We start from the raw sequence: 112,529 nt of genomic DNA on the forward strand, positions 1-112,529 counted from the left end.
AACGAAGGGATGTTCAGACTAACTTTGGATCACAAAGCAGGAAATAATAGCTAAAATCGCACAACCATCAGACACAAAGAAACAATCTATGCAGGTGACCTAAGAGAATTAACATGTACTTATTCATTTGAGGGGAATATAAATTGCTAAGATACAACATACACCAACATACCTTGAATATTGGTTCAGCAATGCCATGGAAAACTTTAATAGAACGACCATGGCCTGACCTTGGATTCAATATAACAAGCATTTTTGGTGGATTCTTGCACCTAACCAAGAGTTCAGGAGGAGTATCGACGGGAAAAGTTTCAGAACCTTGTTCCTTTGAAGAAATGAAAGTCTGAGACAAACAATTGATAAAACACTGCTGATCTGCAAACCCAACAACCCATCGAACTGCCTCTTCTACACTAGAAGCCACGAAACAATTATCCTTTCGCCTTCTCTTTGGTTTAATAAAACACGAAAGGCCATAAGAACCCTTTTTTAGAGGATAAGAATGCACAATGAAATGTCTAACACCAACATTGTAAGATACCTGCCGAGATAAAGAACCTAAATAGACTGATTGCAAACTCACAAAATCCAAAATAAATACTTATTCATTCGAATAATTTATTCAGAGATGAAATGGTTACCGAGACGACATCATCTAGAGACAAGACACGAGAACCCCAAACCAATGCCTTGCTAGTGAGTTTAGCAGCAACAGCTTCTTGGTTGACAATATCAGTGGCAGAATTCTGCTCTAGATCAGCAGAATTAGTATTAGCGGGAACATTCTTTTTGTTGTCAAATATGAGCCTCCCTGAGTGAACCACATAACCAAGCAAATCAGATTTTTCATCCCCTTCTTCGATATCGATCCGGTGGTCATCATTCTTCGATTTATTCGGCTGATCATCCACGACAGAGGCTTTGTCACATCGAGAGGAAGCCTGCAGCTTCTTAGTACGCTTCTCTGGGAACACAATTGGAGAATAGTGAGTTGCTAACTGCGAGCAAAAGCTCAGCCGGCTCAACGGCTGCGGCGATAGAGATGACGATGACACTCTATTACCACTCCTTGATACACTTCCACTTTTTGACATATCCGTTCATGCCCGTAATTGTCGTTGCCAAAATCCACAACTAAGGAGAAATAAACAGAGACATACAAAAAAAGACAGTTCCTTCGCTCTTTTCTTATAATCTCACACCAGCTGTAGAGAAAAACCGGAGATTATGACAATGCGAGCTCAATAATGATCAGATGTCTCTCCACAATGCGAATCGAATCGTAAGATTATTCTTTTAGATCAACCTACAAATTATTAATCCAAATGTGAATAATTTGGAGACTTGAAACGGTTTTAAAACAAATGGAAACTGAATTCAAACGGAAATCGAGACTCACCGGAGGAGAAAGGAAACGGCGAAGGCCGTCGGAATGGAATTAGTTGATTGAGTTTACGGGATTTGTTAATCGGAGCTATGGTGAATCGGTCTGGGGCCACCTTTTTTTAATCCAAACACCGTTATCATAAAATTAAATTATTTCTCAAAGAAATAATTCTTTTTCTGTAAAAGAAATTCTACTTTTTTCTTATTATTAAATGAAACAATTATAATAATAATATTAATGAAGATAAATATGAATTTGCAGGTGTAATTTTCTTTTAAATAAGACGAAATTTTTTATTTAAAAAACTATTTATACTCATTGGATATGGAAATATCAATAATATATCATATCCAATATGTATTTATTGTATTATCTAATTATATTAAATTTACCTTTTTTATATTATAATTTAGGTAATTATAATAAACATGATAATTTTTATTTTTTAAACTTTCGTAGCATTTTCTCTTTTCTTATCACACTTTCTTTTATTATTAATCTATGAGTAATTACAAGTAATAGGAATATTTCTAAATACTCTCAATCATTTGATAATGGTGCTCGAACCCGAGACCTTTAAGAATAATAAGCATCCCTTTAACTAATGAGACTATTTAATTCATATCGATATATATTGCTTTTTAATATTTTTATTTAACTAATATAATAATAATACGTGAAACCACCTAAATATTAAAATAACACATGAACCACTGATAAAGAAAGAAAGACGATGTATAATTCAAAACAAAATTCATACCAACGTGGTTAAAATTTTAGTAATCGGTTATCAAAATAAAAAAAATAATGTTAGTGATGTTTTTGATAGAACAAATTAATTCAATGACCAAAACAGAAAAGAGATAATATGTTGATGACTAATGATGCCATTTTTTCCAAAAAGAAATATATTGAATTATTATATAAAAACGATGAATTTAATATATAGGTAGTATGATAAATACATATTAAATATGATATTTTATTGATATTTCCTTATTCAATGAGTATAAATTGTTTTCTGATGATTTATAAAAAAAATTGTTTTCTGATGACCAATTTATCTTTCGCTGTCGCGAATAATAACCCCTGAACAATATTCCCTGTTTTCCTTATTCAATAATATTTTCTTATTCACATGCTGAAGAATTTGATCCTCATTTTATAATAATTCGATAAATTTAATGATAATTTTATAACTTTTGAAAGTTTAATAACTGAAATAATTATTTAAACATGATTTAGTGACCACTAATGTACTTTAAACAAAAACTTTTAACCATCAACTACCTATGTATCAAATGTACATGATAACTATGATATCAACAACAACAAAAACTAACGGAGGGAATTTCAAAACAAGTTAGGATAGCGGCCATCAAAGCAAATACTCTTACAAAATATTATCTCCTGAAGTGAATATTCACCGCCGATGGCGGCGTGAACATAGAGGGCTGGATGAAGGAGAGAGCCAAGGTCAGAAAAGGATGGAACATGAAATGCGAATATCTTTTGCTCCGACCATCCGCGCTACTGAATTCTGAGCCTAAACCGGAAAGGGTTAATCTGTTAATATTTTTCATACTACACTGCGTAGTATATGACAAAAAAAGGTTGAAGAAAAACCCGAGTTTAAGTAATCGGATACACGAGGAAAGAGTATTACCTGTCTTGATCTTGAAGTTGTGAATGTTTGGTTGCCTCCTAGAAATGAACCTGACGGGGTGATCCATTGCTTGTCTGGGCCGGTCAGTTGCAGAGATTAGCTGCAAGAACGTGCCAGAAAACGGTTAGGAATTAATAAACTGGATTCGAAGGGGCAAATAAACAATAAGGAGAGGGAAGGCATACATAGAGCAAAGAGAAACTATGGCCTTAAACGTCTGATATAAAAAGAACGTCGACGTAAAAAATGAGGTAGAAAGCATGGGAATATACTAGCAGCCTGTTAATCACACCTTCTCATTGAAGGGAAGAGAGACTGATCGAAGTAGGGAGAAGGACTCGTTGCTTGACAAGTTAAAGGCAACGAGGATAGCATCCTCTTTACAAACTGCAGAAGAGTCATGAGGCAATTATACATACAAAACCGAAGATTGAAGACTTAAGATACCATGCCGAAATGATCTCCAGCAACAATATTATTGTGCTAGCATGACCCTAATGAGGAAAATATCAGAAGAGAATTCCAGAAAAAGATGCAAGAAAACCGTAAAATAGTAGACAAGCAACAACTTCTGATTACGAAATTCACACCTGCGAGGCACTAGGGGCATTATTCTTCATCCACTTTAGGTTTTCAAGAGCATGAATATTATTTGAGTGACAAGATATGAAATTCATATGCATCGAATGTATTAATATTGCATGGAAATTGTCACAGAAACGTTCAAAGAGAAGGTAAAGCTCGTCTGCTGCATTCTGAATGAAGTAATAGATTATGTGATTGTTCAAGAATTCAACAAGACAACAAACAAAATAATGATGAAAAAAATACCTGATAGAATGCAACAATTTCAGTCGTCTCCATATTATATACAGCAAAGAATGCAGCAAGTTGGTCAGCGTTTCGTGATCCCTGGAATTTTGAGGGTTTTGTGATAAAGAAATATGAATTTTGAAAATCTTTCATCAAGCCACTATGATATATTTCTCAAATATTTCAAGCCTACTTTTGTTATCGTACAGGACTATGTTGCTCTAACTTGTCATTTCTATTGAGGTATTTGTGTTTGAAAACCACATCCAACACATATCCAAACTTGCGAATGGAGATATGATCCTCCAAAGACTCTAAATACATGAAGGTCTTGGGAAAAAATCGAATGTATCAACATACCCTGTGTCAAACACATACCCATTTCCGACACTCACAACAAGTCCGAGTAACATAGGTTCAAGCAAAAGCAAGAAAACCCTACCCCTACATCGACTTTGCCAAACTTGATAAGGAGATGATGTCGATCCAAGAATTGCACCTGTGCAAGAGTTGTACATAAATCTACATCCACTAGTGTAATAAGACCTAGATCATCTTATATCGAAGAACTAAACAGAACAGACAAGTAAATTTCATTTGACTTGTACAAAACAGCAGCACAAATGTGTAGAAGATGAGAAATTAAAATTTTACCTCCAAGATCACCAAATCAACATAGTCCTGGAAATGGAAATAGAACTTCTTCTTCAGGCTCTGGACCCTCTGATATAGCAAACAGACATTGCAATTAAATATCTGAAATTAGAAGAGATAAAACTGTCTGAAACTTTTCATGAAGTTGATTAGAGCTACTGATAATATAAAGCGATGTGAAAACAAAAGCAACTTCAAAAGAATGTAATCAAACATGAACGAAACAAAATGAAAATTACTCTGGGAGCACAGAAAGCCGACTAACTAACCTGGGTTTGATCTGTTTCTTCACTCCATATGTCTCAGAATATGAACGAAAGTAAGCGTAGTTTGATACCACTCAAAAAAGAATTGTTTGAATTAGGCTGGTCATGATTTATACCATTATCTACAAGGTCTCCACGATTGCCCAACAACTGATGCAGTTAACTTTTCGTCAGATGTTTTGAAGTTTTATCATCAATAGTCAGATTGTTAGTCCAGACACCCCACCTTGAAACTTGGTAAAAAATAGTTAGGCTCTCAGGTTTAAGAACTAAAATGATAAACACTATGGGCAGAGTCCAGAGTATGGTAATGAGAAAGCCATTTGTGTCAAAAACATTTACGAGAGCGAAAGTAACTCTACATTGAAGAGTTTTACAGACAAACAGGAAGTATATGAATTGAAAAAACCAGTAACTTCAGTTTACTAGTAAGAAAGTAATAACATTTGCAGTAGAATCACTGATGCCTAAGCACATGATAGAGAACATAAAAGCAAAAGCATCTTGCCTGAGAACTGGAATTTATAAAAAGCTCATCATCTTCACGACAATATGCACCAATGGCTCGTACATCAACAACAACAACAACAACAAAACCCAATTTCCATATGCAATGGGGTAAGGGGGAGGTAGGGTAGTAGACTGCCCCCAACGTCAGGTTGAGAGTAACTTCCGTAAAAGACCTCCGGCAGTCAGAAAATTAAAAATATAGATAAAATACAATGCATGTATAAATAAATACATAAATACATAGTTGTACAGTATTCATATGCAGTCATTAATATCATTAATATCATATGCGCGTCTGTAATGGGCAGTAATCTTTGTATATAGACAGAAACATAAGAACCGACTAAATTTAAAAGTGGAGAAAAAGATACACAGAAGTCAAACGATAGCAAGGCCAGTTCTAAGCCTTCATAAATACCAATAACAGAAACAGATAAAAAGTAGAAGTTATGTAAATTACTACAAAGGCATTAAAAGAAGACAGAGATGATACACCCTAGAGATGTGACCCACACTACTCGACTATCCTAGTCTTAAGTCTCCATACTTTCCTATCAGAGGTCATGTCCTCGGTAAAGGCTAAATCCATCATATCAGATCTCAAGCAGTCTTCCCACTTCCGCCTTGGTCGTCCTCTCCTTCTGGCACCGTCGACTGTAATCGACTCTACCCTCCTGACCACATCAGAAGGTAGTCGCCTAAGGATATGCCCAAACCACCGTAGTCTTCCTTCCCTCAATTTCTCGGAAACAGGCACCACCCCAAGGACATCCTAATAGCAGAGTTTGTTGTCATATCCCACAGAATCCTACCGCATGTCCACCGAAGCATTCTCATTTCTGAGGCCTCTATCCTCCTTACATGATCCTTCTTGGTTGTCCAACATTCAAATCCATACAATAGTGCTGGTCTTATAAAAACCGTGAGCAAATCATCGTACAAGAAGGCACCCATATTGTGGATAAAATTGACACAATCATTGTGAAATACCTTCTCACCTAGTTTAACCCCATCTTGCAACCTGAATGTATTGCAAAACTAAATAGCATTAACAAATGCAGTGCTCATCAGATTGCTTAAATTGCCATTTACAGAAAGAATTCTATAATTAATGCAGTGTTTAATCTTGATTTATATAAACCTCACGAGGTGAATAGTGATTTTTTCAAACGATGGGACCCCAAGAATTGCTCCGTCAGCGGCACGAGCCTCTTGAACTGGAGCAGTGGAAGTAGCGAAAATCCCAAATTGATTACTCTCCATGTAGAGAAAGAAGTCTTTACATATAAGCTCGTTGCTGGAAGCACGTGATCGAACGTACAACTGCGTGAAGAAACTCTCAATCCTCTTGGCTTGGGGAGGGAGTTCATGGGTATCATCACAATCCTCTACATTGCAAGAGTAGGAAAGCCACTTCGGTCTATAAACAATCAAATCCCGACGGTTCTTACTGAAACTCACCAAGTACTGACCGTCATCGGTGAACTTAAAAAACGAATGATCCGGGCATTCCACATCGTATATCGTTAAACGGGGAACTAAATTCTCGTAAAATCTCCACGCGCAATGAACCTGTTCTAATTGAAACAAAACATCAAACATATGGAGGGCAATAAAACTAAGAACATAGAATCAAAAAACCAAAAAAAAAAAAATTGGGTATTGTTTATACACTGGTACCGGGAGCTGGGGTGCGAATTTGGCGCTCGAAAATCCGGGAAGCAACCTTGTTGGTTTTAAACGTCACCTTCGAATCAAAATTCTTCTTTTTTTGAACCATGGAATCAAAATTCTTCAACAAAAACGAAAGATTTTTTTTTTGTTGAAAACTTGGATATTTTCGACTTTGATTTGTTTTGGTTCTTATCTAGAAGATATATTGCAGTAAAATAAACATGGGTAAACTATGTTTTTCATCACTCCATTTTAACTTTATTCTTTTTTTACCACTAAAACATTACACTTTTCAATTTAATTACTCAACTTTGAATTTTTTTTAATTTGATTGCTAAAATTTGAAGATTGATTTTCTTTTTCGTCTATTGTTAATTACAAATGTTGTGCCTGTGATGACATGAAAATTTTCACCAAAATATCGTTTCGGATCCCTATAAAAGTCAAATATACAAACAGTCATTTTATATTTCGATACAAGTCTATTTATGTTTTTTTTTTTGACATTTTCCTCTATCTTCATTCTTATTTTTCTTCCTTTCATGTTCTCTTCATTTCTTCGAACTAGTTTAGATTTTGGTTACTATGTTGTTTGTTGTTTTGGCCCTTGTCGACCATCATCACTAACGATCTGCCAAACTTATTTTGTACTCCTGAATATGAATTTTGTGTTAATTTAATAATTTCCTAAACACTACAAACTAAGCATTGAACACTTCAATTTCTTGTTCTTTGTTCTCTTTTTTTCCATCGTTCGAATAAGCTCAAACGAAGATATTTTATTCCTCGTCTCAATAAAAAGCCTCTGAATTGTTAGATTCTTCAAATGAATGTTCCAATTGTTGGAGATCCACCAAAACTGAAAGTGAACTTAATTCAATAAAATATACAAAAATTAATATTTGATAAAATATTAATTGATACTTTCGTGACTCAAATAATAATAACATAAGTTATATCCTCATAAATTCACATAATAATGATGGAGGGATAAAAAATTCAATTTTTAATACTAAATGATTAGATTAAAACTGTGTGATTAAAATAGAAATAAAATTAAAGATGAGTGATGAAAAGAAAAGTTTACCCAAAATATATAATGGAATAAATTTGGCAAAGGATAGGCGTGCAGGCGTCGAGGTTGGCTGGAAGTGTTGACTGTATGATAGTCTGCGTTTATTTGGTCATGGACTGAAATTTTAACTGAATTGATTTAAAATTATATATTAATTAATTTTTTAATAGTTAATTAATTTGAATTTTTTTGATTAATCTAAGATGATTATAAGTATTATATATTTTAATTTTTTTTAACTATTTAACAATGTAAGCGTCATAAATATTTTTATACACTCTGGTGCTCGAATCTGATACCTTTAAGGATTACAATTATTTTTTTAACCACTAAAATAACTTGATTCATCTAGCTAATTTGAGTAGTTTAGTTGGGTCTTGATTCATAATGAGTTTGAACTTGAAATATATATAATATCCATTTAATATTTTCGATTAATTAATCGATTTCGAATTGAATTAACCAATACTCAAACTCTGAAAGCCTTCTTAACCGTTAATCGATCTAACATATAATTACCCGATCGATTAATCGAACTAATTGGTTAATTAAGTTATAATCAAACAATGAACACCCATCTATGGGATATCGAGTTATTTCGAGATGCAGATTTTGGGTTATAAATAAAAGATGAACACGAGTCGAGTCGGTTTTGATCAATTTGAATTTGATTAGAGTATTATATATATATTTTAAAAGAGCTGTATTATATTTCCATGGATCAGGAAATTACAAAACAAGACAATTAGTAGAAACCTCATTAAAAAAAACTTCCTTATACGTAGATGGAGGAAAAAACATGTATTTGATCTTACACGACACAAATATATATATCGTATTTTTATTTGATAAAATATGCACACACATATTATTCAAAAAATATAGAGAGAGAGAAAAATATTATTATAATTATCTCTAGATATATAAGGGATTGTTATAATATTCTCACGGATTGAGTTGGATTATAGATTTTTTATTCTAAACTTGAACTAGACCTAACATTATCTTAAAAAATCTAATTTGACCCGACCCATACACAAATTAAAAAAAACGACCATATAAGATTAGATCGAATTTATCGAATTTAAATCTCGTACATATCCATAATTTTAAAAGTGCAACGAAACAAATGGATGAATTATTTATGTTTTTATGAATAAACTAACTTTTAATCCCTAAATTTATCAATCTTTTAACGCATTGAAGAGAATACGTCTTCGTCTAGCCTCGGAAGACACGCGGTGGTCCTTGCAACCACCACCTTGCAATTTCAAATGGAATTTCATTCCAATCCCAGCATGGAGCAGTAATTTCAAATGGGATTGCAATTTCATTCCAATTCGGAGATGCATGGAGCAGCAACTTTAAGTTGCAAATGGAATTGCATAGAATTGTCGATTGAAATATATGCAGGTTAGAGGGGAGACACATTGCAGTTCATGTGTCTCCCTCAATCCCATTTAAGACGCATTGCCCTCTTGGCATCTCTGATTTGAACTGTAACAAATATCTTATTTCACAAAATTATTCTTGCTTCACTTTATTCGAGTTTTTTTTCAACAACAATATCATAATTTTTTTTCATTTTTTAACTTGATACATAAACTTCTTTGTCCACCTTAATTCTATACGTGAAATTTTCTTTTATCTTTTGGTTAGTGTTTATTGTTAGATTTTTTATCCCTTTTCTAGACGTTTATATAATTAAAATACTGACATTAATTGAAATAATGATCAGATCATTAAATTTTTTTGATAATATAGGCACCACATTAAATATTCTACCAATTATTTTGGGTTGTTTCTCTTCACTTATCTGTCAAGTGCTCATTAATGATGATCAGACAAGTCCCATCCCCCCCCCCCCCCACACACACACACACACTCCGAGAAATGTCTTCGTTAAGGCGATCCACTACACTCTTAAGCGCAAAATTGTGAAAATTTTACTTTAATCCCTTCAAATGTTCTGAAAATTTTAGTTTGATCCCTCTATTTTCTTGAAATTTCTCATTAGACCTCCTAAAATCATTGAAAAATTAAACTATACCAAATGGTAGAATTGCGTTTAGGGTCCCTTTATTTCAATGCAGTGTTAGAGATACAAAACTCCAAAGCTAAATAATATAATTCCATGGCACATCTGGAATTACAAGTTCTAAATGCTGACTGCAATTTCAGGCGAAAATATTAGCTCAAAAAGCCTAAAAACATTACTGTTTAACCAATTGGCTTCAATACATACAGTTTGCATGAATGAGGGCTCAAAGTTGCTGTCAAATTCCCCACAAATTGTGTCCTCAGTGTTTTGTGCTGCAAAAAGATGCATACATATACATTAGTCGGCCGTTTTCGAGCTACGTTACTCGGACCGGAGAGTGGATCATTTAAATTACTCGTGTCCGGCGTGCATTTGTACATGAAAGGTCATACTCCGAATTCGAGTGACAGATATCACAAAGAGTTGAAGTCATGCTTGGAATGGAAGATGAAAGTATAGTACAGGACATGGATAAAGATTGTGGACACAATTAAGTACCTCCCAAAGGTCTCTTGCTTCGACAACTGTTTTGGGGTCGAGTCCGATGTCGTCCCAGAGAGCCGTTGCCGAATAACGAACTGGACCCCTATTGAGTAGGACCACGGCAAGTCTATAACCAGAAAGAGAAGCTGCCCATATCTGTTAGAAGGCCGAGAAAAATTAGTAGAGAAGTGAATCAAAGCAGAGCACGGTGAACAAAAAACTGTAATGACCGGGATTCAGATGTCTTTCCCAACTACACCGTACGTATCGGGTTTTGGTTGTCGACTCCACAATCCACATACACTTTGATAATATTGCCCCTAAAGCCTTTGTCACCTGAAGGGAACCAAAGATTTATCCCTTAACAAGTCAAGTACGCAAAAACAACAGAGGTCCGACGGAGGCACATCTTCATGTGACAAAGGGTTGAGGGTTTTGTGGATAAACAAACAAGACAATACTATCTACGTAAGAGCACGCAGGGTGACGGTCAAATCCTAGTAGGCTCGATGATCCGAGGAAATGTCCAAAGCACAATCATTACGAGAATGGAGCTGTATAAAATTTTACCTCTTGATCACCTTCCATCCTAACCTTCTTAGCTTGAAAACCATATGGATCTATTCATAACATCAAGTAAAAACAAAAAGGTAACTACAGATGAATGCATTGAACAAGGGATGAAACATAATGCCATGGTATCTGTCGAAAAGCACACATAATTTACCTTGGTTAACGGCAATGACTTCCTTATTCGTGATGATATCCAAAGTCTCTTTTGTCATATTCCTTATATCGCAACCAAGAAGAAGAGGAGCCTGCGATAACATTTGCGTTTTATCAACCAGATGCAACATGTTTATCATCTGGCACCGAAGGAGAAGATTTCATCTATAATACCTTGGAAATAGCCCACAGGCTGAAATGTACTATGTATTCATCTTTTGTCATCCCTCCATTTCCCACCTCGAGCATATCCGGATCTATCGGAATCAATAGCATGCTAATAAGTTTCACAGAAATTGTACTTATAAATAATTTTTATATTGGTTAAAAAGATCGAAACCGGTTCAGTGTTTCTAACCATTCCAACCACCAGGCCTTGCGTATTCAGCATAAACTTCATTCTGGTCAGCTCGGGAGATCATACTGCCAGGCATAAAAATTTAACAAGTTATGGCTCGACCACTCTCGGCCAAGGCTATGAAAGCTGAAACAAAAAGAAATCCCGATTTTCTCAACATCAATCTTTACCTTTCCCAATTATCAGCTATGTCATTAGTTGTCCTCCAACTATTTCCTACGGGAGCTCCCCATTCAGCAGGGTGCATATCTCCCCTGAGAAACCACAACAAAACATGAGTCGAACCTAGAAGAACTAGCAAATACTTGAATAAAGGATTAAGTTATGGTGCCTTGGAAAGTACCATTCACACAGAGAGAAGAAGACGGGACGGCCGGCCTTCATCAAAGCACGAGTCATGACAGGGTATCTACATCAAGAGCAGTAATGACATATAAGAAGATTGCTCGATGTTTTAAAAACCATTGCTTCAAGCCATAGATACGATTATAATACCTAACTGTTGGCTTCGAGCCATCATTATTGCAGTTATCATACTTCAAATAATCAATACCCTGCAAAAAGGGGAAAAAAACAATATTGATTTAAGCATACATACAAGCACACAAGCACGCCAATGAACATCGATATCCATACCCATGAAGCAAAGGCTTTTGCATCCTGTTCTTCATGACCGAGTGAACCGGGCATTTTCTTACTACAAGTAAAATACCTGTACAACAAAAAACAGTACATATCCAGTAGCTTTGTTATAGCAACTACAAGATTCGTATAAATTCTAAAATGATATAAAGCACTGGTAGAGTTACATTACCCCGCATCCGAGTAGATCCCGAGCTTAAGACCCTTTCTGTGAACATAATCTGCCACAGCTTTTATTCCGGATGGAAAAGTCGACTTATTAGGCACTAGATTACCCTGAAAATTTGATTCGAGTCCGATCATTATAGCATTCTATAACATCAAACTTGTAATGAAAACAAAAAACAAAAGGAAAATACCTTGTCGTCTCGAGAAATTTCGGCCCAGCAATCATCTAAAAAAGATATTGAAATGGTTGATCAGCGATTTTAAATCGACGATGCCAATAACGGCAACTACTTTAGATGAAAACAATATATATATCAGCATACCTATATTAACATATTCATATCCAAGCTTGGAAAGCCCGGTCGAAACTAGAGCATCAGCTGTCAAAACAAACCTATGTTACTCGGATTCGAGTCTGTATCGAATAGATTTAAAGGAAAATGCATTGAATGAGTGTTGTATTTACCAGTTTCTCTGATCATTTTTTCATCAATATTGCATCCAAAGTGATTCCAGCTGTTCCAACTGCAATGAAAAAGGAAATAAGGAAAAACAAATTAAACCAAAATTATAAACAAAAAAAAGAATTCGATTATCAAACTTTTCCTTCTCAACCATTATAATAAGGGATGAAACAGAGAACATAATCTCAGCAAAAGACAATCACACTCGATAACTCTCCAAATACATAAAAATCATCGGAAAAGAACTGAACACATTTCGAATTTGTCATTAATCACAATTCTGATCAGATCAAAACAGTGTAACTTTCAACGCAGACAACTACACAAAGGATCAAAAAGAAAAACTATGGCCACCGACAAAAAAAATTAGTAAAAAATGAACTAGAAAATAGCGTACCCCATGGGAGGAGTCATTCCAAGACCATTAGTCAACATAATTCTTCTACTTGTTGCTACTGTGTGGGACACCAACTCCATCACCACCGCCATTATCGTGGCTAACGCCAACGCCGCACAGCGTCGCTTCCCCATATCCGCCGCAGCTTTCAAAAGAGACCTCCGATGAAGAAGAAGTAAAACACGGCTTTAAAACTGTTTACAGAAAGGAAAAAGACAGTGATTTCTGTGGATTTTTGTACGTATCGTTGTATACCGCAGGGATAATCAGAACGTGATGGAGAGACACTGAGACTGTGAAAGCTTTGTATTTTATTATGGATTCATGCAATTCTCGTAATGCCAAAATTGCCCCTTATCTATACTATATTAGTTAATGGGGTTAAGATTGCTTGTAAAATAATCATAGTTTTTTCTATATTATGTTAAGTATTTGTTTTACATTCGGTCTAATAATATGTTTAAACTTTTAAAATAATGTATTTAAATCTAATTTTTTTCACATTACTTATAAAATAATTTAAATATGAACCCATCACGCGACTTTAATGATAAAAGATAATGTTGTTCTTCGTAGAGATATCGGGTTTAAGCAGATATAAAGTGTGTGTATGTCGGTAATAATTAGAAAGATGAATTCGAGTAGTTGCGTTTGTAAAATGTATATATTATCAATGTTTATAAAAAATATTATAAACATATATTATATTGTAATCATTTGACCATTAAAAACCATTTAAATAGATTTTAGTAATAAGAATAATTAATTCGTGCATAAGACAAAACAAGGTGTTAGTAATACATAATTAACTATTTGGAAAAATTATTAATAACTTATTAATTTATTTTGAATTAGGAAGAATTTGATATGATATGTGGGTTTTAAGATTAAAATTATTATTATATTATATCATGTCATTGTTTTTGTTAAGGATCAAACTTAACAACGAGATATAAAAATAGGAACAAAACTTTAAAAATGATTTAAAAATAGTCATAATGTTAAAATTATCCCTCAAACATTTACCAAAATAATCATTTTAGTCCCTATTTTTTTAGCTCTTGAACCCAACGTTTTAATCTAGGGCAAAAACACCTTTTAACGTTTGACCGAATAGTCATTTTGATCCTTATTCTTTTTTTTAAGTTTTTTTGACATTCAATGTTTTATTTTAGGGTAACAAGACTCTTATTTCGGAGCATTAATCATTTGTTACCATCTATAGAGGAGTCTTTTTGCCCAAAATAGAGTGTTGGAGCCAAAATGTTATAAAAATGAATATGACCAAGTTGACTATTTAATCAAACATTTATGCTTATAAAAATTAGAAGAAAAAAAATAGAAATACAAGAATATATTAGATGTAACCCCCTCAGACCGATGCGGGTAACCCGATCCGATCTGGAGTGTCACATTAGGGTCACCAGAGCGACCCACTGTAAAAATAGCGGAAAATTTAAAACTTTTATTAAAACATGTAACTTATAAAATGATTTATAAGCATGCAGAAATAAAACAAATTTTCAGACTCATATATAAAACAAAATACAATTACATGCCCCCTAATCACATGTACCATACTCTGCAAACAGCACCGTAAGAACTCTCTTACTGAAGTCGATAGCTGTACTGGTACAATTCTTTTTGCCTGAAAAGATGAGTAACAGAGTGAGCTTTGGAAAGTTCAGTAATACAGAACTACCAGATGATGCTGAAGAACGTGCAGATACAGATAAACATATATTTCCTTATTGATTTCGAACATCTATGGATTTTTATGCAGAGCGGAGATCCTACTAATATTTCAGATAATAACGGGCAATGAGCTTTCAGTTCAGAGAAATATTTCGGATAACTAAGTTCATGGGATCATAATAGGTTATCTAGTGTGTTCCCACAAAACCAGTGAAAAGATACAAATCTTTTCTTAAAACATATTTTTTTAAAATTCAGAAATCATAGTAATTCTCTCAACCGAACACATACATAATGTATAGGTTCCCCAGAACCATACACCCCTTGCACAACATTAAGGCCCTAAGCACAATGCCGATGAGCCTTCATATACTTCCTCCAACAATACCCCCCAAATAAAACATTTATCAAAAACCATAGTAAATCTCTCAACCGAACACATCATAATGTATAGGTTCCCCAGAACCATACAACCCCGGCACAACAGTAAGACCCTGAGCACAAAGCCGAGGAGTCTGTATATATACTTCCTCCAATAATACCCCCCAAATAAAACATTTTTTCATCATTTAAATGGAGATATTAGATATTAGAACAGAAATCATATAAGATATCAGAACAAAATTCAGATAAGAAATCAGAACAGAATTCAAATCGGAAATAAGATAAAACATTCATGTGATTAGGGAACACAATAGAGTTTCTAGATGTTATTCAGAGATACTGAATAATCTTATCGGCAGAGAAAACATGGATCTTCAGTTTACCGATAGAATGTCGAAAGTTAGAATCACTATTGGAAGAGTTTGTTAACTGACAGAATCATCCGCTATTGAGAATATGAATTATCTTGATCATATCTTATTCGAAAGTTGTACGTAATCAGAAGGGTATTCAGAATTCTTTACAACTATGTCGATTGATCGGATAATCGAACAACTCGAGATGAATAGCTTCCAGAACAAATGTTTGTCGATTGGTCAATTCATTGTCCTTCCAGAATATTTACTCTTTAATACCACAAATTCTTGTCCATAGATCATATTCAAAATCATCGCTAAATTGGTCTTCCATTGGTCTTTATTTCATTTCCACGCTTCCATGATATCATGAAATACTGGCGTGCTTGATTTATAGTTCATGACCCATAAGGACAATACATCTTATAAACTCATCAGAGTTTCTAGACTTATCAAAATCACTTAATTAATCCTCAGTCATTGAGGTTACTTAGCTCATTTAGTTGTCAAGTCAATTCCAGTTACTTCTGGGTTTTCTAGAGTAATTCAAACGTTTCGGAATTTCATATACATATTATATTTCTGTTCAGTTTAATTTGGTCTTCATAGTTGATTTGTCTAACGAATATTCACTTCTTAGTACTGAATGCGATCTAGAGTTGAACTGAGCTGAATACTTCCAAAATTATCATCGATCCAAACTTGAGGAGACGAACACACATTCAAGTGATATCTATGCCATTCAGGTATTGGCATAGCATTAGGGTTGATATACTCACTTAAATTATTTTCCATTACTTTTAAGGGTAATACAACACCTAAGTTTATTCTCATTTCCTTAATTAACCCAAGATATTTATTCAGTCTAGACCATAACAGTATTTTGGTCATTTTGGTGCTCAATGTTTTTCCATTCATTCCAAAGGTTGAGTATATTCATTCATTCATGGGTTTGGTGATATTCTTGAGTTATTTCCATTATAGGGGTATTTTGGTTTTTTTACAGATCCAGTGTATTTCAATCATTTTCATCCATCTGATCTTATTATTTAATTCAAACATATCAAATTTTCTAGTCATTTTGAATAGTTCTGACAAAAAAGCACCATTGATAATTTATTCTTAAATCAGAGATTTCCAGGTTAAAAGTCTTTTCAGATGTTATTAACAAATTATCAGGAATTTTCCATACAAAAGTAGGATCTCAACAATCAAATAAGTAATTTATCGGTTTAAGTATAAATTCTCATGTTACTTTCCCATTCAGAGTCAACTTGGACTATTTTTATCTCTCAAGGGAATTTTTGTAATTTTTTAAGTAAATAATCTCAGAATTAACTCTTAACGAAAATAATTATAATTTAGAGATCCTATGGTTAATTGTTTTCCCGAACATTCTCTGATCTTGAAATGATTCTATAACAGACTTCTAGAATCTTGCCCAAACCCTCTTGGGGTTAAAAATTAGTTATCCAAATTTTCTAAGAAAAACTATCATTTCTTATGCACATAAGTAATTTCATTAGATCAATATGTCTTTAAAAACCCCTTATCCAACTTCCATGGTCAAATATTGTCTTTTTACAACATAAGGGTATTTTCGTAATTTTACCCTACCGAAGTATTCTCATAATTTCTCATCCAAGTACCTTTAACATTTAACTTTTGATGAAATAAATTATAAGTTACATATCTAGGTTGATTCCTTATCACTAAACACAGAACTTGTAATTTAATTATAACAACCTCTAAATTTCTTATAAAAGTCATATGAACCATAATTTGTTACTGAATTTTTACCGTATTTAGGTCGAGTGTAGAAATTAATTATCTACACAAATGAGACAAATATTATCTTATTCATGTATTTACTAATATCAACATGTTCCATAAAGCATAAAGAGGTAGTAAAGTATTATCTCGATTTTCGTGCCATACTGATCGACCATTTAAATTTCATTCGAACACCCTTGATCTCGAAATCATCACCCAATAACTCCTCAAATACATAACAATAGAAATTTCATAAAAAAAAGGGATTAATTTCAAAAAACGGATCGAATCAGGTGATAAATCACGATCAACGCCGGTAAACATGTCGGGTCAGTCGGGCTGGGTCGGGTCGAGTCAGGTTGGACCGGTCAAACTGGGTTTCTTTCTTTTTTTTTTACTGTCAGACAAAGCCAACTCTCAGGGGTGGCGCGTGGGGCGCATGAATAGTGTTACGGTGTTTGAAAAATTTCCAAAAAATTTCTAAAAATTATTTTAAGGTATTTTGAGACACTTACCAAGCTCGGTTCAAAATTTTTAACTGTGGAGAGCTCGATTCCGAAACATCAAAAACTTTAACTTCCTCACCCTTCCACACGCCGGCAACAACGGAGACACGGAGGACACCGGTGGACTCGGAACGATTCAAGGAACACGATGGCGTGGGAGGTGTCAAAAATGGGTGGTTGGATTGACGTGAATCGACGGAAAAACCATGGAAATTGAGTTAAAACCGACGATACCAACAACGAACACGATGGTGGTTTCGGTTTGTCTAACGGTGGTTGGATGGTGAGTAGATCGGAGTTCAAAGGAGGATTGAGGGGAAGGGAAAATGGGAATAAATCTGGAAAATCATACGGGGAGGGGGATTATATTTTCTCTTTTTTTTGGAAATCATAATTTATTATCCAAAATAACAATGTTATGCTACAACCAATCAACCAATCAAACAAATGAGCAAAACAACAAAATACAAAAGAACAACTGATTGGTTATACCCCAAGCATTACAAAGGTAAAGTTTGCGTCTAGTATGTTAATAGATTTTCCCTAAGCCTTATACTAACAGCTTCTATGATTTCCTTGAGCAATTATCGACAGTTCAGGATCGCCCCTGAAACATTCTGCGAATTTGTTCTTGCCACAAGGAGTAGATATAAGCGTTCCATGAAATTTTCAAGATAGTGGTGATAAGAGATTTCCCTTTCCACATTGAGCTAGCCCGAGAGACCATATTATCCCAAGTTAGAGCAGTGTAGTTCATACCATTCAGGTGGAGAATAGATTTCTAAAGTTCAACAGCCAAGGGGTATTGAGAAAACAGGTGGTCCCTTGTTTTGTTAAAGGTTCGGCAGTTAACACATATTCCAACAGTGCATATTCACATTCGTTGTAAACTATCACTAGTGGGTAACTTGTTCAAAATGGTCATCCAAGTAATCAATCTATATTTTGGTAAATGCAAAGGATACCATATGTGTAACACCCCCAACCCATACCCGACCCGGATATGAGTCAGAGATACTACATTGACTTTAAAACACAACTCTTAATAAATAATAGTAAAATATTTGAACTTGTATTAAGAAAATACAATAATATACATACTGTAATATGAGTTTACAAAAATATTCAGAGCATACACAACTTAACCCTTTTACATGCCAACTGCTATACATAACCAAAATGACCTACTGATAAGTTGCTTCTGATCTGATGGTTGCAGGAGTAATACTGTCAAGCTGCTTCACCTGTCTCGTCTAATTTCCTCGAATCCTACGTGTGAAACACTCACACGCTAAGTCATCGACTTAGTGAGGCATAATAATAACAAGGCAATGTATTGTAATGAAAATGTCAGGATCATATGAGATAGATGCAACATGTAACTAATCAATGTAATATACTTTATCAATATCCATACCTGTAAGCGTATGACTGTAACATTCATTATTCTGTATTAATAAGTTTATTGGCCCATGATAGCATATTGAGAACCTAAGGTATTTGAGTAATGTGAGGTTGTCACTATGCTGTCACCACAGCTCGTTATAAATGCACCGAAGTGCCCGTAGAATTGCACCGAAGTGCCGTAGAATTACACCGAAGTGCCCGTAGAATATGTCCATAAGGACCACGTAGAATTCCTTAAGAACATATACATATACTATGGATCAAGTATGTGTCTTTCAAGACTTCACACAGGTTCCAAAGGATATACATATGTCCTAAAGAACCGAGATACCCTCTACCCTTGGCATGCCAACTATACCTATAGTTCTCATCTACATAACATGGGCTTATACATTTCCCGTAGTTCATATCGCGTAGACATAGTATTTCCATACCTTTAACACATAGGCATATCATTTACATACCTTTATCACATAGTGCATATAACTTTTCTGCATATTCATGTCATGTAATACATATAATATGATTCATGTCATGTAATACATTTATACAAATTCATGTCATGTATCATAATGGAATGTAATCATATGTCAAATATGGAATCTAGACTTATCACAAGTCTAGAACTGAATATACTACTATATTCATGCTATGCATATGCACTCACCTATACTTCTTTGCCTTTTCCTCGATCGATTCTACTTGTAGATTGTTCCCGAACTCGAGTAGCTCGTATCTACATAAACATAATTTTCAAGATGATCATCAGACGTCTATGTCTTGAAATTAAGCTTTAATAGCTTACTAATTTAAAGAATTTATAGTTTAGTCTTGCTTTCTTTTCTTTGTTCTTCTTTTTCTCATGGGGGAATCGTTTCCCCCTGGGTATCGATTCCCCTCAAGCATCTGAATTTCATATACGATGAGGGGGTATCGGTTCCCCCCTTGGGGGTATCGATTCCCCTCTTGCATTCTGGAAATTCATTTCGTTGAAGGGGTATCGGTTCCCCTTGAATGGGTACCGATTCCCCTAACCCAGAAATCCTATTTTGAGCCCGAAATCATCTAATTTCAGCTCAAACATACTTTTTCAATCCCTTTAACACTCTTAGCTCTCATACACTTACTTAAACTAATTATTAACCATTCATACCTCTAAAACTAAGAAACTCCTCATCCATATAGAATTGAAGAATCTTACTCCAATTTCAACTTGTTCTAATTTCAATTCTATTACTTCATACTTCTTAATTAGCTTATTGACAAGTCAAAATCTGATTCAAACATCAAAAACTCATCCATATCAAAATTTCATCTAAAAAACTCATTTTCCAAATCCTTCTCTAAATCACTTATCTTGTTGTTTAATGTCATATAGCTTCCTTTAGCTTATATAACATCCAAGCTTTCATTTCCAATCTTAAATCAAAGAACTACTAAGGTTCAGATTCTTACCTTAATTGCAAGCCCCACGTTGAGAGAAGGAAGAGAAAAAATAAGGAAGAATGAAGAAGAAATGGGAGGTTCTGAACCTAAATCACACGTGGGTATCATATATACCCTATAATATTTTATTTTAATTAAATTCCTTGCAAATGACCATTTGATCCTCACCTTAATTTCATATTTACTAACCTTACTTTTAAACTATATAATCATTCTACTTTAATCCCCAAATGTGAAACTTTGCAAATCAATCACTCACCCGACATGGAGGATGTTACAAATCTCTCCCCTTAGAAAATTCGTCCTCGAATTTTTCATTGCATGAACAAATGAGGGTATTGATGTCGCATATCCTCTTCACGCTCCACGTTGCTTCTTCTACTCTGTGATTTCTCCACAACACTTTGACCAAAGGAATAATCTTGTTCCTCAATTGCTTAACTTCATGTGCTAAAATTTGAATTGGTTCTCTTCATAAGTCAATCAGGACGAACCTCAATCTCCTCTGGTGCCACGATATGAGAAGGGTCATCTATATCTTCGAAGCATTGAAACGTGAAAAACATCGTGTATCTTTTCCATCTCAGTGGTAAAGCTAGCTGATATGCTACCCGTCCTACTCTCTTTACAATCTCATATGGTCCAATAACCGAGACTCAATTTTCCTTTCCGACCAAATCTCAACACCTTCTTCCATGGAGACACTTTCAAAACACCTATCTCCAACTTGAAATTCAATTTCTTTCCTTTTAAGATCAGAATAGGACTTTTGCCGATCAGAGGCCACTTTGAGGTTATGCTGAATTTCTCGAACTTTCTGTTCTACACTCTTGAATTAAATCCGACCAAGAAACACTTCGGTCTTTGAGTTCATACCAATTTAATGGAGTACGACATTTTCTTCCCATATAATGCTTCATATGGGGCCATCTTTATACTAGACTGATAACTATTGGTTGTAAGCGAACTCTGCCAGAGGTAATACTTTCCCATGATCCTTTAAATTCCATTACGCATGCTCTCAACATATCTTCCAATATCTGAATAGTTCTCTCTGATTGCCCATCAGTCTGAGGATGAAAAGCCCATGCAAAGCAAAGATTTCCAGAATCTAGAAGTGAATCGAGGGTCCCGATCAGAGACTATGGAAACAAGTACTCCATGCAATCTAATAACTTCTCTAATATACAGCTCTGCATACTTTTCCATAGAGAAATCTGTTCTAACAGGGAGGAAATGCGCTGACTTAGTTAATCGATCAACAATTACCCAGATTGATTCTCTTTTGTTCGGGGTCAAGGGTAACCCGACAAAATCCATCGTAACATTTTCCACTTCCATTGAGGAATGAACAGCGGTTGCAATAATCCTGAGGAACTTGATGCTCGGCTTTGACTTGTTGACATATCAAACACTTAGACACAAATTCTGTGATGATTCGTTTCATCCCTAACCACCAAAATCGATCCTTCAATCCATATACATCTTGGTTCCACCGGGTGCATCGTTAACGGACTGCAATGAGCCTCTGTTAATATCTCCTTCCTCAAGTCGTCATTGTCGGGTATTACAATTCTTCCTTTACAATATAGATTTCCATCTGACTTAATCTCAAAGTCTTTAATCTCTTTGTTCTTTACTTGCTCAATTCTTTTCAAACACATTTCATCTTTACCTTGCAATTCTCCTATTCGTTCCAACCATGCTGGTTTAAGGGTTAACTCTGCACAAAGACCACCGTCTCCCGTTAAAGATAATCTTGCATCCATAGCTCGTAAAGCTGCAAACGTCTTTCTACTCAGAGCATCTGCTACCACATTAGCCTTTCCGGGATGATAATCAATTATCACATCGTAATCCTTTAAGAACTCTACCCATCTACGTTGCCTCAAATTCAATTCTTTTTGAGTCATCAGGTACTTCAGGCTCTTATGATCCGTATATAAGTAGCAACGTTCCCCATAAAGATATGACGCCAAATCCTGAGAGCGAATACTACAGCAGCCATTTCTAGATCATGTTTGGGGTAATTTTTCCAACTGTTCGATGCGTACGCTAACTTTTCCTTCTTGCATTAGTACACACCCCACCCGGGGATGCGTCACTGTATACTACAAAATTCTTGCCAGATTCCGGTTGAACCAATATCGGAGTTTCCGTCAGAATTCTCTTTAAAGCTTCGAAACTTTCTTGACATTCAGAAGTCCAAACAAATGGTACGTTCTTTCTCATTAGCTTTGTTAGAGGCAGCACAATCATCGAAAAATTCTTAACGAATCTTCGATAGTAACCGGCAAGTCCCAGAAAACTCCGAGCTTCAGACACATTCTTAGGAACTTCCCAATCCATTATAGCTTTAACTTTCTGAGGGTCTACTCTAATCCCAACTGCCGAGATCACATGCCCCAGGAAAATTACTTCCTTTAACCAGAACTCACATTTGGACAATTTGGCATACAACTTTTTATCTCTTAAAATTTGCAAGACGATCCTCAGATGTGTGCTATGCTCTTCATGGGATTTCGAGTACACCAGTATGTCATCAATAAAGACAACTACAAACTGGTCCAGATAGGGCTGAAAAATCCTGTTCATGAGATCCATGAAAGCAGCAGGTGCATTCGTTACTCCGAATGGCATTACGATGAATTCATAATGACCATATCTCGTTCTGAAAGCTGTCTTCGGAGTATCTTTCTCCTGGATCTTCAATTGATGATAACCCGAACGTAGATCAATCTTTGAAAATACCGAAGCTCCTTTTAGTTGATCAAACAAGTCATCAATGCGCGGAAGGGGATACTTGTTCTTGATGGTCACCTTATTGAGCTGTCGATAGTCAATGCAAAGACGCATTGATCCATCCTTCTTTTTAACAAATAACACCGGAGCTCCCCAAGGCGATACACTTGGTTGGATAAATCCCTTCTCTAGCAATTCTTGTAATTGATTCTTTAATTCTTGCAATTCTTTCGGAGCCATTCGATAAGGTGCCATTGCAATCGGAGCTGTTCCCGGCATTATTTCAATTTGGAATTCTACCTCTCTACCCGGAGGTAATCCTGGCAATTCAGCAGGAAAAACATCAGGGAACTCTCGAACTATTGGAATTTCCTCTAACCTTTTCTCTTGAGCTCTTGAATCAATCACATTTGCCAGAAAACCCTGACATCCTTGTAGCAATAATTTCTTGGCAGACATCACTGATATTACATTCGCTAACGGATTAAACTTTTCACTGTTCACACTTATCTCTATTCCGTCCGGACTTTTCAGAGTTACCTTTTTTAATCTGCAACTAACATCTCCATAATACCGGAACAACCAATCCATTCCCAGAATCACTTCAAACTCGTCAAAAGGTAATTCCATCAAATTAGCAGGGAATTCAATTCCCTGAATCTTTATGGGACACCCCTTACAAACTTTATTCACCTGGGCACTCTGGCCTAACGGAGTTGTTACTATGATCTCATTACTCGTAGCTTCTAAGGGAATCCCCAACTCCTTTACTAACTTACTTGTAATATAAGAATGATTAGAACCCGGATCAATCAGTACTAATACTAATTTATCATACAACTGAAAAGTACCTGCTATAATATCAGGGTCATCACGGTCTTCACTTGTCTTTAGGTTGTATACTCGAGCAGTGGATCGAACTTCAGGTTGAGCAGAGAATTCAGACGGGTTCCTTCCTCTGCCTCTTCCTCGTCCTCTTTGTGAGAAAGAACCAGCTCTTCCAGATGGTGCCGGCTCACCAATAATCAATGGACAATCACGGACAAAATGTCCGGCCTCTCCACATCGAAAACAAGTCCCAGCTGCCATACGACAAGTTCCATAATGGTTTTTCCCACACTGCTGACACTGTCTCCCTTGACCCGGAGTAGATCTCCCAACACCAGATTCCACTGACTGCGTCTGTCTAGGTCTTGCCTGACTTGCTCCCCTAGCAGACGATGCAACTGATTCTGATCTAGCTTGTGATCGAAATCCCGAGTCTCTTCCCCTTTTTGTTGGTGTTGAACCCGAATAAGTAGTCGTCCTCTTTGATGTCTGAACTCTCGAGTCCCCAAATCTTTCATTCTGAGCCCTTTCAAGAGCTTTTGCACGATTGATCACCTCCTGGAACGAGGACAAGTTTAATACTATCAACATTTCTTTAAGTCTAGGGCGCAAGCCCTCCACGAACCACTCGCAAGCATCTTTTTCAGTAGGCACAAGCTCGGCTGCAAACCTGCTCAGCTTATTAAATTCACATTCGTACTCATACACAGAGCGGCTCATCTGCTTCAAACTCATAAATTCCTGCTTCATTTGGCGGATAAACTGATCTCCAATATACTTGTTTTTAAATTCTTCTAAAAACAAAGACCAAGTCAACCGGTCGGTTGACATCCTCATGGTGACATTCGTCCACCATATCCTCGCCTGACCCCTTAATAAAGACACAGCTCCATCTAATTTCTCCACTTCGGAACAGTGGAGACCATCTAACATGATTTTCAAATCATTCAACCAAAGATCCGCTGACACCGGACCTTCCTCAGCTTCTCCCTTAAATTCGGGAGCTCCTAAACTTCTCAATTCTTTTGCTACATTAATTCTTGGAGTTAGTGGAGCAGGAGGTTGAAGACGCGTCAGAATAGCGTCTAACGTTCTGAAGAACGTATCTTGATCTTGTACAGGCACTCCTTGAGATGCCTGTTCTTCACCTTGCCTGGCCAGGGCAGGTGAATTACTGCTTTCAGCATGCCTATCTTCTCCCGCTTCACTTCGGGAGCTATTATGTCCGGACATCTAATAAGAATAACCACATTATCCTATTAGCAAAACAGCATACTCATACTATACCAGATCAGAAGTTCTCACTATTTGTTGGCATGTATTCCATTTAAAGACTCCATAGACTCTGGTTTATGCCTAGAATCGGCTAAACCATAGCTCTGATACCATTAAATGTAACACCCCCAACCCATACCCGACCCGGATATGAGTCAGATACTACATTGACTTTAAAACACAACTCTTAATAAATAATAGTAAAATATTGAACTTGTATTAAGAAAATACAATAATACATACTGTAATATGAGTTTACAAAAATATTCAGAGCATACACAACTTAACCCTTTAATTACATGCCAACTGCTATTACATAACCAAAATGACCTACTGATAAGTTGCTTCTGATCTGATGGTTGCAGGAGTAATACTGTCAAGCTGCTTCACCTGTCTCGTCTAATTTCCTCGAATCCTACGTGTGAAACACTCACACGCTAAGTCATCGACTTAGTGAGGCAATAATAATAACAAGGCAATGTATTGTAATGAAAATGTCAGGATCATATGAGATGAGATGCAAACATGTAACTAATCAATGTAATATACTTTATCAATATCCATACCTGTAAGCGTATGACTGTAACATTCATTATTCTGTATTAATAAGTTTATTGGCCCATGATAGCATATTGAGAACCTAAGGTATTTGAGTAATGTGAGGTTGTGCACTATGCTGTCACCACAGCTCGTATAAATGCACCGAAGTGCCCGTAGAATTGCACCGAAGTGCCCGTAGAATTGCACCGAAGTGCCCGTAGAATTATGTCCATAAGGACCACGTAGAATTCCTTAAGAATCATATACATATACTATGGATCAAGTATGTCTTTCAAGACTTCACACAGGTTCCAAAGGATACATATGTCCTAAAGAACCGAGTATACCCTCTACCCTTGGCATGCCAACTATACCTATAGTTCTCATCTACATAACATGGGCTTATACATTTCCCGTAGTTCATATCGCGTAGACATAGTATTTCCATACCTTTAACACATAGGCATATCATTTACATACCTTTATCACATAGTGCATATAACTTTTCTGCATATTCATGTCATGTAATACATATAATATGAATTCATGTCATGTAATACATTTAATACAAATTCATGTCATGTATCATAATATGGAATGTAATCATATGTCAAAATATGGAATCTAGACTTATCACAAGTCTAGAACTGAATATACTACTATATTCATACTATGCATATGCACTCACCTATGCTTATGCACTCACCTATACTTCTTTGCCTTTTCCTCGATCGATTCTACTTGTAGATTGTTCCCGAACTCGAGTAGGCTCGGTATCTACATAAACATAATTTTCAAGATGATCATCAGACGTCTATGTCTTGAAATTAAGCTTTAATAGCTTACTAATTTAAAGAATTTATAGTTTAGTCTTGCTTTCTTTTCTTTGTTCTTCTTTTTCTCATGGGGGAATTGGTTCCCCCCCTGGGGGTATCGATTCCCCTCAAGCAATCTGGAATTTCATATACGATGAGGGGGTATCGGTTCCCCCCTTGGGGGTATCGATTCCCCTCTTGCATTCTGGAAATTCATTTCGTTGAAGGGGTATCGGTTCCCCTTGAATGGGTACCGATTCCCCTAACCCAGAAATCCTATTTTGAGCCCGGAAATCATCTAATTTCAGCTCAAACATACTTATTTCAATCCCTTTAACACTCTTAGCTCTCATACACTTACTTAAACTAATTATTAACCATTCAATACCTCTAAAACTAAGAAAACTCCTCATCCATATAGAATTGAAGAATCTTACTCCAATTTTAACTTGTTCTAATTTCAATTCTATTACTTCATACTTCTTAATTAGCTTATTGACAAGTCAAAAATCTGATTCAAACATCAAAAACTCATCCATATCAAAATTTCATCTAAAAACTCATTTTCCAAATCCTTCTCTAAATCACTTATCTTGTTGTTTTAATGTCATATAAGCTTTCCTTTAGCTTATATAACATCCAAGCTTTCATTTCCAATCTTAACAATCAAAGAAACTACTAAGGTTCAGATTCTTACCTTAATTGCAAGCCCCACGTTGAGAGAAGGAAGAGAAGAAAATAAGGAAGAATTAAGAAGAAATGGGAGGTTCTGGAACCTAAAATCACACGTGGGTATCATATATACCCTATAATATTTTATTTTAATTAAAATTCCTTGCAAATGACCATTTGATCCTCACCTTAATTTCATATTTACTAACCTTACTTTTTAAACTATATAATCATTCTACTTTAATCCCCAAATGTTGAAACTTTGCAAATCAATCACTCACCCGACATGGAGGATGTTACAATATGAGTCTATACCAATGTATTTTTTACCCTTGCATCCTAATTTTATCCCAGATTTCCTTAGTTTGTAGAGTATCAGAAGAAAAAAAGAGGATAAGAAGTGGTTCTCATTTTGAGAATTCTTCTAATACTCCAGCTGATATTATAACCAGCCTCAAACTGGCAGAAATTATGCTCCTTAAATACATAATTGTTTAGCCAAGCAACCCATAGCGAACCATCACCTGCAAGGATATTTCTTATAAGGCTAATAATACAAGCTTTGTTCCAAATGGATATATTTTTCAGTCCTAAGCCTCCTTCAGACTTTGTAAGACAAATTTGATCCCAACTTACTCTTTCTCCAACTGTCGATTTGTCTGCTCATTTCCAAAAAAAACCTTGAGCATAGTTGTTCCACTGATTTTAATATAGAAGCTGGGAGGATAAGTTGCCTACACCAGAAATTACTGACACTAAATCAAACAGATCTGATTAGCTCGAGTTTTCCAGCGTAACTTAGATTTCTAGCATACCAGTGGTCTAACCTTTACCTAATTTTGTCAAGCAAGTGGTTCACAGTCCTTCAGAGAGAGTATACCTTACAAGCAGACATCCAATTTTAAATCCAGAAATAATTTTTAGTTCCTCTAAATCCCTAGAGGAGATTCCTGTAGAGAAGAGCTCGCATTTGGTGGAGTTTAAATTAAGACCATAAACTTGATAAAACTGGTGAAGAACACTCAAGACCCCAGCCACTGAGTCAACTTTTCCTTTACAGAAAATTAGTAAATGATCGGCAAATGAGAGATTAGTTAGCCCGATCTTCTTGTATTTTAGGTGAAAGGAAAAGATTCCTTTGGCAGCAGCTAGATTAAGCATTTTAGAAAGGACTTTCATTGCAAGAATGAAAAGATAAGGGGAAAGAGGGTCCCCTTGTCTTAATCCTCTAGCCCCTTTGAAATAACCTATTAAGGTACCATTGAAAGCAATAGAGTTCCTAGCTTGAGTAAAACAGATTTCAATCCAAGCAATAAATATTTGAGGAAGATGGAGTGCTTTAAGGATTGTTGATAAGAATCTCCAATGCAAAGAGTCAAAGGCCTTATGTAGATCAATCTTCATTGAGTATCTTGGAGATATGGATTTCCTACCATAACCTTTTATCATCTCCTGAGCAAGAAGAGAGTTATCAATGATGTTACGACCACAGATAAAAGTGGTCTGGTTCAATGAGATATTCCCAGGCAGGAAATTTGTCATTCTACTAACAATGATTTTAGAAATTATCTTGTAGATGACTAAACAGCAAGAGATTGGCCTGAAGTCTTTGACAGTATAGGGATTAAGGACTTTGGGAACTACGGCGATAATTGTGGAGTTGAACGCTTGATGGATGTAGCCATTGCAAGAAAAAATATTTGACAGCCTTAGTGACATCTTCCCCAACTATAGACCAGCATTTCTTGAAGAAGAAGGGAGAGAATCCATTCAGTACTGGGGCTTTTTCATTGCCTTGGCAAAATAAGGCTTTTTGAATTTCTTCAGCAGTAACCTCCTTTACTAGAGAGGATGAAGCTTCAAGAGGAAAAGAAAAGTTAAGGAGGTCTTGAAAAATGGAATGATCAATATCCTTGACCAAGGGATCAGCAGTACCAAGTAACTTTGAGTAAAAAGAATTCATTTCATTAGCCATGGCATCAAAAGTTTCAAGCATATTTCCTCTTTCATCAACTAGGACTCTTATAGTATCCCTATTGTTTTTAAAGGCTACTATAGAATGAAAAAAATTTGGAGTTTTTGTAACTATTTTTTATCCATTGTACTTTAGCCTTTTCCTTAAGGAACAAAGATTCAGCTTCTTCAAGGGTCTTCAACTGATCTTGGATTTCAAGTTCCTTCACTATGATATCCTCACCTTTGAGAGTGAGAAGTTGCTGATTTTCCAACTCAATTCTCTTTAATTTCACACGATCTGAAAGATTGCTGAAATTTTCTTTGTTGAATCGCTTGAGGCAAACTTTGAGTCTTCTAAGTTTTGAAAATAAAATCATCATGGGATTGCCTTGAACATCTTGGAACCAAGAATTTCTAACAACATTTAGGAAACTGGGACGAGAAGCCCATAAATTAAAAAATTGAAAGGTTTAGGTCTTGTAGTAGGGGACTCTTTTGAAAGCCATGTGATGACCATTTTGTGATCAGAGACACCAGGAGCAAGGAATTCAACAAAGGATTGTTGAAAGAAAGAATCCCAACTAGGATTTATCATAATCCTATCTAGTTTTCTAGCAAGAAAAAGCTCATGTTGCTTGATACTCCAAGTGAACTTAGGCCCAAAGTAAGGGTGATCAAGGAGATCAAACTCTTGGGTAAACTCTTGAAAATCATTCATATCAGGAGAAGTGTAAGGGCCTAACAGCTCATGGTCAGAGCTTTCATAAGAATGCAAGAAAATATTGTAATCTCCTCCTAAGACCCATGAAGATTGATCAACAATAGTACTAACTTCCTTTAACTTGTGCCACATCTGTCTTCGGTTTATTCATTCATTACTACCATAGATTGCTGTAATGAAGACTGGATTACCTAGTGCAGTACCTTTTGCAGTGATACATTGGCCAGAAATTTGAATTATTGATATATTAATTCCCTTTCTACATAGCATCCAAATACTGCCATTAATGACATGATCATAATTAGTACAAACATTCCAATTAGAGAATTTAGAGTTAAGGATTACCTCAGATTTTTCCAATTTAACTCTTGTCTCCAAAAGACAAAAAACATCCACATTATTTTGTAAGGCTCTAAAGATCACTTTATTCTGCTTTAAAGGACTATTAAATCCTCTAATGTTCCAGAAACTGACTAGATCATTCTGCTTTAGGGATTATATTTTCAACATATAAGAAAAATGGTCAAATTCAGGACTAGGTCAATGAATTTTCTGCACTTCCTAAAATGGTCTACCAACTTTGAAATTTTACAATTTAATCCTCAATTTCTTCCAAAATACCTATTAAATCCATCACTTTATAATTTCTAAAATTTAACACCTAAATTGGGGTATTACATTAGATACCAAATAGGGTTTTTTTTCCTAAAAATAAACAATGTTTGTTCTTGTAAAAGAGAAGGTGAAAAGTTTGAAAGGTTATAATATTGTCAATATTTCGTCCCGAAAAATGTTTTTCCTCTTTAATTTTGATTTTGTAAATATTTATTAGTAATTTTAAATTTTTAACTTTATTCTTTTATAAATTATTGATGACTTTACTTTAATTACATTTTTTCGGAAATTAAATTAAAAATAACTTAAAATTATAGAGACAAACAAAAAATTCAGAAGCTTTACAATAAAATTATACATATCAAATCCTAATAAATAATAATATATATTTATAAAAAATAATTTTTTAAGTCCAACAAATTAAAAATAAAATAAAATTATTTAAAATTATTAATGAAAATTTAAAAATTAAAAATGAAAGCAAAAAAAAAATCAAGACAAAAATGATATACCTTCTACACTTCACCGATACATAACTAAAAAATCATCTCAATTAAACACCCAAATATCAATATAATTAAATGCTTTACAGTTAATATTTCACTTAAATGACTTAATTTTCAATTTTTTATTTTAATGTTTATACTTTTATTTAATTTCAAATAAATATATATAATTAAACCAATGTGGTCCACTAAGATTATTATTTTTGACCTAGAATAAAGTGCAATTTAAATCCCAAATTTTACGTAAGCAATAGAGTCAAAAATTATCAATCACATGTTGTATGGATCAGATCACTTTTCATAAATAAGCCCATGATTCTCGTAATAAATCAAATTAATTAAGATTTATTAAACCCTCAAACTCGGATTTTTACCGGACCAGATTAATTGGAACCAGATTTTATGTTATGTTGTTTATTTATTTTAATATTTTAATCGTTTTACCGATAACTAGTTAGTATAATAAGATGAGGTTTTTTAAGCAATGTTCAGGGTTTAAATACTAACATTTACTAATAAAACATATTGGGTTAGGGTCTTTCTTACCTCTACAATATCTGATTTAGATTAGTCGATCAATAAATCGTAGATTTTAAGTATTGATTCGATAATATTTTAAACATTAATTTGATAGTATAATATAAACAAAAAATTAATCCACAAAATATAATTTAAATAATTATAAAATCAAATTTTATTCATATTCTAATCAATAAGTTAACATCTAACCAATATAGTCATAATTTATTTATATCCTAAAACATATTAAAGTCTCGATAGTTATGAGAATATATATCATTTGCACGTAATTTCATGCAAAACAAGACAAAATGATTCTTCTTTCAAAATTGTTTCATTATGAGTAGTGAAAGCAAACACGAGTTGTGGTATTATTATTGGTTTGAAATATGCATTGTCGAAAAGATAATCATAACGATTAAAGAAAACGAAGCAAACCACGTGTCAAGCAAAGGAGTAACCAGCCTTCTGGTGTATCCAGAATATTCGGTCAATATTTGTCCGCTCAATCATTTCAATTAATTTAATAAAATTTATTATTTTTTAAAATTCTTGATGTGGAGTGCAGGATATTTCAATTAATCGGATTAATAAAAAAATCTTGATGTGGATTTAGATAAAATTCTTTTTTTCTCAATTATTATAATTATATATATTTTGTTTCCACCCATGACTTAATGGAGATGGTTCGAAGCGCATGCATATCTTTTTTTAAACTTTCCTTTTTCTTTTTCTTTTTCTCGAGAAAGTGACGGATTATGACTTTTGAGATTAGCACCAATGTTCCCTCTCTCAGTCCAGATTGTTCTTTTACAAGGTGAGTGGCAGATTAGGTTTATTTATCAATATAATTATATCATACTTTTATTATTAATGTTATTTAAATTTTAATAAATACGCACAAATTATGTGATTTTAATGATTAAAATATTATATTTAATTTTTATAATTTCGAGTTTAAAAATCACGTATGTAGAAATTTATTGAGCATTTATTGTTAAATGATTAAGTCTTTACACAAATATTATCTTATATAAATATAAGTTTTGATACCTAATTTGATTTGGGTAAACTAGGAAAACGATCACTAATGTTTGATTAAAATTTTATTTTTCATCACTGATATTTTAAAAGTCACAAATCAATCACTAATCTTATTATTTGTTACAAATTAATCGATGTTAACAACCGTTAACAATTGTGACAGAAAATACATCCGGACTATTATCTACTTATCTAGTGCTTTAACTAATATTATAATAATATATTCAAAATAATAAATATTTAATCAATATTGAATTCATAAATTAATTAATGGGGGGTCAAGGGTTTAATAATATGAAAATATCTCAGCCCTTTTCTTAAGAATATTCTGAGCTCTAAACCTTTTATTCTTCAATTTCTCTTAGAAAGAATCAGTTTTAGAGAAAAATTAATGAGAAAAAGGGGAATTGCGAGGGGGGAAAAAGGAAAAACTTGAGATATGGGTGATTAAGAGAAAAAATTGAGGAAAATTTGGATTTGAGAGAAAGAGATCATTGGAAGAATAGGAGAAAACCGACTGCTTTTGATTAATATCGGAAACTTTATCACCGCAAGGAGACTGCAATGGTTCCTTGAAGACCCTTGAGCACTAAACATCATGCAAACATGGCACACCCAACAAAACTCAAGCTTTGCCACTAAGTTACCAATGTATCTTCCTAAAATACTATTGTGAAATCAAATCAAAACTTTAAAAAATTTACAGTAAATCTGATAACTAAAACATTCCACAACTAAAAATCTCTAGCTTTTCCAGAATTTCAACCAGAGACTTCACTGATCCCTCAAAAAACCCAAACAAATTGAAGAAAACCCACCGACCCAAATTAGATTGGCAAGAGAATCGAGAATCCAAATGAGCAAAATCCCAAAACACACAAGGAATCAAACTCTCTTGAAGAACAAAAATCGGTTTTCTCTTAAGAATTTTCTAAGAGATTTTAAACAAAAGAGAATAGGAATGAAAATGGGTAAATTAGGTTAGGGATTGAGTTTTTATTTAAAGGGGAAGAGATAATCGTTGGAGACATTTAATTCTCCACCGTGGCAATCTAAGAAAGCAGATAACAGTCCAACTATGTTTTCCATCAAGTTTGTTAACGTATGATCAATTTGTAACAATTGATAACATTAATGATTGATTTATGACTTTTGAAATATCAATGGTGAAAACAAAAATTTACTCAAATATTAGCGACCTTTTGTGTAGTTTACCCTTTAGATTTTTACGTCCAACAAAAAAATTTTGTTGTAATATTTAATTTTGTACGAACTACGTTACCTTAAAAATTAAAGGGGTGGTGGTTATTCATAGAGGTCTCAAATTCGAGCTAAGAGACTATAAAAATATTTGAACTTTCATTGTCAAATGATTAAAAATCTACATAGCATATACTACTTATAATCATCTTAGATTAATAAAAAAACAAATATTTAATTTTAATTTTTAAATACACCTTAATATATAATGTTTTTAAAATTACAAGTATTTATATTTAAATTTTGCATTAACTTTTGAATATTTTAACACATAATTCATTTAACTAAATGGTGTTAGAAATTACAAATAGAAACCAATCATAATTAAACACATGTAATTAAAAAATTATATACCTTATTAAACCGAGAAAAAACCTTAGGTACCTAGTTGCAAAAATAAAATTGTATACCTAAATTAACAAAAAAAGTTATAAAAAATTTAGAACTTGTTCATATTTTAAAACTTTTTAAAAAAATTGAGATTATAAAAACTTTAATTTTTTTTATTAAATTAGGTACCCAACCTTTATTTTTTTATTTTTAAAATTACACGTGTTCATATTTAGAATTTTAACACCTTAACTTTTGAATATGTAACACATTATTCATTTAACTAAACAACTTAAAATTACAAGTATAAACGGATCGTAATGGAGCACATGTAATTTAAAAAATGTTACATACGTAATTGCATCAAGGAAAAAACTTAGGTACTTAATTGAACCAAAGAAAAAATGGGTACCTAATTGCACCAAAGAAGTTAGGTACCAAATTGCATCATTAAAAGAAAAGTTTAATACTTAATTGCACCCTAAAAAGTTAGATATCACATTACACATAAATGCCAAAGTTAGGTACCAGAAGTGATATTTACCCTTAAATTTTAACATAATTGTATACTTTAAAGTTATATCCAGCCCTGTCTCTAATATGCCACATAGAACTGCTACCTTTCAAATAATTAGTGTGTTCATTAAGTTTTTCAAACCCAGAAACTGTTTACATACAACGCATTGTCAGCCAAGATAGCGAGAAATACTTGAGATACAAAGCATCCAACACAGAACATTAATCATAAAACAAAATTCGGTTTTTTCGATCCTTACATTACACAATGTCGTCCCGGACACTTTCTCATGCCCGCTTCGGTGGTACATACTGAACATGCACTTCTTCACACATATTCTGTATGAAGGAACACAAAGATTAAAACTGGAAATGCAAAAGTAATATCATGCTGCCATTGTATCATCTTTTTAACAAAGAAACGAAATGGTATACTCGATTCTTGTAGATTTAAAACTTCTGGATTTGACATTAGAAAATTTTCTTCGATACAATGTATACACTGTTGTGTTTACATAATGCGAGTTGAAATACGACCCCCCACGGGCATGGATGCTACAAAGATGTCATGAAAACAGTTGAAAAGGGAAATCAAATATTATCATGGAAGGCCTAGATCTTTGAAAAGATCCACATTGTGTTTCATACATGATCATCCAATTTTAGTTTTGTGAGTTAATCGGCATAATATTACTGAGGAAATAAAAGGGATAAGCGAATTTCACTCGGGATGAGGCACTGTACCTGCAAGTCTTCTGGAAGTGCCTCTGAAACCGCAAGAGTGTAACAACCGGGGACAAATCTCCCTGAGAAGGATTTACAGAAATGGTAAAGAAACTGGAATATCTAAGGATCATATATAATCCAGTAACGTAAACATATAGTTTGAGCAGGCATCAGAAACCAAAAAGGATATAAAAAACAATATAAAAATAATTGAATAATATACTATTTTACGGTGAAAAACTATCATCAAGATGTCCAAAGTCCGGTTCTTCATAAAGTTCAGAAGCCATGTTGCTCTGACTCTTCATTTTTGTTAGAAACATCTAGTCCAACAGCATGCTCGACAAATTTTCAGACAAGAATACAGAGGTATGTCACGGAACCTCCGAATGCATGGAAAAACTTGGAAAATTAACCATGCTCGTGTTGGACATATCACATATGCTCATATTTGAAACTAACACCAAAATTCGAGTAACATAGAAGCATTCATCTGGCATGCATTATTTCATCAATCAGCCTAGAGAATAAATCTTAAAATCCAGGATCAACTAACCTCACACAATAAAGCAAATCATACATTTCCAAATCATACAAACCTCCATTCTCCATGCAAATAAGGCTCTTAAACTTTGAGAAACTTGCCAATTCGTAGCCAACGAGCAGCCCAACTTCTAGACGGATCCTTCACAGAGATTATCCTAAAAAAATTCAGTAATCAAAATTTAAAACAACGCACAAAGGGATAAGAGAACACAAATTTAAAATAATGGGTTTAGGGAGAAAAGTACCCATTGAAATTAGGAGTGGTGCAATCGACAACGCGCTCATTACCCTCGTCCATCTTAAAGAACGGGCAATTCTGACATCCTGATTCTCTAAACTGTTACTATTTAAATACCCAAAAAAAGAAGTAATTAGTAAAACGCCTCAAACATGAAATGCTTTAAAGCGAGAAGAAACACTAAATTGGGAACGGAATAAGTTACCTGATCGTAGGTTTTGACGAGGCGGCAACGAAGACAAGCCCTGAGCTCGTGGACGAAACTCGTCGGAATCTGTGCCGGCGCGCTTCCCATTGTTATCCCCCCAACACCCAAACTTTCCTTGCGATTTCTGGGTTTTAGTATTTGGGATTCAAACGAGGTAACAATTAAACGAGGAATTAGGAACATGAAACCATAAGGAAATTACACATTTGTCCTAACAAACGGGAGAATATATATTAAATATTATATTTTATAGTTTGCAATCGCATATCAACAAATTCTCTGTAGCACAAGGGTTAAGTTTCTCCACTTGGAATTGAGAAATTCCGGGTTCGAACCCCGGTAGCGGAATTCTTTAGTTTTTGGCGCGCTTCTTTTTAATTACTTTTTAACAAAGCGTAAATATAACTTTTGGTCCCTAACTTTGGTATTTATGTACAATGTCAATGCAAGAGATCCTCAGGAAGTGAAGACGATTTGTAAATTACACATTTATCCCAACAAACGGGAGAATAGTAGTCACATGTAATAAAGTTAACTCTTTAATACCAACAAATCTGCTGTAGCGCAATGTTTAAATTTTTTTGTTTAAAACGGGAAATTCCGGGTTCGAACCGCGGCACGGGAATTACTAAATTTTAACTTGCGCAGCTTATTTTAATATTTTTTAAGAAATGGTAAATACAACTTTTGGTCCGTAACTTTGGCATTTATGTACTATGTGTTTCATTAATGCGTTAATTTTTTAATTACATGTGTTTAATTTTGATTGGTTCATACTTATAATTTTAACACAATTTAGTTAAAATATAATATGTGTTACTGATTTTAAGAATTAGACATTAAAATTATAAGTATAAACATATATAATTTAAAAAATGTTAAGTGTCCAATTGCACTAACAATAAAAGTTAGGCATCTAATTGCATCCGATAAAAAAATAAGCAACTGATTACTCCTTTAAAAAAGTTAAATATTTAATTGTAAAAAAAAGTAAAAGTTATAGGTCAGATATTCAAGCTGTTGAATAGTACAGATACACAGATAAAATATGTACTGTAATATTCAACTGCATATCGAGTAATCAATCTGCTTATAAACAAAAGATTTATATATTTAAGGTTGTGCAATAACAGTTTGCAGAGTTGTGGTATCACGATTATACAATAACGATTTCAGATGACACCTTTACTGCTTCATAACGACCGATATTATGCAAGATTTTAGGCCTTTTGTTTGAGAATGGGTGAAAAATGCTTTTAAAAGTTAATGGGTTAAACTTAGAATTTAATAATTTTTTGAACGTGGTGCGTCAATAATCTAACGTATGTTAACGTTCGAGTGATAAAAATGTTATAACCTGAAAATATAAGTGACCAAAACCAATTTTTTTCAAAATCAATGACCAAAATCGAACAAATCAAAAATAAAATAGACCATCCATGTAATTTATCCAATAAAAAAGTAAAAACTTTTTTTTTAAAAGTACGTGGTGATTACAATACAGTATTTGTTTAAAATATTTCTTAACCATTGCACGAACTAATTTATCTCAGTGGTTATTATTCCTAAATGTCATGAGTTCGAGCACAAACGATTATAAGAGTGATTAGACGTTCGTTATCAAATAGTTGAACGTATATAGAACAAATATTACTTTGTAATATCCTTAGTTTAATAAAAATAAATAAAACCCACAACATATGAGTATAAATCATCCACATAGAGGAATTACAAACATGAAACGAAAAAGAGATTACACATTTGTCCCAATAAACGAAAGAATATAGCTTATATATCAGTGTTTGCAATATGTTAACAAATCCACTGTAGCACAACGGTTAAACTTCTTTGGTTAAAATTCCGGGTTCGAACCCCGGCAGTGGAATTTCTTTTATTTTGCGAGTTTCTTTAACAAAAGGGTAAATATAACTTTTGGTCCCTAACTTTGGCATTTATGTACAGTGTGGTACTAAACTTTTTTCTTGGTGGAATTAGATATCAAACTTTTTTAATGATGCAATTAGGTACTTGAGTTTTTATTTGGTGCAATTAGTATCTTATTTTTTAAATTACATATGTTCAATTTTGATTGGTTCATATTTATAATTTTAACACAATTTGGTCTGTTTGGTTGGGGAAAATATTTTACGGAAAATGTTTTCCCCATTTTTCCGTGTTTGGTTCCTGTAAAATAAAAGGGTCAACGTATTTTGTTTTCCGGTCAATGAAAAACTTAAAGGAAAACACGGTAAAATGACTTACCGTTGGGAAAGGGTAAGTTGTTTTCCATCGTTTTGCAATTAGTGAAAGTATAATATGTGCTACTGATTTAAGAAGAAAGCATTGAAATTCTAAATATAAATACATGTAAATTTATTAATTATTAGGTGTCTAATTGCTCTAAAAATAAAAGGTGGGTATTGAATTGCATTCAATAAAACATTAAGTACCTAATTGCCAAAATCCAAAAGTTATATTTACCCAAAAAAAGATTCACCCACCCAAAAAAAAAAGCAAGTCAAGTCAATGCAAGAGATCGTTAGGAAGCGAAAATGACTTATAGATTTACATTGATTGGGTAATAAAGTACAGGAAGAACTCACAAGGCGGAGATGGGCCAAGCTCAAAGTGATGTATCGGCGGCTGATTCCATTAACGATCAAGCTCGAATGCACTCTCCCTCTTCCATGGATTCTATTCTGGCAGGTTTCTTCGTTTATGCCTTTACGATGATAGTGTTAGTTTCCGTTAATTCATTTGCTAGGGTGTCATCTGTTTGTGAAAATGCCCGAAAGAAGATCTTAGCTTTACTTTGAATTCTGCTTATTTTTCCGTACCGGTTTAGATAATGAAAGATTTTTTTTTCACTTCTTTTTCGCTGGAGCTGTTGGTGATTCCATTATCTTTTGCTTTTTACAGAAGCAGCTGCATATGGCAACGATGAGAATCAGGTTGGTCCACTTTTTAATTCCATTAATTGCTCCCTCTTTGTTCTTGGGTCGTCTAACGAGTTGTAAAATGAATTGGGTTTTCTTTCTTTCTTCTTTTGTGCCAGTCTCTTGAAGCGCAGGCGCAGAAAGCATTAGACTGCCCTTGTGTTGCTGAGCTGCGGGATGGCGCTTGCGGGGCTCAGTTCACCGAGGCTTTCCTTTGTTTTCTCAAAAGCACAGCTGAGGAAAAGGTAATCACTGTTAATCTAGACGCTCCTAGTAGGTGGTTTCGGCTTAGGTTCGAACTGGTTATGTCATTTCAACAGTTACAAAACAAAAGATTTAGCGCCAGTTTTCATCTATATTGTGATTTAAGTTGAAGCTCTAAAGTCTAATTATTGTAAATATCTTGTTTAGAAAGCAAAGATTTAGGTTTTGCTTGGTATGAAGGATGGAAACGAGGAAGCATGGAAAATTTGTTAATCGGATTGTTAGGATTCATAACCACTTTCTTACTTTGGATCTCAATCATTTGATTAATAGATTTTCCATCATTCCTTGTTTTCATCTTTCATGCCAAACAAAGCCTAGCCTTGATTTGTTGTTCCATTTCATTTAATTTTGTGTCAAGTATAGGTACTTAAAGTATATCTTTTTTTTATCCAAGTACTGAAGTATTTTTTTTGTCAAAATAGGTACTTAAAGTATTTTTTGTCAAAGTAGGTACATAAAGTATATCATCTTTTTCATGTAGGTAACATGTGGTATTGATTAAAAAATGCTTTAGTTTCATAGATGAAAAAGGTGAATTCTTTAGTTACCTACTTTGATAAAAAAATACTTTAGGTGGAATACTTTAAATACTTATTTTTGAATTAAATCTTCCATATATTGCAAGGCACATTGGTTATATGATACTCTGAGGTCGGGTGCGAGTGTAGGATATGTGAAAGTGTCCCTAGTGGGGACACTTATTTTTGGATATGTGTCAAATACGGGTATCTGGCATATCTATTGTGAGAACGAAGAATAAGAACAATATAACATTGGTCAATTTTTATGTAGTTTCCTGCTAATCTAAACGGCTTGGTATAGGGCTTCCCTAACTGCTTGACCATTTGAAACATTAATTTCTACACTTTTATTCATGTTGTCATTGATAGCACATATCTCTACTTTTTTCGTACATTTGATCATTGTTTATCTCGACCGGCAACATATAATTCTTAATTTTTCCCCTATCCAGCCTCTTTCATTGTCGAAATTCTATATAAGCACAACCATATTGAAACTTTCCTCTTTAACAGGGTTCGGACTGCGTTCATCCGTTTGTTGCCTTGCAAACCTGTATCAAAGGTAACCCCGAAGCATTTCCTAAAACAGTCATGGAAGATAAAGAAGTCGAGAAAGAAGAGGAACCTGTCCAAGAATATAAAATTTATCCTCCTTTATGGTTCAGGAAATCTCAGAGCCCACAACCAAAACTCTAGGACAACATTTCATTGTTTTTTTTCTTGTTTTGTCATACATTCTCATTGCATATGCTATTTTGATTGAAAAATTTAGTATTTTAGCTCTTTTCCTGTTAAAAGATTGGTGTCATCTGGTAATAGAGAGTTAAAGATGACAAAATCTGGGTGATTCCTTATATCATTTGAACATGGTTTTATTCGAATAAAAAAACAAACTTTTGTTGCACAAATACTATTTTTTGAATCAGAGTACACAAAAATAGCAAAATGATAGATTTGTGTGCTTAAATGGAATGGTTTTTCTGGTTTGGATTGTGAGCTAATATATTGGGGATCGAGCCGGGGATAAGCCAATATTATCTTGTATCAATCACAGGTTAAGTGACCAAAAATAAAAAAAAAGTAACGTTTGTGATCAAATCTGTAGAAAAAATAGTTTGGTGACCAAAGTATAAAATGGTAATAGTTGGGTGGCTAATGGTTTAGTTTACCCTTAACTCTTTTGGAATGGTTAAACTATGAATTTGATCACTTTTCTTTTGCTTCTTGTTCATTATTTGCTTTAATGATTAAAGACTTGTCTACAAGTTGGAATATACGTCCGATCCGACTGTTTCGACTTGTACAGATCGGGTTTTGGAGAAGGAATTTTAAGTTCGAATTGGTTTAGATGAGTTTCAATTCAAATTAATTAATGAAAATATTTTATTTAAAATTAATAACAAAATTATATTGATATTGCTATAAAGATATTTTTAATATTATTATTTCACTCTAGTAGTAAACTTCTTGAAGTTGCTTGCGGGAAAAGAAAACAAATCCTATTCCTTTTGGGATATGGATGATGGTGTTTCTAAGCATAAATCAATCAACTTCTTCATTTCAATTTCCCTCCACCCTCCTTGAATTCTCCAAACCCTTTGAAGCAATCTTAATACTTCCTCGGCTCGTTCGATACCGGAAACAATATCGACTTTTAGACCAATAAAAAGTATGATAACTAGTAATCATTTCGGAGATGAATTCGGGTCACCTTTGTTGCAATGCTCAACGTTGGTGGAAAAAAAAGGCGACAACAACAATAACCCAACTTGAAATTTTTGGTCAATTGGGTCATCCTGAAATTACGGATACAAAACAAATAACTTCAAGAGTATTTTCCTTAACTACATGAAGTTTAAAGGTGGAGAACACCGAGTATTGACATATTGTTTCTCTTTGAAACTTTTGTTATTAGTAATCTGAAGTAGTAAATTTTTGTTGGACAATGCCACTTCTACTAGATGAATAGAAGGTTTTGATGGAACTAAAGAGTATTTTCTTTAGCTGCACGACGTTTAAAGGTGCAAAATTGACATCGACATGGATAAATTTTTTCTTTTACTACTGAGACCACTTAATGCGTTTAATAAAAATAAATAAATATGTGTATAATCATAATATTATTATTATTTATGGATTGATGGTAATGTAAAATTTCAATGAGTGATTTTTTTTAATTTAAATGCGCACACACATGTGTGTGTAAAAGATTTAAAATTTGATACTTGACTTTTTTACCCAATTAGGTGTATGAGTTTGGTTTTAAGGTTTAATTTAATATCTATTTTTTTAATCTAATTAGGCATCTTTTTGTTTGTTTAAAATAGTACTTAGAATTGATTTTTTTTAGTCCAGATTGATACTTACTATAAATGACTTGAACCATGAAACTGAGTTCAAGTACCAAGTTGAATGAAAAAAATATAGTTCAAGTATCTAACTGGAACTGGACAAAAAACTTAGGTATCAAATTGAACTTTAAGGCCAAGTTCACGCACCTAAATGAACAAAAAACAAACTTAACGGCAGAATTGAATCTTGAGCTACGTGTACGTACCAAAATGTAGATTTACCCTAAATGAAAATGAAGTACTATATTTTTTGAAGGCGAAAATGCAAAATAGTAAAGTTAAATTAACTAACCAACTGCCACGAGCGGAAGGGATAGTGAAGATGCTCTGAAAAAGAAGAGCGAAATTTCTTCTTCATCTATCAATGTTTTGAATTTCATTGTTTTTTTTTAAAGAAAATCCGTTAAAATCACTTGAAATACCCACTTTGAGTTTCCAAATTGACGTCGAAATCAAAGAGGAAACGGAAAAATGGAGGGAGTTTGGGAAAATTTCATGCGGAACAATCAAGATACCTTCAAATCCCTTTTTCTGCGCAAGAAATTATCATCCATTGACGAAGATTCCCCAGCAGGCACCCCTACGCCCATCCCTCCCTCTCTTCTCTCGCAAATTCCGTTGATTTTTCGCTGTTGCAAGTACTCTCCCTATACACATATATGCATGTACATGTCACTGCACATTGTTCGTTTCTGTTGAAATCCTATCTTGGAATCGGTACTCGGATCAAAATATCAATTTGGGTTTCTTAGTCGATTAAATACTGATTAAAATGTTATAGCTGCAAATGTAAAATCTATGCATTTTGTTCTTCAATGATAATTACTACATTTCTGTTCTTTTAATTATCTGAATATACTTTTTGTTTGCTCGCTGTTGTAGGATTCTTAAAATTCCCAGTGAAGAATTGCAACACCGTTTCGACATAGAGCTTCCAGAAAGTGTTAAACAGCTCTTCACATATGCTAGGAACTTTTTAGAGTTTTGCTCATACCAAGCATTGCATAAAGTGAGTAGGAATCCGGATTATTTGAGTGACGCGGATTTCCGTCGGTTAACCTATGATATGATGCTTGCATGGGAGGCACCCTGTGCTGAGTGTGAACGTGGAACCAAAGTAAGAGATGCATTGGAGTTGTTTGCTACACATGTTCTTCATATGTTGATTAAAAACTGTGTAAGAGGTTTTTTTTGGGGATCGAGGGCTGGGATTGACAATGTTCTCTGAAATTCTTTTGTCATGTAGGAAACTTTACCCAACAACGACGAAGTTGAGGATGACGAAGATGGGTCACTGTTTTATTCAAGTCCCATGAGTATGGCAGTTCAGGTTTGTTCTTCTATTTTTTTTTTCTATTTTCATAAATTTCATTTGCATAAGGAGGTTTTACTATTGTAGGCCTCTACTGGCTGCTCTATGATATTGACATTCTTCCTTGGCTTGATAATTCTTGAGCCTTTAGTTACCTGCGACTTTCTTTAAGTGACCATCTATACTTAGTGAGCCAGAGTTTGAAAGTAAAGGGCCAAATAATGCTACTTCATAAATTGCATTTGAAGCCATAGTTTTATTTTTGTATTGTCCATTTTTTCTCTTTTTTCTGTTTTATGTACTTATTATATTAAATGTTACTATGATTCCTTTGATATGCTAAAGAATTGAAGGGAAAAAAAGTAAAAAGAAGATAAGTTAAAAGTAAGAATTTATAAAGAAACCGAAAAGCAGGAGATCAAAACTGAAGGCAAGCATTTAAGCATAAGAGGAGGGACAAAATACCTATAAAAGATGAAGGTAATTAAGAGGAAGAACACACTAATTAAATTCAGTAGAAATTTCAAAACGAATAGGACATAGAATTTGGGATATTTAAAAGGTACAGATTTCATAAGATTAAAGGAAGGCTTATTAAATTTGTTGGCTTATGTAATGAGTTTGGTGGGAGCCTAGGCCATGGGAGAGGGAGATTGTATTCGAAGTTCATTCTTTACTTTTTTATCAAGTTGATGACAAAAAAAATGTTGGACGAGAGGCTTTTGAACGAATAGCTCCTGCCTGTTCTGTTGTTGCAGATATAATAACGGTTCACAATCTTTTTTATGCATTGACAAGCTCTGCAGGCCCCCGACTTCACTTTATTATATACGACAAATACCTCCGAAGCCTAGACAAGTATGGATTCATTATTGTTTTCTATCATTTTTATGAACTCTAATGGCTTATGTGGTTTAACAGATGTGCTAAGTCACTTGAATTAAACAAAAGGGGGGATTTTTGGGTTAAGACTTGCAGATACTTGTCTTTTAATACTTTTCTTACCTTTACATCTTTCACTATTTGTTTTAAATATTTTAAACTTCTAAGTAAATGGATCATGAAAGCTAAGGTGATCAGTAGTGCAAACTTTCATGAATCGAGGTGTAAAAAACATTTAATTAATTAATCTCAGTTGTTATCAATTCTAACTAAGAATTTTTGGGTTTAACTTCTTGACATCTGTGATCAGATTGGATAAAATAGTGAACATATCTATATGTATTTTCTTAATGTTTTGATTTTTTGGGCTACTTTGATATCTGAGTTTAAACTGTTGAAATAGTTATTTATCATGGATCTTTACCCATCCTTAGGGTTATCAAGACCGCGAAAAACACATTGGGACCCTCACTTACCAATCTTCCACTCTCTGATGTGGAGATAATTATAGATATTGAAGGTGGTGTTCCAACTCAACCCGTTCTGCAACATATTGGAATCTCGGTATGGCCAGGTATGTCAATGTTCTGAAAATTGTTAAGACTTCACTAATTTCCCTTTACAAGGTTGTGCTTGTATGAGATCAAAGTAGGCAATATTATATATGTATTCATAGAAAAAAATTATCTTCATATGAATGGATCAAATGGTACTGATTTTTATCAATTGATGTCTTTCATGTCTAATATATGTAGTACTGATATTTGTGTCGATGAAAAATTGTTAATGTTAAACTTTTAAACTTTTACATGTCTCCTTTAGATGAAATCCATGTGTGGTAAAGAACTTATCCATTGAAATTGTTCAATCAAAAGAAATAATTTTTAGACCAAGAAATCTTGCCAGGTTCACTGATGCCATTGGTTCACACTTCAATAGAGAGGCTCTAAGATATTTTAACTGCATTATCTTTTGGTTGTTTATGTGTTGAGTTTCTACTAATGCAGGACGGCTCACTCTAACCAGCTTTTCTCTGTACTTCGAGGCTTTGGGTGTTGGTGTATACGAAAAAGCCGTGAGATATGATCTGGCAACGGACCTGGAGCAGGTCATAAAACCTGAATTAACGGGGCCACTAGGTGCTCGTATCTTTGATAAAGCTGTTATGTACAAATCAACAACCGTGTAAGTTTTCTGTCAGCATAATAACATGGAATTATATAGTTTAATGTCTTCTTTAAATTAAAGTATATTTTCTGATATTTCTTTGGACCATGTAAATCTATTTGCAGAACAGAGCCCGTTCATTTTGAGTTTCCTGAATTTAAAGGCAATTTTCGTCGGAACTTTTGGTTGGATATATCTCTGGAGATCCTGCATGCACACAGGTTTGCTAGAAAACACAACTTGAAAGAGACTCAGAAGTCAGAAGTAGTAGCAAGGGCTATATTAGGTATATTTCGCTATCATGCACTGAGAGAAGCTTTTCAGTTCTTCTCATCTCGGTATAAAAACTTGCTTAGTTTTAATCTAGCTGAGAGCCTTCCTGGAGGTGATACGATTTTGGAAACCCTTGCTAGTCGTTTGGCACTTTTAAATGTTGATAATTCTCCACGCACTGTGAAACACCCACCAATTTCATCTCCTTTTTCACATCTGGCGCTTAGTCAACTTGGATTCATCCCACAGAAGAATGCAATTTTGGAAGGAGAAGCATTAATGGTTGGAGATTTCTGTATTGGAGAAACACATCCCTTAGAGTTAGCAGTGAAGAAATCAATATCTGACACAGGTAGGGCTGAAGCTGCACAGGCAACTGTGAACCAAGTGAAGGTAGAAGGAATTGAAACAAATTTATCTGTAATGAAGGTTGGTTATTGCACAATCTTCCATCTATTAGATTTGGTTTCAGGCCATAAAAACTGTCATAAGATTGGAAATTTTGATCAAGTTATTAATTCATTTGTCAGGTAGAAGTTGTCATCAGAAATATTTAATTCATTTTGATGTCTATGTCAATTTAGGGGAAGTTTCATTTTGTCATGCTCCTAGAAAACAGCTCGAGTGCTCATTTGAATACTAGACATTTGCTGTACTACGGCAACTGATCCTCAGAATCATTTTGAACATTTGAGTAGGTTGCTGAAAGTTCTCTCTTTATTTATTTATTTCTAATTTGTAGGAACTGCTGTTTCCTTTTATTCAATTAGCTACTTGTCTTGTGCTTCTCTCTTCATGGAAAGAACCTTTTAAGTCGACTGTCTTTCTGATGTTGATCAGTTTGACAATTATACGGTAAAAGTTGTCTTTGACTGGTCTTTTATATACTTTTCTTCAAAATCTCCTTCAGTGTGTCCTGAAAGTTGAAACATGTAAAGTGAAATCATATATGATATATGTATTGTGAACTGATCTTGGTAATATTTATATCAGTGGATCTCTTAGCTGATCATTTCCTGAATTTTCTGCATGCAACAACATTTAATGTTCTTGCCATGCATGTTGTAAAAATGCACCATAAAGGTTCATTTGTGTATATTCAGTTTGGTATTGGTGTTTTTATTCTATATTCCACTTTTTATTATTGCATAGAGCAAACCAAATGATAATAATGAATCCATTAATTCTGATGTGCAGGGGGTGGATTGCATATATATTGGGATTTGTTTTTGTATGATTTGCAGTTGTCATGCTATGGAACCGGTGTCTTAACAGAGGGAATGCCTTAGGAGCCTTCACAATAATAGCTCCATCAAATCAAAATGCAGTCGAGCAGCTGTTGACATTACAAGAAGTTATCTCCCAAAATGAAGCACTAATCCAAACCGCGAACGTTTTTCTCCTCAAAATTAGAGCTATTTTCTTTGCTGTCTTACCACAGGTGCATATCTCAGCTATACTTGAATCGGATAAAAGAAAAATGAAATATGCTAAATATAAAGCGTCAAACATGATGCTCCCCACCCCATTGAACTGGAAAAGAGTGAACAGAAAGCAAGTTTCTTGTTTTACTAGCATCATCTGCTGCTGGTAATTGATTCATTCATTGGCTTTGTTTTTTACTATGGGGTGAATGTTAATACCTTTGTGTGTATGAACCGAGCATATACTTATATTGAAGTCAAGTTAAATCATCCAGGTCTTCTTTCTTGAGTTGCATTCTGCATGGAAATTGTGGAATGCCACTATGTAGTTTACGTACCAGAAACAAACTGAATGAAGTTTCTTTTAGTTAAGTTTTAATTGTGGAATTTGGCTAGCTTCTAACTATACTTTCTCTGCATTATCAGTCTGCCAGGCCACTGACAGGGTTGCTATCTCATTGGTTTTCTTAGCTGCAGTGTTAGCTTTTGTGCCTTCCAGATTCTTGATATTGTTTGTATTCCTAGAAGCTTTTACAAGGGAACTACCGTATAGGAGAGAGAGCACTAACCGATGGCTATGGAGGCTTAGAGAATGGTGGTTTAGGATACCGGCGGCACCGGTTCAGCTCATTCGAGCCGATGATAAGAAAAAGAAACTGTAAAATTGCTGTGAAACAACACTCAGGTTGCAATATTTTTCAGGGGTCTCTCCCTATATGTGTCTCATTTCTGTTTAATGGTTCTCCATCAATAGCCCACATAATGCATAAAGCATCGCGCAGTGGATCTCAGCCGCAAATTGACCCCTACCCTATTACCCCCTCTTTACTTGTCTAACATTGAACCTATGACAAAACAGGCATATGGTAGAAATCTGGCTCAAGCATGGTTTTGGCAAATCTTCAATGGAGTTGCAAGTGTTAACATCCATATACATATACATATACATATTAAAAAAGAAAGTTCCCTAACTTGAAAAGAACATGCTTTTAGTTTTGTTATAAGCAAGGCCCTTTGAATCTTTGATGAAGGTCTAATATGAGAAGTGAGTAATGAGTTTTCTTTAAATACAATTTACGTACAATATTTATATAATTTATATCTTATTTCATTCCTAGATCGAACGGTAATTGAATTATTAAATATATTCGTTTTTACGCCCTTTTATATAACATATCAACAATAATGTCAACCTAACTAAACTCAATTTGTGAACAATGAGATCTTTTCACCCTTGAACAAACTAAAGAAATATCAGTGTCGGAACGATCCTCGAGCTTTTTGGGCTATGACGGGGAGAGATTCAACTTAATTTTGGGTAAGGGTTGCAGTTTCTAGGACTCAAAACTCCATATCTGCTAGATGTCGCTCAAGGATAATTACTTGAATCAACCGAGTTAAGCTCCAAGTTATGTCTTCTCTTTGCTTTATTCTATGGTGATTGATGCATTTTTCGTTTCTTTGCTCTTCTTATAGATGAGGTTAATTGAACGGAACTCTGAAATTCCTCATGAAGGCCCGTTCTGTGATCTCATGTGGAGTGATCCTGAAGATATTGAAACATGGGCAGTCAGTCCACGCGGTGCAGGATGGTTATTCGGGGCCAGGGTCACATCGGAGGTAACCGGTCTCATCTCGGTCTATACTCATGCTGAAATAATAATTTTAACCCTTTTAATCTGTTGCAGTTCAACCACATAAACAATCTCGATCTTGTTTGTCGAGCTCACCAACTCGTGCAAGAAGGTCTTAAGTACATGTTTGAAGATAAAGGCCTAGTAACCGTGAGACACTTAACTTTCCGCTTACATCTTTTTATATTAATGTTATTAAGAAGATAATGGAATTTCTTGATTATTGAAATTTGCAGGTGTGGTCTGCACCAAATTATTGTTACCGTTGTGGGAACGTCGCTTCTATATTGAGTTTCAACGAGAATATGGTGAGAATCTATCTCTCTTTCTAGTTTTTTTCTTTTCGCCTTACTTCTATATATTGGATTAGTTTAACCGGAAACTGGAGGGCTGTTTGGTCCATCATACTAACCAATCGAGACGTTGAACCAGCATAGAACAGGTTTGACTGGTATAAGTACATGGGTTTCATGATGCTTACCATTTTTCGCGTCTATTCCAGGAGAGAAAAGTAGAGTTCTTCACTGAAACAGAAGAGAATAATCAGATGAGAGGGCCAAGGACAGGAGTCCCGTATTTCTTGTAATGAAAGGGAGATACATACTGCAGTAGTGGTAATATTATTCAAGAATTTGATTTCTAAAAGAAAGTATCAGAGGAGGAAAGCGTCGAATACATGAAACAATATGCAGATGCGGACCTGCCCCGGAAATTGTCCGGAACCCCCGAGTCCTGTATGTTGCATCATGGCTGATTTAACCTTGAAATGCCGGTCTCCTTTTGGTTTCTGTTAATAGCTGCTGCTGCTGCAACTTGGTGTTTTGTCATGTGGGTGTTTCATTTTCTGCATATTGCTTCATCTGATCTCTAGTTCTGAAAATTGGTCTTTGCTTCCTTTTTATGTTTTTCTTTTCGTTTATTTACTTTAAATGAGATATTCGAGGTTTAGTTCACATTTTCCGATTTAACTATTTTAAGTTATTTAATCATATTTTTTTAGATTTTAGATTTTAAATTTTAAAATTAAAATATATTTATACTCAAACTGTATTATTAAAATTAAGAGTGTTCGGTCAGTTAATTCGATCGGTGGTTGAATTGAATTAATCAATTTTTTCTTTAATTGTTAAATGAATTGATTTTTCCTTTTAGATTATTAATTGAATTTAACAAAGTTTGGTAAATTAGCTTTTAAATTAATCAAATTTTGTTATAAATTTTTTTAGTTAGATTAATTTGAGTTTAATATGGATATTTTTATTTGGGTTGAAGTTAAATTAGTTTTTGAAAGTTTTTGGATCTTGATTTTTAATGGAGTTGAACTTAATATATATATATATATATATATATATATATATATATATATATATATAATGTATTTAATATTTGATATTTTTTTTGTTATTTCAATTAACTGATTGATTTTTGAATTAAATAAATTAATAATTAAATTTTAAAAGAAATTTTAATTATTAATTAATTTAGTTTCTAGTTATTCGATTAATTAATTTAGTTTATAGTTATTTAATCAACGATGAACATTCCTAATTGAAATATTTGTGTTAAATTTATAATTTATATATAATAGTGATGTTAATGATAAAGTTTAACATAAAATAAATGTATTATCTAAATTATTTTTATTTTACCTTAACATATTGTTTGGGAAAAATAATAATTTTCTGGAGGAAAAAAATGCGTTAAGTGGAAATAAAATATTATTCAGTAAAATAATCTGACAAATATTATTTGTCTTGATTAATATTTTTTTAAAAATAAAAATAGAACATATTGCAAAATTTAAGGAATTAGAAAATTCCAAATGCGAAATTCGCGACACCATATATGAATTCCATTTTCATAGGGGGAGCTCTGCATCTCCGACTGCTGCTATTTTTATTCTCATCACATCCTCGCCTCCCATCCAAAAAGCTAGCTGTCGTGTTGCTTCCTGTCAACAGCCATCATGAGCTCTCTGCCTCAGCCTCCATTTCCGCCATTGGCCGAGAAAATCAAGCACGAGATGGAGTTGGTGGGGGACGTTAGAGTCGACAATTACTACTGGCTTCGCGATGACTCCCGCAAGGACCCTGGAGTTCTCTCTTATCTTCAAAAAGAAAACGCATATTGCGAGGCCATGATGTCCGGTATGTTTTCTATATATTGATTTACTCAAATTTCTATTGGTTTCTCGGAATTTTTTAAAGAGAAAATCGCCTCAGTGACCAAAATTCTCATATAATATACGATTTTAATCAACTTTTTTCGGATTTGTCAAAATGACCAACAAAATCGCAATGCGATCGCTAATTCGCAACGCGATCTCCATTATCGCAAATTCGCGTTGCATTTCGCGTTGCGATAGTTGAAAATCGCGTTGCGATGGTCTACAGTGTCGTTGCGATTTTCCCAATTCGCAATGCGAATAAGTAAATCGCAACGCGAATTGAGAAAATCGCAATGTGATACTGACTATCGCAATGCGATACTTACTATCGCAATGCGATAATACAAAATCGCAACGAGATACTGACTTTCGCAACGCGATTCTGACTTTCGCAACGCGATAATATATAATCGCAATGCGATTTTCAAAGCGCCATTAGTATCCTGGCCAAGTATTTTATTTTTAAATTCCAAACACGAATATTAATATATTGGAACACTGAACCGTCCACAGTATATCCCGTAATCGCAACTCATAACCTAAAACATAAAATCACAACTCAGTCCCATCTCCATCTCTCACTCTCTCACCCATCTCCGACGAAATCCGTCCCCATCTCCGGCGAAATCCGTCTATCTCCATCTCTCAGAGCCACCCTCACAATCAAAAATGGAAAATCAACCAAATCAACCAACGAGGGTTAGTTTTTTTAATTATTTTCTTTTTGAAATTTTTGCATTATTATTAGGTTTTTCATATTGAAATTGATTATAAGTTTACTGGTAATTTCAATAATAGATTAACCATTTCACTTAGATTGCTTATTAAATAAACCGAGAATCGCAACGCGAAATGCAAATCGCAACGCGATTTTAGTTTCGCGTTGCGATTCTCTCGTTGCGATAGTCAAATTCGCGTTGCGATAGTCATTTTCGTGTTGCGATTTTCATTTTCAGAAACTATTCTTCTTCTGCAAATTGAAACTTGAATGAATTGCATTACTTCAACCAAAATACAAAGACAAATACGAAATTCACAGTGTTGCAAATTTAAGTTTGAAGAATAAACTACTACTCTTTATGTTTATTATTGTTTTTGGTATATCTTCACAGTGTAGTTTTTGGTATATCTAACTTAGTATGTTTATTGTTTTTGTAGAACTTTTATTCGACTCAATTGACCTTAAGAAATAAAGTCAGCCTGGCCAAAACAATTGCGTCGAAGCTTTCACCTGCACAAAGAAAAATGTTTGAGGATACATGCTTCGGGCCATGGCTGAAAGTACAACATCCCGGTGGAGATGCGATGTTGACACACCTGTTTCTTCAAACCATGACTAGTGATCTACCAGAGACTATACAACGTCGTGATGAAGAGATATGGTTTGATTTTCCACCGGCGTATACGTGTTTTGGGCGGGAGGAGTTTTGCTTAATCACCGGTCTACGCTTCGGACACGATGATGTAGGTTGGTACACTAGACACATTACCCGCCCATCATGGCTATCCCGGGTTTTTCTTGAGCTGGAGAGGCCGAATCTACACGTAGAAGACCTGACAAGATTGTTGAATAAGAAAGATGGTTTTACTCGGATGGATGACGTCGACGTTGTCCGAGTATGCCTTCTAATTCTTTTGCATGCCGGCTTTTTAGGCAGAGAGGCCAGACAACCTATTCCAAATGATCTAATCAAATTGGTAGAAGACCTAAATACGTGGAACCTGTTTTCGTGGGGCTCGTATTTATGGAAAGCTACATGGAATAAGTTATCGTCTGCCTTGGATGATCGAAAAAGTTTGCATGGCGATGGTTCCAAATACACTTTGACAGGATTTATTTGGGCCTTTAAGGTAAGAATTTTTATATAATGTTTCCAAAATTATAAGTAATTATTTAACAATTACTAATGTTTGTTATTATATTGTTTGTAGATTTGGATATTTGAGGCCTTTCCCGCCATGAAGACATATGCAATAAAAACTTCAAATGATATTCCCAGGGCTATTTCCTGGAAGAGGAAACGGACCTTGCAATGAGAAGATTTACTACGGTATACGACAATAAATAATGTAAGTTAACATAAATACTACCATATGTTTATAAACAAGTTATTACTAGTACACGTTTAACTTTGTTTGAGCTTTTATATTGTTAGGAGGCCAACACTCCTCTACAGAGGCTGACACCCACGGAAGCTGAGCTTGCCACTGATTGGTGGCAAGCTAGTAAGCATTTTTTTGATGGAACGGTTGATGAGCAGCCTCCACTTCGGGAGCCATCACCTCGCCCAGAGCTATCACCTCACCCAGAGCCATCATCTGATCGACCCGACTATACACCTCCACAACGACAGCCATCACCTATTCTGTCACATCATCGAGCCTCTTCTCCACCATCACTGCAAGATAGGCGACCGGCAAAGATGCCACGACGTTTATCTCCCTGTTCTCCACCTCCACCTCAACGGGATGAGTTAGGGGAGTTACGTGATGAGGTCAATGCCTTACGTGAGGAGGTCGATACTTTACGCAAAGACGATGGTGCATGGCGTGTTGAGGTGTCTACATTACGCGGTGAGGTAGCCGCTCTACGTGATATGGTAGCATCGTTGTATAATGAGGTTCATACTCTACGCAACGAGGTAAGTTTAAGATTTTTCATACTCGTAATTCATTCGGTTGCTGCCAATACTGCTAAACTGTTTTTGTTAGTATTTGTTTTTGGTTTTGTTTTTGTCTTTTGGTTGAAGTAATGCAATCCATTCAAGTTTCAATTTGCAGAAGAAGAATAGTTTACTTTCGCAACACGAAAATGACTATCGCAACGCGGAAATGGCTATCGCAATGCGAAATGAAAATCGTAACGACAAAATCGCAATGCGAAATGAAATCGCAACGATAAAATCGCAACGCGAAATGAAAATCACAATGCGATTTGTGTTTCGCGTTGCGATTTTGTCGTTGCGATTTCATTTCGTATTGCGATTTTGTCGTTGCGATTTTCATTTCACATTGCGATTTTGTCGTTGCGATTTTCATTTCGCATTGCGATAGCCATTTCCGCGTTGCGATAGTCATTTTCGCGTTGCGATTTTAAGTTTCGTGTTGCGAAAGTAAACTATTCTTCTTCTGGAATGTTTATATATGTTGTCCTTTTAAATGTTTATATAAGTGCTTACTTCTGGAATGTTATCTGAGCATTTTATGAACTATGATAGAATAATGACTTGGGTGAATACAATGCTAGTTTGAAACATATTTGTCTTTGTTTAATATCATGTCTGTTTATTTACTGATTTATGTATTAATTTTTTTTAGCGGCCCGATAAGGTGGATGATTTACGTCGGGTTTTCCTTGCACGACGGAGTTCACACATCAGACGGCGTGGACGTGCTATTACATCTCCGTTCACCCCAATGGTGCGAAGACTCCGCAAGAAGAAGCCCGACTCACCTGTCATCCCTCAAGAGTCCCCTCCAATCGTTCAAGAGGCCCCTATCCTCCCTCAAGAGTCCCCCCACCGTTCAAGAGGCCACTGTCATCGTTGAAGAGGTCCCTCCCACCATTCCAGAGTCCGATTCACATGGGGTAATATATCGAAGTATTGAGAAACCCCCACCGGTTCCGGACATGATGGATGAGAGTTGGCTCTCGTATGAGTTACCGACTAGTACCCTTCCGGTATCTGAAGTGGAGAGGAGACAACTACCGGAAACAATTGTGGATAATACCCTTTGGGCTAAGACCGCAGTTGATTTTTATCTACATGAGCGGAGCTAAGGGTGTTACACTGACATAAGCAAACTCAACGATGCAATGTTTTTGTTGCTTGATCGGTCTTGGTGGGGTGTGCTATTAGGGGTTGAAGACAGTGGCTATTTCGTTAGGGAGGTATGTCTTATATTTTTCTTATATATGATTTTGATTAATTTTTTTAAAAATTAATGTAATTCACTAATATATGTATTTTTTTTTTGTAAAACAGCATATCGATGCGTGGGTGTCACGTCTACTAATAATAAGGAAGCTTAGGAAAAATAAAAAAAATTCGCGATATACAATAATGCCGGCGGCTTTTCACGCAGTTCACTTGAAGAATCAACGAGATGAATCATTTTCGTTGGGCAATGGACAAGCTAAACTTTATCCTGCATGGTGGGAGGTCGATAAGGTTAGTGTTTATTTTTTAATTTTTTTTAAAGGTGTTCATAAATAAGTGCGCAAATAAATGAATTATTACTTATGATTGCAGGTGTTTATCCCTGTTTTGGAATATCGTCATTGGCTTCTCGTCCAACTTCAGCTCCCATCCCTGAAGATAATAGTGTATGATAGCATGATAAATTACATATCACTGTCTGATTTGAGAGATATGATCAAGGGATGGAGCTCTCATTTGGCTAAATTCTTGGATGTGATTAATTATTGGACTCATTCTGGACACAAGAAGCCAAAGAAGTTCAATGTCATAGTTGTCAGAGATGAGACCGCGCCACAACAATCGCCGGGAACCAGAGGGGATTGTGGTCCTTTCATATGCTTGTGCTTGGCGCGTTTGACGACGGGAAGCACAGAGTTTCTACCTCCCACCGATAGAGATAGAGCTACAGTAGGCTTGTGGTTTCGGCATTATATGGCTAGAGCAATATATTCGAGACGCTGCCTACCTGCATCCGCCTTATGAAAGTGTCCATTGTTAATTGGTAAGTCAAATGCAAGTTTTGTTAACATATATACTCCTTTTGGTTTGAAAATGTTTGGTTAAATACCTAGAATTCAATAATTTGATGTTTGTAGGTTTTAGATGTGTAGGAAGTCTTGTTTGAGCAAATGTTTGGTTTATGCAGGTTAATCCTTAAGTGAGCTGCGTGAAATGGATGTACGGGGTCACAAAGTTGTTGATTTATTGATTCAATTACTTATGAAGAAATAAGAATTATTATTATTATTTGATTGTTTAATTGATTTGTAAAAGATGATTTGTAAATGTTGATTTGTTTAATTGATGTGTACATAATTCTTATTTGTTCTTGTTTAATTGATTGAAATGTAATAGTTGATTTGTTGATTTTCAATATGCATTATGTTGAAGGCAAAACAGACTATCGCAACAGGAAACTGACTATCGCAACGAGAAAATCGCAATGCGAAATGAAAATCGCAATGCGAAATGAAATCGCAACGAGAAATCGCAATGCGATTTTCATTTCGCATTGCGATTTTCTAGTTGCGATAGCCATTTTCGCGTTGCGATTTTTCATTTCGAATTGCGATAGCCATTTTCGCGTTGCGATTTCCCCGTTGCGATAGTCAAATGAATGTCTAATAAGTGATAACAACTGAACAGATTATAGCAATGTTCAAACTCAAGTTACTAATACATGCCTAACTGAAAATGTTAAAAGTGCACACATAAAATACACATAATACAACGTTTGCATTTAAAATCACCTAAGTTAACAGTCCCAAAAGGTGAAGCCGGTTGTGATTGGGATTTTGAAGATGATTGCGATTTTCAGAATCTCGTTGCGAAAGTCAGAATCTCGTTGTGATTTTGTATTATCTCATTGCGATAGTCAGTATCGCATTGCGATTTTCCAAATTCGCATTGCGATTTACTTATTCGCATTGCGAATTAGGAAAATCGCAACGCGATACTTACTTTCGCAACGAGATAATACAGAATCGCAATGCGATTTTCAAAGTTCGCAATAGGTTTTAGTTTCGCAACACAAATTTTTTGTGTATATATCTACGCAGAAGCAACAACTCATAACCTAAATCCCTAAATCGTAACTCATTTCATCTCCATTTATCACTCTCTCCGGCGACATCCGTTCCTACATCCTTCCCCATCCAACAACAGGTCTTAGTTTCGCAGCTTGTTTGTTTAGTAAATTAATTTACAACCATGAAATCATCTAATGTTGATCATGTTTGGATAGATTTGTGTTTTGGAGGGTCATGGGAGAATGTTCATGGTGTTTTACAATATATGCCTTACCCATGAATCTTCAACTAAAACTGTCATTAAAAAAGTTAACTTATGAAACTCTAATGTTACGTGTTTCAAAGAAATTGAATTTAGAGCCCCTAAGTGGATTTAGGCTATCTTATCAGAGGAATGGTAAAGTTTATTTGTTAACCGACAATGAAGATATTGAACGATTCATTGCTTACATTAGTGTTTCAAGTGATGATGTTACATTGTATGTTGTTGAACCTAGAAGTAGTATTGTTGGGTCAGTAGCGGGTAGTAATCAACTAAGTTTTTCTCAAAACCCACAACCTTTCTCTAATCCAAATCCCAATCAACTTTCAGCACCAAATTCCGGTTTTCGAATTGACCAATTAGACGATGATGAGCCAAGAGAAAAAATTGTGAGTACTAGTCAGTATTCGAAATTTGATCTTGGTCAATACCCGGACTTTGATATTGGTCAATACTCGGATTTTGATGATGTTTCAGAAGAAGAAACAGACCATGCGTGTAATGATTTTGATATTGGTCAATACCCGAATTTTGATGATGAAACAACCGTTGTCGAGGAAGATGTTGTTGATGATAATGAGGAGGAAGTAGAGGCTGTGAATGAACATGTTGAACATCCATTCTGTAATTCATATAATCCTGAAGAAGAAAAAGAAGAAGAAAAAGAATAAGAAAAAGTCCCCGAAGAAAAGAAAATGCCACGGGAGTATAACTGGAATATGCCAGAATTACTTCAGATACCGGAAGAAGAGTTGGTAAAGAAGCAGTTGATTGTTACACAAAAGTTATTCGTATCAAGAAAGATGATTGTTTTGATACAAAGGAAGACTTGAAGATAGCTTTGTATACGAAATGTGTGGAAGATGGCTATCAACTAAAAGTTAACAAATCAAGCAAATATCGTTTCGAAACAAGGTGTATGATTGACAAAAACTGTACGTGGCGTATGATTGCAAAGAGGATAAAAGATTGCGAAATGTTTCAAGTTAGGACTTTTATTGATAAACATACATGTTCAAGAACCCAAGTTTTTCCTAACCATAGACAGGCAAACAAAAAGGTGTTGGGTGGTTTTCTGGCTAAGTTAATGTTTTTGAATGGCAGGGTATATCGGGGACATGAAATTATGACTGACATGAATGCTCGGTTCAAGATTAGTATATCATATTCTCAAGCTTGGAGAGCCAAATGTTATGCCTTGGAATTGTTGAGGGGGTCGCCAGAAGCATCGTTTGCCCAACTGCCGGCTTATTGTCACAATTTAAAGCTGAAAAATCCTGGGTCGATAACTCATATCAAAACAGATAGAGATGGACGCTTTGAGTTGCTGTTTATCGCCATTGGTGCTGCGGTTAGTAAATCAATATAATTCTATTGACTCATTTCTGTTAGTTACATGCATTTCATATTTAAATGATTATATTTCTTGTGTATATTATTTGTAGATTCGTTCGTTTATACTTGCATGCGCCCAGTTATTATAGTTGACGGAGCACATTTGAAAGGTCGATACCTTAGAGTAAACTTATTAGCAGTAGCCATGGATGCTAACAATGGGATATTGCCAATAGCTTACGGGGTTGGCAAATCTGAAACCTCTGATTCATGGACATGGTTTATGGGGCATCTTAGGGATTGCATAGGTCCTATTAGCAATCTGACAATCATATCCGATAGGGCAAACTCAATTGACAACGCTGTTAGAAGGTGTTTCCAGATGCTTTTCATGGACTTTGTGGTGTTCATTTTGTATAGAAATCTAAAATCAAGGTCTGCTGGTATAAAAAAGCACAAATGGACATACTGGAAGGCTGTAAAAGCTTATCGGGAAGTGGATTTCAATAAGCATATAAACTGTTTAAGACGTGTTTTGCCTCAGTGTGCTCAAACACTAGAAGATGTCGGGTTTGAAAGATGGTCAAGAGTACATCAACTTGGAGCAAGAAATGGTTTTCATGACGTCTAATAGTGCAGAATCAATCAACGCTCTAAGTCGTCATTCCCGGAAATTACCCATTACTATGTTAATGGAGTTTTTTCGAGCCTCTATTCAACAGTGGTACTACAAGAAAGAAACCATGCAGGTATTATTTCTTTGAATTCGTAACTTATCATATATTTTACTAAGTATTATTTATTTAAATTTACAGGAACATTGGAACATCGTGTTACACCATGGACTGAAAAAAAAGATAACGAAACGTGTTGTGAAGTCAACGTCATGGAGAGTTGAACCATGTTCAAACACTTTGTTTGAAGTACTGGATAATAACTTAAATGGGCTTGTCGATCTAAATGCAAGGACGTGTAGTTGTATGAAATGGCAAACATCTGGTTATCCGTGTGGCCATGTTATAAAAGTTGCTCTTCATCTAAACCAAGATGATTCAAGCACATACGTTATGGATTGCTACACTACAGAAGTATATCGACAGACTTATGCCGAGATTGTATACCCTATTCCACATCCTTCTGAGTGGGACATACCAGATGACTTACAAACAGTTTTGCCACCAGCCATGGACAGAAGGCTACCTGGCCGACCAAAAAGTCACGATCGTATACCGTCTAAGGGTGAAGAGAAGAAGAGATCGACATGTAGTCGGTGCAAGGAAAGTGGTCATACAAGGTTGACATGTGGATCACCAGTGCCATCACAATCATCTTTTCCTCTACCAAAATATGGATCATCATCAAAATCCAAAGCTCATACGGTGTCAAGAAAAAGGCAATCAAAATCGCAATCATCTTTAAAATCCCAATCACAACTGGCTTCACCTTTTGGGACTGTTAACTTAGGTGATTTTTAAATGCAAACGTTGTATTATGTAGATTTTATGTGTGAACTTTTAACATTTCAGTTAGGCATGTATTAGTAACTTGAGTTTGAAAATTGCTATGATCTGTTCAGTTGTTATCACTTAATAGACAATCATCTTAATGTCTATCGCAACGCGAAAATTACTATCGCAATGCGAAATGAAAATCGCAACGAGAGAATCGCAATGCGAAATGAAAATCGCAACGCTAATTTCGCAATGCGAAATGAAAATCGCAACGAGGGAATCGCAATGCGAAATGAAAATCGCAACGCGAATTTAATTTCGCGTTGCGATTCTCTCGTTGCGATTTTCATTTCGCATTGCGATAGTACTTTTTGCCTTCAACATAATGCAGATTGAAATCAACAAAATCAACCATTACATTTCAATCAATTAAACAAGCACAAATAAGAATTATGTTAACATCAATTAAACAAATCAACTTTTACAAATCACCTTTTACAAATCAATTAAACAATCAAAAAATAAGTAATAATTATTAGAGAAAATAACACTTCTACTATTGAATCAACTTTTGCAGCCATACATCATTTTCACACAGCTCACTTCTGAGATTAACCTGCATAAACCAAACATTTGCTCAAACAACACTTTATACACATCTAAAACCTACAAACAGCAAATTATTGAATTCTAGGTACTTAACCAAACATTTTCAAACCACAAGCCTATAAACATACCAATTGTTTATGGATATTTTTATAACGCGGATACAGGTAGGCAGCGTCTCGTATATATTGATCTAGCCATATAATGTCGAAACCACAAGCCTACTGCAGCTCTATCTATATCGGTGGGAGGTAGATACTTATACTTCCTGTGATCAAACGGTCCAACGCCAAGCATACGAGAGGACCACAATCCCCTCTGGGTCCTTCGTTTGTTGTGGTGCGGTCTCGTCTCTGCTAACTGTATATTGAGCTTCTTTGGCTTCTTGTTTCCAGAACGAGTCCAATAATTTATCGCATCCAAGAATTTAGCCAAATAAGAGCTCCATTCCTTAATAATATCTCTTAAATCAGCCAATGATATGTAATTTATCATGCTGTCATATACTATTGCCTTAAGGGATGGGATCTGAAGCTCGACGAGAAGCCAATGGTTACGTTCCAAAACAGGGATAAACACCTGCAATCATAAGTAATAATTCATTCATTTGCGCACTTATTTATGAATACCTTTAAACTCAATCTAAAATAAACACTAACCTTATCGACCTCCCACCATGCAGGATAAAGTTTAGCTTGTCCATTGCCCAACGCAAATGATTCATTCGTTGATTCTTCAAGTGAACGGCGTTAAAAGACGTCGGCATAGTTGTATATCGTGTATTTCTTTTATTTTCCTTAAGTTTCCTAATTATTAGAAGACGTGATACCCACGCATCGATATGCTGTTTTACAAAAAAAGACATATATTAGTAACTTACATAAATTTACAAAAAAATAATCAAATTAAAATATAAGAAAAATATAAGACTTACCCCTCCATCGAAATAGCCATTGTCTTCGACCCCTAATAATATGCCCCACCAAGACCGATCAAGCAACAAATAGATATCATCATTGAGCTTGTATATGTCAGTGAAACACCCCTGGCTTCGCTCATGTAGATAAAAATCAACTGCGGTCTTAGCCCAAAGGGTGTTATCCAGAATTGTGTCCGGTAGTTGTTTCCTCTCCACTTCAGATACCGGTATGGTACTGGCCGGTAACTCATACGAGAGCCAACTTGAATCCATCATGTCCGGCATGTCAGAGGGTTTCTCAAGAATCCTACATATGACGCCATGTGAATCGGGCTCTTGAATGGTGGGAGGGACCTCTTCAACGATGACAGTGGCCTCTTGAACGGTGGGAGGGGACTCTCGAGGAATGATAGGGGCCTCTTCAACGATAAGAGTGGACTCTTGAGGGATGACAGTGGCCTCTTGAACGGTGGGAGGGGACTCTCGAGGAATTTCAACGATAGGAGTGGACTCTTGAGGGATGACAGGCGAGTCGGGCTTCTTCTTGCGGTGTCTTCGCACTATTGGGGTATACGAAGACTTAATAGCACGTGCACGCCGTCTGATGCGTGAACTCTATCGTGCAAGAAAAACCCGACGTAAAGCATCCACCTTATCGGTGTTAAAGAATACAAATATATTTCAAACTTTCAACCAAAAGACAAAATAAAGACAAATACTAACTTCACAGTGTTAAAGAATACACAGTTTAGCAGAATTGGCAGCAACCGAATAAATTTACTTCAACCAAAAGACAAAACAAAAAGACAAATACTAACTTCACAGTGTTAATAAACAATTTAGCAGTATTGGCAGCAACCGAATAAATTTACTAAGCAATCTAAGTGAAATGGTTAATTTAAGTGAAATTACGAGTAAATTTATCATCAAGTTAAATATGGAAAATCTTAAACTTACCTCGTTGCGTAGAGTATGAACCTCATTCTGCAATGATACTACCATCTCACGTAGAGCGGAAACCTCACCACGTAAAGTAGACACCTCCACACGCCATGCACCATCGTTATCGAGTAGAGTACCGATCTCCTCACGCAAGGCATTGACCTCATCACGTAACTCCCTTGACTTATCCCGTGGAGGTGGAGAACAGGGAGATAGAAGTCGTGGCATCTTTGCCGGTCGCCTATCTTGAGGTGATGGTGGAGAAGAGGCTCGATGATGTGACGGGATAGGTGATGGCTCTCGTTGTAGAGGTATATAGTCGGGTCGATCAGGTGATGGCTCTGGGTGAGGTGATGGCTCTCGAAGTGGAGGAAGTGGAGGCTGCTCATCATTTCGTGCCATCAAGAAAATGCTGACTAGCTTGCCACCAATCAGTGGCAAGCTCAGCCTCCGTGGGTGTCAGTCTATTAATGGAATGTTAGCCTCCTAAAAATATAAAAACTCAAACAAAGTTAAACTCTACTATTATAACTTGTTATATATGATAGTATTTGTGTTAACTTACATTATTTATTGTCGCATATGGTATTAAGTCTTCCCAATCCAACAGACGTTCCTCTTCCAGGAAATAGCCCTGGGAATATCATTTGAAGTTTTTATTGCATATGTCTTCATGGCGGGAAAGGCCTCGAATATCCAAATCTACAAACAATATAATAACAAACATTAGTATTATTAAATAATTAATTATAATTTTGAAAACATTATATAGAAATTCTACCTTAAAGGCCCAAACAAAGCCTGACAAAGTGTATTTCGACCCATCGCCCCGTAAACTTTTGCGGTCATCAAAGGCAGACGACAACTTAGTCCAGGTAGCTTTCCATATATACGAACCCCACGAAAACAGATTCCATGCATTTAGGTCCTCTACCAATAATATTAGCTCCTGAGGAACAAAAGTAAGAAGGCATACTCGGACAACATCGAGTCATTCATCCGAGTAAAACCATCTTTCCTATTAAACAATTTCTTCATGTCGTCGACGTGTAAGTTCGGCTTCTCTATTGACTCATCAGGAAAAAACCCTGGATAACCATGATGGGCGGATGATATGACGAGTTACCGGCCTACATCATCGTGTCCGAATCGTAGACCAGTGATTAAGCAGAACTCCTTCCGCCCAAAACAAGTATACGCCGGTGGAAAATGAAACCATATCTCTTCACCACATTGTATACTGTCGGGTAGATCGCTAGTCATGGTCTTGAAGCCACAAATGGGTCAAATTAGCATCTCCACCGGATGCTGTACTCTCAGCCATGGCCCGAAGCAGGTTTCTTCAAACAATTTTCTTTGTGCAGGTGAAAGCTTCGAAGCAATTGTAGTGGCTAGGCTAACTTTATTCCTTAATGTCAATGAAGCCGAAAAAAATTTCTACAAAAACAATAAACATACCAAGTTAGATATATCAAAAACTACACTGTCAAGATATACCAAAAACAATAAACATAAATAGTAGTTTATTCTTGAAACTAAAATTTGCAACACTGTTTTGTCTTTTGGTTGAAATGAAAATCGCAACGAGATAATGAGAATCGCAACGCGGAAATGACTATCGCAACGAGAGAATCGCAACGCGAAATGAAAATCGCAATGCGATTTTGGTTTTGCGTGTGATTTTTATTTCGCGTTGCGATAGTTATTTCCGCGTTGCCGATTTTCATTCTCGAAACTATTCTTCTTCTGCATATTTCAACCAAAAGACAAAACAAAGACAATACTAACTTCACAGGCTAAACAATTAGCAGATGGCAGCAATCGAATGAATTTAATAAGAAATCTAAGTGAAATGGTTAATCTATTATGAAATTACCAGTAAACTTTCATCAATCTCAATATGAAAACCTAAAATAATGCAAAAATTTCAAAATAAAAATAAAAAAACTAACCCTCGGAGGTTGATTTTCCATTTCTGAATGATTGTGAGGGATTTTGACTGTGAATGGTTGTGAGGGATTTCGCCGGCGATGGGGACGGAAATCTTCGGAGATGGGGACGGATTTCGCCGTAGAGAGTGAGAGATGGAGATGGGACTGAGTGTTGTGATTTTGGGTTTGAGTTATGAGTTGCGATTACTGTGGACGGTTCAGTTTCCGATTTATTAAGAAAAATTCGTGTTTGGAATTTGAAAAAAAAATACGCGTTAATACGAATGGCGCTATGTAAATCGCGTTGCGAAAGTCAGAATCGCGTTGCGAAAGTCAGTATTTCGTTGCGATTTTGTATTATCGCATTGCGATAGTAAGTATCGCATTGCGATAGTTAGTATCGCATTGCGATGCCCAATTCGCGTTGCGATTTACTTATTCGCATGCGAATTGGGAAAATCGCAACGACACTGTAGACCATCGCAACGCGATTTCCAACTATCGTAACGCGAAATGCAACGCGAATTTGCGATAATGATCGCGTTGCGAGCGATTGCATTGCGATTTTGTTGGTCATTTTGGCAAATCCGGAAAAATTATTAAAATCGTATTATAAGGCATTTTTGGTCACTGAGGCGATTTTCTCTTTTTTAAAAGCTACTTTGCTACTGTTTTGATCTGAAACTATATTTGGTTGTATTCACTTCTGTGGTTAAATTACTCTTCCATTTTTGCTTAACATTTTACTGTACATAAAGCTAGTGGTTTTGGAACCAAAAAAATTGAAGATGAAATTTATGCTGAGATTTAGAGGTGGAGTCGTATATATCCACTTCCTCCACTCTATTTCTTTCTCGTAATCGTTGACTATATATCTATCCATTTCTTTCTCGTAATTGTTGACTATATATCTATCTATCCGATTCCTCAAATTTCTGTTTGTTTCTTGAAAATGTTGAAAAGCAACTCTGCTACTATTTTGTTCTGAAAATTTTGAGTTGCATTCACTTCTTCTGTTAATTACTGTTCCATGTTCGTAGTATTTTATTGAATGTAAGAACACTGATGTAGGAACTAAAAAAACTGAAGATCAAATTTATGCTGAGATTAGAGGTCGAATCAAAGAGGACGATATATCTGCACCTTTGCGAAAAGGACCTTATTATTATTATTCAAGGACATTGGAAGGAAAGGAATATGTTCAATACTGCAGGCGCCCTGTTCCTAATAGTGATGTTCCACCATCTGTTCACGATACCATGCCTACAGGTCCCGGCGCTCCGCCAGAGCATGTAATTTTGGATGAGAATGTTAAGGCTCAAGAACATGGTTTTTACAGCATTGGTGCTTTTAAGGTCCGTTATGACCAGTTACCAGCATTATGCTGTTAATTTGGTTGAATGAGTTTGCTTTAGTTTCCATGGCTTATGGTTTCCGACTATTCAGTTCCTATTGAATATGGTATATCATTTTTTTCTTTCACATGCTTCTTAATGTTATAACAGCCTTCTATTTGTTACCTTCTTTTCCCTCCATATTGTTTTCTTCCAGTAGTTACTATATCAATACCATTTTCATCTCTTTTGTAGTGATTGTAGGGAGAACAATTACACCTATTTATTATGACCATATAACAGCTAGTGATTATTTTTATTTTGTGATAAACGTCTAATTTAGAGCCCCTAGGAACTCTTTTATGCATTCTTTGATGTCAATAAACTGTTTTTTAATTTCTTCCTTTCCATTGATCGCTAATCAGAAACCTAAAGGTTGGCTATCTGATTTATTTTACATAGTTAGTGTTTTGTGTTTCAAATGGATGTTTCCATCCCTACATGATTCAGAGAAAAACTCTAGATTGTTACTGTAGAAAAACAGACTGTAGAAAGAAAACAGACTGTATAGTAGAAAACAAACTGTAGGAAACAAACAAGTCTGTTATTTTATTCTTGCATCCTTTCAGTAGAAACATATTACATATTTATATACAAATTATGCCTCTAAACTAGAAAACTCTAAGTTAGGAAAGATACTAATCCTAGGAGATGTAATCCCTTAAAATAAAGGATTTAAAAAACAGAAAATAATTACAGAATCTACAGTTCATTTTTATAATTCCTACAGTTACACGTGTCCCTGTATCAAGTACCTTAATACAAGATTGCACATTTTTTCTTCTCATAAACCTTTCTTTTTCTTTTCTGGGTGTTCATGTATAAATATAATATTCATGAGATCTTTCCAGTTTTCCCTCTACTTATTGTTCTTAGATAGAATCATGTGCCTTTTTCAATTCCAGGTAGAGTTATATTCTTGTTACCTTTAGCTTCTTGTTATGCTTTGTTAGCAGGCAAAGGTTAAATTTAGTTTAACCTAAATATCAATCCTCTTATTTTGCCATTTTCTGAAGTAGAACTACATTAACCTCTGTTTGCTGTTATTTCTGATGATAGGCATGGTTACATAAGTTGGGGTCGGACCAATGCAATGACTCATGCCTTTACCACGAGAAGGATGATATGTTTTCCCTTGAACTTCAAGCTTCTGAGAGTGAGAAAATTTTATTTATTTCATCTGAAAGCAAAATGACAAGGTTTGTCTTCTATCTTGAGGTTTGCAAGCTGGAAGAAGGCCTTAAGGTTTTGACACCACGTGTAAATGGAATTGATACCTCTGTTAGTCATCGTGGAAACCACTTCTTTATTCAGAAGAAGTGATGAATTTTTCAATTCAGAACTAACTAGCATGTCCAGTGGATAATAATCTGCAACAACAGTTCTTATTCCTCACAGGGCAAGGTCGTAAGGAATTCTAAAGTTTTCCATCTTCAATGACCCTTCACTAATTCCTTGTTTTCATTTTCATTTGTGTTCCTCATAAGCATGAATTTGATTTTTCTTTGGACATGTTGGCTTCTTTTTCAGTTTTAAATATATGATTATTTAGATGTGTATATCATTTTTTTTTAAAATTATCATAGTCAATCGTAATACGTTTTGCTTAATTATTTATTTTTCTGTTTTGGGTTATTGTCAGTTCTATGATGGCTGCTTTGCAAGAAATTATGAGTTCATTTAATGATTCAAATGACATATGTGCAAGGAGCTAGTGCTTTAACCATTGATATTATCAGTCCACAACCGTGGTTATTTAAATCATAGCCTACGTAAGAACAAGTTAAAGTTTAGCTGGAAATTTTCTGTTTGACTGTGTGTCGAATTGTATTATGTTTTTGTTGCATTTTGCAATCGTGAATGATGCTTCTACTGCAAAGTGGAAATGTTGATTTCTTACTCCCATGTGGACGGATGTTTTTTCATGGTGATCATTTAGTTTACCAATCATTTCCAAATTTTTATTTCATTTGTATGCATCTTTTTTGCTCGATGGCGATGGAAGTTTGTAATTGCCTTGTAGTATCTTAGCTTTGGTTCTTTCCTGTCTGAAAATGTCTTCCTTGCGGTGTCTTATCTCTTACCATGTTATTTTTCTTCTCATGTAAAGATTCAGGATATTCAACTTTTAGTGATCATCTTGTTGTCTATGAGCGTGAAAAGGTTTGCCCAAAATTACTGCTTACCGTCTTCCAGCAGTTGAAGAGCCACTCATATGCCTTCAAGGGGGTCAGGCAGTTCATTTATTGATCCTGTATACTCATTGATCCTTCGGAATCACAATTTCCTCCAACATTTTGCGGTTTTCTTATAGCTCATTGAGAACACCTCCATCTGTGTATGTATGACATGAATACTGGGGAGTCTGTTTTGAAGAAGATTGAAACTGTAAGTACCACTGATTGTTAAACCATGATAAGAAACGAGTTGAAAAGCTTTGTGCAAAATAAGAATCTAACATAGTAAAACTACTGTTATGTGCAATATCTTACTTGGCAACATGATGTGATTACTATAGATGTGATTACTAGTAGTAAATTACAGGGTGTGGTTGTCTTTTACCTACTTCTCGCCTTGTGTGCTTTGCTATCAGTGGTTTACTTTTCCCACCTCCATGTTGTAATGATTTTCCTTTATTAGATTCACTCTGTTCACGTACTACCTACAGTACTTATGTGGGATGTATTTCATTCAAGTAACATACTATGTCACACCATTCATTTATTTAGTATTTTTATTCCAGTTAACAAAAAAAAAGATTTGTTTTAAAAAAATAGAGAAATAAACTAGAGTTTTCTGTTATCAAAAGAGAAAAAAAGGAAGTGGAGCTTTATGTTGCATTATGCCCTTCTCTCATAATTTGGGTCTCATTTACACACTGCATTTAATTCAAGTGCTCATGGTTTTTCCCAAATGACTTAAATATCAAATTGGACCTTCCAAGATCAGAACTAGTGTTAATGATGTTCCAATATAAGAAAAGTTTCACTTTATTGTTGCCAAAATTTCGGAATAGTTGTACTTGCAATACGTGACTTCCTGTTTCTGACATTTTTGCTCGGGTCCTTGAATGTAATAAAAATTTCTGCTTTTTCTGACAATATCCTTCCCTTTTTTCCTGAAGATTTCACTTAAGAAAAATTTTGTTCTTGGACTTGATCTGTTCTTAAATTGTTATTGATCAGTTTTGTTAATAACTTATTCTCCTTCCAGAAACCATTGTTTTTTTCTGGTCAGGAATAAAATAGAAGTTTATGAAAATGTATTACATTTTACTTTGGGTCCTGCGTGTGCAGATCATACTCGATTAATTTTGTACGTTGTCTCTTATTCAGGTTCTGGGACGTTTTGAGCATCTAATTATGTCACTGAAAGGAAATGGCTACGGCTTCAGATGGCACTCAAATACCCATATCAATTGTGTACCAAAATAATCTTGTCAGCTTGATGGATCTGATCCGATGTTGCTTTATGGTTATGGTTCATACGAGGTAAGCGGTAACAATGCATTCAATCGGATAAATTCTTGTGAGATGTGCTAATTGCCAATTGGAGTCATTTTGCTTCTATTTCATCACAATTTTAGTTCCCTTAGACCATATTGAATTAAGAGGAAGTTTATCTTAATGTGATGTGTAGAAAGACAATTTTTGTTCATCTTGTTTCACTTCTTGAGGCGTCCTCTCTCGTGTCATTTGGCAAACGTTGCAACTATGGCTAACACACGTCTATGATTATCTGCTGCATCAATTTGGTCTATCCTTTTAGTTGAATGTTCACCGAGTTTTGGTTTGTACTTGTTAATTTCAGTTATGTAATATTTGTTTCTTGTCTGTTAGCAGATATCGGTAGATCCTTACTTCAACAAAGCAAGGCTGTCTTTATTAGATCGCGGGTTTGTCTTTGCTATAGCTCATATTCGTGGAGGTGGTGAAATGGGGAGGCAGTGGTATGAGAATGGGAAGTTCTTAAAGAAGAAAAATACATTCACAGATTTTACGCTTGTGCTGAGTTCTTAATTGAACAGAAGTATTGTTCAAAGGAAAAATTGTGCATTGAGGGCAGAAGTGCAGGTGGATTGCTTATGGGTGCCGTTCTCACATGAGGCCGGATTTGTGGAAGGCCGCTGTCGCTGGAGTGCCTTTCGTAGATGTCTTGACTACAATGCTTGACCTACTATCCTCTTACAACATCAGAGTGGGAGGTATTATCTTTCTCCTAACAGATTCCGATTTTCATTCTTCTGCATGTCGTTTCAGTTTTTGTAAGATCCACCATGTTATCCTCTGCACCGTTTTCGTTATAACAGGAATGGGTGACCCTCGGAAGGAAGATTTTACTACTACATGAAGTCGTATTCGCCAGTTGATAATGTAAGACTCTAATAGTGTTGTGTCTCCAGGCATTTGTGGCCAGTGTTCTATAGTACAGCTAACTGTTTCTCACTCGGTTTTGTTTAGGCTCTAACATATCTATGTTCTGCAGGTGAAGGCTCAAAATTATCCTCATATTCTCGTTACGGCCGGCTTACATGGTAAGTAAAAGGATCGCCACATGATTTCAATTATCCTCATCGTCACATATTACTTGTAGCTGCCGTCGGAAATATCTGGTATATATCCTCCACAGGCTACTACTAATCTTTAAGCATGTTGCGGCAGATCCGTGAGTTATGTACTCTGAACCTGCAAAGTTTGTGGCTAAACTAAGGGATATGAAAACGGACGATAACATGCTGTCGTTCAAGTGAACTTGGTGCCGGCCATTTTTCAAAGTCTGGAAGGTAGTTCCTCTTTCCTAGCTCTTCTGTTAAAACCTCAATGTCACATGAAACCGAACCTTGAATCTTTCAATATTATCTGATACGAGAATGCTTAATATATTGTTGGATGCAGATTCGAGAGGCTTCGAAACTGCCATGACATCCTTTCTACTGAAAGCACTAAACATGATCCCCACCCGCGGGTCGGCATAAAAACCGATAAGGCCGATGTGTCGGAGATGTAATGCCGATGACATAGTCTAGTCTCTGCACTTCAATTCTGTAAGTTATATTATGGTTTAGTCTCTGAACTTTAAATTTTAAGTTTATTTTGCCTTTTGTCCCTATACTTTAACTCAAAACCTAGAGGTTGAATTATAGTTTTCAGTCCTTTATACATTCAACTTGAGAATTTTATGCCCTACTTCAAATATTGAAACTATTTGAACTCCACCGCATCTCAAATTGAAAGATAATACGTGTTTTAAGCACATCCTCTAGCTCGAATTCGAATTAAATAATATTTTCATTTTATAATATTAATATTAAATATTTATAAAACGAGAAGTAAAAGTAGTTAATTTAATATCGCATTTTAAAAAATTTATGTAAATCAATTTAATTAATATTTATGAAAATAAAAGATTAATAAAATAATTTTTTGATAATTTGGGGTGATTATGAGGTAGTATATTTTTAGAACTTTCTCAAGCTATTGATATTGCAAAAGCAACCTGTAAACACAACTGTTCGAACTTAAGACCTTTTAGGAAGAGTAATATTTCCTCTTAAAAGATCGTTAACTAACCTATGTTGTATTGATAAAAAATTATCGCTTTAATTTCAAGAATAAAGTACACAAATGGTCTCTCGATTATTGGGTGTTGTTTTATTATCTTCCGACAATTAAAAGTTATAAATGATCCTTTGATTAGATAGGGTGTCGATTGGTTGAGTCTTGGATTATTAAAAGTTATAAAATGATCACCCGACTATTCATTCATATATTACAAACTCGTCATTTTTCGTTAAAAATTAACGACAATTTGAGTTGGATGTTAACTTGTTGACAAAGATATATTAAAATATGATCTAAGAATCTAAAACAACTATCATATCTCAGTCATCATGTTAACATCCAGCTCAAACAACTGTTATTTTTTAATTGAAAAATGATGAGTTTAGACTAGAACATATGAATAGTCATGTGATCATTTTATAACTTTTAATAATCGAATAATTCAACAAAATGATATCATATAATCATTTTATAATTTCTAATAGTAACGAGATTCAACAAAACAACTCATATCATAAACCATGTGTATTTTACCCTAATTTTAATTAATATTAGATTTCATATCAATTTTAAACAATCTATCTCCTATTAAAGAAAATGTCGAGAGATGAGATTAGGTGAACCAGCCAACTTTGGTGTCCCACCCCAGAACAAGCGGGGGCTAGGCTCTTATGGCCCAATGGCTTAAACATCAGAAAATCTATGCAGTTCCCATCTGCCTAACTTCATGGGACCAACAAATTTTCCAGACCCACTACAGTTTTAAAACTTTTCGGTTTAGTCGTATTTTATTAAATTATTCAAGTCGGATCAAGAACGAGATTGTAAGATCATAAAACCATCTTAATCAGAGCCAACTTCATTATATGAACAGTAAGCAAGAAACCGGGGTTAGTGCTTGTAATAATTTGGACCAAGGATGTTTGTGTTGTCTCATTTTATTTGAGTTTTAGTGGAGGATGCAAATGAACTTTAGAATGGGTGTGTGTTTATCCTGAAATCGAAATTTCTTTATGTTAGTTATCTAACTTGAAATTTTTATTTGTGTCTATCCCATATAAAAATTTTCTATTATTAGTATATATGTGCTCATCTTCAAAAATATTTCTAGATCCATCGTTGATGAATTTGAATCTCAACATTTATCCTAAAATATAGTATATCTTTACTTAATAAAATAATATTTATAATCAATAATTTATTCTATTTTTGGGATTCAGGTTTATAATATTGATTTTAAAATTTAGAAGCTACAATTTTATTTTGCTTTGAGTTTCTATATCATGAGTTGAATAGTAGTAATAATAAATCATCACAAATTAAATTATGTTTGCCCCCACATCCACATGGTGGTGAGATAAGAAGCACACCCCCACCTCCTTCATATGTGGTGCTTAATAATTTTAAAATAACTCGAAAAATAATTAATATATACAGGGGAGGAGGTAGGCCTGGACCTTCCTAAGCCATGGATCCCAATGCTAAGAGACAAAAAATAATTTTATAATTTTATTAAATTTAGATATGATTATAATTTTATTTAATCAAAATTAAATTAATTAAAGTCCTATTTAATTTTAAATTTAAGTATACTTTTATCTCTTCAATATCTTATATTAAGAAAAATATAATTTTATTAATTTTAATTTTAATTTTAATTCTATTTAATCAAAATTAAATTAATTAGAGTCCTACTTAATTTTACAATTTTATATCTTCAAAATCTTATAACTTATATAATGTGATGTCTTCTCTTTCTTGTTTATTTATATTCATTATATGATTTTCAAATTCAAAGAATTATTTTAAAAACATGAAGGTAATTGAGTATCTTAACTAAAATTTTAAGTGTTGATGTTATTTTGCAGGGTTTTTTTATTAATTTTTTCTGAATTTGCATACTTTATTTATTTGTTCTTTAATTACTTATGAATTTGTGGTGTTATTAACGTTTGTTTAGCAATTTTTCAACATCACCTACAAGATTATAATAAAAATTTAAAAGATACTCCTCGTATCTTATATTATTCAATCAAAAATTTTCATTATTTCGTTTGTCTCAATCATAGATGATTTTGATTCTATGAAAAAAAGTGTTCATCTTGTTACATGAAAATATTATATTTCGAACTATGTATTTTGTTAAAATAAATTTTAAAGTTCTTTTAGAACATGTAATTATACTGGTTTTAGTTATTAAATTTTTAAATTGAAAGATTATATATATGCTAAACATTAGATAAACTTTTTATTATGTTTATATTGGCCAGTCAATAAATATTTTTTACTGAATTTGTCACTGAATATAATATAAAATTTAATGAAAATAATAATGAAAACACAACAGAATATAGAGATTGATGTTGAATGAAATCAAGTTAATGACATCTTAGTGATAAACAAATCAATGATTAGGACCCACTTTATTATGAGCTTCATGATATTTCCAAATCCTAATGGCTTATACACTTGAATGATGTCCAATAGTGTTTAGTTTAGTTTAAGTGTAATTTGTAATTTTTTTTTTATTTCCGTTATTTCGGACAAGAATATTTTTGAAATAAGTGAATTATTTCAAAAGGAACATTCTTTTTATTTCTTAAATCGTTTGTTAAATCTGTAATAAGATTCTATTCTTCTTCTTTTTATCTGACTATATTTATTGTCGATAATTTTTTTTTTCTTTAGCTGTTGATTTAAGTTTTCCTTAAAAAAGAATGAAAAATAGAGAAACAAATTTTTTTCTCGATAAATTTACTTAATTATCAACACTTAATTACATTGGTATGAGTTAGTTCTTTCGTTATTAATTTATCCATACTTAATTACACCGGTATAAATTAGTTCTTTCCTTTACTGAATTATCACACTTATTTATAGCGGTGTAGGTTAGTTCATTCATTTACTAAACTATAAATCCATCATGGCACAAATCTACATTTTTCTCAATTCAGGAAAAAAATTAATTTTATGGGTAATTAGAAGTAAGCATTGTTGGAACTTTTATTTTAATTTCAAATATATGAGATTTTGAAATTGTAATATTTGAGATTATTCGATTTCTTATAAACAAAATCATTTTTTATATTTTTATTATAATTAATAATAAAAAAGTTTAATCAAATAAAATAGTCAATGGACTTCACTTTCAAAATTGAATAACAATGATCGCAGATTTTGGATTCTTCATTGTATCACATTATCCCTTAACAATTCAGTTAGATAAGACATTTTGTGTACTATATAACACCCAATTATTTGGTTGTGCCAACTGCCCAACCCTCCAATTCTACCACTAATCACGATAGTCAAGATACCATTATTTTCATATATATATATATATATATATATATATATATAAATTATGTTACTGAGAATATTTGGTTTTGTATATTTTGATTAATTTTTTCTTTTGATTTAGACGAAGAGTTACGGATGGTAAAAAAGCGATCATTAATTAATGTGTGAATAAAGAAGATCGATCATGAAAAGTAGGAAGAAGTGGACAGTTGAAAAAAGTGACCTCTTTTTCAAATGTGATATAAGGTATTTGTAGTAACATATAATATAATGTGTGTTAATCATATGATCATAATAGGACCAATTCGTTATACCAGCCTGCAATTCTAGCACTAATCACGATAGATCAAGTCTTGACTATCAACATATCATTCTTTATTTTTAAATATATATATATATCCGGGTATAACTTTGAATAAAAGAACTTGTATAAAAGATTATATAAATTCATATACTCACGAATTTATATATAATAAGTATATATCTTATGAATAAGAAAGCGTTTTAAGGGATGAAACAAATCTATTTACTATTGAAGTCGTTTGGTTCGTGCTTAAACATCAACTTTAATACTTTCAATGTACTTTATTTTACAAAAATCATAGAAAATTTAACTCAATTTCATCTTTCTTAAAAAATACCTCCAAATTCGATCTATAGTTAAATAGTATAAAATTAAAATCTGAAATTTATACAATAATTGATTACATTGATGTGACATAATATTTGGAAGTGTAACATAATCGGTATATTACAAAAATGATTTAATATATATCTAATTTATGTAAAAATTGAAGTTATTTAAATATTTAAAAATTGTTGTTCGAATAAAATTTGTGTTAAAGAAATAAATTGTTGTATATTGATTAGAACTCTAATTTTAAGTTGAATTTTATTAATTATAGTGATTAAGATCATTAGTATTTAAGTTTGTCCAAGTAAAAAATTTAATGGAGTAAAGATTTTTGGTGGAGTTTATTTTCTCTATAAATATAGAATGTTTTGGGAGCTTTATTGGAGTTCAAAGGGGTTTCGTTTCAGGCTCTATAAAAGTATTATATAATTATAGATTTTGATCTAATAATATGTTCATTTTTGGTGAAGTTTATTTTTTTTCTATAATATAGAATGTTTTTTTTTGTGATTTCTACATTTATGGTGAATTTATTGTTTCTATTATCTGGTGAAGTTAAACAAAATCAACATATTTTAAATTCCATCTCCTGCATATGATATTTATTACTTTTCCGGTTATAAATTTTTAAGAAATAAAAATCATTTTTGACATTTCAATAGTCAACACTCGAATATTTTAATTTCAAAATCTTGAGTCCAGATCTCGTTGAATTCATTGTGTAAATTGCAATCCATTTTGAAATTCTTTTCTTTACACTCTACGAAGTTCGAAAGGATAACGTTGAAGTATCAATAAATATTCATATACGATATTTTAACAGTACCAAAAGAAAAATGAAAAACACATGATTTGAAATAATAATTTTTAAAAAAAAGGTACTTTGTATTAGAGAGGATTACAAAGTACATCACCTCAACCTCATTAAAAACTTCTCTAACCCTTAAATGGAAGAAAAAGAGTGAACCTTGAGGTGGTAATTAAGCGATACAACAGTATCTGATACACAGAACAGTCCCCAACCCAACTCATGGACAACGAACAGACGAACCAAAAAATTGGATGAAAACTATAACTAAGTGAAACTGGGCCAATAAAGCAGGAAAATCATGAAGCAAATGGACCGTAGAGCTTGCAATCATGCAAACAAGAGACAAAAACAAATGCTAGCAAGCCTTCCAACGAGTCTGAATAGCTGAAAAGCCACTAGTCTGGAACAGGGGCAGAAACAAAATACCAGAAATCAACAGCAGCTCAATTCACCCAGCCGGCACTAATCATGAGGCATGAAGAACAATACTGCTCCTCATATGGCTAAACTCACGAAACCTACTACCATCCGAGGATAACTGGAGGTCACTCAACAGGATAAGAAGCCAACAACAAAATTGCATAAAAAACAAAACCTGTAAAAACCTGTAAAAGTTGTCTAACATCAAAGGGGAGGGTAATCCTAACTCTCCATAAAAAACACCACCTTTGCCACACTTGCCAAACAACATTACAATGGCAAAGCACATGGCTAACATCTTCCGAATGCTCTTTACAAAAAAATGCAAAGAGGCTGAACGCACCCAACAACCCCTCTCTTGATCAATTCAGTCGCTACCGGCAGTCTGTTATACACCTCTTTCCAAACAAAAGCAACTACTTTAGGAGGAACGAATTTGTTCCAGACTTTATTCCATATGGGATCTTGTATCTTACCGACCGAAGCCAACTTTATACAAAAATCTCTAGATAGATGTCATTGGACGCCCCTGACCACATCAATCTATCTACCCAGGAACAACAGAAACTCCATTGTTAATAACTTGATTAAATTGAATCCAACTCAGAATTTCCCATGAGAACAACTCCCGCCTCAACTCGATGTTCCATATCCATAAACCATTCTCCCAGCTTCCGAACTCATTAATTTTGCCTTTATTTTTAATGACCCATAAATTCTAGGGAAAGCTACTTCAAAGAACGGACGGCGGTCCAATTATCAGTCCATAAATCTATTCTTGAATTCCCCCATAACACACGGACATCATCCTCATTTGTCACCACTTTGCGCACTATCTCGTGCCACAAACCAGTTGAGTAACGAGCGCTAATGCCTTTGGGTAACATCGCAACAGGATCATACTTGTATTTAGCAACAACAATCTTTCTCCATAAGCTTTCAGAATCCTCACTAAAGCGCCAATCCATTTGTTCAACAATGTATGATTCTTGACTTTAACATCAAAAAGGCCTAGACCACCATGAGATTTCGGACCACTAATCATATCCCACTTAATCCAATGAATACATCTATCCACCTTAAAATTCCACATAAATCTCGCTATACATTTATTAATCATTTCGGCTATGGATTTTGGCATAGAAAATAACGACATGTAATACACCGGTAAGTTTACCAAAACGGACTTAATCAATGTAATCCTACCCCGAAAGATAGTAAATTACCTTTCCAGCTTTGTAGACGAGATCTGATCTTCTCCACAATTGGTTGCCACATCAGTTTGTTATTTTTTCTATAACCTAACGACAGCCCCAAATACACTGTTGGCAATCTTGCCGAATCACAACACAACGAATCAACCCACCCTTTAACCTTGTCATCTTCCACATTAATACCAAATAATTCCATCTTCTGTAAATTTAATTTCAGCCCGGCTACTACTTCGAAGATTCTTAGAACACGAAACAAGTTGAGAATATTATCTTCTTTGGCTTCCGAAAAAAGAATTAAATCGTCAGCAAATTGAACGTGAGAAACGCCTACTCTTGTACTCCCAATATACACCCCTCGACACACATCGAGTGTAACCGCTTTCTTCAACAATCCACTAAGCGCCTCGCCTACCACATTAAACAGAAACGGTGATAGCGGGCAGCCTTGTCTAAGTCCCTTTTTGATTGAAAAATATTTCGATGGACACCCATTAACCAAAACATCAATCTTTGGCGTCGAAACACATATATGAATCCATTTCCTCCATCTCTTGCCAAACCTCATTTTCTTTAAAATAAAATTCAAAAACACCCAGTCTACTGTGTCGTATGCTTTGCTGAAATCTGCTTTAACCATGACGGCTTCTGAAATTTTTTTTAGTTCATCTACAATCTCATTCGCAATCAATGAACAATCTAAAATTTGTTTTCCGGCTAAAAAAGCAAACGAGTTCTCGCCAATCACTTCTTTAATACAAGAACCCAATCTTTTCGCCAATACACGTGCCACAATCTTATAAATACTCCCCACCAACGAAATAGGTCTGAAATCTTCGGGATAGACAACTTGTATTTTCTTCGGAATCAAAGTAATAAACGATTTATTAAAGGAGAAATATGCAATTTTCACCCAATAAAAATCATTCACAAATTTCATAACATCGACTTTGATATCCAAAAATTACTTGAAAAAATCCAAGCTAAACCCATCCAGACCGGGAGCTCTTGAACCATCCGAAGAATGAATTGTGCGCCAAACCTCCTATTCCGAGAAAGATCTTTCGATCCATATTCTTGAGGCGGAACTGGTCATTCTAAACGGAATATCAAACTTCTTTATCGGAATAGTGGACACTTCGTTATAACAAGAGCGAAAGTGGTTGACGAAAGCTTGTTGGGTCCCTGCTTGATTTTTGAACACCGAATAATGCACATTCAACTTCCAAATCTTATTCCTGCGACCTCTAAACGCAATAGTGAGATGAAAAAATTTTGTATTCTTATCACCTTCCTTAAACCACTTTAGTCTCGACTTTTGCAACCATTCTCTTTCCGTCTTCCTATACTCCACCCATAACTTCGCCCTTACTGACATAATTTCAACTTGTGTAGCCTTGTCTGTTGGGTTCACCAAACACGACTTTTCTAAAGAATCAATTTTTTCTAGAACCACAATCTGATCAGACTTTAACTCTCTTCTCGCCTCAACCCAATCCTTAGTCACCTTCTTAGTTAACAACATGACATGATTCAAATCTTTACCTTGATTAGTGCCGAAGACCTTTCTAATTTTTTCAGCAAGAGAATGGTCGTCAGCCCAATGGTTGAACCATTTAAAAGGCCTATAAACCTTCTTAAGCTTCCTTTCACATAACTGGATAGGATTATGATATGATAAACCTCTATTTAGCGTAACTTGCACCAGATTTGGACTTAAACACACAAAGTCGGCTGAAATTAGGAATCTATCAAGCCTACTAGCTGATGTGCTCAAACATCCCCTAAACCAAGTAAATACGCTACCCAAAATAGGAACATCAACCAAGTCCCACTTCGTAATAAATTCTTCGAAATCCATCATGGAACACGAAATGTTTTGCTTCCTGTTCTTTCCAAGTCCGATCTCACAATATTAAAATCCCCGCCCACAATAACCGGAACCTTCATGTTTTCTATAATGAAATTTAACTGTTCAAAAAAACTCACTCTTTTTCCATGGGCATTCGGACCATAGAAATCTATTATGGCAAATCACTTTAAAGAATCACAATGAATCTCCTATAAACACAATGAATCTCCTATAAACGTTATGGCAAATCACTTTAAAGAAATCTTTATCCCACAAAGAAATCAACCCCCTGATGCACCTTCAGCCGGAGCACAAATCATGTCCGTAACAAACCTCCCTTTTAACCTTTTCTCAACACCAACAGGTAAGTTCACGACTTTAGACTCCTGCAACAGCACTACCCTAGCTTTACTTGAATTAATAACCCGACTTACTGCTCTAATTTTCTCAAACTTACCCAACCCTCTTATATTCCACGTCAATACAAAAAGACCTAAATCCATATGAAACTACTAAAAAACACAAGAAATTCACGCCCATATTACTAACACAGACTCAAGGCTTACCCGAATGGACACTGGACTCCAATCTCTCGAGAACCCTCTCCCTTAAAGCACCAAACTGCACGCCCAATGTATCTGCCACTTCTAGGCATACCTCCACTTCAGTAACATTTTCGGAATGTCGAACTGAATAATCAACATTAGAGGCCCCAATCCAAATTTGGGAATTTCCAGTAATTTTCCTCACTCTTTTACCTTTCACGCTCTTCTTTTTTTTACGTGCCTTTCCACCGTCCTGCAAACTAGGAATTTTACAAACACCCTTGGCTGACTTGCCCACAGCAGACTTAACAACTCCATCGAAGCAAGTAAAGACTTTATCTCTATTAACCGCATATGCTAATTCTCGAATACCACCCATACATCCTTGAAGAGAAGAAGCTTCAATAATTGGGACTTCTAAAAATCTGGAACTATTGGATATGGATTGTGACACTCCAATTTGGGTTGACTCTCTATTAATGTCCACTAATCCAATACTATCATCCACCAACAAATTCAAAAGCCCATCATTAGACATTATGGGCACCTCGTGTAAATCATCTCCGACATACTCCACAATCCCCACAACATAAGCTGCATGCAGAGACCTACTTTTCAGAAGACCATGTTCGCTCCTCTTACTTTGATTATCAAATACACTATCACCCATACAGCCTACCTCGTAACCATCATCTGCATCAGATTCGTCTTGCATCCTTGGAGAACGAACAATACCGTCAGATGCTGGAAAGACCGGACCACCACCCGACTAAGTGCCATCTATGAACAGTCTCTCTTCTTCATAAACCTTCGTCAGAATTGTAATGGAGAAAACCCTACCATTAATGAAAACGGAACATCTCTTCGGTATCACCGATGTAATATCCTAAAATTGGGGTTAGTGACTAAAATAGAAATTTTGAAACTTTGAGGATTGATTTTTGAAAGATTGAAAAGTATAAGAAATTAAATTGGAATATTTAAGTAGTGGATTAAATTACAAGGACATAAAGAATGAAGGTTATTATGGTCTTTTCAACATTAAGGATATTTTCTCTTCTTTCTTTAAAGATAAACACGTGGGATTTAAGGGAGAAGTTTGAAAGCTTATTCTTCTTCTTGCTTTCTTCTTCCCGTGAGCTCCTTGGTTAAGGTGAGTATAATTTCTGTGGATTATTTCTTAATGTTCAAGTGAGTTTTGATTCTTAAGGTATTAAGAAAGCTTAAGAAAAGCTGAAGTTATCTTAAAATCTAAGGATGGAGGAGTTAGGAGAGATTAAAGATTATGAACTCTTGAATGAAAATTTGGAATAAAGTTGATAAGTGGAAATTGAGATTATATTTGACTTTTCAATGAATGAATTAAGAGATATAAGGTGTTAAAAGTGGATTTAAAACACATAGAAAATTTGGTATGATTCTTGAATTCTTTTTGGAAGATGGGATTTTGAGGATAAAGATGTGATAAATGAGAATAAATGAGTTTAAGCATGAATATGTAAGTTAAGAATAAGAGAGGGGATGATATATGAAGCAATTAAGATGAAAAGAGTGAATTTTTGTGCATAAATTAGATTTCTGGGCTAGTGTGCATCAGTACACATTCAACATGTACCGATGCATCAAGGGTAAATTTCCAGAAATTGTTCAGTGTGTATCGATGCACAGGAAGTGCATCGATGCACCCTTTAAAATGGAAACATCGAATGCAATTAGTGCATCGATGCATAAGGAGTGCATCGATACACCCTCTTAAGATTAAAACATTAAATGTGATTTGTGTATCGATGCATGGGTAGTGCATCGATGCACATGTTAAGGGATGCATCGATACACTGAAGAATGTATCAATCCACTTCAAGGGAAAATAGAATAAGGTCTTTCTTTTGGTCTAAGAAATGATAGATTAGAATACATCAATTAGATAATGATATGTATCAATGTATAAAAAAGTAGATATCGAGCACGAACAAGTTCCGGGATGACCATCAAGTTAAGATTCGATCGGAAGAAATAAAATTATAAAAGGGGATTGGAACTTAGTGAGGCCAAGGTGAGTGCATACAAGTTAGTTTATGATGTTTAATGGAAATAAGACTTGCAACGAGTCTATTTCCTATATTAGAATGCATGAATTTATGATCATATGCATATGTTTGATTTAGGTATATGTGATATATATTACAGTATGTATTAAATGATTTGTGTGAATACATGTCTTTTGATAAGTTATAGGAATTAATATGAATGATCTATATGATTACATGGGAATGTGAAATAGGTTATGTGATAGGTGACCATACAAGTTACATAGTATTCGTGATCAATTATAAGAATCAATATAATAGATTTATATGACTAGATGAGAAAGGTGATGAATTAAATAAGATTAGACTATAGAGTAATATGAGAATAATATATTAGTGAAGAGAATTGAATATAAATGATGATACCAAACCATAATATAAGTATTTACTTATAGGATAATATGAGATTATATAAATATATAGTATAACTTTATGATGAAGAATTGGGTGTTATATGATTTAGGTATGGTAATGATCTATGTGTAAGTAAATTACGTAATTATGTGACTAGGTGTGAAATGGAGTACATTAGGTAATTATAAGGTATGTGAATATAGGTATATAAGATAAGCCACATGACTAGGAATTAGGTGAAATTAAATGGTGAGAATGATATGACAAAAAGTTATAAGAGAATATGTTATGAGAAGATATAAGAACAAGTATAAGCTATGTGATATGTGAGTATTATGAAGATGTTCTATGTGCAAGTGATCTTTGTGTATGTGTGATTTATATGGAAATGAACTACTTGACTACGTGTGATCTTATAAAAATGTAATAATAAGACATGTGACAAGAGATGTGTGATTACATGAAGGTATGATATAAGATATGTGAAAGGGATCTATATGAATATTTGTCTATGTGAATACAAATATATGTGATATGATATATATGATAATGAGGTATGAAACTCTACGAGAATATTACACAATCTACGTGACAAGTAGCTATGAGATTATATGCCTATGTGATACGAATGTGTGAATATATGACAAACATTAATATTAATACCCATGTTATGTGTCTTGAGAGCTAGATGTATAGTTGGCATGCCAAGAGTCGAGGGCCTACGCGGTCCTTCGAGACATATATGTATTCTTTGGAATATGTATGAGGTCTTTTGAGACACATATTTGGTCCTTAGCATATGTATATGATTCTTAAGGAATTTTCTACGTGGTCCTTAGGGACATTTTATATGGCACTTCGGTGTAATTCTACACGGCACTTTGGTGCAATTCTACGAGTTGTGGTGACATCATTAGTGCACAACCTCTAGAGACTCACATATCAATAGTTCTCACATATGTACATGGGCTAATCAAGAGATAATAACAAATATATATTGTGATATGATAAATTTTATAGCAAGGACATGATGAGGTATATGTATAGGATATGATTAAGCAGGTTAAGTATATGTGCTATGTGATTAAATGGTAAGTGACTAACGATGATTTATATGTATGCATGTATTTCTTATTAGATAATCTGATATGATTTATATGATGATGTTTGTATTGCTTGGTTAATTGAATAATATGTTGAGTAAAAGAATAGATATAAGAGGATATAATTATAAGATATAAATGATAAGAATATTGATAGTGGAATAAGATTAGAGATTTAAAATAATGCATAATATGTATATGTGTATAGTATGTTATATATATATAATGTTATATTGTTTTGATGTGGCATGATAAGATGATATGTTCATACATATTTAAGCATTTAGAATTTCCTTTATAAGTTTAATGCCTCACTAAGTCATAGACTTAGCGTGTGATTGTTCACACGTAGGTTACAGAAGCGAAGCGAGAAGAGAAGCGAAGAAGAGCAAGACAGGTAAGCATCTCCCTTACAAAATTTCAGATCAGAAAATAGAGAATTTAAATGTGTTTGGTTATTTTGAATATAGTTGGCATGTACTAATCGATTGAGTTGAATATGCTCTGATCGATTTTGGTTATTTTGGTCGATTTACGTAAATAAACCGCTTTTATTTTAATGAAAGTTTTAAATTTTCTTTGAATTTTTTCAAGAGTCAAAGTTTGAAAAGTCAATGTGACACCTCAGACTCGTATTCAGGTCGGGTACGGGTTGGCGGTGTTACATTTAATGGTATCAGAGCTAAGGTTTAGCCGATTCTAGGCTTAAACCGAAGGTAAAAGAGTTTTAAAAATGTGTACATGCCAACATAGAGTGAAAATTTCTGATATGATAGTGTAAGGAATGTGTTGTCTTGCTAATAGAATTAGATTGCTAAGTTATAATATAAGTATGATTATGATAATTTCGATGTATAGTGAAAGGCAATATTCCTAACTATGATAGCTATTCACCTGTCTTGGCCAGGCAGGATGAAGAGAGGGACATCTCAGGAAGTGCCTCGCAAGATCAAAAGTTGATTTTAGAAAATTGAAATTGTATTAGAATAGTGATAGAAGATCTTCATTATTTTGAATCAGAAAGGCGATATGAATTAGTTTTGTTAGTGCATGGATAAGATAGAATATGGTGAATAAGTGTCTCCATAAGAATGTTAAAAATATCAAAGGATATGGTGAGTATTTGTATAAGAGTTCAAGAATAAATGCATTAGTGACAAGTGTATAAGGTATATGAAGACAGAGTTTATGAATTTGAGATAACATGATAGTACTATGGTTAAACAAGAGTATGGATACGATAAGGGTTTGCATTCTAGATGTGATAAGGATTGATCATCAGGGATAAGTATAAAAGAGTATTGAAATAGCAAGAAAAGATATGGATCTTCAACGATCAAAAGTAAGTGTATAATCAAAGAAGAGAAAAGATGGAAAATGTATTGGAGTTAAAGGATTTGAAGATATTGTCAGGATAAGTTAATCAAATATGAAATGGATATGGATATAGTTGTGTATCTCGATTATATAAATGTGACGTAATGAAGGAGATAAGGATTTGTATGTTTAAGGAAAATGATGTATGTAAGTGAGGTATGGAGGGCTTGTGCCTAGACTAAAAGAATATCATTGGTATTGAAATTGTTCTTTTCAAGAAGTGGTGAATTTTGTTAAAGATCTAGAGAGATCTCAGAAGGATTAAGAGAATTCATAATTCATATCTCACAGAAATCAACACTATCGAAGAGAGAGACAAAGATTATGATTTTCAACTACATACTCGGTTTGAATTAGTTGTATTTTATGTCAAATGATCAAATCTGACGAAAGTCAGACCCATTTAAATAATAAAGTCTGGTATTGGGGGAAAATTAAATAAGAAGTTGAAAAAGGATATGAAGAAATATATGAAGGTGGACGAATGGGTCAAGATTTATGTTAGAAATTATGTTAATTAAAGAAGAAAAGTCGTTAAAATGGATCAAATAACATAGATATTATTTCAAAAGAGATTAAAATGTGTACATCGGTGATTAGTTTACAAGACAAATGAAGTTGGAATGTTGAGTTTAGCAAAGGAAATTGCATAGAGTATGAGGAAAGATGTGGTAAGTTAAGTGAATTATTGAGGGATTAATTCTAATTGAAAGGAATGTATGCAGTTGGTTCGATGAATGTTTACGTTTCAAATTAGAAGAACTGGTATTGATTAACGAAGTTATGTGATAATAAGTGTAATGGAGTTGAAGAATTTGATATCATAACACGGTTTTGGGTAGTTCATATGTATTATAAGAGTTATGAAGATGTGATAAAGATCATTAATCAAATATGAGAATAAGTGATAGGAAAAGAGTATGTGAGCATGAAAGAAAAGATATTATTTGTGTAGAAGGAGATTTGTGTAAAAGGAGATTTGGATTTTGAATGAATAAGGGAATAATGGAATAAGGAAATGAAAGGATAAAGTTTAAAGAATCATATGTGATAAAGGCTATGTTTTTGGTCAAGCAAACTTAGTCAGATAAATAAAGAATGATTAATATGTATTAAGGAAGTTTAAGAAGTAATTAAGTGATGATGGAATAAAAGCTGTCTATTATTGCAAGGCAATTAAAGATTGATAAGGATGTACAAAGGAAAAAGGTGGTTGAAGAAATAAATGGAGAAAAGATTAAGTAAATGAGGCAACATGAGAACATTAGAAGATATGTTCTTATTGATATGTGTAATGAAAATTCAAGTACGAATTTTCTTAAAAGGAGGGGAGATTTGTAATATCCCAAAATTGGGGTTAGTGATTAAAATAGAAATTTTGAAACTTTGAGGATTGATTTTTGAAAGATTGAAAAGTATAAGAAATTAAATAGGAATATTTAAGTAGTGGATTAAATTATAAGGACATAAAGAATGAAGGTTATTATGGTTTTTTCAACTTTAAGGATATTTTCTCTTCTTTATTTAAGGATAAACACATGGGATTTAAGGGAGAAGTCTGGAAGCTTATTCTTCTTCTTGCTTTCTTCTTCCCATGAGCTCCTTGGTTAAGGTGAGTATAATTTCTGTGGACTATTTCTTAATGTTTAAGTGAGTTTTGATTCTTAAGGTATTAAGAAAGCTTAATAAAAGCTGAAGTTATCTTAAAATCTAAGAATGGAGGAGTTAGGAGAGATTAAAGATTATGAACTCTTGAATGAAAATTTGGAATAAACTTGATAAGTGGAAATTGAGATTATATTTGACTTGTCAATGAATGAATTAAGAGATATAAGGTGTTAAAAGTGGATTTAAAGCACATAGAAAATTTGGTATGATTCTTGAATTCTTTTTGGAAGATAGGATTTTGAGGATAAAGATGTGATAAATGAGAATAAATGAGTTTAAGCATGAGTATGTAAGTTAAGAATAAGAGAGGGGATTATATATGAAGCAATTAAGCTGAAAAGAGTGAATTTTCGTGCATAAATTAGAATTCTGGGCTAGTGTGCATCGGTACACATTCAACATGTACCGATGCATCAAGGGTAAATTTCCAGAAATTGTTCAGTGTGTATCGATGCACAGGAAGTGCATCGATGCACCCTTTAAAAATGGAAACATCGAATGCAATTAGTGCATCGATGCATAAGGAGTGCATCGATACACCCCTTAAGATTAAAACATTAAAGGTGATTTGTGTATCGATGCATGGGTAGTGCATCGATGCACATGTTAAGGGATGCATCGATACACTGAAGAATGTACCGATGCACTTCAAGGGAAAATAAAATAAGGACTTTCTTTTGGTCTAAGAAATGATAGATTAGAATACATCAATTAGATACTGATAAGTATCAATGTATAAATATGTAGATATCGAGCACGAACAAGTTTCGGGATGACCATCAAGTTAAGATTCGATCGGAAGAAAGAAAATTATAAAAGGGGATTGGAACTTAGTGAGGCCAAGGTGAGTGCATACAAGTTAGTTTATGATGTTTAATGGAAATAAGACTTGCGACGAGTCTATTTCCTATATTAGAATGCATGAATTTATGATCATATGCATATGTTTGATTTGGGTATATGTGATATATATTACAGTATGTATTAAATGATTTGTGTGAATACATGTCTTGTGATAAGTTATATGAATTAATATGAATGATCTATATGATTACATGGGAATGTGAAATAGGTTATGTGATAGGTGACCACACATGTTGCATAGTATTTGTGATCAATTATAAGAATCAATATAATATATTTATATGACGACATGAGAAAGGTGATGAATTAAATAAGATTAGACTATAGAGTAATATGAGAATAATATATTAGTGAAGAGAATTGAGTATAAATGATGATACCAAACCATAAGATAAGTATTTACTTATAGGATAATATGAGATTATATGAATATATGTATAACTTTATGAGGAATAATTGAGTGTTATCTGATTTAGGTATGGCAATGATCTATGTGTAAGTAAATTACGTAATTATGTGACTAGGTGTGAAATGGAGTACATTAGGTAATTATAAGGTATGTGAATATAGGTATATAAGCTAAGCCACATGACTAGGAATTAGGTGAAATTAAATGGTGAGAATGATATGACAAAAAGTTATAAGAGAATATGTTATGAGAAGATATAAGAACAAGTATAAGCTATGTGATATGTGAGTATTATGAAGATGTTCTATGTGCAAGTGATCTTTGTGTATGTGTGATTTATATGGAAATGAACTACTTGACTACGTGTGATCTTATAAAAATGTAATAATAAGACATGTGACAAGAGATGTGTGATTACATGAAGGTATGATTTAAGATATGTGAAAGGGATCTATATGACTATTTGTCTATGTGAATACAAATATATGTGATATGATATATATGATAATGAGGTATGAGACTCTACGAGAATATTACAAGATCTACGTGACAAGAAGCTATGAGATTATATGCCTATGTGATACGAATGTGTGAATATGTGACAAACATAAATATTAATGCCCATGTTATGTGTCTTGAGAGCTAGAGGTATAGTTGGTATGCCAAGAGTCGAGTGTCTATGCGGTCCTTCAGGAAATATATGTATTCTTTGGAACATGTATGAGGTCTTTTGAGACACATATTTGGTCCTTAGCATATGTATATGATTCTTAAGGAATTTTCTACGTGGTCCTTAGGGACATTTTATATGGAACTTCGGTGCAATTCTACGCGGCACTTCGGTGCATTTATACGAGCTGTGGTGACAACATTAGTGCACAACCTCTAGAGACTCACATATCAATAGTTCTCACATATGTACATGGGCTAATCAAGAGATAATAACAAATATATATTGTGATATGATAAATTTTATAGAAAGGACATGATGAGGTATATGTATAGGATATGATTAAGCAGGTTAAGTATATGTGCTATGTTATTAAATGATAAGTGATTAACGATGATTTATATGTATGCATGTATTTCTTATTAGATAATCTGATATAATTTATATGATGATGTTTGTATTGCTTGGTTAATTGAATAATATGTTGAGTAAAAGAATAGATATAAGAGGATATAATTATAAGATATAAATGATAAGAATATTGATAGTGGAATAAGATTAGAGATTTAAAATAATGTATAATATTTATATGTGTATAGTATGTTATATATATATAATGTTATATTGTTTTGATGTGGCATGATAAGATGATATGTTCATACATGTTTAAGCATTTAGAGTTTCCTTTATAAGTTTAATGTCTCACTAAGTCATAGACTTATCGTGTGATTGTTTCACACGTAGGTTACAGAAGCTAAAAAAGAAGCGAAGAAGAGCAAGATAGGTTAACATCTCCCTTACAAAATTTCAGATCAGAAAATAGAGAATTTAAATGTGTTTTGTTATTTTGAATATAGTTGGCATGTACTAATTGATTGAGTTGAATATGCTCTGATCGATTTTGGTTATTTTGGTCGATTTATGTAAATAAACCGCTTTTATTTTAATCAAACTTTTAAATTTTTTTTTTGAATTTTGTCAAGAGTCAAAGTTTGAAAAGTCAATGTGACACCTCATACTCGTATTCGGGTCGGGTACGGGTTGGGAGTGTTACAGCCGAAGCACTCTGCACTTCCAAAAGTATTATGGCTTCATCGAAACGAATTCTATTTCTAGTTTCTTCATGAATAGAGACAACTGAACCCCACAAGTACCCAATTTCATAGAAAATTTTATTGCTCCACACCAATAGTGGGACATCTTTTAATATAACCCATATTTTCCTGTTAAGTCTGTGATCATAACCTTCTAAAAATTCTAATTCATCAAACCAGGATCGTAGCCAATCATCTCTGTTATCCCAACACGCCTTACGCTCCATTTCCCCCTTAACCTGAATGACCACCAGCAACTCTTGCCAGATACTAACCCTAATACCAAACCCTTCAGCCATGAAGGCTGTGTGAATAATATCCTCATTATACATCCTTTTGATTTTGCCGACCAAATAGGACTCTCTCCACCTCATCTCATGCTTAGGTACCATAACATTCGAACTTGATGCTAGTTTATTCCGACTTAAATTTAGAGTGCAACCATCCGAAATGCTGACATGAATAACAGCACCCGAAGCAACTATACCAGTTTGCTGGATCGCTTTAACCTGATCTTGAGACAGACCAACATTATCATTCCTGCCGCCCAAAACTTCCTTATAGGACCTTGAATCTCTCAAAGCCGGCTTCCACATCCTCTTCACCGGTTTCCCAGACTCATATCTATTGCTTATTTGACCTGATGATTTCTCATGGTAAACTTTAATTCTATAACCGTCCATTAACCTCCCATCTACCCTCCGAACCGCTACACTGGCTTCATGCTTGCTTCTATACTTGACAAATGCAAATGTGGATCTATCAAATAGTCTCCTTCTGTTTCTGAATGCAATAAAAACATCCACCACTACACCATACTCCATGAAAGCTTCCTTTAAAGTAGACTGATGAATCCTCTTGCTTACATTATTGACAAACTTGAAATTGCCGTCATGGGACAATCTTAAAACAGAGACTTTTACACTTATCAAATCTTAATGATGTTTGGAACAGAACAGCAAATCATCATTCATCTTAGGTTGTTCAACGTCCACAATATCGATTGATGCAAGTGGGGTCTATTTATATATCCATGGCGCAATCAACGCAGTAAAACCTAATTCATTCAATCTTTTGCGTTGTGAAACTTAAAAAAGAAAAGTTTATTTTTAAAACAAATGACGCATCCTACTATCTCACAATCTTTTAACTTGTCATTAGCTGATTATGATGTCTAACTTGTTGATATTTAGGTAGATTATGGTGAATCCGAATTTAATCTGTATACTTTTATTTATATGAAAAATAAATAAATTTATAAAAGTACATGTAATGATAAAATAAAATATCAATAATTTAAAATTAAAATTTAAAGATACAAACGATTATATACTTCTAACATGAATTATAAAAGAGAGATGAAAAGATAGAAGACGTTCCTCATAATGTATAAAACTTTGTTTCTGTTTAGGAATATTTATGTGGATTAGAACCCAGCTCATCAGTGATTGTAAATAAGGGGTAAAATGAAAGTTTGGTCATCAAACATGTTTGTAATTGTTAAACGAACTTTAAAAATATTATAGAATGCTAAACGAACTGAACACGAACAATATATTAAAATTTAAGCGAACATAAATACTTCTAAAAGTAAAAGAATACGAACATAACTTTATTCATTAAAACTTAATTAATTTACACTCTATTTGACCCTAATGAACCGTCCCCATCACTGGAGAAAAAAAATAAGCATACACAGTTTTGATATAAAGTTTTTATGACTTTACATGCGATGATTCAGTTGAAATAAATTATAGAATTTAAATTATACAAAACTTGCAAAAAATGTTAAAAGAATTTAAATGAAAAATAAAAAACGTAAGGCTTTGCAATTTCTATTTAAACCGGTTTATTTATAGAAAAATTAAATATAAAAAATATGTTCTAAATATTTAAAAATAAAATTAAATATGTTATTTTATATGTTTTTGAACCTTTTCACTTATTTAAATGATTTTTTTTGTTGATTCTTTAATTATTTTTTAATTTTATAATACATAATTGGCATAATGGGTTGTGTGTAAAGATATAGAAGAGAGTCAAAATTCAAGGATGATATTTTGGCAAATTATGTTTTAAGATTTTCAACATTGCTGACTTTTACAAGCACGTGGTGGAAATATTTTGTCTCTCAAAAGCGGAATGGTGAGAATACTATACTTAATTAGTTGAATTTTTGATCGATTAATACTTTTTAAAATTCTAATTTTAAATATAATTGTTTTCAATAGAAGGGTTTTGATGTTTATGGATTATATAATTTAGATATATAATTGGTTAAATTTTCTTTATTTTTGTTAATTATTTATGGAACAAGTTTGTCTCATCGGTCGTTAACGATTTACGTATTTATGCAGTTGTTGAAGTAATAGTTGTTAATCGATGTTTCTCTTTAAGAGATATAAAAGGATAAAGAGATGCTGAGTGATGTGAAGAATGAGAAGAAAAATAGAGAGACTTCTATCGGGTTTGTCTGATGGGCTTTTAAGATAATCTTTTGATGATTGATGTTAGATATAAGAACATCATGTTTATTAGTATGCTAACATACTATACAAATATAACTGACAACTATTAGATTTGACTCTGTCAAATGTCACGTCAAAGATTGAGGAGTATGAACTCTGGAGAGTGATACCGACGAATGATAGTTTCGAAGATGGTGTGGTGTCTTTGGAGAACTTCTAGAGGCTGCTCAGAGGGTAAAGTTATCCGAAAATATTTATTGATGAAAATTTGATAGTTTTTGAAAGATCTTCTTTAAATTATAACAATTTTTATATAAGAAATATTTAATTTATAAATGTAAAAAGAGAGAGTAGATATTGAATTTGAATCTAAATTTTTATTAAGAAAATATTTATGTAAAAAATTAAATTTATAAAAAATTATTTAATGAATAATCATAAATATAATGATAAAGAATTTATATACAAATCTTTATCAATCTTAATTTAAGAATGAATATGAGACTTGAACTATGTAGATTCCGATCTAATCCTATGGGATCATTTTTTTTAAAGATCAAGTTTAAGTTAGGTAAGATGTTCTGAATTATATGGTCATATCGGATTGAATAAGATTTTTTTTGAATGATAAAGTCGAGTCAGGTCAAGTTTGAGATAAAAAAAATATTTAATTCAACTAAAAAATAATATAAATTTATCATTTACATATTTAAAAATAATTACAATAATATCACCTTTCTATATATATTTCAATTAAATTCTGATTTTACTCAATAAAAATAAAATTATTAAATTCATGAGCTAATAAAAAATAAAATTGTGAAATTATGAAATTCATAAACTACACATTTTATTTTTTAAAAAGTATTTTCAAAATTTCCGGTAATTATGAACCCAAAATGAAAGACAAAAAGGCTTATTCACGAGAAGTTGTACTTTTATTATATGCCACAAAATGAAGATTATTTAATTTAAACAAAAAGGTAAAATAATTTGAATCAACATAGCCCCAACGTTCAAATTACAATCACGATCCTCGTGGTCCATCCAACGGTCCCAATAATTTTGGACAAACACTACATGTAATAAAAATACCACGACTACTTTGTCAACAACATATGTAAGAAAATTCACATTAAATAATACATAGTACACCGACGACTTGTATTTTATCATAAAATATGTTTTAATTTTTATTTTTTTAAAATGGGTACGAGGGTCAATTTTACCCAGATATTTGTGTGCGAGAAAAAGAATTTTTTCATGTTAATTTTACCCAGATAAATTTTATAATTAAAATAAATCTATTGATTTTACAAAATCAATTTAATTAATTTAGAATATGTCATGATAATTTCAAATAACATAACTCATTCACTTAATTCATTATAATTTAACTTAAATGTTACATTCAATCAATAAATTAGATTAAATAAAATGATTTGGATCAAATTACAATTAATCAAATAAACATGATATGTAACTTTCAAAATGACATATCATATTTTAAATAATACTATATTGCTTTGTTGAGTCCATCGACTATTAAAAGTTAGAAAATAGTCATCCGACTATTCATATATTCTAAACTCGTCCTTTTTCAGGTAATAAAATTAATAGTCGTCTGAGGTGGACTTTAACATGCTAACTGAGACACGATAATCGTTTGAGATTATAAGATTAGATTTTAACATAAATCAATCAGCATGTTAACTTCTAGTTCATATAGTTGTCAATTTTTTAACAAAAAATGACGAGTTTGGAACATATGAATAGTAGGATAATCATTTTGTGACTTTTAATAGTAAGAGGACTCAAGAAAGCGTCGCCCTATAGTCGAATGATCATTTTGTAACTTTTAATAGTCAAGAGACTCAATAAAACTACACCTACAATTGAAGGACCATTTGTATACTTTACCCTTTCTCTTATATAGTATTGGTAAACTATACCGTTAGTCACTAATCTATTATATTTTTTATTAATTAATTATTAAATTATTCTTTTAATAAAAACATTATTAACGCTACTTTTAAATTTTAATCACTGATAAATAAAAATTTAACGATGGTATTAATATAATATTTTTTACTTTTACAAACAGGTAGTTATGTTAATATTTAAATGTAAGACTAATTTAAGACGAATTTCAACTTATAATGTTATCAAGTTTGACTTAAAAATCTATATAAATTTATAACATTTTTTGTTGCAACTGAAACTACACTAAGATATTTAAGGTTTACAAATGAAAATTTAATAAGAATACAATATTTTTTGTTACAATTGAAAATGTTAAAAAGACTACACCTTTAATAACATTTTTATTATAATTTATTTATATCTTTTTTAATCTTATATTAACAAATTGTATTTTAAAATTTTCGCTGTTCACTTGTTATTTTATTTTAATACCCTATTTGTATTGGTACTATAAGGGGACATTGTCTCTCAGAAACTGGCAGATGTTGAAGCAAAGTTATAATTGACATTTCAGTTTTCTTTTGAATCTTTTCATGCTTTGATTTTTCATCATTATACCTTCCTCTCTACGTGAAGGAAAGAAACACAAAACCGTGTCTTCCAATTCTTCATCTTCACTTCCATTTTTCATGATAATCTTATAATTTCCCTCCTTCAAAGTTCCTTTTCCCCCCCTCTTCAGTGTCAGATCCAACATCACTGGGAAAATTTTATAAATTTTCCAAACATTCTCTCTGATCTGATCAACACCCATTTTCCAAAATGCAGATTCTGAGATGGTTTTTAAAGGTTTTTGTCATTTGTTCAATGCTTCAAGTGTTTCCATTGACACTACCTCAAACAATCTCAAAAGCACCTGCAAATTGTTCGGATGCTGATAGGGCTGCCCTTCTTGGATTCAAAGCCAAAATCTTGAAGGATAGTACGGATAGTTTTTCTTCATGGATTGGGAGGGATTGCTGTGGAGGTGATTGGGAAGGCGTGGAGTGTAATCCAGCGGGGAGAGTCAATACATTGGCATTGCAAAGACCAGTAAGGGACAGTACCCTTTATATGAAGGGCGCTTTGTCTTCTTCCCTGGGGAATCTACTTTTCTTGGAAGTGTTGGTCATCAGTGGGATGAAGCTTATCACAGGTCCAATCCCTGAGAGTTTGTCCAATCTAACTCGTCTCAAGCAATTGGTCTTGGAAGACAATGGTCTCCAAGGGAACATCCCTTCAGGTTTAGGGCATTTACCCTTCCTTCAAACTCTTTCATTGGCCGGTAACCATTTGACTGGGACAGTCCCTCCAAGTTTAGGGAATTTGAGAAACCTTGTGCTGTTGAACATGGGGAGGAACTCATTAACAGGTCCAATCCCTTCTAGTTTCAAAACCCTTGTTCATTTGCAGTCTTTTGATCTCAGCTTCAACTTGTTCTCTGGCACTGTCCCTGAATTTTTAGGACAGTTTCATAACAATACTTTCATTGACCTCTCAAATAATAAACTTTCAGGACACCTGCCTGTTTCGATGTTCAATTTAGTATCTTTGTCAGACCTGTCATTGAGCCACAACCAGCTCACAGGCAGTATCCCAGACCAGGTTGGAAACCTTAAATCTCTCAATAGTCTGTCATTGAGTCACAATAAGTTCATAGGTCCTATCCCAGGATCTATTTCAGGGTTACAGAAACTTTGGTCCCTAAATTTGTCTAGAAATGGATTCTCAAATCCTTTACCAGCTATTTCCAGTAAGGGTATCCCTTCACTTTTGTCAATAGATCTGTCCTTTAACAACCTCAGTTTAGGGACAGTTCCTAAATGGATCATAGATAGACAACTTTCAGATGTTAACCTAGCTGGTTGTAAAATTAGAGGAGCCTTCCCAAAGTTCAGACCAGATTCATTGAGCTCCATTGACCTGTCTGATAACTTTCTTACAGGGAGCATTTCCACTTACTTCACAAACATGACAAGTCTTCAGAAGCTGAAGCTTTCGAATAATCAACTGAAGTTTGATCTTTCGGAACTCGTAATGCCGGATGGGATTTCCACCGTCGATCTCCATTCGAATCAGGTATTCGGGTCGCTCTCGAGCGTTTTGAACAACAGAACAAGCAGCTTCTTGGAGGTCATAGACGTGTCCAACAATCTCGTTTCGGGCACAATACCGGAGTTCACTGAAGGCTTGAGTTTGAAGCTGTTGAACATAGGAAGCAACAAGATTGCTGGCCCAGTCCCAGGTTCAATCTCGAATCTTGTTGAGCTCGAAAGGCTGGATGTTTCGAGGAACCAGATAACCGGCACCATTCCTACAAGTTTAGGTCAACTAGTGAAACTTCAATGGCTCGACGTTTCCGTCAACCAGCTGACCGGAGAAATCCCGAGTAGCTTATTGGGTATAAAGTCCATGAGACATGCAAACTTCAGGGCAAACAGACTATGTGGGGAGATCCCACAAGGGAGACCTTATAACATCTTCCCTGCCTCAACTTATGCTTATAATCTCTGCCTGTGTGGCAAACCATTGCAGCCTTGCAAAGGAAAGAAACAAGAGATGGGCCAGTGAAATGCCTGTCTAAATTAGCCAAAAGTAGATAAACATTAGTAAATTTCTAGCTCAATTTCTTTGAAATACTATGATTATGGAACATACCTTGTTTCAATATAATATCGAACACATGCGCATATAGAGCAATCACTCCCGATCTCGAGTAACATCGGATCACGTTCATTCTATCGGCACTCTTGGCTTGCTTCAAAGCCTTCTCATACTCTGCATTCAAACTCGAATTCAGCAAGTTAACCGATAGGTAGTCCAAATGATACGATATCGATCGTTAGGATTCGATCGAAATGTCTTCCGGATGATAATTTGTCGACTTCTTTTGAACGAATCGGAAGATCCCTCAACACATAGGCTTCCATTTCTCACCGCCTTCATTTTGCAATCTAAATTCCATCAATCAGATGCTTAATAGCTAATTAAAAGTAAAAATGAAGCTTCTCTGTATACATGGATTCGAAGATCAGCGTCGAAGTCTAAATAGAGAGGAAATGAGACCGTAGAGAGAAGGGAATATGAATTGAAAATAGGGTAAACTACGTATTTAGTACCTAAACTATTACTTTATTTCATTTTGGTACCTAAACTTTTTTTCTCTTCAAAATCATACATAATGTTTAGTTTATGTTTCATTTTGATATCTTGCCGTTAAAAACTTAACGGTGGTATTGATGTGTTACCATAAGATAATTTCACGTCAATCAATATAACATCGTCATTATGGTTTGTAACAATACTAAGTTGAGGGTGTTAAATTTAGTGATATAAGAGTACAAGTTTAGCCGATTCTAAGACTAAAGTTGAGACATGTTATGTGTTGTGTGATATTGTAAAATTTTAAATTACTTACGCCACATACAAATTTATATTGTTATTGATTCACTGATTTGCAACAAATGTAATTTGCTTTTTATAGTTCCCAAACTAGTTATAATCCTAAAATCTCAAACAAATTAAATTGAAGTCAATTATACGTTTAAATATATTGAAATCAACGATATCTTAATTTTAATATTTTCAAAACTAGATTGAAAGTCTAAATGACCATGTCACCAGCTTAGAATCCGAGCAATTCAATGAATGCAAATAAATATGCTATAATTTTTTTGTCGATCAATAATTTCTTCATTTATTTTGTTAAATTTGGAAGCTTTTATGTAACATTCTAAAATTGATCTAAAAATATTTGATGTCATTACGAGTGTCACATTCGAGGTATTAGAGATACCTACAATTTAGTTGTGTCATAATCGTTTTTAGATGGAACAATATTTTATTGTTTTAAAAATAGTTACGACTTAATTTTTGAAAATGGAGTGATTTGGAATTGATTTGGATAAAATTAGATAGAGTCACCATCAACCTTTGAGTTAGGTAGGACGAATACCTAAAAAACGTCTTTTAAAATTTTTTTTAAGAAAAATCGTTTTTTAAGACAAAAGTTGTTTGCGTTTACCAAAGATTCGATTAAAACGGGTTCGAGAGTCGGTTACACGTGAGGAAGGATTAGCACCCCCACAGCGCCAAAAATTGGTACTGTTTCGCTTACACGTTGTCGTAATGGTGGAAATCCTGAATCAAGTATCAAGTTAAAATATGACTCATTTATTAAATATTAATAACTTGCTTCAAATTAATTAATTAAAGAAACTATTTTACTTGAATAATAGATCTAGCAAAACATGAACTTCAATGATTAAAATGGTAAAAACAGAAATTAAAAGGTTAAAATAAAATAACAGAAACCAAAGTGTCAAAATCAGAAAAAATACAAAGATAACCGTTTAGATTTTATTTCTCTGATCTGCCGTCGTCCACCGTCCGATCGTCCTGATTTTTCATTATGTTGTTCGTGTTGACATCGCACAACTTTTCACCGTTCGGAATATTGATCGGAGATCCCGATCGTCGGCAAGAGGCCTAAAGCCGTCCGAATTTGTTTTCTCTGATCCGCCACCGTCCGATCGTCTTGAATTTTCAGTATGTTGTTCCTGCTGGCCTTGCTCAACTTTTGACCGTTCGTAATGTTGATCGGATGTCCCGATCACCGACGAGAATCCGACAGAATGCAAGAGGTGTTGCTGATTCAACTCCATATGTGATGAATCGATCAAGAATGACAATGTTGATGATGCTGATCCAACTTCGTATGCGATGGTTTTGAGTGAAATGAAAACATCGATCCATCTCCTTCTGTGATGAAATCGAACAAGATGTCGATGATGATCTATCTCTTTCTGTGATAGAATCAAGCAAAAAATTGATGCTGACCCAACTCCTTCTGCGATGGATTTGAGCGAAATGAAAACATCGATCCACCTCCTTTTGTGATAGTGTCGAATGGGATATCGATGATGGTCTATCTCTTTCTGTGATAGAATCAAGCAAAAAGTTGATGCTGATACAACTCCTTCTACGATGGATTTGAGTGAAAAAAAATGTCGATCTACCTCCTTCTGTGATGGAATCGAACGAGATGTTGGTGCTGATCTACATTCTTCTGTGATAGAATCGAGCTAAAAGTTGATGCTGATCCAACTCCTTCTGCGATGGATATGAGCGAAATAAAATGTCGATCCATCTCCTTCTCTGATGGAATCGAACGAGATGTCAGTACCGATCTACCTCATTCTGTGATAGAATCGAGCAAAAAGTTGACGCTGATCCAACTCCTTCTGCGATGGATTTGAGCGAAAAAAATATCAATCCATCTCCTTCTGTGATGTAATAGAACAAGATGTTGGTACTGATCTACCTCCTTCTGAAATAGAATCGAGCAAAAAGTTGACGTTGATCCAACTCCTTCTGCGATGGATTTGAGCGAAAAAAATGTTGATCCACCTCCTTCTGTGATGGATTTAAACGAGATGTTGGTGCTGATCTACCTCTTTCTGCGATTGAATCGAGTTAAAAGTTGACGCTGATCCAACTCCTTCTGCGATGGATTTGAGCGAAAATAAAAATATCGATCCACCTCCTTCTGTGATAGATTTGAACCAAGGTTGAACAAGTTATTCTCATTATGAACTTCTTCTCCCTCGTCACATGAGTTCTTCTCATTATGAACTCTCCCATTGAAAAGTTGATCTACCTCCTTCTGTGATGAAATCAAACAAAGTTGAACAATCTCTTCATTATGAATTCTTTACTGGAAACGTTGATCGGTTTATCTTCTCATTGAAGATTTTCAAACCTGCAAAAGATTATCATGTGTCAGTAACTTGGTGTTTGAAGTACCCGAAGGGCCGAAGGTATTGACTCAAAGGTCATCGAATTTTGTCGTGATCTATTTCTTTCAAAGATGAAGACGTAAATTGATTCTTTGCTGAAATCTTCTTCAACATGGAATTGTGAAATGAAACCTCTGCTAACTCTGGAATTTCTGTCAAATATTCAATATTTGGATGAACATGAATAAGAAATCTATTTTAAGAAAAACTTTCTCAAGTGAGATAAAATTTCTTGTTTCAAGGGAAACTGTCTCAAGCGAGACGAAATTTTGTTTCAAGGGAAACTGTCTCAAGGGAGACAAAATTTGTTTCAAGGGAAACTATCTCAAAGTTTTTATGTTTCAAGGGAAACCATCTCAAGGGAGACAAGATCTTCTGTTTCGAGGGAAACTATCTCAAGCGAGATAAAATCTTCTGTTCCGAGGGAAACTATCTCAAGCGAGATAAAGATCTTCCGTTTCAAAGGAAACTATCTCAAGCGAGACAAAATCTTCTGTTTCGAGGGAAACTATCTCAAGCGAGATAAAATCTTCTGTTTCGAGGGCAACTATCTCAAGCGAGATAAAATCTTGTTTTAAGAAAAACAATCTTGAGTCAAATGAAATGTCTTCTTTCAAGTAAAATGGTCTCAAGTGAGACAAAGTCTGTTTTAATAAAAACAATCTCCAATGAGATAAATCCTCTGTATTAAATGAGACTGTCTCAAGCGAGACAAAATTCGTCTGGAAATGTTGAATCTGAAGATGATTGCTCCCTCTTGCAGAATATGTCTTGTTGTCTTTTACTCTCATTTTTTTCTTGAAAGATCTGTAAAATGTAGTTGAATGCAACTATCCTGATGATGGATGTTTGATGCAACGATGCAAATTCATGTATGTATAATGCATGATCGTCTTGATTAATAGTAGTGAAAATGTGCATAAGCAATCTTGGTTTCTTCTTGATCTGTCCGTCTTCATTTTTCTCTCACACCAGGGTGTACCATCGTATTTCTTTGTAAACATTTGCTTTCTTGGCTCCCTGACATTCAAATTCTTTGCCCCAATTTCTGATTCTGAGCTTTTGGGTCTGAGGGACCTCTGTTAATTTCCAGGCTAAACTCTCTAGAGAGATTGTCCTATTTGAAAATGTTTTCTTTCTTCTTTTATTTTCAAGATATGAAAATATCAATTAGAAGTGTTTTGAAAAATGTTTGATCAAAAAGTTTTAAAAATATTGCCCATATCTCGGTTTCATAATTGAGACGAATCATAAAACTAGATTTATTGGACATCAAAGAATTAATTACATTGTTAATCCTTCAATAAATTATAGCTATTTGACAAGTGTCAAGATCAAAGCTATCTTTGGGAAATGGTTAAGTAATGAAAGGATAAAAAAGTCTCAGGTTATTATGTTTGGTCAATGGTTTGGCCTTATTTCTTTGATGTTCACTGATCTGATGGGGTGGTAGCTTGTATGCTCATCTGCTGGAAGTGTTCTCCGACTCCCAACTTTCATGGTCACGCTCGGATTGTGTGGTGCTTTATCAAGGAATTTGTGCGATTACCTTAGCTACACAATTTTTACATTTGAGCCGCCTTTTTAGGTTTTCAACTTGAATCCTCATTTGGTTTCAAGATGTCATTCAGAATTTACGTCTTGAACCCCCTTTGTTATTTTTCTCTATCATGCATTAAAGATTTTAGAAAACCTTTTGCAAATAAAAATTAATCCTGATGGATATGATGAAATCTGAAGATAGCATCTTCTGTCTAGAAATCCATGTATGATTAGAAGAGACTTTTTAAGGCACGTAATGTAGGCCATGGTTCATGGTTATGAAAGAAAAGGATAAGTAGGCCCAAACAAGTGTTTCAAGGTATTAAACCAATAATCAATTCATTCTGATGCCTTCAATCATGTCTTACTCAATTTGAATCTGTTTGTATATGTCTCTCTCTTGATGCTCTATGATCTTCGAGTGAAGTGATTCTGGAATAATTGTGCTTGATCAATCTCATGGTTTGAAGTTTGATGTGTAATTTGACTCGATCCTCGTCCTATTTTGCTTTTGCTTTTATTTTTTTCTTATTTTTCTTTCCTTTTTCTCTTTTCCTTTTATTTATTTTTTCTTCTTTTTTTCTTGTTGTTATTGTTGCTCTTTTTATTTGCTTTAATTTATTCTTCTTTTTTTCTTTTCTCTTTTTGTCCTGATTGGATCTTCGCACTTGGAATTTGGTTCACCTTTTGGTATCTCTTTTAGAATGATGTCTTCACTCATGTGAGCAGATTTCTTCCGCCTTGCCCCCTAGTGTGGAGGAGATCATTGGTTAGGGTTGAATCAAAAAAAATGTTATAGGCTCAAAAGGGGACAACAAGGGATATATATATATATATATATATATATGTGGAAAAATGAAACAAAGTCGTTCATCATCTCATACACAGAAGTCTTTGTAGAAGATGTATACCCAGGGGGATAGATTTTCAGGATTAATTCTATTCACATGAAAAATGTAATTAATGCATGATAGAATTATTTCGAAGTAATTTTCCTTTCTGCTTCTTGCTCCCAACATGCCTCAATTGCTCAGGCTCATCTTCAGAAGATTGCTTCGAGATGCCCCATAATGTTTATTCTGGTATGAAGGTTCATGTTCAAGTGAACATTCAACGTCTGCAGGTTTTATTAGTAAAAAATGTTGTTTTTGCGTCTAAGAATACAATGGTGTGAATTTATTGACTCAAAGGTATCAATATGACTCTCCATGGATTATTCTGGGTAAAGAATTGAAGGATTTTTTTGTTTTGTTTTTTTTGAACAGGATAAGAAAGGTCTGATCTTGCCATATGTCAAAAATCTATAATTCTTGAAAAATTAAAAGAATATTTAATTCATTTAATATTCAAAGAACTAAAGATTAAAACTCGTTCAATTATTCTACCTTAGAAGATAGCATAAATTCAGTTGTTTAAAAGATTCAAAGAATATGAAAGATCAAAACGTTTTCAAACAAAACAATGCTCTCAGTGCGAATAGTAGATGCAATGCCCCCTTCTTCGATTGTACATGCCCCTGAATCCATCAGGTCTTGGATTTTGCGCTTCAGTGCCTTATAATTCTCATATGAATGTCTGGAGCTTTCTATGCGGTAACTGCACATAGTTTTAACATCGTAGCCCTTAGGGTATGAGGACTCTTTTATCAGATCATCATGGCAGGCTTAGTCCTATAATTAGCTGATCAGGCTCCAACTGTACTAATTTCAATTTTTTCCTTAATTGTTCAAATATTGATTCCATGTGGTGTCACATGATTATGAACACTGCATCGAATCCTCCATGAATAAATTTCATGTTTATGAAAAATGCTTAAAAATGAAGTGTAGATGCAAAAATGCATGAAATGTTCGAGGCATTGATCCGAAAACATGTATGTTATTATAAATAATCATTATTGGGACAAAAGTGTTTTATCTTTTAAGAGACAAAAATATCAAAGGTATATTCTGAAAAAAAATCCTCTAGATCCCGAATGGCTTCTGACAGGCTGACTAGTACTTTGATTTTGTATGCCACCGGTTGGATACCCTGTCGAACCGCTCCGGCTTCTCTGGTTAAATTGTACAAGTGATGAGATGCTCTTTATACTTGTTTCCAGAAATATCGAATGATTGCATCTTTGGCATTCATCTTTTGTTGAACTTGTTCCCAACGAATATGCCATTGGAGCCTTCCATCAAAAGAAGTATCCGAAGTTCATTTGCATTTTTCTTGAATTTGTCAGCAATGGCCTCCAATTTCAACTATCACTTTGTCATCTTGTTCTTGTTGCCTTTGAAAAGACTCTCCAGATCAGCAACCTTCATCTTGCCCCTGCAAATTTTGCCAACTCAAAATGTTGACTTTTGATATGCTCGGTGTAAATCTCAGTCCGTTCTGAATCCTTTATAATGCAGTAGAGTGGAATATTCTTCGATTATGGGCACCATGTCTTCTTGGTTGAATTGTCTTGTAGATTGTCTCCCTGAGCATAGTCGGACCTTTGTGTTTTTCACCTCTTGTATTACAACCCCTTTGTCCATTAATGCAAATTATTAGGTTTAACGAACACGTTTTTGTGGATCAACACCTCTTGCATTATGTTATGACAATGCAAATGAATGCAGAGATATATGAAAAAAAATGACACAAACAAAAGAAGTGAGATAAGTTAGTGTACGCAAACAAAAAAGTGAAATTAGTTAGCACATGTAAGATAATTGATACAGATAAAAATGTCATTCAAAGATGAATATAACACCTACCCAGTCATGATATCTACTCGAGCATGCCTTTATTAGATAGTATTCCTACCCAAACATGCTTTCTACCATAAAGATGTATTTACAAGAAATGAATCCTAATCGCATGATATCTAGTTCACATGTTGTCATTCAAAAAAATTTAAAGCAAAAGGATAGGTTCAGAAACGCTCCTCCTTTGTGTACACTTAATTTGGGTACCTACTGACGAACAGAGGTTCAGTATGACTATGTCTATGGTGACTATTCTACGATTTACTATATGCATGGTTTTGGCTCTAATGGGAAAAATGTACTCGAATTGTCCTTAATGTTGGTTCCCCTTGGGCTACCAAACCCTCAATCATGGCCCATTACAGGCTCGTGCAGATCGAGTTCAGTTCGAGAGGATACATTTTCCTATGTCCATGCGAGGAAACTCAATGTTTCGCTCGTAAACATAAGGCATGTACCCCAAAAGTTACTTACTAAAGCTCATGCGGAGAAAATCAATTTTTCTCACGTAAGCGTAGCGTTCACCATTACCTAACGGGAAAAAGCTCGTAAGTGAGCTTATGGTATGCAAATGCCCATGATGTGTGTGAGGATGAACATTCAACCCTTTGACTCATAAGGAAAATGACACCACTTGATAAAAACTTGGACAGATCTGAAAGCAAAAAGCAAAATGTTAGTATAACAAAAAATGAAGCAATTACAAACTTCAAAAAATGATCATAAGTTAACTAAATATTCGAACTCATAATTTCTACCAAACGACAATGTATAAGCGACTAACAGCCTGACTCTCTAAAAAGTCCCTAGCAGAGTCGCCAAGCTGTCATAACCGTTTTTAGGTGGAATAATTTTTTATTGTTTTAAAAACAGTTACGACTTAATTTTTGAAAATGGAGTGATTTGGAATTGATTTGGATAAAATTGGATAGAGTCGCCATCAACCTTTGGGTTAGATTGGTCGAATACCTAAAAAACGTCTTTTAAAAACAATTTTAAGAAAAATCGTTTTTTAAGACAAAAGTTGGTATGCATTTACCAAAGATTCGATTAAAACAGGTTCGTGAGTCGGTTACACGTGAGAAAAGATTAGCACCCCCACAACGCCCAAAATTAATACTGTTTTGCTTACAGGTTGTCGTAATGGTGGAAATCCTGAATCGAATATCAAGTTAAAATATGACTCATTTATTAAATATTAATAACTTGCTTCAAATTAATTAATTAAAGAAACTATTTTACTTGAATAATAGATCTAGAAAAACATGAACTTCAAGGATTAAAATGGTAAAAATAGAAATTAAAAGGTTAAAATAAAATAACATAAACCAAAGTGTCAAAATCAAAAAAAATACAAATATAACCGTTTAGATTTTATTTTCTCTGATCTGTCGTCGTCCACTGTCCGATCGTCCTGATTTTTCAGTATGTTGTTCGTGTTGACATCGCACAACTTTTTATCATTCAGAATGTTGATCGGAGATCCCGATCGTCGGCAAGAGGCCTAAAGCCGTCTAAATTTGTTTTCTCCGATCCGCCACCGTCCACCGTCCGATCATCTTGAATTTTCAGTATGTTGTTCCTGCTAGCCTTGCTCAACTTTTGACCGTTTGGAATGTTGATCGGATGTCACGATCACCGGAGAGAATCCGACAGAATGCAAGAGATGTTGTTTTCTATTTTTCCTTTTTCCTTCTCTCCGCGTATGGCCTCTCCTCTCTTCTATCTATGGCCTCCTCTCTTTTCTCCTCCCTCCCCCCTTTGACCTCCATAACCTATTACATATATATAGCATAAGAAAATAATTAGTATAAGTGGATGAATAAAACATGGAGTGGTGGAAAGGTTGGTGAAGGCATGAAACATGGGATAGGTGGATTTAGTGGATTTTAGGTTTAGTGCTTGAGTAATAATAATAATTTTTTGATCCGGACAAAAATGAGTGTCTACAAGTTGATTTAAACTAAAATTAGATAAAAATATAACATGTGTGTAAAATAAATTTAAAGCTCTAATCCAATGTATAAAAATAAATACCAAGTATTGACTAGAGTTTATAAACTAAAATAAGTCATAAGGTAATATGATAATATATGCCCACTAAAGAGAATAAGATATGTACTCTTTATCAATTATTGTTAGAGTTTTTCTGTTGATATTGATGCTTGAACTCGTACACCAAAACTAATGATATACACACGAAAAATAATTTAGTACACAAAATTTTACTAAGCTCAGTTATGCCAGTATTATGTTATATAAAACATATAAACCTAAATAAGTAAAACATAATAAATGTACAAAGCAAATACATACTCATTAAGAAACAAATGGTAATCACCATTTTTATTTTTACCATTATTTCTAAACCCACCAATAGCTTCCAGCTGTCCTCCACGCCTACAACAACTCATGGTTACCCTTTGTTCACAACATTACGCCACAACAGCCTACACACGCGCCAACAACATCCACCCAGCTGGTTTCCTCACCCGACAACAATAAAATGTCATACAATAATCCTAAATATCATTTTAACTTCGAAATAATCCTAAATACGAAATATCAAAATATAAAATAAAAATGCATTGGGCAATAAGAGAACACTCACTTAGAAATGTGTTGAGTTAATCGATCGATGGAATCGACCAAGAAGGGGGTGAATTGGTAATTAAAAGTTTGGTGGAAGCTTTTGCAGAAAATTGAAAATATTTGCACAATGATTTAGAGTGGTTCGACTTTCTCAACCAAAGTCTACCTCCACTAACTTAGCTATCCACACTAAGGATTTTCCAACAAATTCACTAATTTGTTCTTTCTTTTGAGGCCAAAGAGATAACCTTACAAACTTCCTCAAGAATATACCCCAATTCTTGAGAACACTCTTTCTCAAAGAGAAGATTACAAATTTGCAAGGAAAACCTCACAAGGTAATATGTTTGCACAATTCTAGAACAAGATAAGAACACTCAAAGATGATTACAAATGAGCACAAATAGTATTCTTGAAAGTAAAATGAATTTTGAAAGGAAATTTGGCTTGAATTGCACAAACTTGATGTTTGATGTTTTCTCTCTTGTTTCTCTATTGATTCTTTTTTTTTTGTTGATCAATGACTTCTAGACTTATTTAAATACTCCTTCAAATGATTCTGAATGTTGGGGATGGTTAGTGGAGTCCAAACAGTCGTTTAAGTGTGAAAACAATTAATTAAAGCAGTTGGGAGCGTCAGTGCATCGATGCATCGGTGTAAAATTCAAATATTTTTACCGTTGGACCCTTAGTGAATCGGTGCACTAAGAGTGAACCGATGCATAAAATGCATTCGATGTTTCAAAACATCCAGAGTGCATCGATGCATAGTTTGTGCATCGATGCATCAAATGCATTCGATGTTCAATTTAATCCATGGTGCATCGATGCATGGATTGGTGCATCACTTTGAAAAATTGATTTTAGGCTTGATTTTGGTTCAAAATACTTTGTGAAAATTGTTTCAAAAATAGTTTAAGTATAAAACACAATTTTACACATTTAGTAAGGTTTGAAATTAATCTTGAAAGACTTGGAGTAATAATTTGATATTCGATTAATTAAATCAAATATTCTTAGAAAATCATTTGTAAAATCTTAAAATTCATTTAAACTTAATTTGTTATATCGAAACATCAAAATGTTTTCAACAATCTTCCCTTTTTTGATATAATAAAACATTTGTGTTATTTTAAGATTTTCTAAAGTTTGAAATGAATTTAGAAAAATTACTCCCCCTTACTATAACACTTCTCCCCTTTAACACTTAATATTTCTCCCCCTTTTTGTTAAATCAAAAAGACTTGAAAATGCTTTAAACAAGGTTTTGAAAAACATAGCCAATTGATTATAAGTAAATATAACTTAAGCTGCTAAGATCACAATCAAAAGAGAGATTAGCCATTTGTTCCATAATCAATATTCATAATTAAATGTGAAATGGCATAATTCATCATAATGTAACTAATATGTAAATGATGTAAAAATAAAAGTAATAAACATTAAGCTCATAATGAAAATTCAAACTAGGCCAAATATATATATATATTAAGTTCAAAATCCAATCATCCTAATCATAACTCCAAACACAAACAAATAGTTAAGAATCTAAAACAATCCAGAAACATAAAAAATAATCCAAGTTTGAAATACTAAGAAAGCATGGAGAAAAGGTCTAATCCATCGGAGGGTCGGGAGGAGGAGGATAATGAGCTCGAACTTCAAGAGTGAGCGCGTCCATACGTTCATGCAACTCTCGCTGAAACTCAGTAATCTGAGACTCCATGGAGGCAAACCTCAAATCAAATGACTCTAAGAAAGATAAAAAAATATGGTGGCGTTTGATCTTCTTGCCGTGCTCGTTCCGGTACAGGCCCATCGTCTGGTACATGATCGTCGATATCTTGCATAAGCTGTTGAAGCTCGGTATCATCAGCAACAGCCGCTGCCGGAGGATGAGGAGGAGCACGAGAAGAGCTAGGAGCAGCTTGTGAAGAACTAGCTCCCGGAGTTTGCTTACCGGGTCGAAAAACCCAAAGACCGATTTTCTCGTCTTGTTTCTAATCCGCTTTCTTCAAGGAGGTAAGATTGATTTGATTTTGGTGTGGGATAGGATTGTTGAGAGAGACGTTTAGACCGATTTTGATAAAAAGATTACTAAGAAGACATCCATAAATCAATGTTTCAACATGTTTTGAAGGAACAATGTTTATGATATCCACTAGTTGACTAAAAATAATGTGGGGCAGATTTATTTTGATCTTATTTTTAATACAGTGCATCCACCATAAATCCCTAGCACGAAGATTGGAGTACCTACCTCCGGATGGTCTAAACCACCAAAGAGATCATCAAATGAAGAAAACGATCGTGATGAGATCGTAGAGTACTAACACTAGAGTTTAGAATATAGGGATATTCCACATTTTCATTCTCATTGTATAACCCATCATCATCTAACCCAAAACGGAAAGCTATAGTCTCGGGGTCAATATTAATATATTGGCCTAAAAGATAGGATCTAATGGCTATAGTCCCACATTGAGTTTCGTTTTGAATACACACCGCATTAGAGTAGAAGATGCGGACTAATTGTTGATAGACGATAGGTTTGAGATGAAACAATTTATCAAACTTCTAAGTTTTAAGAATCGAAAGGTATTCAAAGTCCATATCTATCATGGCTTGAAGAGAAGGAATACGCTCTTCACGGATTCTATAAGATTGGAAAGAATTTTTGTACCTAGAGTACAATTCGTCTCTACGATGCTCAGGCATGTTAAAACAAGATCCTAATAGGATATTAGGTGGAGGAGGAACGGGATTTGGAGGTCGGGATGAACGACTCGACGAAGTCCTAGGGCGTTTAGGATTTGACATTTTTTTAAAAGGTTCGGAATAAGGAATGAAACCTGCAATTTGAAACACATGTATGCACAATAATCAATCTCAAAACTCAATTGAGTCTGCAATAATTCAAGGTTCTCTAAACCGAATCCTAATGGGCAAGATTTTGAAAACTATTTGAAAATAATCATAATATGTATAGTTTTCAGGAAAACAACATAAATACATCAAAAACATCAAATTTAAAAATTAAATTCAAATTTTTGATTATTTTTTTCGAAAATTAAAAAAAAAATCTTTGAAAAATTGGTTGTAAAATCTAGTTTGTAATCATCAAGCAATCAATGCCCGATATAATGTTCATCCTAGAACTAATTAAAACTATTCCTAAGATCTAAAATCAATAAAATAGAGGTTTTTGAAATATTACCTTGAAAATTTATGATTTGAGAGGAATAAGATGTTGTGTTGCACGATTTAATGATAGTAGCAGGATATAGAGATAAAAAGCTCGAAGATTCCAACAAATTTTCGTTGATTTTGAGCAAAAGGAGATTTAGAGAAAGAGAGGCGGTAAGGGAGTGTTTTTGAGGGTTTTGAAACAAAGAAGAAAATCAGGGTTTTTAACCAAAACCCGATGGATGCATCGATGCTTGGCCCTGTGCATCGATGCACATTCAAGGATGCATCGATGCACTGTTAGGTGTATCGATGCATTAAGCACAAAAATGTCAAAAATCCATTTTAAACACTCAAAATGCTAAATTAATTGGCCTAGTGGTATTGGCAACTCATATATTGAAAATTAATCATGTTCAATCAATCAAATTAATCCTTAAACTACTTTTGAACATAAAATTAATTTTCATCAAGCAACATAAACTCCCCCTAACTAATAGCAAAGACTGCAATAAAAAATTATTATCATAAGCATTTTTCATTTATTCTTAAAAGTGCTAAAACTTGTTTTAAACACTAACTGAATATAGGTCAGTTAAACCTAATTCTCTCTTAAGTGTCCAAAATTTTTCCTTGTCTAAAGGCTTTGTAAAAATATCCGCTAATTGGTGCAAAGTATCAACAAATTCTAGAACTACATCTTCTTTAGCGACATGGTCTCTAATGAAGTGATGTCTAATTTCAATATGCTTAGTTATAGAGTGTTGGATGGGATTTTTAGTGAGACAAATAGCACTAGTATTGTCAGACTTGATATGAATGATACCTACTTCAATTCCATAATCAAAAAGTTGTTGTTTCATTCATAAAACTTGTGCACAACAACTACCGGCTGAAATCTATTCCGCTTCAATGGTAGATAATGCCACACAATTTTGTTTCTTTGAAAACCAAGAAATTAGCATATTTCCAAGAAATTGGCAAGTACCGGAGGTGCTTTTCCTATCTAATTTGCATCCTCCATGATCCACATCAGAGAATGCATGCAAGCTAAAGCTAGAGTCTCTAGGATACAAAAGTCCTAAACTAGGAGTGTCCTTAAGGTATCTAAAGATCCTCTTAACAGCTAGTAAATGTGATTCCTTAGGGCATGATTGAAATCTAGCACATAAGAAAGCACTAAACATAATGTCTGGTCTACTTGCAGTTAGATACAGCAAAGAGCTAATCATTGACCTATATAATTTAACATCTACACATTTACCTCCTTCATCTATATCAAGCTTTGTTGATTTGAGGTTTCCCATTTTCCAGTCCAAACTTCTTGAGCATATATTTGACGTATTTAGCTTGATTGATGAAGATGGCATCTTTTCTTTGCTTGATTTGGAGTCCCAAGAAAAATGAAAGCTCCCCCATCATGCTCATCTCGAATTCACTTTGCATTAGCTTAGAAAATTCTTGGCAAAGAACATCATTAGTAGAACCAAATATTATATCATCAACATAAATTTGAACTACTAATAAATCTTTACCTTTATGCTTTAAAAACAATGTAGTGTCAACCTTCCCTTTGGAAAAACCTTTTTCAATTAAAAAGTTTGATAATCTTTCATACCAAGCTCTAGGAGCTTGTTTTAAACCATAAAGCGCTTTTGTCAATTTTAGAACATGATTTGGGAATTTTAAATCTTCAAAACTAGGAGGTTGTTCCGCATACACTTCTTCCTTTATAAAATCATTTAAAAATGCACTTTTAACATCAATTTGATATAATTTAAATTCATGAAAACATGCAAATGCTAATAACATTCTAATTGCTTCCATCCT

At 34.1% G+C, this 112,529-nt stretch overlaps 6 protein-coding genes and 3 pseudogenes across 10 annotated transcripts in view; 5 read left to right on the top strand and 4 right to left on the bottom strand.

Annotated features, from left to right (window-relative positions):
* LOC120150984 (sphingoid long-chain bases kinase 1-like) overlaps nt 1–1,094 on the bottom strand; it is a 4,920-nt gene extending 3,826 nt beyond the window's left edge. For all 3 annotated transcript variants that reach the window (XM_039163551.1, XM_039163550.1, XM_039163552.1), the window contains exons 1-2: nt 642–1,094; nt 173–541 (exon numbers count right to left, since the gene is read on the bottom strand). In XM_039163551.1, coding sequence (XP_039019482.1) covers nt 173–541; nt 642–1,094 — 822 coding nt within the window. The remainder of the gene's footprint in view (nt 1–172; nt 542–641) is intronic.
* A 1,644-nt stretch (nt 1,095–2,738) lies between these two features.
* LOC120150999 lies at nt 2,739–7,130 on the bottom strand (annotated as a pseudogene).
* A 3,036-nt stretch (nt 7,131–10,166) lies between these two features.
* Nucleotides 10,167–13,580, bottom strand: LOC120150788 (alpha-galactosidase 1-like). 2 transcript variants are annotated; one of them, XM_039163411.1, is made up of 16 exons: nt 13,325–13,580; nt 12,930–12,988; nt 12,787–12,843; nt 12,655–12,689; nt 12,468–12,571; nt 12,290–12,365; nt 12,149–12,207; nt 11,997–12,062; nt 11,824–11,907; nt 11,654–11,718; nt 11,470–11,552; nt 11,297–11,387; nt 11,140–11,189; nt 10,834–10,905; nt 10,585–10,725; nt 10,167–10,358 (listed from the first exon to the last, which is right to left on the bottom strand). In XM_039163411.1, exons 1-16 carry the CDS (start codon nt 13,456–13,458, stop codon nt 10,266–10,268), a joined length of 1,269 nt encoding a protein of 422 aa, XP_039019342.1. In that variant the 5' UTR covers nt 13,459–13,580; the 3' UTR covers nt 10,167–10,265. The 2 variants fall into 2 exon arrangements, with proteins under 2 accessions (XP_039019342.1, XP_039019343.1); XM_039163412.1 differs by lacking the exon at nt 10,834–10,905 and having other exon boundaries at nt 13,325–13,574.
* A 21,748-nt stretch (nt 13,581–35,328) lies between these two features.
* Nucleotides 35,329–37,076, bottom strand: LOC120150928 (transcription elongation factor SPT4 homolog 2-like). Its single transcript, XM_039163518.1, has 5 exons — nt 36,946–37,076; nt 36,748–36,839; nt 36,602–36,657; nt 35,975–36,036; nt 35,329–35,569 (listed from the first exon to the last, which is right to left on the bottom strand). Exons 1-5 carry the CDS (start codon nt 37,033–37,035, stop codon nt 35,519–35,521), a joined length of 351 nt encoding a protein of 116 aa, XP_039019449.1. The 5' UTR covers nt 37,036–37,076; the 3' UTR covers nt 35,329–35,518.
* A 2,450-nt stretch (nt 37,077–39,526) lies between these two features.
* Nucleotides 39,527–41,675, top strand: LOC120150781 (mitochondrial intermembrane space import and assembly protein 40 homolog). The gene is made up of 5 exons (XM_039163405.1): nt 39,527–39,654; nt 39,868–39,899; nt 40,004–40,129; nt 41,186–41,431; nt 41,543–41,675. Exons 1-4 carry the CDS (start codon nt 39,561–39,563, stop codon nt 41,366–41,368), a joined length of 435 nt encoding a protein of 144 aa, XP_039019336.1. The 5' UTR covers nt 39,527–39,560; the 3' UTR covers nt 41,369–41,431; nt 41,543–41,675.
* Nucleotides 41,676–43,888: 2,213 nt separating this feature from the next.
* On the top strand, nt 43,889–48,889 carry LOC120150907 (annotated as a pseudogene).
* Nucleotides 48,890–48,928: 39 nt separating this feature from the next.
* On the top strand, nt 48,929–50,382 carry LOC120150908 (phytochrome-associated serine/threonine-protein phosphatase-like). Its single transcript, XM_039163506.1, has 5 exons — nt 48,929–49,000; nt 49,558–49,701; nt 49,770–49,865; nt 49,952–50,023; nt 50,218–50,382. The coding sequence occupies exons 1-5, from the start codon at nt 48,929–48,931 to the stop codon at nt 50,299–50,301; spliced, it is 468 nt and encodes a 155-aa protein (XP_039019437.1). The 3' UTR covers nt 50,302–50,382.
* Nucleotides 50,383–51,498: 1,116 nt separating this feature from the next.
* LOC120150910 lies at nt 51,499–71,668 on the top strand (annotated as a pseudogene).
* A 4,773-nt stretch (nt 71,669–76,441) lies between these two features.
* On the top strand, nt 76,442–111,726 carry LOC120151060 (DNA damage-repair/toleration protein DRT100-like). 2 transcript variants are annotated; one of them, XM_039163607.1, is made up of 5 exons: nt 76,442–76,454; nt 85,057–85,066; nt 95,347–97,446; nt 102,133–102,143; nt 111,705–111,726. In XM_039163607.1, exon 3 carries the CDS (start codon nt 95,627–95,629, stop codon nt 97,412–97,414), a length of 1,788 nt encoding a protein of 595 aa, XP_039019538.1. In that variant the 5' UTR covers nt 76,442–76,454; nt 85,057–85,066; nt 95,347–95,626; the 3' UTR covers nt 97,415–97,446; nt 102,133–102,143; nt 111,705–111,726. The 2 variants fall into 2 exon arrangements, with proteins under 2 accessions (XP_039019538.1, XP_039019539.1); XM_039163608.1 differs by lacking the exons at nt 76,442–76,454; nt 85,057–85,066 and adding an exon at nt 93,730–93,745.
* The last annotated feature ends 803 nt before the right edge of the window (nt 111,727–112,529 follow it).

This window comes from Hibiscus syriacus, unplaced genomic scaffold (assembly GCF_006381635.1).
Source record: "Hibiscus syriacus cultivar Baekdansim isolate YM2019G1 unplaced genomic scaffold, ASM638163v2 tig00111027_pilon, whole genome shotgun sequence".
NCBI classification, from domain to species: domain Eukaryota; kingdom Viridiplantae; phylum Streptophyta; class Magnoliopsida; order Malvales; family Malvaceae; genus Hibiscus; species Hibiscus syriacus.

Excerpts from the sequence above, each read along its gene's own strand:
- LOC120150788 (XM_039163411.1), bottom strand. The coding sequence starts at position 13,458 with ATGGGGAAGCGACGCTGTGCGGCGTTGGCGTTAGCCACGATAATGGCG. Across the intron at positions 12,366-12,467 it reads GGGATCTACTCGGATGCGGG|GTATTTTACTTGTAGTAAGA; the intron begins GTAATGTAACTC and ends TTTGTTGTACAG. Across the intron at positions 12,063-12,148 it reads GGCTCGAAGCCAACAGTTAG|ATACCCTGTCATGACTCGTG; the intron begins GTATTATAATCG and ends CTCTTGATGTAG.
- LOC120151060 (XM_039163607.1), top strand. The coding sequence starts at position 95,627 with ATGCAGATTCTGAGATGGTTTTTAAAGGTTTTTGTCATTTGTTCAATG.
- LOC120150781 (XM_039163405.1), top strand. The coding sequence starts at position 39,561 with ATGGGCCAAGCTCAAAGTGATGTATCGGCGGCTGATTCCATTAACGAT. Across the intron at positions 39,900-40,003 it reads ATGGCAACGATGAGAATCAG|TCTCTTGAAGCGCAGGCGCA; the intron begins GTTGGTCCACTT and ends CTTTTGTGCCAG. Across the intron at positions 40,130-41,185 it reads AAAGCACAGCTGAGGAAAAG|GGTTCGGACTGCGTTCATCC; the intron begins GTAATCACTGTT and ends CCTCTTTAACAG.
- LOC120150928 (XM_039163518.1), bottom strand. The coding sequence starts at position 37,035 with ATGGGAAGCGCGCCGGCACAGATTCCGACGAGTTTCGTCCACGAGCTC. Across the intron at positions 36,840-36,945 it reads TCGTCAAAACCTACGATCAG|TTTAGAGAATCAGGATGTCA; the intron begins GTAACTTATTCC and ends AAATAGTAACAG. Across the intron at positions 35,570-35,974 it reads CACTTCCAGAAGACTTGCAG|AATATGTGTGAAGAAGTGCA; the intron begins GTACAGTGCCTC and ends TCCTTCATACAG.
- LOC120150908 (XM_039163506.1), top strand. The coding sequence starts at position 48,929 with ATGACAAAACAGGCATATGGTAGAAATCTGGCTCAAGCATGGTTTTGG. Across the intron at positions 49,001-49,557 it reads TCTTCAATGGAGTTGCAAGT|ATGAGGTTAATTGAACGGAA; the intron begins GTTAACATCCAT and ends CTCTTCTTATAG. Across the intron at positions 49,702-49,769 it reads GGGCCAGGGTCACATCGGAG|TTCAACCACATAAACAATCT; the intron begins GTAACCGGTCTC and ends AATCTGTTGCAG.